Source organism: Canis lupus, chromosome 8 (genome assembly GCF_011100685.1).
Source record: "Canis lupus familiaris isolate Mischka breed German Shepherd chromosome 8, alternate assembly UU_Cfam_GSD_1.0, whole genome shotgun sequence".
Classification (NCBI taxonomy): Eukaryota; Metazoa; Chordata; class Mammalia; order Carnivora; family Canidae; genus Canis; species Canis lupus.
The window spans coordinates 26,575,981-26,720,159 of NC_049229.1; the positions used below are offsets into that span (position 1 = coordinate 26,575,981).

General features: G+C 38.4%; 4 protein-coding genes across 8 annotated transcripts; 2 read left to right on the plus strand and 2 right to left on the minus strand.

The window, feature by feature from the left end:
* The first annotated feature begins 1,800 nt into the window (after positions 1-1,800).
* Positions 1,801-12,858, plus strand: KLHDC2 (kelch domain containing 2). 3 transcript variants are annotated; one of them, XM_038544656.1, is made up of 13 exons: positions 1,801-2,115; positions 4,505-4,584; positions 6,336-6,453; positions 8,277-8,392; positions 8,709-8,790; positions 8,937-9,020; positions 9,511-9,591; positions 9,668-9,726; positions 10,286-10,395; positions 10,791-10,863; positions 12,080-12,167; positions 12,267-12,319; positions 12,545-12,858. In XM_038544656.1, exons 1-13 carry the CDS (start codon positions 1,963-1,965, stop codon positions 12,666-12,668), a joined length of 1,221 nt encoding a protein of 406 aa, XP_038400584.1. In that variant the 5' UTR covers positions 1,801-1,962; the 3' UTR covers positions 12,669-12,858. The 3 variants fall into 3 exon arrangements, with proteins under 3 accessions (XP_038400584.1, XP_038400585.1, XP_038400586.1); XM_038544657.1 differs by lacking the exon at positions 1,801-2,115 and adding an exon at positions 2,416-2,618; XM_038544658.1 differs by lacking the exon at positions 1,801-2,115 and adding an exon at positions 2,642-2,766.
* Positions 7,902-59,247, minus strand: NEMF (nuclear export mediator factor). 2 transcript variants are annotated; one of them, XM_038544655.1, is made up of 33 exons: positions 59,089-59,247; positions 58,177-58,245; positions 57,935-58,037; positions 54,956-55,081; positions 48,733-48,881; positions 47,689-47,756; positions 46,417-46,503; positions 44,804-44,877; positions 43,395-43,465; positions 43,241-43,316; positions 42,819-42,881; positions 41,325-41,402; positions 40,973-41,181; positions 40,295-40,486; positions 39,923-39,986; positions 37,791-37,879; positions 31,978-32,081; positions 30,518-30,580; positions 25,242-25,354; positions 23,765-23,822; positions 23,271-23,329; positions 23,064-23,184; positions 21,402-21,681; positions 20,400-20,442; positions 20,204-20,253; positions 18,443-18,596; positions 17,452-17,529; positions 16,917-17,114; positions 15,626-15,658; positions 14,703-14,803; positions 14,573-14,616; positions 14,412-14,491; positions 7,902-14,134 (listed from the first exon to the last, which is right to left on the minus strand). In XM_038544655.1, the coding sequence occupies exons 1-33, from the start codon at positions 59,145-59,147 to the stop codon at positions 14,057-14,059; spliced, it is 3,234 nt and encodes a 1,077-aa protein (XP_038400583.1). In that variant the 5' UTR covers positions 59,148-59,247; the 3' UTR covers positions 7,902-14,056. The 2 variants fall into 2 exon arrangements, with proteins under 2 accessions (XP_038400583.1, XP_038400582.1); XM_038544654.1 differs by having other exon boundaries at positions 15,626-15,661.
* Positions 59,248-76,616: 17,369 nt separating this feature from the next.
* On the minus strand, positions 76,617-93,919 carry LOC119876490. 2 transcript variants are annotated; one of them, XM_038544659.1, is made up of 3 exons: positions 92,808-93,919; positions 77,359-77,458; positions 76,617-77,004 (listed from the first exon to the last, which is right to left on the minus strand). In XM_038544659.1, exons 1-3 carry the CDS (start codon positions 93,417-93,419, stop codon positions 76,835-76,837), a joined length of 882 nt encoding a protein of 293 aa, XP_038400587.1. In that variant the 5' UTR covers positions 93,420-93,919; the 3' UTR covers positions 76,617-76,834. The 2 variants fall into 2 exon arrangements, with proteins under 2 accessions (XP_038400587.1, XP_038400588.1); XM_038544660.1 differs by having other exon boundaries at positions 93,144-93,917.
* ARF6 (ADP ribosylation factor 6) lies at positions 93,456-97,500 on the plus strand. Its single transcript, XM_038544661.1, has 2 exons — positions 93,456-93,617; positions 93,718-97,500. The coding sequence occupies exon 2, from the start codon at positions 94,204-94,206 to the stop codon at positions 94,729-94,731; it is 528 nt and encodes a 175-aa protein (XP_038400589.1). The 5' UTR covers positions 93,456-93,617; positions 93,718-94,203; the 3' UTR covers positions 94,732-97,500.
* The last annotated feature ends 46,679 nt before the right edge of the window (positions 97,501-144,179 follow it).

Sequence of the window (144,179 nt, forward strand, 5' to 3'; positions counted from 1 at the left end):
GCGGAAGGCAGGCACTCAACCTCTGAGCCGCCACCCGGGCGTCCCAGCTCTAAATTTTTATTATTCTTTTCTTCCACTTGGATTTAATTTGCTCTTCTTTGGTTTCCTTTTTTTATTTATTTATTTATGATAGTCACAGAGAGAGAAAGAGAGAGAGGCAGAGACATAGGCAGAGGGAGAAGCAGGCTCCATGCACCGGGAGCCTGACGTGGGATTCGATCCCGGGTCTCCAGGATCGCGCCCTGGGCCAAAGGCAGGCGCCAAACCGCTGCGCCACCCAGGGATCCCTCTTCTTTGGTTTCCTAAGATGAACACTTAGATGACTGATTTTAGATTTTTTTTTTTTTAAGATTTTATTTACTCATGAGACACACACACACACACACACACACACACAGAGGCAGAGGGAGAAGCAGGCTCCATGCTAGAAGCCCGAAGTGGGACTCGATCCCGCGACTCCAGGATCATGCCCTGGGCCGAAGGCAGGCGCCAAACCGCTGGGCCACCCGGGCTGCCCTCTTTCTTCTTTTCTAATATATGCAATTCAGCGCTGTAAATTTTCACCTAAGCACTGCTTTCACCCATCCTACAAATCTTGAAAAATTATAAACATACAGGCAGTGACTAGGGAAGAAAATGAAAGGAAGGAACTAAGGGAGGAAATTTTCGGGCTATGAAAATTTGAGCCCGGAAAGCCTTTGTTACTGTTCAAAGTATTCCTCCCAAGCAGCGGCCCCAGCATGAAGATGGGGAAGAGGCCAGATAACAAAGCGGACTCCTCTCAGCAAACACGTCCAAGTACAGAGACACCATTGCGTTAGGGATTTAAGATGTATTCTGGCCCAACCCTATTTTACAGGTGAGGAATTCAAGTTTAGATGACAATAATTCCTAATTTTCTGACCTAGTTGAAATGTATCCTATAAAATATAAAAACTGTTTGCCAGCCTCTCTTACGGGCGGGCGGTGAGGGTTTCTGAAGTACTTTCGAGTACGGTTTTCCAGACCGGGGGAAGCTCGCCGCGCTCAGGTCCCTGCTGAAGCGGAAGAGCTCACCGAGCGGAGGCGCCAGGGACCGCTCTGCAGGCGCCGGGCGGCACCGGGCGGCACCGGGCGGCACCGGGCGGGGAGCCCGCAGCGCCCGCGCGCGAGCAGGCGGCCTGGCAGCCGGCGGAGGCCCGGCGCCGCGCCTCGAGGCCCCGGGAAGACGGGGCAGAGACGTCTTTCTGCCTCTGAGACCAGAGACTACTGAGCAACGTCCCTACCCCTTTCCGGACCGTGAACCCTCTGAGAACATTCCTCAATCACCGAGGAGGAATTCTCAGTTTAAAAAAAAAAAAAATTATAATTTTCCGCGAGAATGTGGCCACGATCCTCCCCTCCTTGGGCGCCCGCAGGCCAGGCGGTCGGAGCGTGCTGGCGGCCGGACCGCACTCTGTCTCGCGGCCGGCGGGGGCGGGGGTGGGCGGCGGCGGCGGCGGCGGGGGCGGGGGCGGGGGCGGGCGGGCGGCGGCGGCGGCGGCGGGAGGACCCGGCGCTGGGGGCGCTGAGCGCCGGCCGCGCTTCCGGAGCCCGGCAGGCGGCGTCAGCGGAACGGGCGGTTCCGACCGTGGCGTAAACAAGGGCCGGCGGCGGCGGGCGGCGAGAGGCGAGCTGGAGGCGGGGCGCTCGCGCTGGAAGCCAGTCCCGGCCGGCCGCAAGTGGACCCCCTTCCGCCCTGCTCCCGGCGGGGCCCCGCCGCCGCCCCCGGCCCGACCCCGCGGCGCAGCCCAGGCGGCGGAGACGCTGTCCTCGCTGAGGAGGGGCTGGGAGGGCGCGGGCGGCCAGCGGCGGCCTTACCGCCGGGCCCTTCGCCGCCGCCTTCTGCTCGCCTCTCGCCGCCGTGCATTTCTCTCCTTTTCCTTTGTCTCTCCTGCCCTCGCGGGTGTGAGGATTGTTGGTGAACAGACGTGCAGCCTCAAGATGGCTGATGGCAACGAGGAGCTGCGGGCGGACGACTTGCCGGGGCCAGCCTACGAGAGCTATGAGTCCATGGAGCTCGCCTGCCCCGCCGAGCGCAGCGGCCACGTAGCCGTCGGCGACGGGCGCCACATGTTCGTCTGGGGCGGCTACAAGGTCAGTGGGCGGCCGGCCGCGGCGGGCGTCGCTCGGCTGCCCCCGCGGCGCCTTTGCTGGCGGGCGGGAGTCTCCTCAGCAGCCCCAGCCGGTCCCGACGCTCCGGGCTGCCCCCGCCCCCCCGCCCCGCGCCCGCCGCGGACCCGCCGCTGAGGGGAGCCGGAGCGTTACTGAGGGGAGGGCGCGCTGGGCGGCTTCGACTCCGGGACGGGTTTTATTTTAAAAGGTTGCGGTGTGCGTGTGTGTCCGAGAGAGAGAGGTGACGTCGCGTGATGTCACTCGTAACCGTTCATCAGGCCCCTTGGGAGCCCAGGGCCCTCGGACGCCGTGGCCCGGTTATGGGGTGACCCGGCGCCCCGGGAGCGCCTTCTGCAGCCTTCCCGCCTCATCAGGAGTCCTAGCTGCACCTGTGCGGAGGGCCGGCGCCCTGATCGGAGCACTTCAGGGCTGGTTTCCTTTTGGTTTCAGCTGAGAAAGGGTTGACGTTTTGCAGAAAATTAACGGTAAAGCCTCCACCAGTAACCAAAAAACCAGCAGTATCAAGTGTAACTACCAAGTCAGCTCTTTGACCTCCAATCATAAGCCGTGTGATTAGTTCCCGTCCTCGAGCCAGCTGCATTCCTTGTTCCCGGGCTGGGGAATCCTACCCAGGTGTCTATTTAAACCTTGTTTACTAGTTTTCCTGCCCTTTTGCTATTAGAGCGTCCCAGTAACGCTCCACATTCTAGAATTGGCACCTTTCATTTGCTGAGGTGGCTCTGATCCATTCCTTCCAAAAATACTTTTTTGTCCCTTTAGGTTTTAAAGTTTATCTCCCCACCCCCAGGTGCTTGAAATTTGGTCCACTACATCTGTGCCTTTGAGGACTTACTTTGTGACTCTGGTCATAGATTTTTGCTTCTGGCGCAATTGACCTGATCATAGCTGATGACTGTCCAAAAAGGGCAGATGGAAGAAACTGTTGTGGCTGTCCTGACGAGCTCATTTAGTTTAACCACAGAGCATGGGGTTTTTTGTTTGTTCATTTTTGGCCAGTTCTAATTAATCTCTAATCTTTTCCTCAGGCTCCAATGAACAGGTGTTTAGAGGAGGGTACTTACTTGGTAGGAAGAAAGGGCTGGCTGGTGTGTAGAAACGCTTATTAAAATATAAATAATTCCATTGGAGACATTAACCTGTTAGTCAATCACATTTTGGTCTAAACTGCTTATTCATAATTCTGTTTGTAAAAATCAGCAGCATTGAGGGAATGGAACTTTATGTTGGGGAGGGGGAGAAGGAGTGTGGTCAGGAATATTTTTGATGGTGATTTTTTGAGGGCCTGGATGTCTAGGACTTAGGGAGGTATGATCAGTGAAGTGAGTTAGTGGTTGCAAAACAGGCTGTTCTCAGTATTTTGGCTAGCACCCCGAGAAGCCCTTGCAGATTGTATTGATGGCAATAAACCTGAGCTTCCTACACAGTCGTCCTTTTTCCCCTTCAAGTGAGGCTGGTCTGCTCTGGGTCAGCCTGCTGTCTTGCTTCCAGCCTTTATAAGTGGTGGACTAGAAAATGTTTACGTGGCCACCTCCCCTCTTCCTGTATAACACTTATTACACAGGCTTATTCCATTCTGACATCCATTCTCCATGAACTTCTGTTGTTGACATTGTTCAAAAAGTGACCAGCAAGGTTCAAAGGCTGGAGAGGTCGGGCTGTGACTGAAGTTGCAAATTCAGGGAAAGGAGGGTAGAATCCTGATTCCACTGTTACTTGCAAAGTAACCCTGGCCAAATTATTACCTCTCTAAAAAAAACCTATTCTCTTGTAATAGCAACTGCTTTTTAGGGTTGTTGAGAGGATTAAATAAAATAATCCACTGAAAGTGCTCAGCTAGTTCTGGCATGTGGTAGGCTCGCTCTGTTAAGAATTATTACCTGAAGGGAAATAGAGCAGAACGGGGAACTTAGTTTTGCATATGGACTTAATTGCCCCTGCTGTTTCTTGGTAGAGGATGGATGGATGACAGGAGAAAATGGCTAGAAAACGACATCGTGTTAGTGTGGGCCAGGCACTTACACAGTAGACGTGTCAGGGAAGCGCTCCTGAAGTCATGCCACTGAAAGTTGGTGCATGGTCTGTTCAGGATCAAGTGGCCTTAGAGATTTTTCTGGAGATCTCTGAACTTCCTGCATCATCACAACTGCTGTATCAAAAACTTGAGTTAAATGTCAGGTTGTCTAAGCATTACCTTGAGTATGGGACAGGGAAGATTGTCCATTTGATAGACCTGAATTGTAAGACCTACTTCTCATTAACTCTCATTAGTATCTCAAGATGGGGAAAAAACACATAGTGCCTCTTTAGAATGCCAATTATTTTTATATTTGCTTTTTTTTTTTATTCTTAGAGTAATCAAGTCAGAGGATTATATGACTTTTATCTGCCTAGAGAAGAACTATGGATCTACAACATGGAGACTGGAAGATGGTAACTGTGGATATTATGAGGGATTCTAAAAAGTTCAAATAAGATTGCAGATAAACTCTGGGGGTACTTGGTGGGTGACTCGGTCAGTTAAGCATCTAACTATTGGTTTCAGCTCAGCTCATGATCTCAGGGTTGTGAGATGGAGCCCCAAGTCGGGCTCCATGCTCTGGAGGGAGTCTGTTTTAAGATTCTCTCCTCCACCCATGCTCTCTCTAAAATAAATCTTAAACTCTGTAAAGCCCTTTCTAATATAATAAAAATATCTTAACAGAAAATGCAAAGCTAAAAACAATGTTCTAGTTCAGTTTAGCTGCTAAGCTTAGATACATTAACAAGTCTGCAGTAGTTCCGTAATTACTCAGTACTTTCATGACCTTTGAAGAAACTTCTATTCAGGGCTCTGTAAAGTATCGCTGTAATATTAAAGAAGTAGAGGCTTCATCCTGAAATGGAAATACAGTAAAAGTTCTCTGTATAATTTTTTTTCAAGATGTTTATATTTTCTGTTATATGGTAAATGAGAAAAGAATTTCTAGATTTTATCTGCTAGAAATAAAGGTGGTATTCTAATGAGCTCTAACAAAAATTACAGTGCATATCTCTTTAAAATAGGGTTTTTTTTAAAAACAAATTAACCAAAATTTGCCTTCCATACACCTGGGGATGTTCTGAAAAGACCTTTTGCCAGTCTCCTAAACAGTGGAACTCAAAAGAGTATGTTCTTGGCAGAATTAATGTGGTTTTCAAAATGCTGGGTTAGCATGCTTGGGGGTTTATAAAGTAGTCTCCATGGTTCGCTTTGAAAAACTCTGCATTTTGCATATTTTGCACATTCTAGATCACAGAACAAGGAGAGTAGTGGTCCCACCTGATTTAAGGGTTCAACTAAAGGACGCCTGGGTGGCTGAGTGGTTGAGCGTCTGCCTTTGGCTCAGGGTGTGATCCTGAGGTCTGGGATCAAGAGTCCTACATCAAGCTCTGTGCGGGGAGCCTGCTTTTCCATCTGCCTGTCTCTGCCTCTCTCTGTGTCTCTCATGAATAAATAAATAAAATCTTTAAAAAAAGAAAAGTTCAACTAAAAAGTCAAGATATTTCTGTACATAGCAAATCAGTTTTATCTGAGCTGTTTGCTCTTTTTTAAAAAAGAATTGGAAACTTACAGTATTTCTTTAATAGGGGAATTCTAGATTTTTAGAACATTCAGTCCCAAGATTTGTAAAAATAAGCCTACTAAAACTTAAAGTTTAGCATATATAAAGAGAATGTGGCCTACCGTTAAGTACCAGATATCTTGTAGTTTTACCTAAGGTGTGAATCCAATTCATTTGAATGACTAAAAGGTGACTGAATAAAAACACTTACCGAATTAAGCTGTCAGTAGTGGTATGACTCCTTTCCTTTTGGGTTCCTGGCCCCATAAAACCAAAAACAAAATAGCCACTGATTAGGTCAATAAAGAGCAGTTTGAGAAACACAAAATGGTATGCTCCTAGGATCACACAACACTGAGGCTTCAGAACTTCTTTCCTGCCTGTGTGCAGCACCAGCTGGCCCTGCCTGGGTAACCGGTGAAGAGGAGAAACCACATTCTGTGGATTAATTTTAGAGCTAGATGAGACCCCAGAGGTTATCTAGCTGGCCAGTCTATTTTATTTTTTCCCTTTATTGTGGGAATAGAAGAAAAATGAATAACCTTTACATTTCTTCCCTTTTGGGAAACATTTACATTCAGAGTTTTTTTTTGCCCCCAGGAAAAAAATTAACACAGAAGGAGATGTTCCTCCTTCCATGTCAGGAAGCTGTGCTGTGTGTGTAGACAGGGTGCTTTACTTGTTTGGAGGACACCATTCAAGAGGCAATACAAATAAGGTTAGTGTTTCTAAGGATTATGGTTTAAGGCAATTTTACTCTTTTTCAGACAACTTCAGATTTCTAAGGTTACCCCATACTCCTGTCCCAGTTAAAAAATATATGTATGTGATAATGGTGTGTATGTGCATTTTAGTATTTGTCTACCAGTCTATATTTATGTAGGCCTTTGGTAAAATCAACTTTGGTTGATAACTTGTGTGCAGAAATTTTCTAAGTGGTTTTGCTTTGTGCTCTCTGCAACTGCTTGGTCTCTTAGAACCCAGGGGTGTTAGAGAAATATTAGTAAACCAAATGAAAACAAGATGTAATCACGAGGGACAGGGTAAAAATTAACAGACCACCACTCAACTATAAGGATGAATTAATACTGACATTTTATATACTGATATTCCTGTAATATGGCACATAAGATACTGTTGTTCAGACATTGTTTTTTTTTTTTCCAAATAGGAAAAAAAGATAAGTTGTTCTCTCAAGCCAGTAAGACGCAAATGTCAGTCAGGAAGGTGCATATGATTTAGGGATACTCATAAATTTATTTACCAACTTATCACCTTAAACGCTAAGCACTTGGTTAGACATTGGAGACAAAGAGATGAATGATACAGTCCCTGCCTCTGGGAACTCACATTCTAAAAGGGACACAACATAAGAAGTAGACAATTTCAGTAGCATATAACTAGATACATAGAGCTGGCTCATAGTATAATAGCTCAGTAAATATTTTTAAATCTGAAAAAGAATCCTTGACATTGTGTTTGGCAGGATGGAGGAACAGAATAAGGAAAGTCTTCACCAAAGAGGGTGAATTGAATCATAATTGGAAGGGGTAGCCAAGATACAAGTATCAAGAGGCAGAGGTATAAGCAAATATGTCTTATTCGTGGAAATGCCAAGTGGTTTGGTGTGGATGGAGCATATGGCTGACATAATTTCAAACTGTACTTCTAGGAGCTCTAGGGATTTCTTTGGCATGCCTTGGGCCACCTATGAGAGGAGCATAATTGGGCAGGGTCCAGACCACCTGTCCTGCCTCCACTTTAACAAGTGTAGCTCCACTTTGGTTAAGCTTTTGCTTAAGATTTTGTTTGAAGGGTTCTGTGCCTAAAAGATTTTGAGGTCTTGCTGTAGTGGAGCCATGTGTTGTTTTTCAGAGCCAAGGAGGAGAAAGATACTTCGAAGCGACATGAAGCAGCTTGGGAAAGCAGCTGTGGCTTTAGGGCTGGACAGAAGAATGGGAGTAGTTGCTATATCAAACAGCTAGCTTTGGTTATTTTAAGTTTGATCAAATGGAAGCCTAGGAGTCTTAAGAGAAGTAAAACGGTATATATAATGGTCAGATTTATTCAAGTACCTGAATGAGAACCCTTTGAAAGACCAGTACTTAACTGTAGCAGCTAAGGATAAATCTTAAAAAGATTAAGTAGGCACTTAAGATCTGTTTGTTAAATTTGAAGGTGAAATTGCGAAGTTCATTTTTTTTTTTTTTTTTTGGTAATGCCATACCCATAAATTAGATCAGTACAACTCCAAGTGCCCATGTAAGGTACAGAATGAAAATCCACACACTTCTATTCCTTCATCAAAAAAATGTGGCTGTTGGAAAAAAATGAGCTGAACAGGGTGCCTAGTGACTTAAGGAATTTATGCCAGAATGTAAATTACCTATGTAGACTCAGACCAGTTAAGTCTATAATTACACTTTTAGGAGAACTGAATTAAATGACATTCCTATTATCATTAAATCACAATAAAATTAAATGCCAAAGTTGAATTTCTTTAACATAACCAAATCTAACTGAAATCACTGCTTCTGACAGTTCTACATGCTGGATTCAAGGTCTACTGACAGAGTATTACAGTGGGAAAGGATTGACTGCCAAGGAATTCCTCCATCATCAAAGGACAAACTTGGTGTCTGGGTATATAAAAACAAGTAAGTTAGCAGCCCCACACGTTTGGGTTTTTATGTACAAAGTGGTTTGCCATTCAAGTACCCTTAGATAATAACCACTGTAACCTTAGAACATACCTTCTAGGGTCCATATGAGGGTTAAGTGAATTAATACATCAAAGCACTTACCATTGCACCTAAGACATAATTAGCCACAGTAGCCATTACTATGTGAGTAAATACTTTCATATATTCAGGTATGCCTTCTCAATTTGTAGCATAACAAAAGGAAAACTTGTATCTTCCTAACCTGTGGATGTTTGAATTTTTAGTGTCTTGTCTTTTTTTTGTCAAACAGGTTAATATTTTTTGGAGGTTATGGCTATTTACCTGAAGATAAAGTATTGGGAACTTTTGAATTTGATGAAACATCTTTTTGGGTAAGTTAGGTTTTGTATTTGTATATGGCCTTCTTGGTATATTGAAAATAACATATTTGCTAGTCTTGTTCATTTTGGCTTATTCATAAACCAGACAAAGCTATACAGACATTTGTAAAATAACCCAGATTCTTAATTTTCTGTAGAATTCCAGTCACCCAAGAGGATGGAATGATCATGTACATATTTTAGACACTGAAACATTTATCTGGAGTCAGCCTATCACTACTGTGAGTTACTGAAGAATACTGAATTATTAAAGCAAGGCCCCTTGGAGAAGGGTAGTTGGGAGGTGGTTAAAACTGATAGATCACTCATTTTTCTGGTGAGAGAAGATCCATTGCTGTCATTATTCTCTAAGGAGTCCATACCTCAGAAACAATGTATGGACTAACCCAGCATCTGTTATCTAATAGATGTTAAGTGTTACTGTTTGTAACTAAATAAATGACCTAGCACTGGATTATTCTTTGACACAGGTGTCACAAAATGCGCTACCTTTTATTTTAAAAGATAAAAATAAAACAAGCATTGTATTAACTAGTACATTCAGTAATACACCTAAAAAACATAAAATTATAGTTCCCAGTTTTAGTATTGCTGTTGACTAGACATCTGCACACTTTAGCTTAAAAGCTCAGGTGTCTTGCATGTCCTCATCCCATACCCAGAGATGACTCTGGTATTTATTTTAAAAGATTGCTTTTATGACTTCTGTAGGGTAAAGCACCTTCACCTCGTGCTGCCCATGCCTGTGCAACTGTTGGAAACAAAGGCTTTGTGTTTGGAGGCAGATACCGAGTAAGTGTATGAACAGTTTCAAGGACTTGCTTTTGAGTCATTCAAAGGATAATTACTTAAAATTACCCTTTTTCAGGATGCCAGAATGAATGATCTTCACTATCTTAATCTGGATACATGGGAGTGGAATGAATTGTATGTATCACTTAGATAATTTTTGTTAGTTTTTTTTTATTCTGTTATCAGTATATAATGTATTTGCTTAAATTTTCTATAACTGAGAATTTAAATATGATGACTAGATCCCTAAAGGTTTTTTTTTTTTTTTTAAATTGCCTGTTTCCAGAACTGTATCTGGCACCCAGCTTGTGCTCAAGTGTTTGTTGAAAGGTCTTCTAAGAACATAGTTCTAAAGCTTGTAGCTATTAATACCAAGAAGTTTTTTTAAATTTAAAGTCTTTTTCATAATTCTATATGAACTTTAAAACTTCTTCAGCATTTTTCTGTATTCAACAGTAGCTACTTTTAAACACAGATATTGGGGATCCCTGGGTGGCTCAGCAGTTTGGTGACTGCTTTTGGCCCGGGGTGCAGTCCTGGGGTTCTGGGATCGGGGTCCCGCGTCGGGCTCCCGGCATGGAGCCTGCTTCTCCCTCTGTCTTTCATGAATAAATGAATAAATAAATCTTAAAATAAATAAATAAATAAACACAGATATTGTAACCTAGCTGTTTTTTTTTTTTTTTTTTTAAAGAATTCCACAAGGCATATGCCCAGTTGGCCGATCGTGGCACTCACTAACACCAGTTTCTTCAGATCATCTCTTTCTCTTTGGAGGATTTACCACTGATAAACAGCCACTAAGTAAGTTTTAAAAAAATGTAAGAAATCATTATATATCATTCATATGTGATATATAGCTAGAAAAAAATCAGTCTCTTTTAGATGTATCAGAGCGCTGTAGGGTTGGTTGGAAGGTTTGCTATTAATTTTGATTCCATAACCTCTAATTGTTTTTATACTAGGATATCCATTCTGTCCAGTATAACCCTTAAAAGCCCTACTGAAGGGCTGTAACAGGCAAAGGGCTTACTTGGTTAATTGCAGAGAAAAAAAAAAAAAAAGATATATACTTCCTGTTTGTACTCACGGTCTCATTTATTACTTCTCTTGCTAAAGCTGTGCCCTTTAAGTATCAGTGTCCTATCGACAAAATAACATACTTCATTTCATGGCTCTTCTTTTTTTGCTTCAATCAGGTGATGCCTGGACTTACTGCATCAGTAAAAATGAATGGATACAGTTTAATCATCCCTATACTGAAAAACCAAGGTATGAACTATTTAAAAAATAATTCCTGTACTGAATAATTGAGGGCCATAAAGATGTACAGTACTGGTAATGAGAGGAAATTGTGGCTGCATTAAATCTGTCATTCTTACAAAAATCCTAGCATTCACTAAGGTTTCACATCAAAAGAAAACCAATGTTATCCTATTATTGAATGCTTTCTTTCCTGTCACTGTGCATAAAAAGCAGAGCTGGACTTTGACTTTTGCTGCAGCTTTTATCGTAAAATTGACGTAGTTAAAATTTATAATCAAGGTCTTTACTCAAGTGAATTGAACTGCTTCTAGGTTTGTCATTTAAAATAACTGGAGGGACACCTAGGTGGCTGTCTTAAGTGTCTACCTTCAGCTCAAGTCATGATGCCAGGGTTCATGGGATGGAGCCCCTCCTTGGGCTCCCTCTCAACGGGGAATCTGCCTCTCCCTCTTCATCATCTTCTCCCCCTACTCATGTGCTCTTTCTCTCTCAAATAAATCTTAAAAAAAAAAAAAAAAAAGTAACTGGAAAGGAGAGAATTCCAAAACCTTAAATCAAGAACTTTCTATTAGATTTGCAGTAGTGCTGTATAATAAATATTAAGTCAAATCACCACCACCACCCCAAAAAAGTTTTTTGTTAATCTCAAAAAGAATTGTTACAAAAATTGCTAAAGGATATGATATAGTCACAACTGGTATTCAGCACATTTAAGTAGGTCAGCCTGCATTTTTTCCCCCAAGCTTCTAATTTAAGTACACTTATGCACAAAGGCTTCATTTGGCACAAAAGTTTTTCCCATAGAATTACCAGGCCTGATACTTTGAGTATCTCAGGCAGATTCAGCATTCTTCAGATGTTTTGTATAAGGTCAACTGGCCCTACTATGAAAAGAAGATCGAGAGGGCATATACCACACATCTCCCATAAGATTTTTTTTTTTATTGCTAACAAAGACCTAGAGAACAGATCCAGTTCAAACCCCTCATTGCATAAATTAGGACTGGACCAGAGAGATAAAATGATAACATCCAGATAAAACAGACATTGATTTTTTTTTGCCCCCCCCCTAGCTTTTGCTATTTAAGATAATTGCTTCTCAACGTGTTTCTGGTCTATACTAAAGATCTCTAGTCTTTATTTCATCATTCTGGTTCTTTAGTATAAATTATCAATTTGGTGTTTGGGTAACTTCAAACTCAAGCTTTCATTTTAAACATAGATTATGGCATACAGCTTGTGCCAGTGACGAAGGAGAAGTAATTGTTTTTGGTGGGTGCGCCAACAACCTTCTTGTCCATCACAGAGCTGTAAGTATACTACACCTTATGTTAAAGGACACTTTATAATATTTCTGAAACTTACTTGTGGAGTACTTACTTTTTAATGTGTTCTTCTCTATTTTTCAGGCACACAGTAACGAAATACTTATATTTTCAGTTCAACCAAAATCTCTTGTAAGGTAAGTAACTTTTTACTAGGTACTTCATTTTAAATTAATCCTTTTGAAAAACCAGGTTTATAGATAAGGGCAATAACAAGCTTTCATTGATATAACTAACCAGTTCCTATTAAAACCTTTAAAGAAAGTGGGTTTGTTTGTTTTTTTTTGGGGGGGGGGTTATAATTCTTCAAGTTAATGTGCTTCTAAACAGTAAAACAAATTATTTTTCTCCTCTACTTTCAGGCTAAGCTTAGAAGCAGTCATTTGCTTTAAAGAAATGTTAGCCAACTCGTGGAACTGCCTTCCAAAACACTTACTTCACAGTGTTAATCAGAGGTTTGGTAGTAACAACACTTCTGGATCTTAAGGCTTCGTAGATAATGCCTCTGATCACCTTGCATGGACAGCAATTCTGTAAACATCAGAGAGTGGCATTGTTTGTATAATCATATGCATTGTTGTAGTTTGCAGCTTTTTGGTTTTAATGTGCATGTGAATGGCCTAGAGAACCTATTTTTGTGTCTAAAGTTTACAATAAATGTATTTAACACCAGTAACTGTCTTCTGTTAAAGCAAAAGAAAACTAATATTTGGGCTTTTTACCCTAAAGAATGGTTATTATTATATTTCCTTTTTAGTAACTTCAGATATATAGCTGTAGAAACATTATACTAATTATTCCTACCACTATCAAAATGGTGACGTTATCTTTTTAAGTTAATAGTTTAAGTGGCAAGAGTAATCTATTGTATTTACAACACTAGGCTGTATTACAAAGTTTTCTTTTTTTTTTTTTACATTTAAATGGAAAAATATTCTCAATAGGACTAAGTTTGGAAGGACCACCAGCTTCAGTACTTTGACCTTAATGCTTTGGTACAGGGGCAGGGCAAGTGGTCATATTGACTGTAGGTAGCTACCGTCTAATCATTTAAGAAGTAAAAATTTTAAAAGAATGGAATTTGATGTATGACTTAATTCTCCATTCTGTTAGGAGATAGAAGAGGAGGAGCTGGGTCAGGAGTCTTTAGTGATAAGCCTGAAAAAGTGCACTTATGATATCTTAGGTTAAGATACTCTGTAACATGCTGATAATTACTAGAGGTAGAAAATAAAATGATACAGAACTGAATGAGATTACACAGAAGAAACCAGGATGAAAGTGAAGTATAAATGCATGGAAATGATCAATACCAATTTTTTCTAGGTGTTCTTTCTTAGGCTGAATTATGTGTATTTTAAATCTGGTCTAATATATTTTTGACAAGTATAAGTAAAGGCAGAAGCTTTCCAAGACTTAATCCTAAACGTCTACCCCCCAACCCCACCACACTGGGGAAAAGAAAAAAAAAACCTTGTGACTGGCCCATAAGAGATATATTAGACATTATATACGGTAGACTACCAAGTCAACAGTCTAAGCAATTGAGCCACTTCACTGTTCAGTTTCTTTACAACATGAAATGAAAACTTAGTATTAACCTCCCAAAGTTCAAGAAAATGTAGGAGAATAACTACAGATGTATACAATTAGCATTTAACTGTCCACAAATATTTTAGGAAATCCTATCATAGTGTTTCCTCTCTAAAAAACCAGAGGGGGGTTGGGGGGAAGAAGTCCTTTTGGCGAATATAGCAAGGCAATGTTTAGTTCATTTTTAAATGCGGAAGTCTTGTTACATGGTGTTTTCATCTCTGAACTTCCAAAAGGCTATAAAATTGGCTCTTCTCAAATATTTTAGGATTTCATTTCGGCTATTTCCTTTTTACATTCAGAAGATTGGGTGCAGACACTTTGACTTTGCCAGGAATGTTTCTTGATAAATCCGTGTCCTAAAAAAAGAGAATTGCTGAATATTTTCACATTCTATATAGTGGTCATGTATCTTTTATGACAGTTTGTGTCCTCTCTTGTCAAAAGAAAGGCATTTCCAAAATTTTCAACTGAAATGATTTTAATTGTTTTACACTTGCTTCTAGTAAGACATTTTCTACCAAAATAATAGCTGCAGCATGCATCTACTGAATAAAGAACTGAAAGTATAAAGTTGCAACTGCTAACATTTTTAACTACACCACCGATCTACAGACTTCCAGAGAAATACTTTACCTTTACACTGCGAAATAAGTCTTTTTCTCTTGCTGTTGCTTCTTTGGAATGCATGAAACTATTCAAAGCTGTTTTTGCAGCTGTAAATAGAAAATAGAAGAATCTACTTCTGTCCAGTAAAAAAAATGTTCAAAATCATAATTCAGAAGAATTTTAAATACCTTTTCCCTTTTTCTGAACTCCAGGAGTAAGTTTCACTTTGTATCTTTAAAGAGGAATTGCATGTGTTACTGAACAAAACTTGACACAATAGTGACTTATGAATGGTTTTGTAAACTATAGATGACTTACTTATAGTTTGTCATGGTGGTGTAAGGGGCACATATTGGAATGGCAAACAGTAATACATCTTCAGGATGTGGCTGCCCTGTCAAAGAGTCAAAGAGATTTTCCTAAAAAAGGGAAAACAAAAACAATCAGAAAATTCATACCAGTCCTAAAAAAGGAAAAATCTAATATCTCAACATATTTTTATCTTTTTCTGATAGACCTATATAGTTTTCAGCTCTGCTTTATATTTATAGCTCTAAAGAGTTTAAGACCAATGGTGTTTATATTCCTTACTGCTATAATTTTGTATAGCATAATGAGAAATAAAAATGATTTTCAAAAATGATCTTTGTAAATACATTTAAGAAAAGGGAGAAAAAAAATGGATATTTCTCATTGCAGAAAACTACTATGGATTAAAATGGTGTACAATAATGACCACAAATACATTTCCATTGCCTGGAAATGGGACTGATACTTTGGCTAGACCAGCAGTTCTCAATGAGGGGGATTTTCTAGGCCTCTCCTCCCCTAGACATCTGCCTATTCTTAAGGAAGTATCTTCTTACAGTTGCCCTTCGGTGGGCTGCCTACAAGATTAGCTTAGCAACATGAATACAACTCAGACAAGATGCTTGGTGCTGAAGTAGTGTTTACTATGTGCCATGGACTTTTCTAAATGCTTTATGTACATTCTCAAAACAACACTCTCCTGGTAGGGTCCAATCATCCTCACTCCTCAATGAGGAAACAGAAGCACAAAAAATAATGCTTCAGGGTTGCAGTTAGATGTAGCAAAGTTGGGATTCAAACCGAGAATGTTGGACTCCAGAGCCTGTAATCTTGTTTTAGAAGTCTTAGGTAGTTAGAAATTGTATATCAAATATTCTGAGACCTAGACTGTAGTCAGTATCATAGTAGGGACCCCCAGCACAAAATCATACCTCATTACCCTGTTGATCCAGATCTTGCTCTTCCTGCTTGAAACAAAAATTTAAAAGTCAGCTATAACATAAATTGAAATTCCACATGATTAAAAACTATGAGGAGAAAAAAAATAAGACTATCACATCTAACCAACAGGTTATGGACCCTAAAACTGTGTTCTTCAGTGTCCCAAAACTCTGAATTAATTTGTGCATCTACTACTTGAGAGAATAATGCCATTCAAAGAGTAAAAGCACTTATTTGAAGTTTAAAAACTAAAGCTTTCATATGGTATACATGCTAAAATAGGGAAATTAAAACAGCGATTTTCAATGTAAAATGATAATTTAAAATGACAGCTAAATTTGATATGTTTGCCAAAGGAAAGTGGAGAATCCTGGTAAATAGAACTTTTATTTTTTAGTCTCTGTTCAATAGTTCTAGGATAAATTTTTCACATATTAAGGTAAGTTTACTTTTGTTTGCTCTTCTTAGATTATCTCTAAATAGATTTTTAATGTATGATTCATAACACCTCAATATCTGAGTCTATTTATAGAATAAATCACAGATATGAGAATAGTATAAAAATTTGAGGATCAGGGATGCCTGGATGGCTCAGGGGTTGAGCATCTGCCTTTGGCTCAGGGTGTGATCCTGGAGTCCTGGATCGAGTCCCACATTGGGCTCCCTGCATGGGGCCTGCTTTTCTCTCTGCCTGTATCTCTGCCAGCACCGGATTCTAACCAAAGCTTTAACTGCTATAAATACAAATACAGGTAAGGCCAATTTTTTTCCAATTTTATGAATAAATCCTCTGGATTTCAAGATGATATACTAAGAGCTGTGTTTGTTGTATTCAGTTGATACAATAATTAGGCAACTATCTTAACTGGATAAATGCTAACTTCTCGCTGGTTTTTCAACAAGGGCACTTGAACTGAATAGGCCCTTATATAACATAATACAGGCACATATTCCTATAGAAAACTCTAGAGAAGTGCAAATTTACTTTCTACTCATTTTTAAGACAATCTGAATTGTCTTATAACTAAGTTCCCACTAGAATCAAATAAAACCTCTCCATAAAATTATTTTCTAAAGGCTTGTAAAAAACTTACCATCTATGAACACAGCCATTTTTACACTTCTATCCTGGAAATTTAGTCTTTTAGGTTGTATTTCTAAGATGACCTTCCATTAACAATAAGGTTACCACTTGTCCTGCTTTTAGCACTGTAAGCCTCATGTCTTGGGAACCCTAATTAATGAAACAAAAGCCTACATACATATGTGTGGTAGCCCTACCTTGTCATCGTGTGGATCATCTACAGCCAAGTCTTGTAACTCATGAGTTACAACCTCAAGGGAAGGAGTTTCTTTCTTTATGCTGTCTGAAGCCCTTGGTCCACCTCTAGGTTTCTGGGGCTGTTTCTTCACAGGTTCATCCTTTGTTTTTCCTTTCTTCCCCTTCTTCCCTTTTTCTTCTTTGTTTGAACCTGCAGACTTTAATTCATAAAGGTAAAATGATGTCAACATGTCCAATATTGTCAATATTTTAACAAAAATGTATTAAATCCTAGCATATAATAGACAATAGTCTGGATGCCCCTCAAAAAGCAAAAGAAGGGGATCCCTGGGTGGTTCAGTGGTTTGGCACCTGCCTTCAGCCCAGGGTGTGATCCTGGAGTTCTGGGATCAGTCCCACATGAGGCTCCCTGCATGGAGCCTGCTTCTCCCTCTGCCTGTGTCTCTGCCTCTCTCTATGTCTCTCTCGTGAATAAATGAAAAAAATCTTAAAAAAAAAAAAAAAAAGCAAAAGATTTTTTTAGATGTTGCTTACCCCTAGCAATTTCATGATGAGTTCGCGTTCTTCTTCATCTTGGTCTTTATATTTTTCCTTCATTTTTTTCATCTTACTCTACAAAATCAAAAGATTTTCATTGGAAAAAATCAGCAGTTAAAAGCAACAAACGTTTGTAAAGAAAAAGTACTTCTATGCTTACTGAGATGGTACCATTATAATAAACAATATGGAAACTAAAATGATGAATAAACCATAATCCTCAGCCTCAAAGAATCTACCAAATTCTAAATACCAATTTAGAAAAAGAAGACACCTGTAAGAATAAGGATAAATTAACGTAACATACTCTAAATGCAAACATTTCGAAGATAATGCAGAGATTTCATTCAGCTTAAGCAAGAACTGTGGGGAAGAAATAAAGTACAACTTGAAAGTCTTAAAATAAGTAAATTTTATACTATCAGGGAATATAGGAAAAACAGGATTGTAAGGTAAAGACAGGACAGCATAGTAACAGCAAGTCCCTGTGTTTGGTTGAAGTCAGGATCTATATATAGAGGAAAAACAGGAAACAAGACAGCAAAAGCTAAGCTGGACAAAGGCTTTTAAGACTTTGCATTTTGTCAACTAAACTGGTGAGCTACACATCCAAATTACCTAGTAATTTTTAAAACTATAGACCTCTAGGCCTCACCTCCAAAGATTTTTGTCTTTATTAATCTTAGCTGGGGCCCAGGTAACGAATTTATAAACTTGAAGATTTCTTTAAACAGGACACAAGAACTCCTAACTATAAATGACTGATAATTCAGACTTCTAAAAATCTATACTTCTAATTCCTCTTCTATGTAAAATGAGAGCTTCTATCTAGATGATCTTAAAGGGACACAACACTGATCTCTATGTTCCACATAGGATTATTTTTTTGTCTACATCTTTTGTTTCACTTTAAAAAATTAAGAACCTCACAGCTTCATTTGTGAACTAAAGAGTACTAACTTAACAGTTCACCTTGAAGTTTTATTACCTTTTGTCCTCGTTTCATTGGCTGCACAGCTGGGATACTTTTGCTTGTGTTCTGATGAGTATCAATGTGTAGAGTATTTTCTTTTTCTTTGTCCTTTCCCTCTATCACTTCTAAATCCCCTGAGTCACTTGGAAGCTTTTTCTTCTTCATTTCCCTAAATAGAAATGAAATGGGAACATCTAATTCTTAGTGCCCTAAAATATTACATGATAAGGGGAACATGTACAATATGTAAAAGATCATGGCTTCTGCTTAACTTCATAATCACCAGGCTACAGTGTAAAAGCACAAATCAGCATATAGGTAAAAGCTGCAAACTCTTCTCACATGGATTTATCATTTTTTCTGTCATCCAGGCTTAACATTCTGTCAACACCTGACTTATCCTTACTCAGTAGCCTCGACACCTTGATGGCCAGGCACTGGGATTTGTAGTCTTTGTATCAGCATGGCCTTGGCAGATCTTAGGTATTCAATAAAATGTTGAGAGGTTAGCTGAATAAATAAATGGATAAAGATACACAGATTAAGGAGGAGGGGGAAACCCTATTATGGTGGGTGGTATATTTTATGTGCAGTCTCTTCTATTCTCAGTGCCACTGCCCTAGCCCTGGTCCTCATCACTTATTACCCAGACCTTCCTCCTGTATTTCCCCAGAAACTGTTCTACATGAACATCTAGATTTATCTTCCTTAATTGTTTACCTATCTTAGGTTCCCATTTAAAATTCTTCTAAAAGTGCTCCTCACATCACTTTCAGGATAAAGTCCTAAAATACTTAGCTTATCATTCTAATCACTTCTCCACTTTTGGTCCAAGTTCACTTTCCCAATCTTAACATTTACCAGTTCACGAACATGAACTTTTTGTTCCTTTCACCTCATTCTACTTTTCATTTCCCCCAAACACTATGCATATTACTTCCAAATCCCTGCCCTGCTTTGTTCATGCTAATTCTCCTTGGAACCTTTGACCTTATCTTCATTGACCTAAGTCCTAATAGATCTATAAAGTATACTTCTGATGGTATTTCTCAAAACACCTGAAATCACAGCAATTTCTTACTCCTGAACTACTGTATTCCTTCTGTTTGGCTCTTTCCTAAATCCAGGACTCAAAAACTCCTTTAAAAAGCACAGACTTTATTGTATCTTACATCTTTGTATATTCAGTATCTAGCACAGTGCCATGTCCTTAGAGAGTTTGCTGAAAATGTTTAATGACGATCTTTCTCAAATAAAAGGGTTTATTGTCCATTCCACTCTAGAGTTTCTTCCTAGACTCCTTTACTAGCTTTATAGCCTATTTTATCCTTTACTGGTTGTCTCACTTGTCCCTTTCCTTCGGCTTCTGCCTTTATGTTTGCCTCCTGAGGCCTGCTATGTTATAGTAAAAAGTATTCTCCTATTTTTTTTCAAGTATTCTGTTTATTCCTGCCAATATTATCCTAGAACCAGCCTACTTAATGTACTGCAATCCCTAATGCACTTATTTATCTAACAAATGGTCTGTCTCATGTTACTTGACCTATCTCATTGACTGTAGTGACAGACTAGGGTCCTAAAACAGAAAAACCTATTAGAGTTGAATTTTAAGAACTAAACAAGATTTATGCTAAATATTGGTAATTTTAATAAGGGAGGTCTTTAGAACAGCCAAGTCATCTGTCATAACTGAATCATCACTAACCAAAAAAAAAAAAAACAAAACAAAAAAAAAAATTTACATGCTTTCCAGTTAGATAACACAAATATGTTTACCTTCTTTCCTTGGCCGACAAATGTCTCCGGCTCTGTAATTTACTGTCACTCTATTAAAATTAAAACAAAAAAAAACACAAGCAAATACAAACAATAACATCACTACTATTAATTTTTCAGAAAGTAAAATTAAAAGCAGAAAATGATTCATTGAGAAAGACATGATGTTCTTCACAAAACTTTGAAAATAGCTTACCATATTAGAAGATTCCTCTTTTGAAGCCAATTTCTGGAGGGACCTATGAAAAACAGAAAGAGACATCTACTAGCCTGTAAAAGGGACTCATTTACAAAGTCCACATTGCCATAACATATCCTTAATTACTTAATTGGCAATCTACAAATTTTCAAATACTGATAAAATCTTTAAAAATCATATTGCTCACCTCATACTTTTAAACAGATCCTTAAATAGTGGACATGTACTAAACACCTATGTGCCAGACACTGCCAGGTGCTTTATATATGTATAATCTTCACCAAAACCCTATGAAGGGGGTTAACATTCCATTTTCACAGAGAAAGAAACTGAAGCTCAGACACAGAGTGACTTGCCCAAGGACACCCTAAGACTCAATTCTGGTCTGACTCCTAAGCTATTTTTAACTATTCCAGTGATAAAGCTTTTAAAAATATGATATTGTTTACTTGGTGATTGGTAAGACTTTAAAGATTAAAACACTTAAATTTTTTTAGTGGAATTGCCTCTCTTACATTATTGGCATTTAGAGTCATGTACTTATTTCTGTTTTGACCTACTTTGGCCACTTTTATGTTTTTGTTTGTTTTTAAAGATTTTATTTATTTATTCATGAGAGACACACAAAGAGAGGCAGAGACATAGGCAGAGGGAAAAGCAGGTTCCCTGCAGGGAGCCTGATGTGGGACTCGATCTTGGGACCCCAGGATCACAACCTGAGCCAAAGGCAGACGCTCAACCACTGAGCCACCCAAGTGCCCCCACTTTTATGTTTACTTTTATGTGTTATGTTTAACACTTTTATGTTTACTATATTTTTCTACCGTGGGTCCTGGAAATTTCTTTAGAGAGATCTACCTGCCCCTCCCATAAAATGGTGAAAAGATAATAAGACTGTAGAACTACAGAGAGTGAAAGTATTAAAGTCAATTTTGGTATTACTTTGGAAGGATTAATTCTTCCATCACTACCAGCTATAAAATGATAGTTTTTAATTACCTTTGGGATTGAAGGTGGGACAAGTCAATGGTAGTATCAGGATAATTTAATGTTTCTTCCCCTTCATCCTTCATTTCACCAAGAGGTTCCTGATCTTTTACCACATCTTCAGATTCTCCTTCATCTTCAGAGCTTTCTTCCTGAATTAGTTCATCATTTAGTTCATCTCCACCACTCTGAATAGTAATATCCTCTTGGTCAACCTGAGTCATGAGTTCCACTTCCACAGGAGTTTCATGTGATTCCTCTTTATCTTCCTCACTGCTACTGTCACCTCCATCTGTAGAAGTATTGAAAAGAAAGTCAGAACAATACCACTGTTAACAAAGCTAGATGATTATCTTGAAAACTTCCAAAAAACATTCTGTTGACTCTGTTTCTCCAAAAGATCACTCTCTCTCTCTCTCTCTCTCTCTTTCACAGAAACACACACACACATACACACACACACATAGCTGATCATCCTCAAAGAGTACTCAGACAAAAGGATACTTTTGTATCATAAACTTTTTGGAATAAATGCTCTCCAAGATACTTTACCACAATAAATTTCTTGGACATTGCAACCACTGCTACAATGAAAACTTTAACTTGTCTTGGTTAGGTATTTCCAAAAAGGAGGACAAGAGAATTAATTCCATAAGTTCTGCTGTTATTGTAACTTGCACATGTATAGTGAAACGAGACAATACATGTAATATAACTGGCACACAGAAGGTATTCACATTTTTGCAAAAGAAACCCTTTTTAGTAGTAATAATATACCTAGCTGCCTCACCTATAAAAGTAGATGCCATCACTATCTGACAAAAATGGTTGTGAGAATTCCATTAAAAATAATGTAAATAGAGAACTTTGTACAGTATTGGGAACATGGTAAAAATAATAATAATAATAAAAGTCTGGTAATGCAACAGTAGTCATAAATGAAATAATGCAGTATTAGTCCTAAAAAGCAATGACCTCCAGGAAAATAACTGTAAAAATAATATAGAGGGCATACTTTCCCTAGTTCTTTTAGGTAGGTGGGTAAATTTATTCCAGCAACCACAGTTCCTTTCCACTTAAACCAAGTATATTATTAAATCAAGGAAAATTCTCATATGAGAAATTACACTTGTTATAAACTCATCTTTGTATCACTTCTAATTCTTAAATCTAAAATTAAATGCTGATTTGTAAAAACCTGAGTCTATTTCTGCTGAACACATTTACATTTGACCCATTAAATACCAAGGTTTTACTATATATGCTTATATAGTACATTAGTTACAGATCCAATTAAGTACTTTATAATTCATTTGACACTTCCGAAAACAATATTCAGTAAAACTGACAGCAAGTGTTGTTTTCAAATTTCAATTACCCCAAAGTAGATACAATCTTTTAAAAATTTAGAAGATAGGGGATCCCTGGGTGGCTCAGCGGTTTAGCGCCTGCCTTTGCTTTGGCCCAGGGCGCGATCCCAGAGTCCCGGGATCGAGTCCCACATCAGGCTCCCGGCATGGAGCCCGCTTCTCCCTCTGCCTGTGTGTCTCTGCCTCTCTCTCCTCTCTCTATGACTATCATGAATAAATAATAAAAAAAATCTTTAAAAAATTTAGAAGATAAACTAGACAAAAGGAAACACTATAAGCTACTTTATTAAAATCTGTAAACTACCTAGTTGTTCCATTTCTTCCGATATGAGTTCACTTGTGCAACTTGCCAGTGTTTCCATGTCTTCATCCTGCACTCTGACTTTTCGTTCACCCCGATGTCTCCAAACGCAAGACTCGTCTACCTATGGAAATAGTTCTTTTTCACTGATGGAACTTTAGAGAAGACTAATGAAAATCAGAAAAAAATAACAAAGAAGCTGAAGAATACCTTAAAGAGGAAACTAAACCCCATCATTAGATATGAGGGAGGAAGGAAATTCTTTTTTCCTATAAAAGATAATAAACAGAAATGTTAAAAATTCATTTTTTCCATTTTATGCTTGTAAATTATCTGACACCAGTGGTTATATTATTTTGTCATTTCTCTGTAATGAAGGAACATTTCCCATTCACAGAATTTGGCACTATGTATAGGAACAGGAATTAAACAAGCAAAAATATGAATATTTGCTCTCATCTTTAGGTTAATCAAGCCCTGACTATAATCTATTTTTAGAAAAAAGGTCATGCTATACATTCTTACCCTTATAACTGTATGTGAAAGAACATTCTCATCAAGAAAAATACATATGGAGAAGACATGACAAATGATAAATTTGCCACAGAAGTGCAAAAGATTCCTTATTTCATATATGAAATCAGAATAGCTTCCATTCTTGAAAATATTAGTAATGTCTCCATAATTTACCAACAAGCCGTTACCTCTTATCATGAAGCTTCCTGTTGTCAAATATTCTCCAGTTGGTGCTGTTTTAGACACCTGAAGAATACAACACCACATTATACTACTGTCTTAAGAAATATGTTATTTTCATTTAAGAAAGTCAAATCATATTCAAATAAACAGCACTGTCTCTTAAAAAGTTTGTAATTTAGTAGAAATTCTCAATGCTGAAATATCTTTTCAAAGGCAGGTATACCTTTGGCAGTAACAAAAGAAATAATGGATACACTACACCAAAAGTTTTCAAATGCAATGGATTAGAGTCAGGATTTGTCCACACGTTTCCTCTGGTTTGAGATGTAATGAGAAAAAGAAGGGTAGTTTAATAAGCTTATATCATAAAGCTATATTTTCTAAAACTATATCTATTAAATAAAATCCTTTCCTGAGATACTATTTTTGGGGGCAGTAAATAATCTTCCATTTTAGAAAATAAAGAAGACAGTAGATTTTTAAAAATATATTCTAATTTGGCAAAATAAGATAATTGCCAAATATTAATATTTAATGTTATCTGTGAAATATTTAATATTTTATGTTATCTGTGAAACTCCCAAATCTGAGAGTACCTTTGTTATAGTTACTGGATGGAGTAAAAGCACACTAATTTCACTCTTAAAAAACCTATTCAATAAAAGAATTAAAACCACATTTATAATAGTACTGAGGCAAAAAATATAATCTCAGAAATGATATTAATTTCCTGAAAATACATTATCACAGCACAGCAGAAAATAATGCATATAAATAGATGTAAAATGAACCTAAGGGAGGATAATGTATTGAATTCTTTATCTTGCTGCATAGCTTTAGGGCCTTGTAAAAGGACTGAAGTGTGGAGTGAATTGTCATCAAGTAAAATAGCATTAACCACAAAGAAGGATAATTACTAAAACCAAGTGAATAAAAAAAACACCGGATATAGCTATTTTCCAGGAAGGGTTAAAGAGAGATCAGAAAATTCCAACAAAGATGAAGAGGAGAAAGATCTTTTCAGTATGCCAGTCATAATTGGAACACTGGTCAGGTCATCTTGTGTAACTGCATGAATTATTCGCTCTCTTCATTTAGGTATCTGCTCAAATCTTACCTTCCTAGAAAGGCCTCTTGTGATACTTCATTCAAAATAGTAGCCCCTATCACTCTCTACTGCCTACTCTGCTTTAAAGAAAAAATTTTACAGTGCTTGTTACCAGAAGGTATTTTTCTCCACCATCAAAATGTTAGCTCAATCAAAGTAGGTACTTTGCCTTGTTCACATCTATATCCTCAAAATTTTGTACACAATAGCTCTTCTATTTCTTATTTTTTGGGAGCCCAATGTGGGGCCTGAACCCACAACTCTGAGATCTGTGCAGAGATCAAGAGTCAGACGCTTAACCTACTAAGCCACCCAGGTACCCAGTACACAACAGCTCTTAATAAATTAAGAAAAAGGACGACAGCCCTTATTACCTGATGATGGTACACCCACCAAGCACTGGTGATGACTCGTGCATCCCAAGCAGCACTGTAGCAAAGTGCCATTGTGCCTGCTTCTGTCAAGGTCCGAGGGGGAATGGGTTCGCCTGTGAAAACATTACAATGCTTCAGTACCTAAGTACAGACTTCCTACAGAGCAAGATATGAAAATCACATGCAGCATGACAGATCTGATCCTCTTACAATTTGAACACTGATACATTTTAATTTCAGTATTACATAGTTACTATTTTTTAATTTTATTATTTTTAATTTTATTTTTTAAAAGATTTTTTATTTATTTATTCATGAGAAACAGAGAGAGAGAGAGAGGCAGAGACACAGGCATAGGGAGAAGCAGGCTCCATGCAGGGAGCCTGACGTGGGACTCGATCCTGGGTCTCCAGGATCAGGCCCTGGGCTGAAGGCGGTGCTAAACCACTGAACCACCTGGGCTGCCCAGTTACTATTTTTTTTTATTAACAATGTGTTTACAACATCATTCACCATCAGGGAAATGTAAACCAAACCACAATGAAGTACCACTCACACCTGTTAGAATGGCTAAAATCAAAACCACAAGAAATAAGTGTTGGTGAGGATGTGGAGAAAAAGAACTCCTCCGCATTGTTGGTGGGAATGCAAACTAGTACAGCTACTGTGGGAAACAGTAGGGAGGTCCCTCAAAAAAACTAAAAATAAAACTAACCTATGAACTAGTAATCATACCACTAGGTATTTACCCAAAGAAAATGAAAACACTAATTCAGAAGGATATATGCCCCCCAGGTTTCTTGTAGCATTATTTATAATAGTCAAATTATGGAAGCAGCCCAAGTGTCCATCAATAGATGAATGGACAAAGATGTCATGTGTATATACATAATGGAATATTATTCAGTTACGAAAAAGTGAAATCTTGCCATTTGCAAGAACATGGATGGATCTAGAAAATATAATGCTAAGCAAAATAAGCCAGAGAAATACAAATACCATATGATTTTACTCAGACATGGAATTTAAGAGACAAACGAACAAAGGAAAAAAGGGAGACAAACCCAAAACAGACTCTTAACTATAGAGAACAAACATGGTTACCAGAGGGGAGTTGGGTATAGGGACGGGTGAAATAGGTGAAGAGGATAAGAGTACACTTATGTTAATGAGCACTGAATAATACACAGAACTGTTGAATCACTAATTGTACACCTGAAACCTACATAACACTGTATGTTAGCCATACTAGCATTAAAATAAAATTAGATAAAAAAAATAAACCAACAACAATAATATATTTACAAAGCAGGCTTCTAAATAGTCTAAGTGAATAAGTCAGAGAAGAAAGACCCTCTCACTTATTACATCAATAACTCTAACTTCATTCCAGAAAGAATAGTTTAGAGAAATCTATTCAAAGTTTGAAGACTTCCAGAATTACTAAAGATCACCTAAATTGTCAAAATGAAAAGCACATTAATAATATATCCCTACAGTTAGATTTCCCTTTTTTAAAAACATTTTATTTATTTATTCATGAAAGACACAGGGAGAAGCAGGCTTCCCATGAGGAGCCCGATGCAGGACTTGATCCCAGACCCCGGGATTACAACCTGAGCCGAAGGCAGATGATGCTCAACCGCTGAGCTACCCAGATGACCCTCTATAGTTAGATTTCAAATATCTTTTAATTGGGATATATAATTTACACACCATAAAATTCACCTATTTAAAGTATATAATCCAGTGGTTTTTAGTATATTCATAAAGCTATATAACCATTACCACTAACTCCGGAACATTTTTATCCCTCAAAGAAATCCTGTATCTTTTAATAGTCATTCCCCACTTTTCCAGCCCCTGATAACCACAAATATACTCAGTCTCTATGGATTTGCCTACTTTGGAATTTCATATCAACAAAATCATGTGTGTCTGGCTTCTTACTTGTTAGAGCAATTATCTGTACTTCATCTCTTTTTTAAGACTGAATGATATTCCATTCTCCCTCTGCTAGTGTCTTTGCCTCTCTATGTCTCTCATGAATAAATAAAGAAAATCTTAAAACAAAACAAAAACCAACCTAGGAGTGGAATTGCTAGGTCACATGGTAAATTCTATGTTCAACTTTTTGAGGAACCACCAAACTCTATTTATTCTATAGCAGCTGCATCATTTTCCATTTCTACCAGCAGTATACAAGGGTTCCATCTCTACATTCTTAGCAACACTTGTTTTGTATATTTTTTCATTATAACTATTCTATTGGGTATGAAGTTGTATCTCATTGTGATTTTTATTTGCATTTCCCTAACGAATGATGCTGAAGATCTTACCATGCGCTTATTAGCCATTCTTATATCTTTGGAGAAACATCTATTTGAACCCTTTGTCATTTTTAAATTGTTTTTGTCTTTTTTCCTTCTATTGTTCAGACTTAAGAGTTCTTTGGATACTAGTTTTTTAACAGATAAATGATTTGCCAATATTTTCTCTCATTCTGTGGGTAGTCTTTTCATTTTCTTGATAGTGTCCTTTGAAGAAAAGCTTTTAATGTTAAGTCCAATTTACTTGTTTTTCTTTGGTTGTTTATGCTTTTGATGTCTAAGAAATGATTTCATGATTCATTATGAAATGTATGCCTTATTTTCTTCTAACAGTTTTATAATTTTAGTTTTTAAGTTTAGGTTTTTGATGCATTTGAGTTAATTTTCATAAATGATGTGAAGCAGGGGTCTAACTTTATTCTTTAGTACATGGATATTAGTAGTCCAAGCACCATTTGTTGATAACATTATTCTATCCCCATTGAATGGTTTTCATATACTTGTTCAAAGTCAACAGACTATAAAAGAGGAAACTCAATTCTCTTCAGTGATCTATTTGTCCCTCCTCATAACAATACTTCATTGTCTTTATCACTATTGCTTTGTAGGTTTTGAAATCAGGAAGTATAAGTCCTATAATTTTGTTCTTCATTTTTAAAAATTTTTATTTTTGTTTAGTTCTTCATTTTTAAAAATGATTTGGTCAACATAGGTCCTTTGCATTTCTGTGTGAGTTTTAGGATCAACTTATCCATCTCTGCAAAAAAAAAAAAAAAAAAAAAAGTATCTGGAATTTTGAGAGAAATTACATCAAACCTATAGATTAATATGGGAAGTACTGCCATTAGAACAACATTAAAACTTCCATAAATACTAAAAGTCTTTCCATTTATTTAAGTCTTTTAAAATTTCTTTCAGTGATGTTTTTTGTTTGGAGTATAGGTCTTACATTTCTTTTTGGTAAATTTAAGTATTTTATTCTTTTTAATGCTATTATAAATGAATGTTTTATTAGTTTACATTAGTACTGTTCACTGTGAGTGTACAGAAATACAGTTGACTTGAGGCACCTATGTGTCTCAGTTGGTTAAGCATCTAACTCTTGGTTCTGGCTCAGATCATAATCTCCTGGGTTGTGAAATCAAGCCCTCCATTCAGCTCTGTACTCAGCAGGGACTCTGCTTGAAGATTCTCTCACTCTGCTCCTCCTCCCACTCATGTGTGTGCACACTCTCCCTCTCTCAAATAAATTAAAAAAAAAAAAAAAGAAATACAACTGACTTTTATATGTTGACCTTGTATCCCAAACATTCTAAACTTGTTTATTAACTAATAATTTTTGGTGGGTTTCTTGAGGTTTTAAATATATAAGATCAAGTCACCTGCAAATGGAGATAGTTTTACTTGTTCTTTACCAATGTAGATATATTTTATTTCTTTTTATTGCCTAACGGCCTATTTAGAACCTCCATAAAAGGTTGAAAAGAAATGACAACAGACATGTTTATCTTGTTCCTGACTTTAAGGGGAAAGTTTTCAGTCTTTCACTATTAAGTTTGATAACAGCTGTGGGTTTTTCATAAATGCTCTTTACCAAATTGAGAAAGATCCCTTCTATATCACAAATGGATGCTGGATTTTTGCCAAAGGCCTTTTCTGCGTCAGTTGAGATGATCATGTGATTTTTGTCCTTTACTCTATTAATGCGCTCTATTATATTGATTAATTTTCATATATTAAACTAACCTTGCATTCCTGGGATAAATCCCACTTTGTCATGGTGTACAATCCTTTTAATATACTGCTGGATTTGGCTTTCTAATATTTTGTGGAGGATTTTTGTGTCTATTCATAAGTAATATTGGTCTATAGTTTTCAATTCTTGTGATGTCTTTGTCTGGTTTTGTTATTAGAGTAAAACTGGCCTTATAGAATGAATTAGGAAGTTTTCCCATCTCTTCTATTTTTTGGAAGAGTTTGTGAAGGATTTGTGTTCAATCTTCTTTAAAAGTTTGGTAGAATTCACCAGTGAAGCTATCTGGGCCTAGAATTTTCTTTGTGAGCAAGTTTTTTGTTTTGGATTTGTTGTTTTTTTATTATTACTCTTTCAATCTCTTTACTTGTTATAGGTTTGTTTCGATTTTCTATTTATCCTTGAGTCAGTTTTGGTAGTTTGTTTCTTTCTAGGAATGAACCTGTCTCATCTAGGTCATTTAATTTGTCGCAATACAACTATATGTATAGCATGCCCTCACAATCCTTTTTCTCTTTAGCAAATGCGACTTCCAAAGATATTTAATAAATGCTCCAGATATAGACTACAGATCTAATTTTTATCACAGGGAAAAGTTCCTTCTTCAGTTAAAGAAGCCACTTTAACATTTAACATTTCCATATATCTGTGATTTTTTTTTTTAATTTTTGAAATTTATTAGTGGTTTCTAAATGCACTCCATTATGGTCAGAAAGCTTACTTTGTGTGATTTCAGTAGCTTTAAATTTATTAAGACTTGTCTTATAAACTATTACCTGGTCTAGCCTAGAAAACACACCAGATGCACTTGAGAAGAATGAGTAAGTCTATTTTTGTTAGGGAAGGATACCGGTGATATGTGTTAGGTCTAGTTAATCTACAGTGTTGTTTGAATCTTCTATTTCCTTGTTGATCTTGTATCTAGTTATTCTATCCATGATTAAAAGTTAAGTATCAAAGTCTTGAATTATTACTGTTGAACTATTTCTCCCTTCAATTCTATCAGATTTTGTTTCATGGCTACTTCTAGGGCTCTATTGTTGGTTGCATATATGTTTATAATAGTTATATCTTATTGATGAATTGACCCTTTTATCATTATAAATTGTCCTTTATTAACAATTTTTATCTTATACTAAAAATATTTTAAATTAAGGAATTAAAGTTCTGAATAATAAAGAGAAATATATTACCTGTTGGATTCTTAATTACACAGCTAGTAGCTCCATGAAGATCAGCATGTACATAAATGTCCCCTTAAAGACAAATGAGAAATAATGCTTTAAGCCATGTTTCTTTCTTTTTTTTAATGGATTTTATGGGTTCAAAATCCAAAGAGTATAAGAAGGCATAAGTGAAAGTCCATTTTCTACCCCTAGGAGAGCTCTTACAGGCTTCTGTATAAGAAAGCCATGCTAATATGGTAGATTACAAAAATGGTCAGTTCCTCTCTTCCTTGTTATCCACACTTCTTTGTTCTATGAGCCTGAAGCTTCTCTTCAAGAGGTGGAGTCATTTTCCCATCCACTGAATCTGAGCCTGCACCATGACCTGCCTTGGCCACAACGTAGCAGCTGTGACCAAGTGCCAGTTGCGCCACCCAGGGATCCCCTCAGTCTAGGTCTTAATAGTCCTGTGTGCTTCTTCTCTTTCTCTCAAACTTGCTGAGTTACCATGTAAGCCAGTCTAGGCCTTTCTGCTGGAGGGTGAAAGACACATGGAACAGAGGAGTCATCCTAGAAAATGTAAAGGTCCTGAGGACCAGGGATGTTTGACATGTATGAAGAGAAGCAGTCAGAAGGGAAGACTGTTAAGAAATTAGGCTAGAAAAGAAGCCAAGAGGCTTGTAAGCCACAATGAGAGCTTCGAGTTATATTCTAAGTGTGTAATACCAAAGAATAACCTAATGAACAAAAAAATGCAGAAGTGAGATCTTTCCTCTTTTTTTAAGGGAAAAGTAAAGTACATGATTCCTAACAGGTAAAATGAGCAGCCACTGCTTGCCATGACAGTTTGTATGGGGTTTGAAACTCAAAAAAGAGAAAAACTCATACTACTCCAAGAAAGGCTCAGCTCACAATAAACAGTGCTATAGAAGACAGGAGACCAAGCTCTGAGCACCATGTAATAACTGGATACCTGTTGCTTCCTTCCTGGTTTGGGATGTTCAGCGGATTCAAATTAGCTCTGACTATTGATTTCAGATACCCACACTGAGGGTTCAACCACAATGAGGTATCAGCAAACAAAAATAAATGAGAAGTCTTACACCAAAGGGCTTAGGTCCTATTTCTAAATGTGAAAAAAAAAAAAAAAAAAAAAAAAGTTTAAAACTTCAGCAGCACTAAAAAATTAAGCCTTTAAAATTTTAGGTACAATGACTTTGGAAGATTGAAAGCTATTTTGTTAATGTAGCAGAGACTCAAAAGTCTAATACCACAGATTAGTTCAACAGTACTACTTTAGGACTGTTCACTTAAAATGAGAATTAAGCGTCAAAGCACAAATTCAACAAACCATAAACCATCAAGATGAAACTCTTTCTACCAATTAAAACTGTCAAAGGAGTATAAGATGAAAATCCATATGTCATATTGAGATAACCGATCCAATTACTTATAAGAAAATTCTTTAAAATTTTAATCTTACTTACCTGTTGTCAAGTATCTTTTCACAATTATTTCATTTTGTTGTTGATCTCGTCCACCTATTATTAGATAGTTCTCTGAGCTAATGAACCACAGAAATTTCTCAAACCTACCAAATTCAAAGAAAAAAAGTTAATATTCTTTTCCTTTATAGTCACCTGAATTCACATCCTTTTGCAAACAAATAAACCCAGTGAAGCTATTCTACCTGCATGTATTAAGACAAACTGATGGTTTAATTTCTTAAAGCATCAAATTGAATTTTACTGAACTCTTGTAATACAAATTGCCCTAGGATATTCTTTAGAAGTAACTAAATTCAATGATTAAGAAAAGTATGTTCTCTCCTTATCTCACGCTCATACAGATCCTTCTTAAATTCAAGGATAATACAACAATGAATTACACAAAGCAAAAGCATAAAATGTCATATGGTCCCTAAGTTTAGCTTTCTTTCAGCAGGGTACTGGCTACGTTTTGGGGCTATTGATAAGAAAGAAGTTTCCCCATTTTGTTTTCAATTGAATGTTTACATATATGATATTCTTTACACTTTTTTTTTATAGAGCAAAAATTACCTTTGGAAGTATAAAGTTACAACTTTTCTCAAGGACAAAGTAATTTGGGTTTTCATGAGTAATATGTACCATCATGATAAAAACTAAAGAGTGTATATTACTATGACATTTAGAAAAAGACATAAAATAGAGATGAACAGAAATATTTCCTATATTACACATGACTATCAAGATAATATTTATGAAATATACAATTTAAAAACTTCTGGTTAAAAATGACAAATCAAGCATAGGCATTAAACTAAACTCTTTGATATCTCCCAAAATTATTCCTGTTTCCTAATCTGATTTTTTATTAATACATATACATGGTTCAGAAATTTTTAAAATTATGTAAAGGTATAGTCAGAGATCCTGAATCCCCTTTCACTTCCCATTACCACTACTAAACAGGAATCCATTGTTCTCAGCTTTCTGTGTATTCCTCTCTGAAGTTTCTTTACATATACAAAAGCTAAAATAAAATGCCTATCCTAAACCTTTTCTTTTAGACACAACACACACTATTCTGAAAATTGCTTTGTTTTTACTTAAAAATGTCTTCTTGGGGCACCTGGTTGGCTCAGTTGGTGGAGCATGTGACTCTTGATCTCAGGGTTGTGGGTTCGAACCTTACTTTGGGTGTAGAGATTACTTAAAAATACAATCTTAAAAAAAAGTCTTCAATACTGAATGGATGTACTATACTTATTTAACAATTTCCTATTGATGGTAAAGAGGTTTCTAAAATGACACAAAGCCACAAGGACAGAAAATGAGAAACATACGGATGTCTTTTGTAATCATCCTAGTAAAGGAGCATATAAATAACAGGAAAAAAAAATCAAAAGGCAAAAAGGCAAAAAAGAGTAAAGAACAAATACGACAAATAGAAAGCAAATAGTAAAATGGATAGATTTAAACCCAAATATATCAGAAATCGTGTTAAATGTAAATGTAGTCGATTCTCCATGTAAAATGCAGGGTGTCAGACTGGAAAATGATATACATACTCCTTTAAAATATAAGAATATAAAAAGATTGAAATACAATGATGGAAAAGATACATTATGCAAACACTAACCAAAAGAAAGTTGATTTACTTTTTAATACTTCACATAGAAGGGAAAAAGAAATTACAAGCTAAAAGAACATATGATTCCAGTTAATAAAAAGGCTCAATTCAACAGAAAGATAACAGGTCTATATTTTTATCACCTCATAAATAAGACAAAAATTAGTGGAAGTAAAATGAGAAACAACAAATGCACAACTATGTGATTCTTTTTTTTTTTTTTTTTTTACAACTATGTGATTCTTAACACAACTCTCAGTAATTGAGAAAATAATCATATAAAAAAATTAAAGATGCCAAAGATTTGAACATGATTAACAGATCTGACCTAATTGATATTTAGAGAAATGCACTCAATGACTATAGAACAGCACTCTCTTCAACATATGAAATATTTGTAAATAAAGTGGACCACAAATATGCTGGACCATAATGGAAGTTTCAATAACAAATGTTAAAAGGTTAACTCAGAATGTCATCTCTGAACATTATGTAAATTAAGTTAGAAATCAATGACAAAAATGGAACCAGAAAAGCTCCGTAGGTTTGGAAATTAATAAACACAATTCTAAATAACACACAGGTGAAGAAATCACATGAAAGATAATGAAATTACAACATAATAAAACTTTTTATTTTTATTTTTTAAGGATTTTTATTTATTTATTCAGGAGAGTCACAGAAAAAGAGGCAGAGACATAGGCAGAGGGAGAACAGGCTCCCTGCAAGGAACCTGATGTGGGTCTTCATCCCAGACCCTGGAATTACACCCTGAGCTGAAGGTAGATGTTCAACCACTGAGCCACCCAGGTGTCCCACAAAACTTTTTAGATATAGTTAAAAAGCCAGGCTTAGAAGGAAATTTACTCCCTGAAATACATATTAGAAAAGAAAAGAGGCTGGGAGAAAAAAAAAAAATCAATGCACTAAGTTTCCACCTTAAGAAATCAGAAAGGGAAATGCAAATGAATTTCGGTGAAAAGTAGAAAAAGGAAAATAAAATAGAGAGCACATACATAACATAGGAGATCAACAGTCAAAACTGGTTCTTGAAAGATTAACACAAGTGAAAATCCTCTGGTCAGACTCATCAAGAAAAAGAGATGGCACAATGACAACTATCATAAATGAAAGGGGAGGGGAGCCTGGGTGGCTCAATGGTTGAGTCTTTGGCTCAAGCTGTGATCTCAGGGTCCTGGGATTGAGTCCCGCATGGGGCTCACTGTGGGGAGCCTGCTTCTCCCTCTGCCTATGTTTCTGCCTCTCTCTCTCTCTCTCGTGTCTCTCATGAATAAATAAAATCTTTAAAATAAATAAATACATACATACATAAATGAAAAGGGAGGGGATATTAAAGATGTTACGGGTGTTAAAAAGTTAAGAGGAATATTAAAACTTTATGCCAGTATTCCAAACTTTAGAAATAGACAAAGTCTTAGGAAATACTATCAACCAAAATTAGACAATCTGAGTTGTCCTTGTATCTACTAAAGAATTTGAATGTATAGTGAAAAAGTTGCCCATAAAGAAAACTTCAAGACTAGTTAGCTTCAGAGGTGGAATTTTGTCAAATACCCACGAACAACTGATAAAGGAACACTTCCCAATCTGTTTTATTGAGACCAGTACCTATGAAGAACATTATGAGGAATGAAAATCCTACTCCTCAACAGAAATGTGAGGAAAAGAAAGAAAGGAAAAAGAAAGAAGAAAAATGCAAGAACATTTTAAGAAATAGAAAAATCAATGGACAAGTGAAGGAAGTCAAGAAGCTGAAATCTAGGCTGACAAAGGAAAAAGCCAAGAAACAAATCAATCTCCACTGTGTAACCCATAAAAAGCTTAAAATAGCAGCACAACATGCTGCTAGAAATAGTTTAAGATGGGGTTAAAAACAGAAGAACTGGTCGAAAATCAGATCAAGAAGCAGTTACCTCCCTAGATCTTTTTAGTTCTGAACATAGTAGTAAGCTGCTCCCTCTTCCACATCCTAACAGAAGGCCAGAAGTTAAGGGAAAAGTAGCAGTTATAAGTAGAGGTAACATGTAAAATAAGGCAATTAAAGTACATGTATGAATTACTGGATACTAAGCCTCCCCAGTCTATTATTCTCACTGGGCTTCCAAAATTATAGCCAGGTCTTCACTTTCCAAGCAGGGGGAAAAAAATGTTTCCTGAAGAACGAGACCAGCTGAAGAGTCAAAAAGCTAAAGACATTAATAGTTCCATATAAAATGGCCCATGTACATCATTTTATAAGCCCAACTACCCACAGAGAACTTCCAATAATCATTTTATACTCTACAATAAAACGTAGAACAGACAATTCAGGATTATCAGACATTAATAAAAGTCTTTTACAAAAACTGAAGACAGGGATCCCTAGGTGGCGCAGCGGTTTAGCGCCTGCCTTTGGCCCAGGGTGCAATCCTGGAGAGCCGGGATCGAATCCCACATCGGGCTCCCGGTGCATGGAGCCTGCTTCTCCCTCCGCCTATGTCTCTGCCTCTCTCTCTCTCCCTGTGTGACTATCATAAATAAATAAAAATTAAACAAAAACAAAAACTGAAGACAAACTCAACAAATAAAACAAAACAGAATCAAAACCCAAAAACCTTAGAGAAGACCTACGAGAAAAGAATACTTTTAAATAAAATTAATACATCAAAACTATTCTTAGTATAAAGAAAGTGGAACAGGAAATTAATAAAAAACCAAAAATAGATGAAAATTAAAAACATGATAGCAAGGAATAAAACATGTAAAAATTCAGGGGAAGAACTGCAAGATAAAGAAATCTCTCAGGATATAGAACATAAAGAGCTGAAAAACAGAAAATGCAAGAAAACTGGAGGACCATTCAACGGGTCTCATATTTAATAAATAAGACTTCCAAAAGAAAAAGAAAAAAAGAAAACCAAAAAGAAAAACACAATCCACAGAGAGCTAAGAAATATTTATAAGAAAATTTCTCAGAACTACAGGTTTCCAAATTAAAAAGACTCACAGAATATCCAGCATAATAGATTAAAACATCCTCACAGATCTACAGGTTTAGAGAAAGGCAGAAACAAATTTTCAATAAAATAAAAACTATCAAAATGACATCAGACTTTTGGAGATCAAATCTGAAAGTTAATACAATGAACAATGACTTTCAAAGTCTGAAGAAAAGATTTTTAAACTAGAATTCTATACCCAGCCAGCCAATTAGGCATAAGGGAAAAAATGTAAAAATACATATAAAAATAATTTTTTATATATTGAGGACCTCAAAAACTTTACATCTTATATACACCTTCTCATGCAGCCTCTAGAGCAGAGAAAGGAAAAGGAAGTATGAGATCCAGGGACAGAGAATCCAACACAGAGAGGGTAAAAAGAACTTCTGGGATAAGAATAAAAGGAGATCTTAAGATGTTAAGAGTAACTGATCTAGAACAAAGTAGGTCAAAAAGCTCAGGAGAGACTTCTGCAAGATGAAACTGATTGAATTCCAATGTGTCTGAACGCACTTGGAAGAGGAGGGTAAATGAAATGACAATTATCACCTTTAGGGAAGACAAAAAGCTAAGCAGGGAAGGAAAAGAAACTAATTAAAATATTAATATAATATTAATGCTGAATATCAACTGTGACAAATTATGCTATACTTTTGTTGAGAGGCTAAGTGGTATATATGTGTGTAATGGAGCACAAGTGGAAAGAATAAAATCTTCACCTTGCACAGTGGGAAGTCATTAATAGATTATAAAATAAAAAAATTAAGCAGCAGCAATATAAACATATTAGTAAGAGAAAGGGAGGTATATACCAAAAGTAATTAGCTAAAAGAGCTAAAAAATAGTTTCTATGGAGAGAAGGCAATAAGAGTAGGGCTAAAATATTTAAGGGCTACTGGTGTTTGTAACAAGCTTTATAGAAGTGTGGATTTTCTAAACAATGTACATGTATAATTTTAATAAAAACAAAAAACTATTTCTAGGGGCTCCTGCGTGGCTCAGTCTGTTAAGCAACTGCCTTCAGCTCAGGTCATGATCCTGGGGTCCTGGCATTGACTGCATGGAGCTCCCTGCTCATCAGGGAGTCTCTGCCTCTCCCCCAGCTCATGCTGTCTCTCACGCTCTCTCTCTCAAATAAGTAAATAAAATCTTTAAAAACTATTTTTAAAAGGTATAACACTTACCAATACACTTTTCTTGCTTTCTGAATAGAGGTAACTGTTTGGACTTCTTTTAAGGTTTGCTTTGTTTTCTTTTCTGCTGATTTAAATGCCTATTCATAAGAAGAAAAGTTTTTAAATAATTTGTTAAGATCATATTTAAATAACATGAAGGGCCACATGGGTGGTTCAGTTGGTTAAGCATCTGACTCTCAATTTCAGCTCAGGTCATGATCTCAGGGGTCGTGAGATGAAGCCCCACATTGGGCTCGACGCTGAGCATGGAGCTTGCTTAATATTCTTTCTCCCTTTCTCTCTGCCCCACCTTCCCCCCAACCCCGTGGGCACAGGAGTGTACACGTTCTCTCTAAAAAAGTAAAATATAAAGTAACAAGTAAATGGTAGGGCAAGAAATCATTTTTTAAATGTCACAAAATTGCACCAATTACACACATACTCCATACCCACATGAAATTAATGAAGAAAAGATTTTTGCCTTAAATATTAAAATAATTTAAGTCAAAGATTTACCACATAAAATATTTTCTTAAGACCTACAAATTACAGAAAGTATCATCTGTTTACCAGATACTGAGTATCTATCACATAATAGGTTCTGGACTAGATGCTGGGACACACAAGTGAACAAGACAAAGTTCTCACCCCCACTCCACCAAGGGGTCTAGGAGAAGATATAAATATAAAATATATTAATTCAAATAAATGTATGTTAAGTGTATCTATGGATGCTGTGAGAGTATACAAAGATAACCTAATTTATAACTTTATGGTCAAAGAAGGTATTTCTGAGGAAATGACATTTAGGCTGAAGTCAGAAGGGTAATGGAATTATCAAGACAAAAACAGGAAGAAGAGCCCTATAAGCAAAAAGAAAAGGACACCTTGATCAGAAAGTAGTGATCACAACAAGGAAAAATGTCAAGAAACGAGGATGGAGAGGCAGACAGAGGCCCAAGTCATAAAGGTCACTTATTTAACAGATATTATATGTTACTATGTCCCAGGAAATAATTCTAGGGGCTGGGACAAAGCAATAAACAAAACAAAGATCCTACTTTCATACAATCTACATTCTAGAGAGAAGACAGAAAAACATGTTGGAAAGGGTATTTTTTAAGAAGAAAAATAAAGCAAAGAGAGTGCCTGAGGGTAGTACTATTTTCGGTAAGAGTGGTCAAGAAAGGCTTCTCTTGTAAAGTCTTATTTTAGTAGATAGGCCAATGAATGGAGGGATCAAACCATGGAAATTTTGAGGGAAGAACAATCTCAGTAGAAAGAGCAGCAAAAGCACAAATGCCCTGAGGAGGCACCACAGGTCCCTGTTGCTGGAACAGCTAAGATCGCAGTGTAGCTGGAAAGAGTATAGCAAGAGGAATGCAGGTGATTAGATGGGAGGGGAGTGGATCATGTAGGACCTTATAGGGCAAGAGAAGGGCTTTGAACTCACTCTCTCTTTTTTTAAGATTTATTTGTGAGAGATGGCAGGTGGGGGTGGGGAGCAGAAGGAGAGGGAGAGAAACCCAAGCAGACTCTGTGCTGAGCGTGGAGCTCTCAACACAGGGCTCGATCTCATGACCCTGAGATCATGACCTGAGCCAAAACCAAGAGTCAGATGCTTGAGTAAGATGGGAAGCAACTGGATTTTGAACAGAAAGAAATAACCTCATTTTTTATTTAAAAGGATCATTAAGGCTGCTGCATGAAGAACAGACTGCAGGGGGAAAAGGGTAGAAGGAGAGAGACCCAGGAAGAAGCCACTGTTACAATCCATGTAAACAGAGATGATGGGGGCCTCAACTAATGAGTAGTGGCCAGATTCTGGTTATACTCTATAGGAAAGCTATGATATGCTGATGATGGACTGGAAATGGTTTAAGAGGGTAGAGTCTAGGATGAGCCCAACATTTTTAACCCAAGCAAAGGGAAAAAGGAAGGTGCTATTTACTGAGACAGGCAAGATTGGGAAGGAGGTTTGGGGAAGAAAATAAATACTGGCACACATATATTTAAAGCAAAATTAAATTTGAAAGATATATCTGAATTAGAAAACCTCACTTAAACAGAAGAAATAATTAAGGCCATTAAGTGAAAGCAAAGAAAAACAATTCACATTCACTCTAAGAAATATTAAGTACCTTTTCAGCAGCTTCAACAGTCTTTTGTGTTTTCTTAGCAGCATACCTCTTGTGATCATAGTATCTAAAAAAATATGTTTCTCTTAATTTTAAGTAAAATCTTTATTCTTTAGCTTTCTTATGTTATTTCTAATTTTAGATTCTCAAATCATATGGAACAAATTTTGTGCATGATGCAATTTTATGTTCTCTATGAAAACAAAGTTGTATAATGTACTACAAAAAGATTTAAAAGGTGTTTTCACCCAAAAGCACATATATACGTAATATGTATATATTACACCCAAACACACAAATATTATCTTTAATATTTTAATTGGTTTATTGCAGGTAATATTTTACCTACAATTCATACTTAAATTTAACACTTACTTTTTGGCATTGGCATATGCTGACAAGCTGAGATCAACATCAACAAGTAATGGCCTATTTTTCTGAGGCTTCTGCAGCTGTTTATTCTTTTGCTTTTTCTTTTTTCCTTTTGGTAGTTCGGTTTCATTTTTCTCAACACTGATGTCACCATCAACATCGTCATCTTCCTCCTCTGATAACAAGTATGGATTTCTATTAAAAATATTCAATAGTATTTCACTAATGTCAATGACATCACATTTTTTCAATTTTTTCCTCAGTGACATCATAGATTGTTTACTGTATTTAAATAGGTGCATTATTATGGGGCACCTGGGTGGCACAGTTAAGTGTCCAACTCTTGTTTCTGGTTCAGGTCATGATCTTAGGGTCATGAGATCGAGGCCCATGTTGGGGTCCACACTCAGCATGGAGCCTGCTTGGGATCTTCTCTCTTTCTCCCACTCTGCCCCCACCTGCCCCATGTGCACTCATGCCAGTGCTTGCACTCTCTCTCTAAATAAATAAAATCTTAAAGAAATTAAATCAACAGTTGCATTATTTAATGTAAATTATTTTTTCCTGTATCTTGAGGATAAATTTCCAAATAAAAAAGAAAAAGTTTTAAATGAATACAGTTGACAATTAAATAACAAAATAAAAACAAACATAAATTGCTTAACTAAGAATCAAACTTACCTTAGTAGCATTGTAACATGATTTGTTTGCAGTTTTAATTCTTTAATTGCATTTGCAACAGGGTCTCCTTGAGCCTGGGCTTCTTTCACAATTAATCCGATTTCTGTCCAATCTATCTGGTTGGCTAAAGCACTTCGAACAACCTGAATGGCTCTGTCAACTATCTGTAGGTTCATTTCTATGAGCTCTCCTTTAAGTTTGTCTATTTCCTTAAGAAATAAACAAAAATGTTTACTATAATGCCAGTTAAAGTTACCATTTTTTTAGTCTTTATTTTAATTCCACTTAGTTAACACGTAGTGTTATATTTAAAGTTACCATTTCTGAAATTTGAAAATGCTAAACATAATACCTGAGCCTGTTGAAGAGCTTCTAATCGGTTTTCATGATCCTTCCGGACATTATCTAATTTCTTCAATGCTTGTTTTTCCTTTTGTAGGCAAAACAGATTTTTTGAAAATTAGATTTCTCCTGCCTCTTGGAACTTTTCTCTCTTATGTCACTACCCCACTTCCACTTCAACCCTCTCAATGTTATCACCTCACTAGCTAAGGTTCCCATAGTCAGCCTCCCAGGTCTGTCCTACCCCAAAGTGTTTCATGCTCTCAAATTACCTCTCCCGACTACCTACCTCTCATTCCCTATACAGGAAGGTATTTTGATTACAGGTTACATCCTATGCAATATATGCCCCTAATGTCCTTGCATTATTCAAGCAGGCAGAATTCAAGACCTTGTCTTCCTATCACATAAAAGTGCTTTTGGGGAAATGCATTCTTAACATAAATTACCAAAATAGCTTTTTATTTTATTGCTGCTTTTAATTTTCTCAGCATCATTTCTACAGAATACTCTTTTTTCTAAATTAAACCCACAAAGGCTCATGGTAATTTACCTTCTATATAGCATTTTATCATATATCATTTATACCTTCAAGGTTATTGATTTGGAGCAAATTTTCTAACATTAGTAATAGCATCATCAATTAATGACTAAATGCTAGATGTAATATTTAAAAGATCTGAATTATAAGAATGATGACTATTAAAAGAACGCACAGTGATCACTAAAATAATTCATAGATATTCTGATGCACATAAAAACATGCAATTCAATGTTCCCACTAAATATCTGTTTACTAGTTCATGTGCTGCCACCATGTGGCAGTCACACTATTTAATTCATCCAACCCATCTGCTTTGAAATTGTGCTGTTAATTTTTTACAACACGGGGCAGGGATTCACATAATTTCAAATTCTTTCACACATATTTTAAAACTTAATTAATATTTTTTGAAAAATCAAATCCCCTTCAAATTAATAGTGACTGTGGCTAATTTCTGAAAGTGTTCTACAGCAGTGCTCCAAAAGCATGGTCATATGTGCTGGGGAAACAGTGCATACTCAACTCTCCTGTGGAGGTGGAAAGCCCACTTGAAAAGAAGAAGCAGTTTAATTATAAACAAATATGATTATTTGTACAGAGAGAACATTTCCCTCTCTGTTGGCCTATTTAAAAATCTCCTTGGAACAATATTCCCTTAACAGCAAAGTCTCAGAAACTTTGGGTTCCTGTAATAGCACAAACACTAGGGAAAAAGTACCAGGCCTTATCTTCCCACTGTATTTTCCATTTTAGAGAGTATCTAACATACTGATGGAACAAATGAGGGAATCCTTTTGAACAATGAGACCTCTCCTGGACCTTTATCAATAAACCAAGGGATAATGGCATTCCCATACTAATTCTGAAAGGCTGCCCATCCCTATAATGAAAGCATCATCTACACAGCAAACCACACTAAGGCTAGTTGTTTTAATATAAATGCTTTTAGCAATACCATACCTGTTGTAAAGCTTTTAAATCTATTTTCTGACCTTCTATCTTGGAATAAAATTCATCCACAGCCTTATTTTAAAAAAAGAAAAAAAAGAAAAAGATAGTAACTAGTTTAAAAAAACAACAACAAAAATGTGGTCTTTACTTCAACTTACACACACAGAATTTTAGAGTCCATTTTGTTTTATAATACTACTCAAAGAACTTGAACAGATTCTTAGTAAATGTATTATATAGCTAAACAGCCAGAATCAAATTAAGTTCAAATCTTTGACTCTTCATCTTAAAATAAAATGCATTAATCTTTAATGCTCAGATTCACTGATTGTAAAACAAAAATATTTTCAAATTATCAATCAAAGCAAGTTAGTATTAATTTAATACCTCATACATGCTAACTGGTCAAAATGCAGAACTGGAAAACCCACCTTGTCAAATGATTCAAATTCTATATATGGACATTGTGAATGTTGAGAAAACAAGAAAGGATGAAATTCCTCATACCTGCAAAACATATTTATTATATCATTCAAGAACAATAAAAAACATCCAAAGCAAATTGACTCATGCCTACATGCTTACGTGAGTATGTCTTCAGTTGGTTTATCTACTTCCAAGCTTGGTTTTACTTCTCTTTTCTGAATGATGTATCCCTACAAAAATCCAATATTAAAACTCTTTCTTAAATCAATCAATCAATAAAATAAAACTCTTTCGCTTCATAGTTAACAGATTTACTCTCCATGACCGATACAAATCTTATTAATTTAACTTATAAAAGTATTCCAGGTTTAAATAATCTACTGCATTTGTTTATTGATTGTATCAATTCTCAAATGACACTTCTAGGCTAAGTATTATTAAAGAATACTGTTTTTTTCATATGGACAAGAAAAAATAAGGAATAAAGAAAATGAAAACTAGTGATTTAATAAAGTGGTGAGACTATACAGGTGCACTATGCTTTTTTCTTTCCATTTTTAGATGTTCTTCAACTTAAAAAAAACAAAAGCACTTTACTTCCAGCAGAAAAAGTCTTAGGATTCACTTGGTAGGAAACTTTCACTCATTTAAAAAATGGGGCAGGTATATTTGCACTGAATTTAAGTAATCATAACTTTTTCTGAACTTCTGTTATAAATAAAGTTATACTTCGAACAGGGAAGAAAAAGAAAGTATGAGAAAGTAGGAAATTTTCACTCATTTAACAAATGGGGCAGGTATATTTGCACTGAATTTAAGTAATCATAACTTTTTCTGAACTTCTGTTATAAATAAAGTTATACTTCAAACAGGGAAGAAAAAGAAAGTATGAGATACAGAGGATGTTTACCTATTAGAGTGATATAAAAGAATGGGAAGAAATGAGAGAGAGCAAACCATGAGAGACTTAAACTTAACTATGGGAAAGAAACTGAAGGTTGCTGGAGGGGAGGTGTGTGTGGGGATGGGGTACCTAGGTGACAGGCTTTAAGGAGGGCATGTGATGTAATGAGCACTGGGTGTTATATGCAACTGATGAATCACTAAACTACCTCTGAAACTAATGATGTTCTATGTTGGCTAATTTAAATTTTTTTAAAAACTGAAAAAAAATTTAAAAATAGAGTGATGTAAATCACCAACTTTTAAAAAAGTGCTAGTAAATTAAAACGCGCTTCTCTATCTGAAAATCACCCTTTAAAAAAGTGCTAGTAAATTAAAATGTGCTTCTCCATCTAAAAATCACCCTAAGAGGATAGATTTTCAAATCCCTCAACTCTCCTGGTGTACCAATAATGATATGACTGGTACTTTCAAAAAAAGAAACAGAGGAAAAATTATAAACCCCACACCAATTAAAAAAATTAAATTACCTACAATATCACCGATGTTGAATTTCCAAATTACAACAAAAAACTTACATGTAGTAATCCTTAAATGAACTTCAAATTCTGAAAATTTAAATAAATAAAACCATAGCAATATACAATAAGTAAATGTGGTGCTACCTTTCCACTGAAGTTGGATGTTGTTTTCATATAGTCTTCTGCTTTCTGCAGACAGACAAGCACTTTTTCAATATCTAATAGAATAAAAATGGGAAAAAGGAGTGTCAATCAAGTGTCAACTACTATTAAACAACCATGTAGAAAACAGAAAAGTGCTGATGAAACGGTAAAAAATGTTCAAGAAAATTAGATATAGTTATATCAAGTTTATAATCAGTACACGTAAGTAAGAATATTTTTGGGGGGCGCCTGGGGGGCTTGGTGGTTGAGCATCTGCCTTTGGCTCAGGTCCTGATCCCAGGGTCCTGGGATCGAGTCCCACATCAGGTTCCCCACGGGGAGCCTGATTCTCCCTCTGCCTATGTCTCTGCCTTTCTCTCTGTGTCTCTCATGAATAAAAAAAAAAAAAAAAAAAAGAATCTTTTTTGGCCAGCTTGTGATCTCAGTAACATTTTACTCTCATGTTATTTTTCTTCTCATGATCTTAAAGGTACTTTGTTCATACACTATATTCCCTTAATATATTTTAACTATTAAAGGGTTATATTCTCCATCATTACCATTCTTTTCCAGACTTTTCTGAATATTTTCACTTGCTTTTATTCCATAAGAATATCAGATTTGAAACAAAACACTACAATCGCAAAGACAATACCACCTGTTGGCATTTGATCAGGACTGCACTAAATTAGTATTTCAAATACTAAATCACTCACTACAACATTTAAGTTACATTTTTATTTTTATTTTTTAAGTTGTATTTTTAAACGTAAAAACATTTATAGCATAAAAATTACTCTCCCTAAACCGTAAATTATATATAATCCTAAAATATAAACATGAAGAATGATTTCTTTAGAATTTTACATGAGAATCTGCAGATAAATTTGTCAAAGACTAAGTCTTCCATTTCCCTTATATTTCCTCTAATTTTTTATTATCTTAATCTGGCAATTTAGTTAGGTTCTCTTAAGTAATTACAAAAGCATCATAAATCTACCCTACAGTTCTTACAGAATTAAAATGCATGAATATCGCTATTTCTAAAAGCACTCCAACTTCCTAGTCAGAAGGTGAATAATTCAACTCCTTCAAGCCTATACCAGAGACTATCAAGTTTGGTAACCACCTCAAATATTTAGAGAGAGGAAGAGAGAATATTCTAAGATTGATAGGTAATAAGGTAGAGACTGAACTGTGAATTACTAGGGATCATATGCCACATTGGAGGGGTGCCTGGGTGGTTCAGTTGGTTAAGCATCTGCCTTTAGCACAGGTAATGATCCCAGAACCCTGGGATCAAGACCCTGGGGTCAAGTCTCACATGGGCTCCCTGCTCAGCGGGGAGTCTGCTTCTCCCTCTGCCTCTGCCCTACCCCTAGCTCATGTCCACTCTCTTGAATAAATAAAATCTTTTAAAAATTAAAAAAAAGAAAAAAGTGCCACATTAGAGCAGGAAGCCAAGAATACCATATGGATAGAACATTCATAGGTCAATGTTTTTAAGTTTACAACTACCTGCTCACTTTTATTATTTTCCCAGAATTAATTTTCATAGTCTTTAATAAAGGAAATAAATGAAAGTGGACAAATCTTGTAGCGTGCAGGCATACCTTTGCTTTCAAATTTTTCATCCACTTTGACATTGCCAGAGAATCCATTTTCTATAAGACAGTGTTCAATGAGAGCTGGTCCATAGGCTATAAAAGCAGAAGGTTTCATTTTTTAGTATTTACTATAAAATTTAACATTCAAAATACATCCAAAATATATATCCCAGTATGAATATCTACTAACAGAAGACAGTGAAAACAATTTACTTATTTTGCTTTTTAAGATTTTATTTTTTTTTAGTTTACTTATTTTGAAATGATATTAGAAATAACAATTCAAGTACTTATAAAAATTTAAGGTTTTTTAAAGGCTACAATACAATTGTAGAAGTCCGTGTATAAGTTATAGAAATTTAATGGAATTGAGCCACATATAATGGACTATAAATCAGAAATGAAGGATTGTTTTAACCTTCAAAAACTGGTTAATGCAACACACCATGTTAATAGAGTATATTATTAAAAAGTCCAAACTTGGGATCCCTGGGTGGCGTAGCGGTTTGGCGCCTGCCTTTGGCCCAGGGCGCGATCCTGGAGACCCGGGATCGAATCCCACATCAGGCTCCCGGTGCATGGAGCCTGCTTCTCCCTCTGCCTGTGTCTCTGCCTCTCTCTCTCTCTCTCTGTGACTATCATAAATAAATAAAAAAATTAAAAAAAAAAAAAAAAAAAAGTCCAAACTTACAAATTTATCTGTGCTATACTAATAGTTGGAAAGTTGTAAAGATAATTTTTTAATGCCTTCGAATTTCAGGAGAGGATAAGTAACTCCCTAATGCTCAGTAATTGAGGATATCTCCCTGCTCGTATGTCCTCTCAAGATTCTTTACAGGGATGAATGATGATTTCTCAAGTTTATTGGATTATCTTTATCCTGATCAAAAGTACCTGGCAGATTCTGGGATGCCCCAAAACCCACCAGTTAAAAAACAAACAAACAAACAAATTCTAAATGGTTATTAAACCAAAGATTCAAGTGAAAAAAAAAATTCTCAGAATACTACAGTGGCACTAAAGTGATAGATAACATACTATTTGTTTACATAACTGTATTGCTCTTAAATAAAAGTTATTGGATAAAGGTCAAACTTTATGTGGTATAACAACTTTCTCTTTCCTTAAAAATAAACTCTTACTCAAAAGATAATCTTCAACTCTTTTCTATATTATCAAGTTGTTCTAATATTCTCCTGAGTTATAAAAGATTTAAATATATTCCTGAAAACTACATTTTCTTGCAAACACTTCACTGCTCTATTTAGGATTACTCACGAAGTAATGGGTTAAGAACTCTCTTCAGTAGTTCGCCCTTAGGTGCACTGGCTATTATTTCAGTCAATCTGTGAAAACAAAATTGACACACCTCTTACTAACTTATATTTAACAAATCTTACAGCAAAATTCATATTCACAATACTTTCATATGCATCAAATTGCCTGATCATCACTATACTCTAAAATACAAGAGGGATAACTTCACTTTGTATGTAAGAAAATGGGTTGTAAAAGTAATTTATCCAAGGGTAATAGGTTCCTAGCAGCAGAGTGGCACCCAAAACCAAGTATTCTAAGAAAAATCAATACTTTCTCAACTAAGTCATATTGCTTGTCATCATGCTCATCTATGACAGGAAAGTGATGTCTTTATGTAACAGGTAAACGTCTATAGGGCCTGGTGATATATCTTAATACTTGGAACGGTTTTACTTAACTATGCATCTAATAAGAATTCTTAACAATGCTGTGGGCCACTCTGGTCCCCAGATCAGCAGCATCAACATAACCTGAGAACTTGGTAGAAATGTAAATTCCTGGGCCTATACCATATCTGCTGAATCAGATTCTGGAACCAGGAGCAGCAATCTATGTTTTATCAAGCCTTCCAGGTGAACGTGATGCATGCTACATTTTCAGAACCTCTGCTATAGCTATTAGCCAGCAAAACCTTCCAGCTAAAAGAGTACAACTACAATTAGCACCTTATCCCACAGTATTCCCTTTTCCTAGCTAAACCATTTCCATTTGCACTCTGCCCAAGATAGCTGTCTTCTCACAGAAGAGCTAGTAAGTCCCCTCACTTTACCAAGAAATCATAAACATCTGAATTAACACCAGACTTAGATTAAAAAGATATACTTTTGCTACTTGCAAATGAAGCTTAACTGATTACATGCACATTTATGTAGTTCAAGCAGTCCAAATTTAGTTACTGTATGCCAGTAAATAAAATATTCTGTTACAGTTCTTTCATATCGACATATGACCTATTTTATCTTCTAATACAATATGAAGTGAACTTATAAACAAATATGTTACCTTTCCAAGGTAAGCAAAGGCTCAGCAGCTCTAGCATGATCAACTGGATAGCGTTCACGAACAGCAAATTTAACATCATCTGACTCATCAGTTCGAAATCTTAGGATATTCAAAATTAGGTACTCATAATCTGTAAGAACAATGTTTCCCTGTAATAGAATAAAATATGACTTATTGCTTTTCCCAAATCATTCTTGAAACTTCTTAAAAAGTGAGAAAATGTAGTCTCTTAAAAACTTAAGGCTACAAAAATGAAGTTATGAACAAAACCCATTTGAGTCACATCTAAACACTGCTCTTCGCATTTGCCCAGTACAGACTCTGAAATAAGATGAGCAAATAAAGGACCCCAGATTTGAAACATAATGAAGGAATATAAACCAACTTTAAACTCATTGTCTAATGGTTCTATAAAAGTCACTCATAGAAGCACAATACAATTATCCCCCAGTTTTCAAATCTTCTTTTTCATAAAAGACCTACACTAGTACCTGTTTTCACTAACCGAAAGAAATTTGAAATGGATTTTCATTTTTATGAAGAAAAAAAAAAAAAAAAAAAAGACAGTGAAAGTAGCCCCAAACTCAGGTTGGGGATGATAAGTTGCAAGATAAGTGGCTTCAGTAGATGGGGTCACCATTCACCTTGATTAGAGATACAGATAACCAGAAGTTATCAGGTGTTGAAAGAGTAATACCTACTGCTAAAAGTTCTGACTTCAAAGTATTCATGCATTTAACTTAACACAAAAGTTAACTGGAGAAAGAAAGCCGGGAGCTTTGGAAAACTGTCCATATAGCATCTAGTTCAGGAATATGTGATTTGGAAAACAGACCTGGCCACAGAGCCTGACACAAAGAAGGTGCTCAGTAAATGTTTGTTAAATTAAAATGTGCAGATATCAAGAACATCTGGAAAATTCCAGTAAAGCAGTTACTTCCCTGAAGTGTTTTTTTCCTTAGATCAAGTTTCCCAAAACTATTCTGTAAAATGGTTTCCCCTAACCCCATAAAAAAAGAATTCTGTGATCAAGTAAGTTGTAAATTTTAAATCACAAATCTCCATCTCTAGGAGATGTTTAAAAATCTTAAAATATAAATAAATAAAGGTACTGATAAGTCCTAGAGTTAAAGAATTTTTTAAAAATCTTACTTTATTCTCAAAGGTCCTCAAACTTTAATGGTTATGGGACCCATATTTCTAGGTACACCTATTAGCTATGGCAGGTGGTATCTAAGAAACATACTTTGGGAAATACTGTGTTTAACTCTGATATACTTAACAAACTATTTTCTGATCTTAACTTACTTTCTCCAGAGTCTCTTTACTGGAACTTTATTACAAATTAATAAACTTTCAAGATTTTATTTATTTATTCATTAGAGATACAGAGAGAGAGATAGGCAAAGACACAGGCAGAGGGAGAAGCAGTTTCCCTGTGGGGAACCCAATGTGGGACTTGATCCCAGGACCCTGGGATCGTGCCCTGAGCCAAAGACAGACGCTCAACCACTGAGCCACCTGGGCATCTCAATAAACTGACTTTCTTAAATGAATTTGAGCAGCAATCACCCCTTTACCTAAGGTCTGATCTGCTCTAGATACACCAATACATCAAAATTCCAGACCTGAAGGCTGGGAAATCAAACCCTGGTATAAAGAGAGAAGAGAGCAATCTTCAAGATCCACTGTAAGCCTACCTCTCTTAGATGCCACAGTGACTACTGAAAATTCCCAAGCACATATTCCCATGTACAAAATCCTTAATATCTATTTCCAACTCATCAATAACTGGATGTCTGAAATCTCACAGTATGCATGCCAATTGCTCAAACCCTTCAAAATAGAAAGGCCCTAAATGCAATGGGGTATCCTGGATTGAATCCCAGAACAGAAAAGGGATTAGTACTAGAAAAACTGGTGAAATCTGAAGAGTCTACAGTTTAATAGTAATGTGTCAATGTTAATTTCTTGGTTTTGACACATGGACTGTGATTATATAAGATGTGAGATGTTAATGTTCCTATAAACTAAATGAATGATATACAAGAACTTTCTGTATTATCTTTGCAACTTTTCTATAAACCTAAAATCACAAAATCTAAATCTATTATAAATCTAAAATTATTACAAAATAAAAAGGCTGTTTAGATTTTTAAAAAATCATACTAAAGATACACAAAGTCATCATATGGAAAAAAATTTTAAGTATCATCTAGGTCTAAATTAAATTGAAAAAGAAAAGGGGTGCCTGGGTGGCTTAGTTGGTTAAGTGCGTGACTTTTCATTTCAGCTCAGGTCTTGATCTCAGGTCATTCCTGCATCTGGCTCTGGCTCAGGTAGTAGAGTCTGCTTGGGATTCTCTCTCTCCCTCTGCCCCTCTCCCATCCACCCAACTTCCACCCGCATGCATTTTCTCTCTCAAATAAATAAATCTTAAAAAAAAACAAAAACGCAAAGGCCCATATCTGGTATAAGATTAAACTTAGAATGCATGCGTACTGAAGAAAACCTAAGCATGCCTGCAATTAGTTACATTCTAGAGATTTTCCCCTCCAAATGAAAAGAAAAGGGTTTTTTTGGATGATGGTGAGGAGAGGGAAAGAGATCATAAAGAGAACAACAATCATAACAGTGGTTACCTTGAGATGAGGAAATGATTTAGGCTAGGAGTGGTAAGACCCTCCATTTTAATTCTATGTACTTCTGTGTATACTGAAAATGTATTAATGTACTACTTATATAAACATGTTTAATTTAAATGGTAGTCTAGGTAATTCCAACCACTGTCCTACTGAGAAATAGAAAAACTGGACAAAATATACAAAACTCATCTTTTAAGAAAAAAAAATGCAAGCAAAACAGTAAACAGAACCAAAACCTAGGAGAAGAAAACTCAGAAAGATGAGTCCCACACTTGGGGCTAATTTTCCCCTAGGATCATTTGTCTAAGAGTTAAGAAGCAGCTGATGGGCTGAGAAGCTGAGCATAAATTTTGATAGACTTACAGGACAACTAAGGGGAATAAAAACTAGAGTTCAGAGTCCAAGTGAAAGGTGAGTTGGGAAGGGAGGGAAGTCTAGCTCTGAATAGTGAGTAATAAAGGCTACATCACAGGGGATGAGGCAAACCAGAAATATACCAGTTTTTCGAGGCCCAGCTTCTAACCAATTCAATGCTTGATTAGAGTGAAGTGATCTGGGGTTATTTGTACCCTTAACCACTTGTCAAAAGCAATTTTCTTTAAAGGAAGACAACATCATTCCAGATCTCACAATATAATTATTGTTTTTCCTACTCAATGCTTGGCACACAATACAATAATTAGGCATGTGAGGAGACAATATAATTAAAATCAAAAGAAACAATAGACTATAAAAACAGACACTGAAAGCAATTCCAAATGATTCTTGTCTGATAGCAATAAAATTAGTGAATAGGAAGATAGGTCAAAGAAAATATGGCTGAATTTCCCAAAACTGATGAAAAACATCAACTCAGTTCTAGAAGCACTATTAACTCCCAAAAGATAATTACAAATAAAAACTCAACTGGGCACACCACAGCAAAACTGAAAACCAAACAGGAAGAGAAAAAAATTTAAAGCATCTAGATAAAAAGGCCAGATTACCTTCAAAAGAGCTGACATTGATTTCAATAGAAACAATGGTTGACACAAGACAATATACTATTTTTGTAACTGTAAAAAATTTCATAAGAAAACCAACTAGATGGTAAAATTGGTTGTAAGAGAAATGAAATAAGTGAAATATTTAGAGTGACTGAGAGAATGATTGTATAAGATTGCCAATTCAGGGCAGTAAGATAAGACTAACCTTTGGAGATATCTTTTCTCTGGACAGATACAATTTTAATCTCTACTGAATGCAACTATTTTCATTGTATGAGGCAAGAATTATTTGTATTGCTCTCAGTTTTCTACAAGTTAAAAATCTACCTTTCTAGAGTTAAAAAACCTAATCAATAGTAAATAGCAAATCAAAGAGATATACATCCTTAAAATAAAAAATAATCCCCTGGAGTATCTGTTAGATAGCAGTTGGCAGGATACTAAAATGACATTTTGTCCCTTTTGCCTCTTTCCAAATTTTGATATATATATATATATATTTTTACAGTTCCCTTTCATGAGTGTAACATCTAAAATTACTGATGACAAATGTATACACACATAAGCTACTGCATCTTGGCCTGATTTATTTACATAGGTACAGCAAGAAATGTTAATTAACATAAACAAATCTCCTTGTACTATAGTCAGCAAATCTAGAGCCACAAGGTATGAAGCAATTACTAAAGCCATAAGTACTGCTACCTGGAGAATTCACAAGAAATCTGGGATTTTATTTTTGAAAGTTTCTGTTTTCCCAAAAGAAAATTAGTCTTTGCTTCTAATTCAAAGCTATGAAACCAAATGAAACAAACAAACAAACAAAAAAATCACTATTCATTGTGTCTGTAGCATACCTATAAAACAGGTAAATTCCTCTTTATTTTTTATTTTTTTTTAATTTTTATTTATTTATGATAGTCACACAGAGAGAGAGGGAGGCAGAGACATAGGCAGAGGGAGAAGCAGGCTCCATGCACCGGGAGCCTGACGCGGGATTCGATCCCGGGTCTCCAGGATCGCGCCCTGGGCCAAAGGCAGGCGCTAAACTGCTGCGCCACTCAGGGATCCCTAAATTCCTCTTTAAAGTTATTAAAACCTACAGATGTAACCTTCCTTACTACCAACAGGCTAGGATCCACAAAATAGGTAGAAAACCAGTTTCTCAAGGGGAATTTGTGGACATTGCTTCTGCATACAAAACATAACCTTTGTTCCTTAATGATGAGCTTGTCATCCTACTTAAATGAGACTTATTCTCAAATATGATAACCAAAGTTTGACTTTAGTTGCACAATCAATTTGTCTAATTTTATCTTGGTAAAAGAAAGGACAAATTCTTATCAAACCTATGTAAATATACACATTGCCATTAATAGTAAAAAAATCAAACAAACAAAAAAAAACTCAGTAAAAGATATTTGTTCCTAAATTCTAAGGGATCAATGATAGCAAGTTACCATTTAAAGAATATATCACTTCCATTTGCAGTAGTATAGACTACTAAAGATCAAGAGAAAGGTAAATGGCTTTATCATACACTACCATAAAACATTCATCATAAAAAAACACCAACAATATTCTGAAAAAAAAAATTAACCACACTTAGATTCTCTCCAGTTTATTAAATCCCTTGTGATTAATTCTGATCATCCTAGATCACAGGTTGGCACTTGATTTTCATGAAAGCATCTGCTCCTAGATTAAAGTAAGTCTTATAAATGCTGCTAAATTAGTCCCCTGATACATTTTGGCATTTACCTAAGCAGTATTAGCTCAAATAATATGAGTCTATTATATTAGAGCAGGGTCAGCAAACTTTTCTACAAAGCTAACTCTGTAAAAGGTAAGACAATAAATATTTTAGCATTTGTGGCCACATATGGTCTCAGCTGCATTTTTTTTAAAGAGCCCTTTTAAAACAGAAAAACCATTCTTAAGCTCACAGGCTTTATAAAAACGGACCACAAGCTGCATCACAGGGGACGATCAACTCCTATTTAAAAGTATCTGATATGTCCTTTCCACCAAGGTTCTGTAACTGACTCTTTGTTGAAGACTCAATACAATGACAAAATTATAGAGACAGAACAGGTTGGCAGTGTCAAGAGGTAGGGATGGTGGGAGGAAGAGGGGTGGATAGGTAATATCATAAAGGTGTATCACCAAGAAGATCTCTGTGGTAATGGAAAATCCTATAACTTAATTGCAGTGGTGGTTACATGAATCTACAAAGGTGGGAAAATGCACAGAACTAGATGCATACATTGTACCAAAATCAATTTCCTGATTTTGATATTGTACTATAATTATGTAAAATATAACAACTGAGGGACACTGACCTCTCTCTTTGCAACTTCCTATGAATCTATAATCATTTCAAAACAAAAAAGTTTTAAAAAAAACTTTTAAAAGAGGTTATCATACAAATTTTAATTGACCACTACCTGAGACTACCCATTTCAAATGGGCTGCAGCTGCTGTTGCCTGCAGGGAAAGGATAGAACGTTCCCTGTCCATGTTTTACAGTACACTATTACACAAATACTTAAAGATAAATTATCCGTCATCTCATCTCCAAAATTTACTTACCCTATCATAGAGCTCAATGATTAAGTGATAAGCAGCTTCATCACTTCCAAACTGAAAATCTACAATTCTATCCACACCAAGCTGTTTTGCACTGACCAATCGCCGACTCTTCAAATGTTTTCGGCACTAGTAAAAAACAGAAGAAAAAGGTATTTATGTAAAAGTGAATACCTAATCATTTGATAGTGGTTTGTAAATAATTTTCCTCTTTTTATTACCATCAAGAATAACACTTAAAAAGTAGTAAACAAAAGCTTGTGGATGATAATCAAAGGAAAAACACTTTATTGAGAGGACTGACTGCTAACTCTGAAATGGTATTTTATACTTTTTTAAGACAATAACATACCTATAGAGAAATTTACTTTGTTATTTATACCAGTAAGTCCCTTTTTCTTACCCTATGACCTCACTCAAAACTATAACCTTTTTTTTAAGCCTCTTTCTAGTCCCATCTTTTAAGTATCTCCAATTTCCTTTGTGTTCAAAATTAATTGGTGGTTTCCACTAATCTTCCATTTCAAATACAAATTCTGAACTATGAGCTTATTGGTATTCTATAAGTTAGTTCCCTATAACACCCAATTACCTTCTATTCCCACAAATTTAGTAATACAACCGAGACAGAATTTTTCTGGTACTGTCTCCAAAGCTTTTGATCAACCTAGCTCAAATCCAAATGTATTAACTTTCATTCCTTATCAAATCTCATTCTTCTTATCCCTAGTTATGATGTTCTTATTAGCAAACTAAAATTAACATTTTTATATCCAAATACAAATTACTTGGTACTTGATACTTCAGTCTATGTACACCCTTTAGTACAAATATTTAAGTATAACATGGGTCAAAAACAAGACTACTCTGTAGTGCCTAAAAATCTTCCAATTGTTTCTAATTCTTGAGTTTAAAAGAGCTCTTAGTCACAACCAGTAAGACAGAATGCTTTCAAGACTTAAATTCAAGACAAATTTTACAGAGAAGTTAATATAAAGTCACCTTTAAAAAAAAAGAAATACACAATCACTCTTAGAATGCCATCTCTTTCACAACCAAGACTCCTCCAGATTGGATAGTTTAAATTGACTAAAATTCTCATTTTATGTACTTATATATTCAGGCAGATATAATAACAATTTTCAAACTACTAACAGTCTCCCTTTCCTATATTCAATAGTTCTGACTTAGGAGTGGTCTATAATGATTTTGATTTAAACAGTGACCTACCTATAGGGCTATTTTTTTTAACTCCCCAGGGGAAAATCGCAATCCTTCCAGAGTTCCCTAGTAGTATTTTTATTCAAGAAAAAGTTCAAAATGGAGATAAAAGGCATACTTGAAAGGAACTAGAAATTCACACCATGGAATGGAGAAAAGGGAAGAGTATTTATCATGAGCACAGATGGGCATACAGCACATATGTTGTGCTTATTTTATTTCCCTATTACTAATTTGATGAAAACTGTCAGTGCCATAAAGCATTAACTGGCATCCCCAAATATGAGAATGAGGAACAATCTCTGTGACTTACCACAAACTGAGCATGACTGTGCCATATAACAGTAGCAGTTCTTTATTTTAAATTATTTATAATCTGTTTAACATTTTTTGCTCCATTGGAGAGCATCTCTCTATACATTCAGATTAATATATACACCTAACTCATAAAATTCTCTTTTTAGAGTGTTTAGCTTCCTATTGGTGTAGCCTGATTTGGGGATTTTTATCCCAGTATCATAAAACTTATCATCTGTTACATGATCTGTAAAACTAAAATAACTGTTCTTCATATTCACAGATATATTAAACAACTTAAAATAAACATTATCCACTTATTTTGAAAAGTGCTATACAAACACCAAGTGTCACCATTATTAAGGATAATTCCCAAAAGAACCATTTGGGGTTATTATTAAGTATATTAAACTTTTAAGAGTTTGATAATTTTGTGACAGGCCTTGTGATTTGGGAAACACTTACCTAACTTGTAATCCAAAACAGATTCTAAGTTGCTGGGGATAAGATTCTTCTCTGTAAAGCCTCTAATGAAATAACACAATGCCAAAACAAATAAATTTCTGAAGGAAAGTGAGGAGGAGAGGAAGAAGGAAATTAATACATATGGAGCCCTAATATGTGTCAGGCATTGTGTTAGGTGCTTTACATGTTACTTCAATTAATCCTCACCAATAACCCCATGAGGGAGGTATTATCCACATTTTACATTTAAATAAACTAAGTTTCAAGAGGTTAAGTAACTTTTCAGGGTTATCAAATTATTTAGCGGCAAAATCATTAATTCAAAGTTAGGTATATTTGATTCTAATGTCTTTCCTCTGTACCACATAATCTTTTAGAGTATCTGTTATGTCAACAAATGGATAGGTAACACGTCCACAAATGCAGAATCTCAGTTTTAATAGAAAAAACAAAAGCAAAGAGAGAAGTGAAAAGTAAAGATATGACTGGTAACAAACTAATATCACTGAGTATTTCAACAAAATACAGATCAGTAGCTCAAAGGTGAGCTGCAGAAAAGTAGGAAGGAGGGGGTGGGGCATATCATGGAAAGCCAAGAATAACAGGATATAGGATATGGATTCAGAAATTAGAGAATCATAAAAAGGTGAGAAAATGATGAAAGTAAGGCTTTAGAAAAATTCACCTTGGCCTAACACAATTGTTTTGATAACAAGAAATACACTGTAATTAAGGAACTGTAAGGGAATGTTATAAAAGCTTAAACTAGAGTAGTGACTGTGGGAACAGAAAGATTTGGAGCACAATGGGGTGTGAAGGGTAACAGGGAGAAGTCAATAAACAGCTACTGTATTCATCCCATTATCTATCAACTACTCTATTTTATCTCTACTTTATTCATAACAGTCAGTGAAGGAAAACCAAACATTTTAAAACTTAAATCGTTAGTGACCAATATCAGGGCCTTAAAATTTAGCTTCAAGTATAACTTAAAGTTACCTTCATGGCAAAACTAGAGGGCATCATATTCTTAGGCCACTCAAATTCTGTTGTGTGAATTCGTATGCCAGATTCAAGTAAAAGTGTAGCTTTAAAGTCTGGCCTGTAGAAGAAAAAAGTTAAATTTTTCTTTAGGGCATTTGTCAACGCTCAGTAAAACAGACTAAAAGTGCAAGTAAAAAAAAATTAATAATCTCATATTTAATTACCAAAGGTAAAACAAGCCTGTAAAATGCTCTTACTTTTGAAGACGAATAAGATAGGTCTTATTATCCACATCATAAACATTGTTTACTCTCATTCCTATTAAGCTGCGAAGAAAAAGGAAACATGTAACAACATTTGAAATACAAAACTTCACAGAATTTAAAGCGGCAGGCGGAAGCAGAGCCTTCGAAGGGGGGGGGGGATCTTCAACTCTAAGGATATGGAGTCAACCTGGGATCATCAGTCTGAAGGCCATCAGGCATTCCACCCAAAACTTAATTTTAACTTTTTAAGAACTAACGTTGTATACGAGCCCTAGGAAAACCATGCAATGCCCTTCGTCCTTGAAATGACCCAATATTTAAGGAAACATAGAAAAAGTCCAATACACTTTATTACAAAAGAAAAAAAAAAAAAAAGAAGGCAAAATGGCAAAAATGGCAAAATTCACACTGCTTAATAGAAACCAGACTAGAATCTGTTACTTGCAGCTAAAATGCAGGTATTCCCTCTCCCAGAAGTAAGGAAGAGTGTCAAAGAAATCAGGCCTCCGGCCTGGAAACCCCCCGAGGCAAAAGACTACTGGAGCATCCCGGCGTCCACCCGGTGTCTCGTGTTCTACTCAACGTTTGCTGCCAGACCCGGGCAACTCGGGCCAACAAGGCAAGCGCTCGGTGAGGGCCCCGCCAAAGCCTGACACGAGACCTGGTGAGACAAGCAGCCCGCGAGAGCAGGGTGTGGGGCACGCGGCCGCTGGGCTCCCCCAGGTGTCCTGAGGGCCACGGGAAGGATGTCCCGCACTCGCCCACCCAGGCCTATGGCCAGGTCCGCAGAAGAGCGCTGGGGGGATGAAGGGGAAACATCAGGCTGGTCTTTCTTCAACCTTGGGGCACCGGCCTCTGGCTTCTGCATCCCCCGCACGAGCCTGGTCCCCTACCGCTCAGTACCTGGCATTCAGCTCCGCGAGTATCGCGCGGAGGTCAATGGTGCTAAAACGAGTCTTCATGGCGAGGTCTGAGGGTCGCTACCGCAGTTTTCTCCACGGACTGCCTGACTCAACGCCGCTACTCTAACGCGCAGGCGCACTTGGCCGACATCTACGGCCGCGCAGAAGACCCAATATTCCTCGAGGCGAACGTGTTTGCGTCACTTTTCCAAAGCTTTGAACTATCAAGTCGCCGTCATCAGGCTTTTCGTTATACCAAAACAATTCGCAATAGATCCAAACTATTCTCTTGAAACTGCATTTCTTCCTGAAAAGCTGACAGGCTACCCTTTCCCTCTTGCGTTCCGGGATTCAAGACCGACTCCCTAGCGACCCCTGCTGGTGGTAAAAATTTATGAGGCGCGTACTGGGAGGATTTCCCCTGCATGGGCGGTAGGGCTCGGTCTGCAAGAGTAAGGAACCCCTCTCCACTCGGTTAACTTGGACGAGCAGATTTTGAAATGTGACGAAGCGGAACTGTTTCATTCGCCCTACAAGTACCCTCAGCAATAAAGGTGAAGCAACGCTCAAAAAGGAGTTCCTGTTTTGATGGGCCCCGCTCTCAGAGGACTATTTTGCGATGTTTAGTAGGATTCTCATCTGACCTTGATCATGGCATCCCTTGCCTCAGCGTAGTACCTGGCATACAATAGGAACTCCATCAACTCTTGGCAACCTGAATATTCAGGTGTTTCGCTAGATAATCAAAAAGTAGGACAGAATAAGAGAAGACTGCCCCACCATGGGGGGGGGGGGGTAATAGGAAATAGGAAACCTGCCGTGCAAGAATAGAAGTATGCCCCTTTTCGTTGTGTTCAATATATACTATGGGAAGAAAGGATACTTTCAAGGTGAGAACTCAAAAGAGACGGGGTCTCGCTATGTTGCCCAGGCTGGAGTGCAGTGGCTATTCACAGGCGCGATCCCACTACTGATCAGCACGGGAGTTTTGACCTGCTCCGTTTCCGACCTGGGCCGGTTCACCCCTCCTTAGGCAACCTGGTGGTCCCCCGCTCCCGGGAGGTCACCATATTGATGCCGAACTTAGTGCGGACACCCGATCGGCATAGCGCACTGCAGCCCAGAACTCCTGGGCTCAAGCGATCCTCCTGCCTCAGCCTCCCGAGTAGCTGGGACTACAGGCGCGCGCCACCGCGTCCGGCGAGGATCCGGAGCTTGGGAGGATTCTCCAGGCTGCCGGCGGCGAGTCGTCAGAATTCCCACCAGCAGAAGGCGACTGTTTGTAGATGCTAAGGTGGGGGCTGCTATAGGACACAGGGCAGACAGCATTCATTGCTGCATCGTAGGGCACAGTGAACCATGCAGAATAGCTCAAAATGTAAAATAAACCATTTGGAGAGTTTAGGAAAGTGGGAGACAGCTATCTGTGGTCCTAACTGCAAAAAAAAAAAAAAAAAAAAAAAAAAGAGGTTCCATCGGACATAAACAGTACTAAGGTTATTATGTTAGCCCTGAAGGCATTCCCAAAATATTGCCTAAATATCTTCCATAAAAGCATCCGAGTAAAACTCCACATTGAAAAGGACAACACTCAGGCGTTTCCTTAAAAACAAAACCTGAAATACTCATAGTAAAACTCCCAACTTAGGGCACTAGGCCAAAGGAATAGCAGCAGGAATAGTGATTTAAGTTCTACAGTGTACGGCTGCCTATCAACTAACTCATACATTACTTCTGCTTTGTCAAGGAAAGTGGGCATCAGAAAGAAAATGCAAGAAAATACCTAAGGGGAAAGGTAGATCAAGATAAGTATGAAAATTACCAGAGAACTGGATCATTTACTACTGAATTCGATCATTTCTAGTGTTTGAAGTCATTTCTCTATTTTGAGAAAATTCTGAGACAGGGTTACTTGAGGACTTCTGGGAAAATAAGAAGCAACAGGAGGTGAGCAAATCATCTTCTGATTTTCGAAGAGAAAAGTGACTATTTGAAACCACAGACAGGTACTATTAACATTTGGCACAACCAAAAATTTATTTTTTAATATTTCATTTATTTATTCATGAGAGACACGCAGAGAGAGGCAGAGACACAGGCAGAGGGAGAATCAGGCTCTATGCAGGGAGCCCAATATGGGATCAATCCCGGGAGTCCAGGATCATGCCCTGAGCCAAAGGCAGACGCTCAACTGCTGAGCCACCCAGGCATCCCACAACCAAAAATTTAGAGAAAATTATTAAGGAGTGACTTACAGGCACCTAGAATTATGATTCTCAAACTTTAGTGTGCACTCAGTAATTACTGTAGAGATAATTAAAGCAAATTCCTGGGCACCACACCCAGAGTAAATTTATTAACTTTGGCTCAAGATATCTGGATTTTTAACTACCAAGATGAAAGTGACCTATGGCCCATAATTGAAAGTTGATTGATTGCTAGAAGATGAAGTGGTGATCACTAGGAACCAATGTAGTTTCATTCAAAATAAGATATAATTAACCTTATTTTCTCTTCAACTCATAGAAATATTCTATATGTAGTTTTTGAGATTTTTTTAAAATATTGAGGTAAATTCACATGACATAAAATTCACCATCTTAACCATTTTAGAGTATACACTTCCATAACTCTTAAAATATTTACAGTGTTGTGCAACCATCTCCACTGTCTAGTTCCATAAAATTGGGGTGTATTTGTCATTTAAGACCTACTCACCCACCCTGGAAGTTTCCAGTGGACACACTTTTCACCAAAACAGTGAGAAATAAATTTGTGAAGGGAGCCTCAGCATCCTTGAAGGGCTCTGCAATCATCTCTCTGTAGGCCAGAACTTACAATGGGAACTGCTGCCACTGAATTGGGAAACCTAAATGCAATGAGAATAATTGGATGGTGAAGTGGCAGGGTCCAAATGGCAGTACTCCATCCATCACTAAAGGCAAACTGGGTATTGTTACCATAATGGGCAGCAGAGTCAAAATAGCAATCAAATAGTCTGACTTCTGGAGACCTGTGATGCTGGCTCTTTATCATGGTGTTCCTAGAAGAAAAAATATATGGGAAGCCCACTAAATTCTCACTTAATTTGTACAAGAAGAGTTCTAGCTCAAGTGAAGAAAAATCTAACTTAAATCATAAAAACAGAGTCGTAGCCCTTCAATCAATTTCCAGACTTGAGCCAGTTTACAGACCAGGAGCCCCTTGAATGAAAGGGAGACCATGTCTCCTTGAGGAAGAACCCTAATCCACTTCCAAATATTTATACTGTTAATCTTTCTCTTAGTCTTCCCCAAAGGGACCAATGGCCTTTTACCAGGGTAACTGTGCTTTGGGGAAAAAGGAAATGATCGGTAAATCATAAAAATTTTTAAAAATCCCTTTAGCAGGTTGCTGGACACTGACTCTGACCTGACACTAATTACAAAAGACCCAAAATGTCATGTTGATCTGCCAGTCAAAGTAGGGGCTTATGGAAGTTAGGTGATAAATGGAGTTTTAGCTCAGATCTGCCTCACAGTGGTCCCAGGATATCTCCAAACCCATTTTATTTTGTTGTTGTTATTATTTGAAGGGAGGGAGGGGGTAGGGAGAGGGACAGACTCTGCACTGAGCACAGAGCTGGACACAGGGTTCAATCCCATGACCAGAGACCTGGGCTGATACCAAAAGTTGGAAGCTTAACCAACTAAGCCACCCAGACGCCCCTCCAAACTCATCTTGTAGTTATTTTCCCAATGCTGGAATGTATGATTGGAATAGACATACTCAGCAGCTTTCAGAATCCCCACACAGGTTCTCTGGCCTATGGAGTGAGGCTATTATGGTGGGAGAGGTCAAGCCACTAAAACGGATTCTATCTAGGGAAATAATAAACCAAACACAATACCACACTCCTGGAGGGGTTGCAAAGATTAGTGTTACCAGGGGACAGCCAAGTGACTCAGTCTGTTGGGTAACGGACTCTTGGTTTCCACTCAGGCCATGATCTCATGGGTCCTGGGATCAAGCCCCCCACTGGGTTCTGCATTGAAGGCAGAGCCTCCTTGAGGATTCTCTTCCCTGTACCTCCCCCTCTAAAATAAATAAATAAATCTTTAAAAAAAAATTAGTGCCACGATCAAGGACTTGAAAGATGCAGTGGTGGTAATTCCCCCCATGTTCCATTGAACTTGGCTATTTGGTCTCTGCAGAAGACAGATCTTAGAGAATGACAGTGGATTACTGTATATTAGACCAAATGGTGACTTCAGTTGGAGTTGCTATACCAGACATAGTTTCATTGCTTGAGCAAATCAACATACCCCCTCGTACCTGATATGCAGGTATTGATCTAGCAATGTTTGTTGTTTATTGATCTCCATCTTTGTTAATAAAGCCACCCACACCAGTTTTCTTTCAGCTGAAAAGGGCATCAATACACTTTTACTATCCTTTTTCAGGGGTATCAACTCTCTAGCCCTATGTAATAATTTAGTTCACAGGGATTTTGGTTGCCTTTCCCTTCTACAAGATATCACACTGTTTCATCACATTGATGACATTATGCTGACCGAAGCTAGTAAACAAGAAGTAGAAACTACTGTAGACTTATTGGTAAGACATTTGTGTCAGAGGGAGGAAATAAATCTGACAAAAAATTCGAGAGATCTACCTCAGTGAAATTTCTAGGAAATCCAGTGACACGGGATATGTCAAGATATCCCTTTTAATGTGAAAGATAAGTTGTTGCATATGGTCCCCCTTACAACAAAGAAGAGCCCACAATGCCTAGTGGACTTTTTTTTTTTTTTTTTTTAGGAGACAGCATATTCCTCATTTGTGTGTACTCCTCAGGTACATTTATAGAGGGACCCAAAAAGCTGCAGTTTTGAGATACAATAATGATTCCATTAAACTGAAAGTTTAGACAGGTGCCTAGTCACTTTGGGCTCCTCATATCTCTAAATCAATAGGCAAGAAGGAAGTTCTTTTTTTTTTTTTTTTTTTTTTTTAAATTTTTTATTTATTTATGATAGTCACGGAGAGAGAGAGAGAGAGGCAGAGACATAGGCAGAGGGAGAAGCAGGCTCCATGCACTGGGAGCCCGATGTGGGATTCGATCCCGGGTCTCCAGGATCGCGCCCTGGGCCAAAGGCAGGCGCCAAACCGCTGCGCCACCCAGGGATCCCGAGAAGGAAGTTCTTATGCTTACTGGGGTGATTGGTCCTGACTACTGGGCAGAAATTTGCTACTCCACAATGGAAGTAAGGAAGAGTGTGTCTGGAACATAATAGATCCCTTAGAGAATCTCTTAGCATTACCACGCTCTGAGATTAATAAGTCAATAGAGAACTACAACAATATGATCCCGACAAGACTACTAATGGCTTAAACCCTTCAGGAAAGAAGGTTTGGGTATGGACCATGTTAAAGGATCAGTTAAAGGACCATGACCATTAGCTGAGGTAGGAGAAGCTAGTTATAAATACCACTTACAACCACATAATCAGTTACAGAAACAAGAACTGTAATTGTCATTATTTCTTCCTTATTTTGTATGTATATTTGTGTGTGTGTCTTGCTATATATATATCAAGGAAATATATTTGTTTATGTCCCTTTCTTATTTCTTTTTTATATAACATAAGATGTAATGATTTTATATCATAGCGTTTAAGGATTGTTAATTTTATATCATAGTATTCAAATTATGAGATATCAAGGAGAAGAGCAATCATCACCCGACAACTTTGCATTCTTTTTTGGGGGAAAATGTAGTGCATTTTTAGTTGCACACAGGATAGTTATATCATGTTAGGCAGAAGTATGACCTTGTTATTGCCTTTATTTAGAAATTAAGTATGATTTAAGAAGAAGTATGTGAGTATCTAGTTGACAAGCAATGGACTTGTGATAGTTGATTTTATATGTCAACTTACCTGGGCCACTGTGCCTACATATTTGGTCAAATGTTTGTATTATTGTAGTTGTTGTTTGTATAGTGAACTAAACACTTCAGGGTTGTTGTTTTTTTAAAGATTTTATTTATTTATTTGAGAGAGACAGAGAGAGCATGAGTGGAGAGTGGGAGAAGCAGATTCCCTGCCGGGCAAGGAGCCTGACTTAGGGCTTGATACTAGGACCCTAAGATCATGACCTGAATCAAAGGCAGACACCTAACTGACTGAGCCACACAGGCACCCCTGAGGTTTTTTTTCTGAACTTTTTTTTTGCACTTTTTTATTATGGTAAAACATACTCTATAGAAAATTTACCCTCTTAATTATTTTAAGGGTACCATTCAGTGGTATTAAAATACATTTTGCATTAAGTACATTTTATATTAAATATATAATGTTATAAATCATCACCACCATTCAACACCATAGCTCTTTTTGTCTTGTAAAGCTGAAGCTCTATACACATTAAACAATAACTAACTCCCAATTTCCACTGTCCCCAGCCCCTAGAAACTTGCAATCTACTGTCACTTCATTTCTGACTACTATAAGTACCTCATATAATTGAAATCATACAATATTTGTCTTTTGTGATGGGTTTATTATACTTAGCATAGTGCTTTCGATTCGTCCATGCTGTAGCATGTTAGAATTTCCTTCCATTTTAAGACTGAATAATATTCCATTGTATATATATGCCACATTTTGCTTATCCATTCATCTATCAATGGACACTTGAGTTGCTACATTTTAGCTGTTGTGCATAATGTTGCTATGAAAGTGGGTGTACAAGTATCTCTTCAAGACCATGTTGTAAATTCTTTTGAATATATAGCCAGTAGAATTGCTGGATTATATGGTAGTTCGATTTTTAATGTTTTGAAGAACCACCGTACTGTTGTCCATAATGGCGATACTGTCTTACATTCCCACCAAGAGTGCACAAGTATTCTAATTTCTCTAGATTGTCACTAAGGATTGTCATTCTTATTTTCTGTTTTTTTTTTCAAATACATATATGCCATTATAATGGATATGAAGTGATATCTTATTGTGGTATTAGTTTCCATTTCTCTAATGATCAATGATGTTGAGCAGCCTTTCATGTGCTTATTGGCCATTTGAATATCTTTTTTGGATAAATGTCTATTCAAGTCCTTTGAAGTAGAAATTTCTAATTTTCCTCATATATGCTTTTGAATGTCCTAGTCTTTGATATCTGTCTCTCAAAAGAAGAAAAAGAAAAAAAAAATGAGACAGGAATAAAAGGGTACTGACCCTTTTAATCCCCTGGAAGTTAGCAGTGGCTTCCAACACTAGTGTGAGCTGCAGCCACAATGGCCACCTGCCTCTTTGCACCTCTGTGACCAGAAGTTGTAGTCATTAATTAGAGCATAGACACTCAATATTTGGAAAATAGGATTTTTTTTTGCCCAATCTGACAGCCAAAAGCTATGTACAAGCTGCTTCAGGAACATGTACCTATCTGCCTGCTTTGGGGCTCAGAGCTGAAATTGACAAAAGTTAACCACAATTTACCATACAAGACTTTTTCTGGAATTTGCAGACATTCAGTGGACTCAGAATTCCAAAACAGGTATCCCAGACAGATTCTGCGAGCTGTCATCGGCAATTCTGCAATTATTGTCTAGAGTGATGTCTTTGGGGGTGAGTTGCTGTCCTGCTTTACTGGGCTCTGAGCTGGGTAGAGAGACAGATTCCTGGTGCTACCTACTCTACCATCTTTCCAGAATTCTCTCTCTGTGTACTAATTTTGTAAAATCTTTATTTGTTGTTAGTGTCCCCTGATGTCTCTATTCCACTAGAACAATCTGCCGCTAATGGTTTGATAGAGATTTCCTTAAATGCTTGTACCAACCAACCAACCAAACAACTGAAATAATTCTCTCTGATTTTGCAGAGTGGGCTATGTTGAGGCACTTCAACATTTTGCATGGCAGTTTAGGACCCTGCCTTAGCCTTCATTTCCTTCTTGTTCTGAGCCTGAAGGTCAGCCAGAGGTGAGAGCTTAGTCTTCTCAGGTCTCTTCTGAGCATGCATTTCTGACCTGGAAATGTGTGTGACCTTCTAGATTTCCTGGAATGTAGGAGAGCTTTCATAGTCTATATTCCTCTTATTATATCCTTTCTCAGCTTCTTTCTTCCTAGCCTTTTTGATCTATGTCTTGACCTGACTATTATCTCTTGTCCCAGCTGGCAGGAACTATACATTTGCCTTTAACTGCTTTCAGCAATTACTGCCTGTGAAGGCTTCCCAACCCTGGAAAAGCCTTGTTAGTCAAAACAAAGACAAATTCTTCAACTGATCCTTTAGGGAGCCACCAGACAGTTCACAGCAAACTACAATTTTTTGAGAATTATGTCTGTACTTTAATTTCTTTCTTTCTTCTTTCTTTCTTTCTTTCTTTCTTTCTTTCTTTCTTTCTTTCTTTCTTAGAGAGAATATAAGCAGGGAGAAGGGACAGAGTGAGAAGCAGACCCCTCACTGAGCAGGGATCCTGATGCAGGGCTTTATCCCAGGATCTTGGGATCATGACCTGAGGTGAAGGCAAATATTAACCAACTGAGCCACCCAGGAACTCCTGTACTGCTCCTTCTGCTGTCAGCACCTTGCACCAGGAATATAAACCAAAAAAAAAAGTAGCGTTAGGAACAGGAAATTATTGCTTTGGAGAGATTATAGTATTTTAAAATCAGCAACATGTGTACTTTAAAAATAAAAGAGTTATAAACATTAATATGACTATTTACATGTTCTTGAGATGGGTGAGACCCTTCAAAATAAACACTAAAAGCAAAAACCATAAAGGACAAGACTACTAGGTTTGAACACATAAAATTTTAAAGTTACTGAATGTCAAAAATATTACACCATTAACACAAAGTCTTTTTTTTCAAAGATCATTTATTTATTTATTTGACAGAGAGCGAGAGAGCACAAGCAGGGAGAGCAGCAGGCAGAGAGGTAGAGAGAGAAGTCAAGTCCTTGCTGAGCAGGATGTCCAATGCAGGGCTGGACACCAGGACCCCAGGATCATGACTCAACCTGAAGGCAGAATCCCAACTGACTGAACCGCTCAGGTGCCCAACACGAAGTCTTAAGAAAAAAAGTATGGTCAACTTCATGATATACTGAACTTCTTTCATGGATGTGTAGGAAATTGAAAAGTATAACCCATTATCAGTGGCTGGTTGAAATTGACATTGTCTAATGGTGTTGAGTAAATGCCAAAGTGAATTTGTAACTTGCCTTAACACAGGAGAGAGTTTTTGGAATTGGAGATTTTAGGCATGCAGGAAGCTAATGAAATAAATATGGTTGGCAGAACGTCATGAGAACACTAAAACAATTTACATGGCTCATTTTAAAAAGATAGTCTCCTCATTCTCAACTAGACCTGAAGCTCTATAAAGGCAAAGACTTGTCTATATTGTTTCTGCTTACCTAGCATCAATACATGATTTGGTAAATATTTGGCACTTAAAACATTTTCTTAAATGGGTAGATAGATGAATGAAAGGATGAATTTTCAAAATGTTATGGTTTAAAGAAACACATACAAGAAAAATATAAACCCTAAAAACTTGTTTAAGATGAAAAAGTTCTGGAAAAAAGTACAAGTAAACTAAAGAAGGCAGTTACTGGAATGATTCCTTTCTGACCTCATGGGAGTTTTTCAGATACAGACTAACCTTGATAGGTCTCATGTATTTTCATGTGTTTTCTATTGCTACTGAAACAAATTACCACAGATTCAGTGGTTTAAGCAACACATGTTTATTATCATACAGTTCTGAAGGTCAGAAGTCCCACATGGGTCAGCAGGGCTGCATTATTTCTGGAGGCTCTAGGGGAGAATTGGCTTCCTTGCTTTTTCCAGCTTCCAGAGGCTGCCTACACTCCTTGGTTGGTTACATTGGAGCCACTGGGATATTCCAGGATAATCTCCCCATCTCCAGATCCTTAGTTTACTCATATATGTAAAATTTCTTTTACCATGTAAAGTAACACATCATAGGTTCCACATAGTAGGATGTGTACATCTTTGGGGAGGGGTCATTATTTTATTTATTTATTTATTTATTTATTTATTTATTTATTTATTTATTTTTATTGGTGTTCAATTTGCCAACATATAGCATTACACCCAGTGCTCATCCCATCAAGTGCCCCCCTCAGTGCCCGTCACCCAGTCACCCCCACCCCCGGCCCACCTCCCTTTCCATCACCCCCTTGTTCGTTTCCCAGAGTTAGGAGTATCTTATGTTCTGTCTCCCTTTCTGATATTTCGAGGGGTCATTATTCTGCCTACCACACCTCAGTTCCAGAAAGAAGTTGAGAAGTTCTCCTAGAAGTGGTGGAAAAGATTGAAGCATAATAGAAACTGAAACCCCAAAGCTAGTGGAGGTGGCAATTGAAATGCAGTCCTTAGAGTCACAGCTAAGTCATTCTGGGCCATATTCAGGAATCTATGTAGTGAAGGGGGCAGGGGGAGAGATGCTTAAAGTATTTCCCTCCTATTTTCTGAGTGGAGGGGGGTAAAGATTAAAAAAGTAAAAAACTATCTTCGTGTATTTCCATTTAGTGGAAATGTATTGATTTGGAGGTGACTTTCAAATTCTTTAAACTTTGTCCTGAAGAATCAGAATAGGACTTATTCCATGCAGCTGTGGAAGGCGGACCCAGAATCATCAGAGAAGGGCCTTTTTTGAGTTACCTGTGTTCAAACGGAATGAATCACCTCAAAGAAACTGAATACAGTTAGCTTTATGAAAAGCTTACTATTTTGCCCCCTTTCCTTGTCATTTTACAAGTGGTAAAATCTGTGCTTAGTGCTTAGGGTCTTGAAACTCTCAATAGATAATCAGATTAATGTTAAGATCGATATGAATATTTGATCAACCTCTGTTGCCCCTCCAGTGTCTGAATTTAAAAGGGAATCCTCTAAAATAGTTCTTAAATCAAGGTGAGATCACGGTCACAGACAACCAAGAACTTCTGACAATTTGAAACATTCTACTCTTTCATACCGTGTTCATTTATTTCCTTTTAAAAATGAGATAAGGACACGAGACTTGATGCGGCTCGGTCGGGGGCGCTCAGGTCTTGCTCTCTGCCAAATTGGGTTCAAGACTCAGCCGTGCACTGGGTGCTCTGAATTTCCTGCGCCCCATCCCATCCCATCCCATCCCATCCCATCCCATCCCATCCCATCCCATCCCATCCCATCCCTAACGTTGGCTGTTGGCAATCCAAGAATCCAGGGGGAGGGTAGGTGACGGCCTTCTGTCACCCTGGCCCCTCACCTCTGCTCTCACAAAGGCGTGTGGGCGCCTCATAAGTATTGTTTTGCCCCTTCAAAGAGGGTACCCCGTCGGATGCTCAGCCCTGTTGGGTTAACAAGTGGAGCGCAAGCACTGGGGTGCAAGACTCATTTGCCAGATCCTTCTTCGGCAACATTTGAAAGCAAAAACCTTGACCTGACAGTAGTGAAAGAAGGTAACATTTCCCGGCAGGAGGTGGGGAGGAAAGGTCGGGGGAAGCAGCGGTCACGGAGCAGCGCGCCGGGCGCCGCGGGGAGAACGCGGCCATCTCCACCAGGCGCTAAACGAGCAGCCCCTGTTGGCTGCGAGGGTGATAACAGCCCTTCGCAGGGGAGTTTCGAGGATGGCCCGGTAGGGGTCAGTGGTGAGGCGGCTTCTAAACGCCGAATATCCTGGCTCCCGGTCAGCTTTGACCCCAAAGGAGGCGCAAAATAGGCAAACACAGCAGGGGGGAGACCCAGGAAGAGATCAGTTATATCTCACCTACTAGTTAGTGCACTATGAGTAGGCTCCCGAGTACATAAAAGATGTGGGAAACGTGGCGTTTTTGTGTGAAGGCTGCAGGGAGGCTCCTCTATCTCTACATCCGGGAGAGGCAAAAGAGACGGGGTCTCGCTATGTTGCCCAGGCTGGAGTGCAGTGGCTATTCACAGGCGCGATCCCACTACTGATCAGCACGGGAGTTTTGACCTGCTCCGTTTCCGACCTGGGCCGGTTCACCCCTCCTTAGGCAACCTGGTGGTCCCCCGCTCCCGGGAGGTCACCATATTGATGCCGAACTTAGTGCGGACACCCGATCGGCATAGCGCACTGCAGCCCAGAACTCCTGGGCTCAAGCGATCCTCCTGCCTCAGCCTCCCGAGTAGCTGGGACTACAGGCGCGCGCCACCGCGCCCGGCGCTCGGAGGGCCGGCGAGGAGCTACTAGAGGCTGAGCCGCGATGACGCGCCCTGGGGGCGGAGCGAGGGCGGGGCTGCGGCGCTCGCTGGGGGAGGCGCCCGATGCGAGGCGCTGCGGAGGCGAGGCCCGGGGACGGCTTCGGGGGCGAGCTGCGGGCCGGCTCCCCTGGGCTCTGAGCCGCGGAAAGCCGTTTTCGCTGTTCCGGCCTCGGCTCTGCGAGTTTTGCTCCGAACGCGGTGTTCTTGTATTAAACCACGCTTCAGTAACGTGCTGCAACTTTGGGGGGGAAGTTACTTAGGAGGGAGCCATCTGACCCTAAAAGTCTCCTTGGTCCAGCAGGCAGGTGCCTTTATCGTACCAAGTATATAACCTTTAGTAGCCAGGGGGTTGGGGGTCTGCAAAAACATCGCAGGCCCACTCAGTTTTCACTATTGAAATGAAGCTTGAGGGAGTGGTCTACTTTCGTAGCCTCCGCATATTCGTTGCTGGTTACTGTAGGAAAATCTATCTAGGTAGGTAGGTGGGCGCAAGGATTAGGATTTGGCAGCCTGGAGTCTTTTTTTGGGACAAGTTTGGGTTAGGAGGGGGTAGGAGGAAGAAGGGAGCAAGGATTTCCAGCCATAGCGGATCTGCAACCACCAGACCTTTTATCTGTCCCGTCCCCATCTCTTTTCTCCTAGAACATAGTCCAAACTGCCCCCCTCCACCTCCTCTGTTGCATCACATAACTTTGCTCCCTCCTTCATAGATAAATCAAGGCCATCAGAAAAACTCTAGCAAGTCCTTGTTACTCCCTCCTCTAAATTTGTGCTTACATATTCAAGGAAGGGCAACTCTCGTAGCTTCCTATCTCAAATCCAGTGGGTAAAAATTTATCATTTCCACGTCCATCCTATCTCTTTCTCTTACTTGTTTAAAGAGATGCTTTCTTTTATCTTAACTCTCCTTTAACCTTGCCTCTCTTTCCAAATGAAATGTGTTTTGTTTGCATGGCTGCTTTTCTTGAAAGCTTGTTCTACAAATACTACATTCACTTTCTAACATTCTGTCGTCAGTCCACAGTCCACTGACCCACTAAAACTATTCTACTAAGACTTTCATATCTAAGGTCCTAACTCGCACATCTAAGGGACTCTTTAAGACCTATGTGATATAATTTATCACCCCCTCATCTGATCATTTGTGACCACTACCTCCTCCCTGAAATTTTCTTCTCCCTGGTTCTTGTCGACAGTCTCTGATAGGTCCTCCCAAGCTTTGCCAGTCTCTCCTCTGCCAACTCTACAAATGTGGCTGTTCCTTGTAGGTCTCTTCTAAACCTTATTTTCTTGCCATGCTCTTCATAAGTGATCTCATCAATTCTCAAGGCTCTCAAATCTATAGCTCTAATCTGGTGCTCTTTCCACAACTCTAAAGCCATATTTTTAGGAGTCTACTGGATATCATCTTGAAATCACTCAAAATTGAACTTGAAATCACTTTGAACTTGTACAAGCAAACCTAACCATCTTCTGATCCCTACGTATAAACTTGCCCACCCAATTTCCCATTCTTTACCAATATATTTAGTTGGACATTTCAGAACTCTCTCAGTCATCCTTGACCACTGTTTCATCCATTTACCACCAGCTATTTCTTTCTTACCTATCCAATGACAAGCTGTGTGCTAGATGAGAGAGACATTTGGGGGGGACAAACAAAAACACAGCAATATGTATATGCTGTGATAAGTGCCATTCAATAAACAAAGTGCTGAGAGAAAAACAATGATGGCAGGAATGGGGGAGCGACATACTTTACAAAAAGCAGACAGGTCAGACTCCTTGAGAAGGTATCTGTTGTGCTCAAGATTACATATCTGAGAAACCACCAAGGAGCCGACACCGATGCAAACACACGAGGGTTTATTTACAAGCTTGAGCTTCGGTCCAAGTATACTCCACACAGCAGAGCAGGGGCTTGGACCCTGAAGTGGGTTACAGCTGGTTTTTTTTTATGGGCTGGTCTAGGGGATTTTCAGAAGGGGTGGAGGAAAATTTTTTCCATTCCAATATGGGGGAAAGGGTGGGGGAGTTTCTTAAGATCTGATATGGGATTCTCTGCCGAGGGCATTCTGCAGTTTTTGCTGTAAAGTTCAGCTCTTATTCCCAGGGGCCTAAGATGGCTGTACTTGTGCTAATGCTAAACTTGAGGTGGAATGGCCTTAATTTTTCTCGGCCTCCACAGTATCATTTGAACTAGGGCTTAAAGAATGAGACATCAGTTAGGATACTTCAATTGCCAGAAATAAGGGCTATGTGTAAACTGAAGTAAAGGAACTCCTCTTAAGAAAGAACTGGGGATCCCTGGGTGGCTCAATGGTTTGGCGCCTGCCTTTGGCCTGGGGCGTGATCCTGGAGTCATCAGGCTCCCTGCATGGAGCCTGCTTTTCCCTCTGCCTGTGTCTCTGCCTCTCTCTCTCTCTCATTGATAAATAAATAAAATTTAAAAATAAATTTAATTTAAAAATAAATTAAATATTTAAATAAATTAAATTAAAAATTAAAAATAAATTAAAAAAAGAAAACTGATTGGAAGAAAGTGGGGCAGATGTGGCAGAATGGTAGTTGTCTGAGTCTGTTCTCACCTTTTACTACACTAATAAATTTTTAGTCGGGCAGATCAAGCCCCACCCAGAGACAGACATGATTTGATGTGGGGTCCAAGAGCAAATGGTCAAGAAAGAATTCTTGAAATGGTTGTGATGCAAAAATGGCAGTTTTATTAAAGCACGGGACATGGATCCATAGGCAGAAAGAGCTGCCCTGGGATTGTGAGGAGGGATTGGTTATATACTTTTAAGTGGGAGTGGAGGGTAGAAGCAAAGGAAGTTTCCAAAGGGATTTTCATTTGTTAAAGAACACTTACAGGATCCCAGAGGCCTAGCTATTGTCAAGCTAAGGTTGCTTTTTTGCCACCAGCAAAGCGTTAATATTTAAGATGGTTGGGAGTTCCTGGAGGAATGTCATGCTCTGCCTGTATCAAGCCCATTTGTCAATGGGCTGCGAGTTGTAAGGAAATTTAAGTTTAGCTACATCTCCTTTTGCCCTTGCTGTCCAAGTCAGAGACCACATTTCCCAGTTTCTCTTACAATCAAGTGTGTCCAAGTTCTCACCAATGGAATATGAGTGAAAGTGATAGGTGCAGCTTCTGCATCACTTGCTTAAAAATAAATCCTTTGTCCTCTACCTCTGCTTTTGCCCTTCCCTAGAGCTAGATGGCGCTAGGGCAAACCCACAGCAGTGCCCCGGCTTTGACTATGCAAATGAAGATATCCCAGGCTATACCAGAGCTTCAAGAAGAAAAAAACCGAGTCCATTTAATTACTTAATGGAGCTGAGCCACCCTGCCAGCCCTGGCCACTCCTACCTCTGGACTGTTACAGGAGAAATAAAGTTCTGTTTCATTTAAACTGCTGTATTTGTGGGGGGAGGGTCTCAAGTTATTTATTGTAGCATACTCAGTACTCTAAACTATATAGGCAAGCTCACAGAGGAAACCCCTGACTAACCAGAACTCAGAAAGGTCAGGAACCAAAAGAGCTACAGGAATCTACAGCTCACCCTAATTGGATAAATCAGACTCAACCTCCTATAAGAAGAGTCTGGTTTTCTAGTTTGAGTCCTGTGTCCTCCTACACTCTCTACACTCTCTACATTCATATCCATTTTTATCATAATTATGTTGTAAAAACTTCTATGTTGTTTTTCTTTGTCACTATATTTTTAGTAGCAGCATGAGCCTCTCAATTTGATGCATACCTTATGATGATTTAAATTGAGCTCCTGTCGATTACACTAAGCAACTCATCATTCTATACACTTTACCTGCATTGTTTTATGAATTAGTGATATGCATAATATCCAATGCTAAGTCAGTTATTCACAAGCTCAAATCAATGTTTGCTTTTTTTTTTTGTTTAGGCTCTGCGACTTCTTCTTCTAGCTTTATTGAGGTGTAATTTACAAATAAAATTATAAGCTATTTAATGTGTACAACATGATGATTTGATATACATATATATTGTGAAAGGATTCCTTCCATAGAGTTAACACATCTATCACCTCACATATTTACTTTTTTCTCTCTTCAGTAAGAACATTTAAGTTCTCTTAGCAAATTTTAATTGTACAATACAGTGTTGTCAACTATAGTCACCGTATTAGACATTAGATCACAGACTTTTCTCATCTTATAACTAAAAGTTTGTACCCTTTACCAACCTCTATTTCCTCCACCTCCCAGCCCCTGCCAACCACTTATTTTTTATGAGTTTGACTTTTTTTTAAAAAGGTCTGACATACAGGATCCCTGGGTGGCACAGCGGTTTAGCGCCTGTCTTTGGCCCAGGGTGTGATCCTGGAGACTCAGGATTGAATCCCACGTCGGGCTCCCAGTGCATGGAGCCTGCTTCTCCCTCTGCCTATGTCTCTGCCCCTCTCTCTGTGACTATCATAAATAAAGAGCAACTCCATATTAAAAAAAAAAAAAGGTCTGACATATAAGTGATACCATGCAGTATTTTTTTCTATCTAGCTCATTCCACTTAGCATATATCTTCCAGTTTCATCCATGTCACAAACAAGATTTCCTTCTTTTTAAAGGATGAGTAATATCCCATCAAATTATATACATACATACATATATACAATACATATTTTTTTCTTTATTCATTCATTGATGGATACCTTAGGTTGTTTCCATACCTTCACTATTATAAATAATGCTGCAATGAACATGGAAATACAAATATCTTTTCCAGATAATGGTTTTGTTTCCTTTGGATATACATCCAGAAGTGGGATTGCTGGATCACATAATAGTTCTTTTTTTTTTTTTTCTAGATTTTATTTATTAATTCATGAAAGACACAGAGAGAGGCAGAGACATAGGCAGAGGGAGAAACAGGTTCCATACAGGGAGCCTGATGTGGGACTCAATGTGGGACTCGATCCTGAGACTCAATCCCAGGACTCCAGGATCACATCCTGAGTGGAAGGCAGATGCTTAGCTGCTGAGCCACCAGGCACCCCGACATAGTAGTTCTATTTTGAATTTTTTTTAGGAACCTCCATTCTGTTTTCCATAGTGGCTAAACCAGTTATATTCCCACTAACAGTGCAATATGGGTTTCCTCTTCTCCACGTCCTGGCCACTATTTATATCTAGGTTTTTTAAACCTGTGTGTGTGTGTGCATTTTTTAGAAGTTTATTTTTATCTAAGTAATCCATACATCCAAAATGAGTCTCCAGTTCACCACTCTGAGACAGGAGTCCGTGCTTTTCTGAAGAGCCAGGCGCCCTTAGGTTGTTTACTTTTTATTAGTTCAGTAAATTAGGTCATGTTTGGCTATATAAGGTTTTGTTTCTTCAAACCGTAACCTGAATGGCAGTTAATATTGAGGGGCCTAAACATTAGAATAGATACTACTACACTCATCCTAAATGGTATGTCTCACTCTGTCTGAAAAAATCCATTCCATGTTGCACATGACCTTTATACATTAAGCCTTCTGGAACACTAAACGACGAAGAGCATGGGCTCAGACGAAGAGGCTTTCTGCCCAGGTCTGGGAGAAAAGCTGGGTCTGAGCTTGCTTCCTCGGCATCCATCAGGCAAGAGCACCAGACAAGGCTGAGGCTGGCCGGGACTGCAGGGGCTCTGGAGAGGACATCCGAAGAGGAGGCTCCCTGCGGCAGAAGAAAGAACGACTCAGAGGTCACAGAGCGAGAATCTAGTGCGGGCTGGAGACTGTTGCCTGCCAGGACCGCCACTCCACTCCGAGAGCGCAGAACAGGCGAGGAACTTGGGTGGGGAGAGGCGGGGCCACCCTCGGAAAGGCGGGGCCTCCAGTAACGAGCCAGATGCGAGAAGGGCAGGGGAGGGGAGGGAAGGGGGCGACCAGGGGGCGGCACCTGACGCGGGTGGGAACGCCCAGGGGAGGAAAGGGAGGCGAGAGGCGGGGTCACCCCGGGGAAGAGAGGCACGGCCGGAAAGGGGAAGGGAGCGGGGCCGCCAGGGGGCGAGGCCGACAAAGTACTCACCCTGACCTCCGTCCAGCTCGTGGTGCAGAACAGGGCTGCATCCTCCCGCCCTTTGACACAGTCTGTTCGCCGCCGCCCACCGCAGGGGGATCACTTGTTGCTGCCAGCAGGATTTTCATCACGCTAGGTTATTTGCATTTCACAGACATGCCCCTGTGGGCTAACCCTGATTCTACTGTATTTAATAAGCGAACAATGCATTAACCAGAATTAGCATTTTGACAGAGTAAACGTTTACTTCTTGGCCATGCCTTACATGGAAGAAGAGCCTTTAATATGGTTAATACACAGTATCTCATTGATCCAGAAATTCATTTCTTGTGGCAGGTTTAAAAATACCAGAATTACCCAGTGTCATGCAGCTGGGCCTATAAATAGAAGTTAAATGTGTGTGTGTGTGGGGGGGGGGTATTTTCTGTAACTTGAAATCATTTTGACTTTCATCTGACAGTTCTGAGGGAATACGTTAACATTTTAGAACTTAGAACTTTAGAACATCAGAGCATGGCTGTTTATTACATTGATTCTGATTTGACGTTGAATAAATCACATCCCCAAACCAAAACTTCACACATTAAAATCCTGATATTTAACACTTAGCCGCAAATATTGATTCTATCTCTTTACACCAGTGTGGCAAAAGCTTTTTGCTGCATTTAATTTATTCCTTTTTAAAGTGTTAGAATCCACTAGAATGTTTCACATTCATCAGATAACGTTTAAAAGAGTGCTTCCTTTGTTTGGGGACTCCTTAGACTTAAACTAATGTCACCTCAGACCAGAATAATACACAAATTGACTTACTTTTTTGTGACTTTCTATTCTCAAGATTAATTATTTGCCCAGGTTAATATATGGGAACAGCCTTGCTTTTGGTAGCAAAATACTTTAAATTGCATACAGCTTTCACTGACTAAGGTGAGAGAGGATCAAGATAACATTCTTTGCTTAAATCACTCTCATCCAACAAATATTTATTGAGCACCTGCTATGTGTTAGGTGTCCTGAAGTGTTAACCATTAGTTAATATTGGGGATAAAGGTTAGTTTTGAGAATAAAAGTGTAAACAGGGAAACAATGAATCTGCTTGACATGAAACAAATAGTCTAATACATAGGCTTATGTTTATTCACCTTGGACCCTGAGGAAAGGGCATAATTTCTGAGAGGAATGACTGGAAAAGTGTCTAATTTCACATGACTGTTGGCTCCAAGTATGACGAATATAAAAATTACTATGGCTTTTCCTACGTGGAGGTAGTGAGGAGGGTAATATCTTCCCTAGATCTCCTCCCCTTATCATGAATCGGTGGAGTAACATTGAGGCCTCCTAAGGTTCAATCTATTTTCACTTTTATTTTGGAGGGGGAGATTTCAAGCTTTTCTCTGCGTGGCTCAGACAACTTTTCAGTATTACTTACTGAGATTTTATGATGTAATGGTTGAATATATAGTACCAGGCATGCTTGCTAGGGGATACTTTATAAATACATTGTTACCACAATTCACATCATTAATACTTAAAAATATATCAGATTACACTCTGGTTTCTGTATACGATGATTTACAATCAAAGTGATTCATGATTTCCTCAGGGAGTGCTTTTAGGGCTAATGTACCCTGAAAGTATCTCTTTTTACAGAGAATACTGAAGGCACAGGCTGCCTGTGCTTGTTCAAATGAACCCTCTCACTGTACAATGACAGAACTATAATTCATTTTATGGCATAGCTCATTTCCCAAGAAGGGCTAGGCCTGGCATGTGGCAGGAAAGAAGGAAAAGACAAAACCATTACACATGAGTTGCAACATTCTCTTAGTGGAGATAATTTATAGTCACTATGATGTATGGATAAACTATATTGTGTATTACTAAAAGGGTATAATCAAGGCAAACATACAAATACTGAGGTATGATTTATCATTATCAAAACTAATGTTAATACTCCTATGCATTGACATAATTATAATATAAACTAGAAGAGTGATTTACCCTCTAATGACAATTTTTATTAAAATAGTAAGGCCCAGGGCCCCTGGGTGGCTCAGTTGGTTAAGTGTCTGCCTTCAGCTCAGGTCATGATCTCAGAGTCCAGAGATGGAGTCCCATGTCTGGCACCCCGCTCAGTGGGGAGTCTGCTTCTCTCTCTCCCTCTGCTTTCCCCCTCAACTTGTGCTGCCCACCCAAAGAAACAAATAAAATCTTAAAAAACACACAGAAAAATCCCCATTAAAAAAAAAAAACCATTATGCTAAGTAAAATGAGCCAGACACAAAAAGACAAATATTGTATGACTCCACCTATATGAAATACCTAGAAAAAGCAAATGCATAGAGATAGAAAGCAACTTGGGGAAATTGATCCTTGTTTTTTAGGGCATTAACCGCAAATAGGTGCTGAATTTTGACAAATACCTCTTCTGCATTGATAAGTATAATTGTGCACTTTCTTCTTTAGCCTGCTAATATGATGGATTACACTGACTTTTCAAATACTGAGACAGCCTTGCATCTCTGAATAAACTCCACCTGGTCATGGTGTATGGTACATGTTTGGTGTATGACTTAAAAAAATACATATATATAGTTGGATTTTATCTAACATTGTTTTAAGATTTTGCATCCTGGGACGCCTGGGTGGCTCAGTGGTTGAGCTTCTGCCTTTGACTCAGGTCATGACCCTGGGGTCCTGGGATCGAGTCCACATTGGACTTCCTGTAGGGAGCCTGCTTCTCCCTCTGCCTATGTCTAGGTCTCTCATGAATAAATAAATAAATAAACCTTAAAAAAAAAAAAAGAATTTGTCTTTCACTTAAGTTGTCAAATGTATGGGATCCCTGGGTGGCTCAGCAGTTTAGCACCTGCCTTTGGCCCAGGGCATGATCCTGGAGTCCCGGGATCGAGTTCCGCGTCAGGCTCCCTGCATGAAGCCTGCTTCTCCCTCTGCCTGTGTCTCTGCCTCTCTCTCTCTCTCTCTCTCTCTCTCTCTCTCTCTCTGTGTTTCTATGATGAATAAATAAATAAATCTTAAAAAAAAAAAGTTGTCAAATGTATATGTGTAGAGTTGTTTGTAGCATTGTATTATTATCATTTTGTTACCTGCAGGGTCTATAGTGATATCTCATGGTTCATTTCTGATATTGGTAATTTGTGTCTTCTTTTTTTTGTCAGTCTTGCTAGAGGTTGTCACTTTTCTTTTTTTTTAAAGCAGGCTCCACGCTGGGCTTGAACTCATGACCCTGAGATCAAAACCTGAGTTGAGATCAAGATGCAGATGCTTGCTTAACTGATTGAGCCACCCAGGTGCCCTAAGATTGTCATTTTAATCATTTTAATCAATGTTTCCAAGGAACCAGCTTCTTTGTTTCACTGATCTTCTCTATTATTTTTCTGTTCTCAATTTTGTTGATTTCTGCTCTTTAGTATTTCCTCCTTCTGTTGCTTTGGACTTATTTTGTTCTTTTTCTAGCTTTTTGAGATGGTAACATGGATTATTGATTTGTGACTTTCCCTCTTATTCTAAGGTATGCATTTTAGTGTGATAAATTTCCTTCTCAGCACTGTGTTAGCTGGTCCCCCAAATTTTGATAATGTTACATTTTCATTTTCATTCATTTCAATGTATTTTTCTCTCCCTTGAGACTTCCTCTTTGATCATGGATTATTTGGAAGTGTGTTACTTAGTTTCCAAGCATTTAGAGATTTTCCTGTTACTTTTCTGTTATAAATTCCTAGTTTGATTCCATTGTAGTTGGAGAACATACTTAGTATGATTTCATTCTTTAACATCTGCTGAGATTTGGGATGCCTGGCTGGTTGAGTTGGAAAAACATGTGACCTTTAATCTCAGGGTCATGAGTTGAGCCCCACATGGGGTGTAGAGATTACTGAAATAAATTTGAAAACTTAAAAAAAAATTGCTGAGATTTGTTTTATGGTCCATGATCTATTTTATGATCTATTTTAGTGTATGTTCCATGGGTACTTGGTAAGAATGTGTATTCTGTATTGTTATGGGAAATATTCTTTTTTTTTTTAAATATTCTATAAATGCCAATTATATCCTGTTGGTTGATGCCACTGTTGAATTTTTCTATATCCTTGCTGACTTTCCAACTAGTTTGTTCTATAAACTGTTGAGAGGTATTGAAATTTCCAATTATACATCTACAATCTATAATTGTAGATTTATCTATTGACCCTTCCAGTTCTATCAGTTTTTGCTTCATATATTTTTGTTGCTTGCTTATACAATGGTCTTTAATATATTTCCTCTATATACATTTAGAACCACATCAGATAATATTATAAAATTTTGATGCAATTATCAATGTAATTCAGAAAATTGAAGAAGGAAACTCTATTGCATTTACCTATATTTTTGCTTACTACATTCTTTCTTCTCTCCTGATGTTCCAAAGTTCCTTTAAAAAAAATTCTTTCTGGGGCACCTGGGTGGTTCAGTAGTTGAGCATCTGCCCTTGGCTCAGGTCCTACATCGGGCTCCCTGTGGGAAGCCTGCTGCTCCCTCTGCCTATGTCTCTGCCTCTCTGAATAAATAAATGAAATCTTTAAAAAAAATTCTTTCCTTTCTGTTTAGAGAACTTCCAACTTCTGTTGGGCATTTTTTAGTCTAGGTCTTATGGTGAAATTCTCTTAGTTTTCTTTCATCTGAGAATGTCTTGATTTCCCAGAAAATATTTTACTGGATATAGGATTCTGAGTTGACAGTTTTTTTCTTTCAGCACTTAAAAAATGTTATGTTACTTACTCTTGGACTCTTTGTTTTCTGTTAAGAAATCCACTATTGTTTAAATTGTTTTTTTTCCCTTGTAAGTAAAGGGCTGTTTTTCTCTGGTTGTTTTCAAGATGTTTTTGCCTTCAGTTTTTAGAAGTTTGACTATAATGTGTTTTGATGTTTGTATCCTTAGAGTACATTTATCCTATTTGGAAGTTCATTCAGCTTCTGAACTATGTAGGTTTATGTTTTTTTTGCCAAATTTGGGAAGTGGCTATCCATTACATATTAGGGGACTTTTTCAGCCCTACCTTTTCTCTCCTCTCCTGAGACTCCAGGGATATGAACATTAGAAGTTTTGTTACAGTTCCACAGGTCTCTGAGGCTCTTCTTACTGGTTTTTTCTTTTTCTTTCTTTCTTTCTTTCTTTCTTTCTTTCTTTCTTTCTTTCTTTCTTTCTTTTCTTTCTTTCTTCTTTCTTTCTTTTCTCTATTTTCTGTTATTCAGATTGGGTAATTTCAACTGCTATATCTTCTAGTCCACTAACTTCTTCCTCCATCCTTGTTATTCTGCTGTTGAGCCCATCCATTGAGCTTTTTATTTTCGGTTCTAAAATTTCCATTTTGTTTTTCTTTATGTCTTCTATATATTTGCTGAGACTTCCTATTTCTTTGATGAGACTCTATTTTTTCAGTTGTTTCAAGTTCACAATTGCTCATAGAAGCAATGTTATGATGGCTGCTATAAAATCTTTGTCAGATAATTCTAACATCTTTGTCATACTGGTGTTGGCATTTATTAACTGTCTCTTCTCATTCAGTCTCATATCTGGTATGATTAGTGAATTTTGGTTGAGATCTGAATATTTTAGACATTATAAAACTCTGGACCTTATTTAACTTTCTGTTTTAGCTGGTTTCCTCTAACACTTCTCCAACAGGAACAGTGGAGCACCAACTAATTACTACCAGGTAGAAGCAGAAGCTCAGGTTCTTTACTGAGCCTTTGTTGACACCGTAAGGGGAGGCTCCTTGTTACTGCTGGGTCAGTGGGTGGGGGGAACTGGCTCCCCACTAGGCTTCATTTGGAAGGAGTAGGAATACCTCATTACAGCTCTCCACATGGTTTTCACTAATACCATACCACAAGGGATGAGGAATGTTGGGGAGAAGTGGGGTAATGGTGGGAGAAGGGGTGAGACTTCTTACACTGAAAATAACTGACTCTCCAATAGGCCTTTTCTGACATTACCCCAGCAGAGAGGGGGAGGGATACCTCCTAATTGTCAATGGAGGTGAAAGTCTAGGCTTTCATGCAGTGTCCATTGACACCAAGTGTTTGGGTAAGGTTTGTTTCCACCTGGTAGGGATGAAAGCCCCTATTTCCTATTCCACCTAGTGAGGAGAAACTCACTCAGAGTTCAGCAAAGGTGGAGGGTCACCTGGGTGGCTCAGTCAGTTGATTTCGGCTCATGTCATGATCTTGGAGTTCTGGGATCAAACCTCATGTCAGGCTCCATGCTCAGCAGAGAGTCTGCTTGAAGATTCTCTCTCTCCCTCTCCCTCTACTTCTCTCCCTGCTTGCACACACATGGTCTCTCAAATAAATACATAAATCTTTTTTTTTAAGATTTTATTTATTCGTGAGGGACACAGAGAGCAAGAGAGGCAGAGACATAGGCAGAGGAAAAAGCAGGCTCCCTATGGGGTGCCTGATGCAGGACTTGATCCTAGGTCCTGGGATCATGCCTTGAGCGGAAGGCAGATGCTCAACCACAGACCCATCCAGGCATCCCAAAAAATAAATCTTAAAAAAAAAAAAAAGAGTCCAGCAAGGGTGGAAATCTAAGCTACTACCCAGCATTTGCCACCATGGGTGAATATGGGGTCACAGCTTTTTCTTTGGCTGGAGTATGGTGGTTATTTCCTGAAGTTTTCATCTTGCTAGGTTGTTCCTTTCAAAATCCTTTGGCTAAAGAGAGCATTCTTTTGTTAGGACCTTTTTTTTTTTTTTTTTTTTAAGATTTTATTTATTCATTCATGAGAGACTAGAGAGAGGCAGAGGCATAGGCAGAGGGAGAAGCAGGCTCCCTGTGGGGAGCCCAACGTGGGACTCCATCCCAGGACCCTGGGATCATGCCCTGAGCCGAAGGCAAATGCTCAACCACTGAGCCACCAAGGTGTCCCCCCCCCTTTTTTTTTTAAAGATTTTATTTATTTATTCATGAGAGACAGAGAGAGAGAGAGGCAGAGACACAAGCAGAGGGAGAAACAGGCCCCACGCAGGGAGCCCGACACGAGATTCAATCCAGGGACTCTAGGATCATGCCCTGGGCCGAAGGCAGGTGCTAAACCACTGAGCCACCCAGGTGTCCCCCACAGCCTAATTCTAATGGTGGTTTTATTTTTTAACAGTAATGTATTTAATTATTATGTATTAGGTATTAATATATCATATATAATTCTCCATAAAGCATTAAAGTCTGTGTCTTTGATACATTTACTTTGTTAAAATTTTGTTTTGCTTGCATACTATTTTATATTGTCATATTTTGTAAAGTTAGCATTTTTATTTGTAAGTAACAGTAGCCCATTGGAGCTTGCTTTAACAAAAAGAAAAGTAATTTTATATAAAGACACAAGATGTCTCATGAAACTCAAAGGTTGGTATGCAGACAGACCCCAAGAAGGGCCTGGAACTGTGGATAGAGCCTAGGAAATAATCTGTCTCTTCTCCTTTCTGTACCTCTGTTTTTTATTTTCTCCCTGAAGACTAACTTCTGTCTGCCACCCAGTACTCAAAATAAAATACTATTTAGTATCCTACTTAGTAGGATACAGATCCATTGGGAAAAGACACACTAATATGGCCTTCCTTCAAATATGATTTTAAATTCTCAGGAATGAGAATCTGATTAGCCAATTAAAATAATGAGTGTACCTGTGGTCCAATTGGTATGACCAGACATGTGTGTGTTGAGCAGTCACATGATGCCAGGAATCTACTCCTGTATTCCTATGGATGGAAGGTAGTTGTTTCCAGAGACATCCTAAAAGTGTCAAATATATTGGGTGACTTGTTCTACTGCTACAATCTTTGATATACTGTTAAGAATGTGTCCAGATCAAAATTGTTATTATGTCCCAGCTTAACCTTCTTATATAATCAATGTTACTGCTGGGTAAGCACATTGAATTCACGACTTATAATGTCAAAAAGATAGAATAAACAGCAGAAAGACCCATGTTTACATTTAAAAATGAAGTCCAACATTAGAAACTACTTTATTTTTTTATAAGTATTTTTTTACAAGATTTTATTTATTTATTTATGAGAGATACACACAGAGAGAAGAGGCAGAGACACAGGCAGAGGGAAAGCAGGCTCCTCACAGGGAGCCCGATGTGGGACTCTATCCCCAGACCCCAGGATCACACCCTGAGCTGCTGAAGGCAGAGGCTCAACTGCTGAGCCACCCAGGCGTCCCTAGAAACTACTTTAAAGACTTTAGAACATTTCTTTTTCAGCAATAATTAGCTTAGGAAGTCAGTACACAGGGTAGCTGATCTTCCTACCACAATGAAGAGAGCAGAGTAACTGTTGCCCTAGTTCACCAGAGAGCGTCCTAGCAACACAGACTCCAGTGTGTGAAATTGTAATGTTACCCCTGAAGCCAGATTTTGGCTCAGTAGGTTTATGTTTTCTATTACTGTGGACATATAATTCAGTAGGTATCTTCTAAGTTATTGGAACATTAATCTTTCCTACTTGAAATGGAAACAAGCCCATAAATTTTGCCCAACTAAGCCAGTGTTAAACTGGTTATAGTGTAATATTTACCTAGGGTTTTACAACTATTTCCACACTTACAAATCTTGGACACTATGCTCAAAAATTGTATTTTGGAGTAGGACCTACTACATATAATTGTATACTGACGGTTCCAAAGGTACTCAACAGCAAAAGCTGCTCCCTTGTTTGTTCTTGGTACACATGTTACATGTGCATAAAGCAAAGTAAAAAAAGGTTATGGAGGAAGAAATCTCACATAAATCTACCTGGTTATGCTCTTCTATGGAATCTTTCCTTTCCAACCCCAAGCTAGGTTTTGGATTAGGTTAAAGTATCAGTTTACAAGATTGCCAAACTCTATTTTTCAATACAATTATCTCCTTTTTTCCTTTAATCCTTCCTTTTTTTCTCTCTTCCCATCTTGCTGCTGCTTCTTTCTCACTCACTTTTAAATTTATTCTTTTATTCTCTGTCTTTGAAGCAACACTGTGTGGCATTTATAATCATTTTATTTATTCAGTTTCTAATCCATAATCATTTTTAAATTTACTGGCTTACTACCTTTTCTTGAGATTTGGAAGATTCATTCTTTTCTCTGGGTTCTGTAACATGGAAAGTTCTTTTACCTTGCTTTTACCATCAACTTGGCCATTAGAAGGATCTCCTTGGGAAGCGAATTCCCTACCAGTAAGTCAGGAAGTAGTATTCAAATACAGAATACTATGCGAGAGGGGGAAAGAAAAGTAATATAAAGAGCTAAGACTGAATAATGTTTTAAATTAGTAAATCTTTTTGTTTAGTGCCATTATGACTCATTCATCAATCAGAAGTCAGTATTGTGTTTACATGCCATTTCCTTCATATATCTCTAACCACAGGAGGAAACAAAACAGAAACAAAACAAGATAAAGCAAAAAACAGAACCTATAAATTAAGAGATTTAAAGCTGGAATGACTATATAGACAGAACAAGGTTAATTTTAGCCCTCCATTTTTTGGTGTCCCTTGAATATCTTCCTGAAGAGCACACTATCCACACCAACACACAGCTATGTAATAACAACATATATGAGCAACTGATAGTACAGAGCCCGACAACTCTTACTGTAAACATTACACACAAATTGTTTTATTACTTAATTATAAAGCTTGCAGGATTCAGTTAATTAAGCAGTCTTAATGCTTTAGCTTCTCTGTTCTTAAAAAACAAAATTCTTTTTCAGAAAATCAATATTGCAGTCTTGTCAGTTTAGAGAGAATAATCTTGTTTTAGCTTAAAAATACTTTTCTAATGTTAAAAACCAAATTTCTGACATTATATGCTTCTTTTTAAACAGCAAATGTTACGGTTATCACCAGGATATGAAATGTTTCCCATTCCAACAATTATAGTGATTCAAATGGTTTATATAAAAATGATACATCTGCGGATCCCTGGGTGGCTCAGCGGTTTAGTGCCTGCCTTTGGCCCAGGGCGTGATCCTGGAGACCCGGGATCGAGTCCTGCATTGCGCTGCCTGCATGGAGCCTGCCTCTCTCTCTCTGTGTCTCTCATGAATAAATAAATAAAATCTTTTAAAAAAAAGATACATCCGGGACAACTGGGTGGCTCAGCAGTTGAGTGTCTGCCTTTAGGCGAGGGTGTGATCCCAGAGTCCCAGAATCGAGTCTCGCATTGCGCTCCTTGCATGGAGCGCGCGTTCTCCTTTCTCTGCCTGTGTCTCTGCCTTTCTCTCTCTCTGTCTCTCATGAATGAATGAATAAATAAAATATAAAAAAAAATAAAAATGATACATCCATGTAATTTCATGAGAAGGAACGTAATTTTAGAAGGTTGGAAATGATTCTAGAATTCTACTTGTCTGACTCCATTTCCAAATGATCACCTAATGGGAAAATTACTAACTTAATCAGATCTTGTGATTGGGTACTTGTCCTAGTAACTCTGTAATTTTGAATCTCTCAAAATTCAAAGCCTGTAGTAGGACATTGATGAATTAATTGGCTGAGCCCAGTTCATTTACCTAAATCTTAGCTACTGGGGAAATAGGAAAAGGAATATGTCTATTTGCCCACCTTCATCTTTCCTTCTACCTACTTTGGGATTACATCAAATAGGAGAGGTATTTGCATACTGGGCAGCTATATGGCAAGTATCCACAGACGAGTTTTAATCTAAAGCTTACAAGTTTGATCATGCTATAGTTGCCAAGTATTCCATCTTATTCTTTTCATTGAATGGCATTGACTAGTGGATAGTGGTTCTATTAATAATTCAATAAACTTAGTTATAATTATAGTATGTTTTTAAAATACTTTTTTACAAGAATCTCAGAAAGATTTATGCCTTTGTCTGACAGGTCTATTGTCTTGGTAAGTTATCCCAGTGATTAAGGTATTATTGCACTAAACTATGCAAGAAATTGTGTGTGGAGGTATGTATTTTGGGGAAGAGAATAATAAAATTAGTAGAGTTCAGAATTCATAGACTTTTTAACATGAAGGGAAGTTAGCAATTAGTTCAGTGGTTCTTAATTTTAGCTACATTAGAATCATTCAGGGAGGCCTTAAAAAAATACTGGTGGGTAGAACTTCTACCCTAGATATTTTAACTTAATTGATCTGGGTTGGGGCCCAAGCATTTATGTGGTTTTAAAATGCCCCAGGTGATTTTAATGTGTAGCCAGGGCTGAACACCATTATCTAGTCATTTACTGAGTTCACACAATCATTTGTTACGATGGAGAAAAAAACAACAGGTTGGATTTTTTAAAAAATCTTAATTTGAATCTCTTTTGTACCATTTTATTGATCTTAAGAAAGTAGCTTATCCTCTCAGTGTCTCAGCTTTTCGAATTGTAAAGAATACTATATACTGCCCTAGTCAATTAAAAGAGATTTCTCCAGGGATGCCTGGGTGGCTCAGCGGTTGTGTCTGCCTCTGGCTCAGGACCTGATCCCAGGTCCCGGGATTGAGTCCCACATTGGGCTCTCCACGGGGAGCCTGCTTCTCCCTCTGCCTATGTCTCTGCCTCTCTCTGTGTCTCTCATGAATGAATAAATAAAATATTTAAAAAAGAGAGATTTCTCCATTGCAGGAATAGAAAAAAATGATCACTGAGGATGAATAACTTACCCAAACCTAATCACAAAATGTTGGGAGTAATTTAAGGATGTCATTTAGCTTTTTATATTCACTTGTGCCACTAGACTATGTTGCCTCTGTTTATGTTTATGGTCCGAAGCCCTATTAAACAATTTGCTAAAATGTCAACTATAATTCAATTTGTTTTTAGTTTTATCATTCCCACTTTTAATATTGCTAAAAATGAAGTCTTCATTCTCAGGCATAATTAAAGTAATTATTAAGGTCTTGATTGGGATATGACTTTCTTTTTTTTATGGTTAAACAGACGATCTAGAAAGTGGTTCCTTATCTGACACAGAAAGAGGACAAGGGAGTGAATGATTAATTTGGTTCATGGTGTCCCTTTAAATATTTTTAAATATTGGAATTCATTAAAGTTACCAAGAATATTTACAAATTAAAATTGTGTTTCCATTGTCTTAATTTGATTTTTTTAGTTTTATTTTTGAGTCTCCATCTTCACTGTATTATCATCAAAAAATATTTGCTACTTTACTACATGCCCTAAGGTGTGCTAGGGACTAAGGATTCAAAAATGAAAAGAACATGAAAACTTTCTTAGAGAGCTTATAAACAAATAGGTATAATACCAGGGGAGGGCTAATTCTCCCACCTCAGTGTTTCAGTTGGAAAAGATTAGAAAATTTTCTAATGATATACTTTATAATAGTTTCTTATTTGCTTTTTATTTCTACTGCTAATAGGTTTCCTGGGGCTCTAGGCTTCTTTCAACTAGATAGAGCTCCATGCTGGCTAAGTAGACTAAGGGCTCAAAATGAAGCCATAAACAAGGGATGGTACCTTCCTTAAACAGGTATATAGATTGACCACCTTTCTTCCCACATGGTCAGAACTGTACTTAGTGGGGCGCCTGGGTGGCTCAGTTGGTTAAGCATCTACCTTCAGCTTTGGGAGATGATCTTCGAGTCCTGGGATGAGTCCCGCACCAGGCTCTCTGGTCAGTGGGGAGCCTGCTTCTCTGCCTCTGTTGCTCCCTCTGTGTTCTCTCGCTCACTCTCTCTCAAATAGTCTTAAAAAAAAAAATTGTCCTTAGCACAGCATGGGATAAAAAGAAATATATGACATAGTCATACAAAATGAATAAGAGCTTTAGGAATTTAGAAATAGGGGTAAACAGAATGAGGTGCTATTGTTAAAGACTTGTTCATTTCATTTTAAGAGCAAAAAGCTAAGCCATTTTTTTAGAATATTTTATTTATTTATTCGTGAGAGACACACACAGAGAGAGGCAGAGACACAGAGGGAGAAGCAGGCTCCATGCTGGGAACTGGATGTGGGACTCGATTCTGGGACTTCAGGATCAGGCCCTGGGCTGAAGGCGGCGCTAAACCGCTGAGCCACCAGGGCTGCATCTAAGCCTTTTTTTTTTTTTTTTTTTAAGATTTTTTATTTATTTATACATGAGAGACAGAGAGAGAGAAAGAGAGAGAGAGAGAGAGAGAGGCAGAGGGAGAAGCAGGCTTCAGGCAGGGAGCCTGATGTGGGACTCGATCCCAGGTCCCCAGGATCCCACCCTGGACCAAAGGCAGCACTAAACCTCTGAGCCACCGGGGCTGCCCTAAGCCATTTTTTAAAGTAAATATTTTTCCTATAACATAGAATTTCAGTCAGGAATATCAGAAGATAATATATGTGGCTGTTCAGCAGATTGGAAATTATGGTGTTTTCTAAAAGGGAGCCTGGTTTCATGTTGGAGAAATCTTTTTATTTATGGGCTTTAAGTTAAAAAGCAGAGATTTTTAATATAATTTTTATATAGTTTTGGAGCTTTCATTTGTGTTTGAAGCATAAAACAGTGAAACAGGGTACACTGAGAAATATAGTATTTTGTTTCATAAATGCAAAATTTAGTTTATCTGTAAAGTATTTCACAGAATGGAAATATTTTTAAATTTATCAATTTTGAATGAACTTTCAAGAAATCAAAAAAATGATCAGTGGTATGATTTAGTAGTTGCCTAAACTGTTACTTTTTACAGATATTTTGGTTTTATTGAAATTCACTTACTTCTCAACTGCTATGACTATATACAAAGTTAAATTTTTTCACTATCTGTATTTTAAGTTTCTGGCAATTATTTTGTTTTATGATTATTACTTAAAATAATTTATTGTATGATGAAACACTCTAGATATCCAATATTCTAACCCCAGACAAAATTAGTATGTCCCTTTCCTTTTCCGTTTGATCTTATTTGTAATATAAGTGGCATTCATTCATTCAAATAATGATGTAACTTACATTGACAAGTCTCTGCCTCTATGAAGCCTGCATTCTGGGGGAATATAAACAGAGGATGGCTTTCAAAAATAAACTTTTTAGACCTAACACAGTATCAGTGCCAGGTAGACGCTGTTAGGTGCTTCCAGCTGCTTCTGTTTTTCATTATATTACTCCTTCCACTGAAAAATAAATCCAAGCCCAGCAGATCAATCTCCATCTACTTGGAAAAACTGGAATCTGCTCTGAGAAAACTATTATGTTGGTTATGTTGGAATGCAACAAAATATAATACCTCTATATGCCACATATAAAAAAAATTCCTACCTCAAATACAATAATAAGTACTATGGCACTTTATAAACCACTTTGAGATTCCAAACCACTGTGTGAGGTAGTCAGGGAGATACCATCATTAGGGGGCTAAGAGGAGGAGCTGCACATTTATGATTTAATCTCAGCTCTGTGACCCTCAAAAAACACCTTAACCTCTCTATTGATATGTAAAATGTTAATGCTCAAAATTACTTCATATGATTGCTGTGAGGATTAAAAATAGATTTAAAATATTTAGTACAGTGTTTGCCATTACAAACAACAAATGGTGACTATTTTTTTTATGAGTGATATTATCCTTCGTCTGATTTTACAGATAAAGAAAATGAAGATTAGGAAGGTTGAGGCCTAAGGATTCACAGCCATAAAACGGACAGGCAACACTTTGAACCCTAATCTTCTCACTCCAAAATCCTTCCTTCAGTTTTATGACAGTGGAAAGTAAGATGGATCAAGGCAGATGGAAAGTAAACTTGGATCAGTCAGAATATTAACAACTCCAGTAAGTTTATTTCAGCTGAAGCTTATAAGGTTATCACCTGACCCATCTACCATTATCAAATATTCTTATATTATGAAACAAGTATGTTATCATATGCTTCTATAGCATCTTCCTTAAAAAATAACAAACCCTATTTCCTGTTTTTCCTCCCCTTGGTTCCTTTATTTTAGGCTTCGCCTTACTTTAAGTCTAACTTGATCTCTAACTATTTGCTACAAAAAAGTTTCCGAAAGTCTTCCACAAACATTTTGTTATTTACTCTGAAACGGAGTACACAGAGCAAGGTCGGCACTACACTCGGTTTACACATGAGATAACAAACTTAGCAAGGTTAAATGCCTTAGATCCAGGTCACAAAAGTAGTCAGGCTTTCTGACTCTAAACCCTAGTGCTAAGATTATTATTGTCTGGGATTTTTAAAAAAATACTTTATTTATTTGTTCGTTCGAGAGAGAGAGAAAGAGAGAGAGAGAGAGAGAGAGAGGCAGAGACCCAGGCAGAGGGAGAAGCAGGCTCCACGCAGGGAGCGCAATGCGGGACTCGATCCCGGGTCTCCAGGGTCACGCCCTGGGCTGAAGGCAGGCGCTAAAGCGCTGGGCCGCCCAGGGATCCCCTCGTCTAGGATTCTTAAAGAAAAGCTAGGTGGTTAAGTTACTGCTCAACACACTAACTTAAGTATGAAAAGTTATCACCTTAAAAAGTTGAAAACGCAGCAAGGGACTGGAACTCTGGTTAACACTGTCATTTTTAAGTAACAGGGTCTGGTCCCGAAGAGATGTGTAAGACAGGGCTCGAACACCGAAAAGCGGGGTTTCCTGGCAAACCCAAGCCTGGTAGAAGCGCCGCACTGCTTGGCCGACTCCACACCAAACGCGGGCCTCCCACGTGTCTTTCAGGAAATGCACAGAACACGCGGGATGAGGGAGGCCAAGGACGGGCTGGGAGACGTACAAACAGCATATAGGGCTTTCCCGGGTGACTGAGGACGCGCGGAGGCTGGGGCGGGCCCAAGGGAACTCGCTGAGCACCTGGCGGGCACCGACGTCCGGAAGCAGCCTGGGGGAGGCTTTCACCGCGGGAGAGGGCTGGCCGCGGGCCCCGCCCTCGGGAGCTCCCCAGTGGATTTGCCTGCTCTGGTTCGAGAGGGCTGGGGGAGGCGAGAGCGCGCCACAGGGACGCAGAAAGTCCGCGTACAGCGCCAGGCGGGCACGGGTCAGAGTCCGAGTTTCGCGGGTCTGGGGCCTGACCGCAGCCGCGAGGCCTCCAGGCCGCCGTAGCCCCGCCCCCTCGCGCGTGGCGCCCATGACGCTGGGCGCGCGGGCCGCGCTCCTTACAGAGCTCGCTCTCACCGAACGGTCGGCCTTGCTGCGCCTGCGTGATCGGGAGGGGAAGTGAGGCGGTTTCTTCGGCGCCTTTTCCGGCGGCGGCGGCGGCGGCAGCGGCAGAGCTGGGAGGAGGCGGTGGAGGCCAGAGGGAGCCCGCGCTCAGGGCGGCGGCTTGAGGTAACCTCGCGAACTGAGCTGGAAGGACGAGTCACCTGGGCCTCCGCTCCCTTCTGGCCTGCCGGCAGTAACTCCCTTCTTCCTCTCTGTGTCTCTGCAGGCGGCGCACCGGATCCCGGCGAGGATCAATGACCTGACGAGGCGCCGGAGCCGCGCTGACTCTCGGGTGGCCTGGGTCGGTGGTGAGCCCGGTGCTCGTGGACCGGCGGGTGGGCCGGAGGGCTTCGACCTCCCGCGGCCGAGTGAAGAGAAGGCGGAGGAGCGGGAACCGCGGCGGCGCTAGCGCGGCGCTTGCGGGGGGAAGGGCAGTTCCGGGCCGGGCCGCGCCTCAGCAGGGCGGCGGCTCTCCCGGCGCAGACTCAGGGCCCCGGCGGCGGCGGCGGCTGGAGGAATCAAGTTGTGCGGTCGGTGATGCCCGAGTGAGTGGCGAGCCTGGGCCTCTGCCCCGAGGAGGCAACTCCCACGCAGGCCGCACGGGCGCCCTCGCGGCCGGGAGGCTTCGTTTCGGTTTCGCGGCGGCTGCGGCGTAGTTGGCTGAGGGGACCCGGGACACCTGAATGCCCCCGGCCCCGGCTCCTCCGACGCGATGGGGAAGGTGCTATCCAAGATCTTCGGGAACAAGGAAATGCGGATCCTCATGTTGGGCCTGGACGCGGCCGGCAAGACAACAATCCTGTACAAGTTGAAGCTGGGCCAGTCGGTGACCACCATTCCCACAGTGGGTTTCAACGTGGAGACCGTGACTTACAAAAACGTCAAGTTCAACGTATGGGATGTGGGCGGCCAGGACAAGATCCGGCCGCTCTGGCGGCATTACTACACCGGGACCCAGGGTCTGATCTTCGTAGTGGACTGCGCCGACCGCGACCGCATCGACGAGGCCCGCCAGGAGCTGCACCGCATTATCAATGACCGGGAGATGAGGGACGCCATAATCCTCATCTTCGCCAACAAACAGGACCTGCCTGATGCCATGAAACCCCACGAGATCCAGGAGAAACTGGGCCTGACCCGGATTCGGGACAGGAACTGGTATGTGCAGCCCTCCTGTGCCACCTCAGGGGATGGACTCTATGAGGGGCTCACATGGTTAACCTCTAACTACAAATCCTAATGAGCATTCTCCACCTATCCCCCGGAAGGAGAGAAATCAGAAACCCATTCATAGGATTATCGCCACCATCACCTCTTTCAATTGCCACTTTCTCTTCTTTTGAATTTGAACTCTGGAGTTACTGTTCTACGGTTGGGGAGGGGGGGGGGGTTTAGGGGTTTCCTTTTTTGTTTCTCTTTCTCCCCCCCCCCCCCCTTTTTTTTTGCTTTGCATTAGGATGCTCCGATCTGACATTTGACATGACCACAAAGTGCTAGATGCTCTTACTGACTTCCAGCAAATGGGATGGGGGAAATATAGCAGTTTTTGGTAAAGTCCTTTATAATAATGGTTTGATTTTTTTATTTCGAGAGAATCTTTTTTGCAATGTATGCTTTTTTCCTTTTTGCCCAGTTTCCTTATCACTTGCTGTAGATGGCTTATTTTGCATTCATGCAGACTATGTTGCAAGTCTGTTTCATCTAGTAAACTGAAAATTATTGCTTAATCAAACTGCCGTTTGTCTTTTATATTTAAGGCCTTTACTCCTCCCTTATGAGTTTTACCTTTAACTTAGTAATTTCAAATGTGACCTTTTATATCTAAGACCAGTATAGTAAACTTAGCCTACAGTGGCAAATAATGAGTAATATCATTGTAATATGTTCCAGTTGCACATCAGTATGTTAAACAGGTAATGTAAGAAGTTCTTTGAAATGTCAGCTATTAAGTTCTGAAACATACATCATGCATGAGTAGGGCTAAAACGCAAGTTCCTTATTACATAGCTAACTTACACTGCATAAAAAGATGAAAGTGTAACCCGTCAACAGATTTTTTTTCACTGCAAAAGTTAGCAACTTTGCTGTGTTTCCCTCTTTTTTAACTTTAAAAGTAGACTCTTTCCAGAAAATGGAGCAATAATGGTGTAGGCCACACACAGATGAGATATCTGTAGATATTTTCAGTGACATTGGGGCAAAACTGGAATATATACTTTTACCACATTTCAAATGTCTAAGACCAATACTTTAAAAGTTACTAGAATGTTTACTTTGTTCATTAATAAAAGCGTTTAACAATTCAAATTATACACATTTTCTACCTAGTTGAAAGAATACACATTCCTGTTTTCACATTAGAGCAACTGATTAAGCTGAAGATAGAAGTTTTTTTATAATTGAGTGATCCACATCTCCATTAATTAGAACACTGGAAAAGATGTTTTATAAAAAAGGTATTTAATTCTGTTTGATTGTAGGATTAACTCATACAAATAGATCTCCTGTTGGTTCATTAATACACTATCTCCTTTAAGGAAGGAAATGTGATGAATGAATGATGTGTAGACTTGAGAAATGACAATTAAAGGGGAAGTAGGATGAAGAAAGAACCTACAGATGACAATGAATGTAAACTTATTTTTCTTCAAGGGTAAGCAGTGTGCTCACTGGTGATATCCAGATCCTAGCAAGATTACTTGCTTAGCTTGTTAGGACCCGTAACTAGCTTATCGAGACCACTATGATGATACCTTGAACCAAATGTTAATGCTTGATACAGAATTGTGAGCAGCATCTGGTTCTCATATAGCCTTAAGGATTAATTTTAGAGATCCTCAAGGAATTAAACGTAGGGAATTTAAGAAATGTAGACTGCAAAGGCAGTATACAGGAAAAGGTGGAGTGGGTTTTGTTCAGGAGGGTGTCTGAAAACTAAAATGGAGCGGGATATCATGGTACATAGTTGGACAGTATTGGTCCTTCGTGCTTTGGCCATATTGTATAATGGAGCTTTTACCAAAGATGTATGAGAAGCATAAGGTATAAAAAGTTAACTATTGAAAGTAAAACTCTGACACATTTTACTTAAAGCAGATGAGAAAAGGTGCTATGTTGTAGGCTCCTGATGGTGCAGAGGGATTTTTTAATACAAAATGCAACTAAGGTATAGAGTTCTCAGTTTTGCTTTAGAAGTATTTCTAGAAATGAAGCTGACAGACCCATCCGAGAACATTTTAGTTGCTTTTAAATTTCCCAAAGCTCCACCATAAATCTAATTCTTAGTGTTTTAAATGATTGCATTTTAAGGTACATAAACATGGGTTATACAAATATCAATGCTATAGTAACATCTTTAGACAAGACAAGCACAAAGGTATAAATGCCTAAACTGGAGGAAACTTGAAACCCTCATCTTAATTCCTAAATGTAGTATTTCTAACTTGTGACAGATTGATAGGCAGCCATTTTTTTGTGTTTTAAAATAACTGGGAGCATAGTTAAAATTTTATACATCAAGTGATTGCTATTGAATGTTGCAGGTGAGATGTGGTTATTTTTAGTTTATTTGAAATGTCTAACTGAAGGGGGGTGGGGGGAGCAAATATTTGAAATTTGGAAAACCCTAAACTTTTGGTAAGAATTTGTAATATTCATTTACATTTTCTTTAAGGATATACAAGGTTGGTAATTGATGTAGTTAAATTGAACCATAACCATTGGTGGTCATGGGGCAGGTAATTGTAGCCTGCAGAAAAAGTTATAATCTAGGAATTTAAAAAATAAGATCCTGAAGTTTTTGTTTAATTGCATCAATTTCTGTGTTTATGTGAATTTATAAACTGCAGTAAGTTTTGAATGAGGTTAATCTTGTCTAATATAAGTAAATGAGTCTGTAGACTTGTGATCTCCCCAAACTAAAAAAGTACAGTACTTGGAATTGTGTTCTTTATGGTTGTAGTGTTGGTAAAGCACTAATATGCAGAAAATAAAGGAATTACACAGTGCAGTTTCTCACGTTATGTTACTCGTTTGGACTAGATTAAGTGGGACATGTGTGTTGGGCCGTTATTCTCCAGGGATGTATGGTATAAAGTGACTCGATTTGGGAGTCACCAAGCTTTTATAAGAACAAAAAAGAATTTGGTTCTTACAGTCCTGGGTGTATAAGAAGTCTTTGTACTGATTTAGTTCCACCAAGCTTAATCTGATTTTATGATAACTTAGGACACAAAAGCAGTTGAAAATAATTTTTAAAAACTAAGGTTCTAAATAGTTTCTATCGTACCATTTTTCCAAAATCACAAACCTTACTGTTTTTAGGAATAGAATTTTGTCTCTAAAAAATTGGCCCACAGAGTTGTCTTAACCCTTGACAATTGACTTGGCAATTTTAAAGTTTGTCTTCTAAAAGCCAGTTGCTTGTCTCATAAGAATGACAGAATTGTAGCCACTTAGAAAACAAAATAGTTGAAGAATACTTTGTTGGATAAAAGGGTTTTTAAAAACATGTTCCCTTTTTTATAAGCATTCCCCCTTGAATCAGCAATTTTTGCAACTTGATTTTAGAATGTCTTAGTGTGTTCTCTAATAGGATTTAACCCCCATATTGATGTTCATATATTTAGTACCGTGATTTGCTAATGGCAATCAAGTACCAATTTATCAGTGATAGGAGAAGATATTTTACTCTTTAGTGGGTTTTTATGTTTTTCATATGTTTATAAATACAGTAGTTATAATTTAAATGATGGTGGAGCTTCCTAAATTCCCAGTTATATCCTCAGTACCTTCCTAAATTCCCAGTTATATTCTCAGTATATGTCAGGGTGTGGTAAGGTAAATACTGTCTCTTATAGGTAAAAATTGTAAAACATACATAGCAGTTAAAAAACTTTTAAGTCTGACTAATCACTGAGCAGAAAGTATTTGGAGCAGAACATTTGATAGAATATAGCTTCTTGTTTATACTGAATGGTAGACAAAGTAGGAAAGATCACAATATTAGGAAATTTATAAAAAGTAATGGTGGGACATGGAGCTGCAGAAGAGGTAAAGTAACTTTTCCCTGATTTGCTAAACTTTTAAAGTTGCCAAACTAGATTAGTGAGTTTCATAGACAAGGAATACATACAAGTGAGATCACAGAGGTGGAACAAGTCTGTAGAGAGGTTTAGGAATGGCAATTGAAATTTGTTATTAAATAAGCTAAAGTAATAATAACCTTCCTGGGAATTAGTCTGTAAGAAAAACCACTTTGTGGGACAGTAAGAAAATGCTTTAATTTTGAACATTTTTTTTCTCTTTAAAATGTTTTATGACTACTTGAAACAATTTTAAAAGGAAAGTATTTGTCAGCCTTGTCCTTAAATACTTTACCACTTGTTACATTATTTCATTTAGATATATAGCTCTTCCATAGTGTTTGTTTTATAACTGCAAGAATAGATTTATTTATTGAGAGCCTAAAGATACACCTTGCACTATTCTAGGTATAGGTGATCCATCAGTGAAGAAAAAAAGGTCTGCCTTCATGGAATTTATGCTGGTGGGGATGAGGGGGGAAGAGAACGACAAAGATCAGATGATGAATAAAGATATGTTAGGTGATGTACTATATTACATACTATGTTATATATATATATGGGCAGGTAGGAATATCTTCAGAGGACTTACTGAGAAAGTGACATTTGAGCAAATACTTGAAAAATATCAGTGGAAGTGACATAGGAACAACAACTATATATATTTAGTGTAAAGCAGGGGTGGGGCAGGTGGCCTAGGGCAAATCTGGCTATGACTTGTTCTTATAAGGAATGAGCTAAGAATGGTGCTTACGTTTTTAAAGACTATGAAAATACAAATGTGATTATGTGACACAGTATTTAGCCTGGAAAACCTAAAATATTTACTAAAAATATTTACTATCTGGCCCTTTATGAGAAACATTTGCTGACCCCAAGTCTAAGGCACAGTTGCTAAAATATTACCAAAATATATAGGAAATCCAACAAACCAAAGTAAAGACCATGGTTAATAAATGTTTTATCAAAACTTTAGGTAACAGTGGCTCATACAATTTACCACATTTGAACATTTAGTGATCCTTGAGACTTGTTATTGAGTAGTTTAACGGATTTTTTCCCCCCCTAAATATGTTTAAATGTGTGAAGTCAGTAGTTTTTCAGGTTGAATGTTAACATTCTTTAAGATCTTGTGAATCATTTCATTAAAATTATTTCCCTTATCTTTATGGTAGTTTTACTGATTTTTGGATATAAGTTAAATGTGTTTCTCTGTACAAGTGCCTTTTCCTCCAGATAACCTAGATTAGTTTGGAATAGGTTCAGCTAACCTCATTGAACTGACTTTTATTCAGTTAGTATTACTGTAATCAAGTCCTGAGTCTAGCATTTTATATTATGAAATTTTGTAAGAGGAAGTGTTTTGTTGACTTGGAAACTAACATGTTGCATGATATTTGGTTTCTTGTAGTGTTAGGAATATAAAGCAATATAAACTAGGAAATTCACGCATGAATTATTTCTTGCATGGAGAGTTGTTCTATACTTACTTACATGGTAGAATGTGAGAATCTGTAAATATCCTAAAAGAAACTAAAGAGTAATTTGACAAGAGTTATGGAAGTAAGTTTTATGGAGGACATTTACTGATGGGCTTTAAAAAAATAAAAGCACTTGTAATTCATAGAAAAATCTGTGTGAAACTGAATATTCATGACCACAAAAACTGTTTCCCATTATAGCCAAATAGGCTGGCCTAAGAAGGTCATAGCATTATGAGAAAAGAAAAAAACCAAACCAAAACACAACAAATTTAAGGGAGTTACAGAAGCAGAGATTTAGAATCTTTGACGTTTATTCTAATTTGGCATACCAAGTGCTTTCTCTATACCTGTTTCTAAGTCAGTTTTGTGAATAAATCCTAGGTTGGAGCTACACCTAGAGATATCAGACTGGGAAACATTATGAGAATAATAAGAGCATAATTTGTTTACCATGTGCCAGGTATTGTTCTAAGCATTTCATGCATATTAATTCTCTTCATCTTCACAAAAACTTGGGAGAAAAGGCCCCCATTTTATAATTGAGAAAACTGAGGCCTAGAGAGGTATACATTATTAATAAGTAGCAGAGCCAGACTTTGGACTTGAGTAGTCTACTATACAAGGTGAACTAGTGGTTAACCATATACTTAATATTTTGTGTGTATTGCTTACAAAAAGGTCAGTTTGAATAATATCCTGTAATTTTCTTATATGATCATCACATGATTTTGAGTCCCTGTATAATTTGAGCCTTCTGTATAATGGAGAGCATGGTATTAGACTCTGTTTAAGAATTAGTTTTTTTCTGTAAAAATCACATGTGACCACTTGATTGTGAATTTTATGGATCATCATGAAAAAATAGGAAAAGTTAAAGTTTTTACAAATGCTGATTATTTGCATGCTTAGAGAAAAAAGTTTTAGAAAATTCGGAGTATACACTTTATATTTTGTTTCTGATAAATTCATAACTACAGACATTTCAGGTATTGTTTAATAAGTGAATTTCTTGCTTTTTAGATCCTATTAGAGCTCACTTTTTATAAGTGAGGTTTACTTAAAGAACACTATATCCTCACGTCAGCAAGAACACGGAGTTTAAGGTCAGCTAGAGTGCTTTAATCATGTACTTAGGTGTTTAAGCAAGGGCTTAAGAGTAAAAGTCGATGATTTTGTTAAAATGCAAATGCCTTATTTAAATCCTATTTTGTCAGTAATTTCTATATGAGGTAGAAATAAAAGACTAGGTTAAGGTAAACACATGAAATGTTCAAGGTCAGTAATCAAGGGGTCTATCAAATACTAGACAGTGCAAAGAAGTATTATGTTGTGGGCTGGAATGGGCTAGAGAAGGCTAGTGGGAATTGAGTTGGACCCACAAATGCAGGGGTATTACTGTATTGTACTAGGCGTTGTTCTACGCTCATTGCTTGCATTATCTCACTTAAAATCTGTGAGTAAAGGTGCATGGCTAGTAATCTACATATAGTATTTGGGAGATAGAAAATAGACTTGTCTGTTAGGGTTGCCAGATTTAGCAGATAAAAATACAGGTGAAGAGAGTGGGACGTACAGGCTTCCAGTTACCAAATGGCTATGTCACTGGGTTGAAAAGTGCAGTGTAGGGAATATAGTTAATGGTATTATAATAGCTTTGTATTGTGACAGATGGTAGCTAGACTTGTGGTGAGCGTAGTATAACATATGGAGTTGTCAAGTCACTATGTTGTACACCTGAAACTAATATAACATTCAATTAAAAAAATTCAGGGTGCCCAGTGAAATTTCAATTTCACAATTTTTAGTACAAGGTTTATCTCATGCAATATCCTAAAATTATATATATAAAATTATTGTTGGGGTGCCTGGCTGGCTCAGTTGTTTAGGTGTCTGCCTTTAGCTCAGGTTGTGATCCCAGCGTCCTGGGATAGATCCCCACTTTGGGTTCCCTGCTGAGCAGGGAGCCTACTTCTCACTCTCCCTCTGCTGCTCCTCCTGCTTGTGCTCTCTCTCTCTCTCTGTCAAAATAAATAAATAAAAAATTGTTAAAAATGATTGTTTATCTAAAATTAGAATTTAATGTCTTATCTGCAATCCTATGTTTGACTTGAGTGTTTGTTGGGGGAGATAACGGTTCAAAATAAGAGCTGAAAATGAGGCTTTTAGAAGGCCTCAAGAGGTAGAACAAGTAGTTTGGATATTATTGGGTATGTGATGGGAACCACTGAATTTTTAAAATTTTCATATAGCAGGAGAGAGTCACAATGTTTATTTTTTTTAATTTATTTTTTATTTTTTTGAGTCACAATGTTTAGAAACATTAATCCAGTAGTTTTGTATAGAATCATGGATCAGGTCATGGATGGATAGGGACGGGAAGTCCTTTCAAGAGACTTAATTCAAGTGAAAAAATGAAGACAAAGAATACCATAGGGAAAATGAGAAACAAGTGAGATAAAATAAATTGGTGGACATACGTTACTTGTGGAAGGAGGGGCACCTGGGTGGGTCAGTTGGTTAGGCTTCCGACTCTTGATTTCAGCTCAGGTCATGATCTCAGGGTTGTGAGTTAGAGCCCCACATCGGGCTTCACAATGGAAGTAGATCTGCTTGGAATTCTCTCTCTCCCTCTCTCTCTTAGCCCCTCTCCCTTTCTCTTTCATAAAAAATAAGAATTAAAGGATTTTGATCCTCAATTCTTTTTTTTTTTTTAAGATTTTATTTATTTATTCATGAAAGACACACACAGAGAGGCAGAGACACAGGACAGAGGGAGGAGCAGGCTCCATACCAGGAGCCCGATGCGGGACTGGATCTCAGGTCTCCAGGATCAGGCACCCAGCGAACTCCTTGATCCTCAATTCTTATGTAAAAGATAATCACATCATTGATAGAAACCAGGATATTCAGCAGTTTTGGATAGAGACACTTTGATAATTGGATAAAGCACCTCATTTGCAATCTTGAAAAGAGAATCTGTTTAGGCATACTCTATTTTGTAACTATTCTGTCTTAGAGCATTTTTGTCCAATATAAATGTAATGCAAGACACATAAGTAATTTTGTATGCTTTAGGAATCACATTTTAAAAAGTAAAAAACAGGTAAAATCAATTTTAATACTGTTTTACTTTAAGATGTTATTTATTTATTCATGAGAGACACAGAGAGAGGCAGAGACATAGGCAGAGGGAGAAGCAGGCTCCATGCAAGGAGCCCGATGCAGGACTCAAGCCCAGAGCCCCAGGATCACACCCTGAGCCGAAGGCAGATGTTTAACTGCTGAGCCACCCAGGCATCCCGATAATGTTTTACTTAACCCAATATATCAAATATATTACCTCAATGTCACCAATATAAAATAATTATTAATAAGATACATTCCTTATTTCACGCAAAATTTTTAAGAGCCAAGTGTACATTTTACACTCAAAACACATCTTAATTCAGACTAGCCACATTTCAGTGCTCAATAGCCATATATGGCTGGTGGCTATTACATTGAACAGTTCATTCTTAAGGAATGATTATTTCTAATACCATGCCTACAATTTCAGAAACTGCACTAGAAGATTTTGATCTTGTTAAGATTATTGCGATATGATGAACCATTTAGGCCAGGGATTCCCAAACTGTGGTACACGAGCCAAATTTGGCCCACTGCCAGTTTTTGTAAGTTTTTATTGGAACCTACCATGGTCATTTATTTGTATATTGCCTAATGGCTGCTTTTTCACAGCAACACCAGAATTAAGTAGTTATGACAAGAGACCATATGGCCCACAAAGCATAGAACATTTACTATCTGGCCCTTTATAGAAGTTTGCCAACACCTTTCTAAGTCCTGAATTTAAAGTTTCAGGAATAAAACATATATATATATATATATATTTTAAGATTTTACTTGTTTATTAGACACACAGAGAGAGAGAGAGAGAGAGGCAGAGACACAGGCAGAGGGAGAAGCAGGCTCCATGCAGGGCGCCCGACATGGGACTCGATCCTGGGTCTCCAGGATCACACCCTAGGCTGAAGGTGGTGTGAAACCGCTAAGCTACTGGGGCTGCCCTACTTTATATATTTAAATGAGTTTTCAGAAATAGTCTTGAAGTAGTTAAAAGGTAATGTATATATTGATCCATTTGTTTACCAAGAATTTATTAACTGGGTTCTAGGCAACGTGGTAGGCCCCATAAACAGGAATAAATAAATGTCCTTAATCTTCAAGAAGGTCACAGACTAGTTGAAAATAAAGAAGTAGGGACACCTGGGTGGCTCAGCGGTTGAGCGTCTGCCTTTGGCTCCAGGAGTGATCCTGGAGTCCTGGGATGGAGTCCTGTGTCGGGCTTTCTACATGGAGCCTGCTTCTCCTTCTGCTTGTGTCTCTGCCTCTCTCTCTCGTCTCTCATGAATAAGTAAGTAAAATCTTTAAAAAAAAAAAAAGAATAAAATAAAGAAGTATACATAGATAATTACGAAGATGTACTAAAGCAGATGGTGCATTGAGTGCCAACCAGTGAGATATCTTCCTTTGGGTGGGGAATGGGAGGTAGTCAGAAGAATGGAAGGCTTCAGAAGAATAGGTCCATTTGAGGTGAATTTCATTTTAGGATTTATTTATTTTAGAGAGAGAGTGCATGAGCAGGGAGAGAGGCAGAGGGAGAGGCAAAGAATCCTCAAGCAGACTCCTGGTTGAGTGCAGAGCTTGACAGCAGCCTCAATCTTAGGACCCAGAGATAATGACGTAAGCCAAAATGAAGAGTCTGACGCTCAACTGACTGAGCCATTCAGGCACCCCCACAGTTAATTTTAAAAGATGAATAAGATTTATTCAGATAGGAGGTAGAGGACATTTTAGGCAGCAGAACAGTTAGTTATGAGCAAAAGCCAGAAGGTATTAGCATACCACCATCAGGAATTGACAGCTAGCTTATTATGCCTGGAGCATAGAGTAGACTGGTGTGAGATGAAGATGGAAAGGTGGTCAGAGGCTGGATCATGAAGTGCCTTTGTTTTTTTTAAGGAACTTTGGGATGTTAAAATTGGGGTACTGGTACTATAATTCAGGAAACTCTATTTTAGATACAGAATCAACAAGTTTTGGCCAGTTGAATGAGAGGGAACAATGGGAAAAATCTGCAGGAATGACTACTAATGAAGATTAAATTTATAAAGATACAAATTATATGGGAAAAGAGCAAGTTTAAAGGGAGGAGGCTGTTTTATCAGCAAGTTTTAGGTGCCTATGGCATGGACATCTACATGGAGATAGATATGTAGTAGAGAGATCAGGAGACATCTGGTCTACAGAAAGAGGTTTACGAGAGAGCTTCTAAATGGTTTTTGAAACCACAGATGGTAGTGAGATTTTCGGGCACCTGGGTGGCTCAGTGATTGACTGCCTTCGGCTCAGGCTATGATCCTGGGGTCCTGGGATAGAGTCCCACATTGGGCTCTCTGTAGGGAGCCTGCTTCTCCCTCTGCCTATGTCTCTGCCTATCTCTCTCATAAATAAATAAAATATTAAAAAAAAAAGAAATTTTCTGGGAGTGAGAAAAGAATAAAGGGCAGAGAATGGAACCTCTCTGGAGAACACTAATGTTTAAGGGGTGGCTAGAAAAAGGTATTAACAAGAAGGACCAAGAAGACATGGGAGAGAATATCAATGATGTCATATCCTACGGAGAGATCAAGAAGGTTGAAGTTCAAAATGCTTTTTTAAAAAAAATATTTTATTTATTTGAGAGAGAGAGAGAGAGAGCACAAGCGGGGGGTGGGGAGCAAAAGGAGGGGAAGAAGCAGACTCCCTACTGAGCAGGGAGCCCGATGTAGGGCTCCATCCCAGGACTCTGAGATCATGGCCCAAGCTGAAGGCAGATGCTTAACTGACTGAACCACCCAAGTGCCCCTAAAGTGAATTCTTTAGAACTAATATTAGAAAGTCATCAGGACCTTTCTTAGATCAGTTTGAGTGAAGTGGCCAGAAACTAGTTTGCAATGAAAGAGACTGGAGGCAGTACAGAAGTTGCTAGTGAAGTGTTCCAAAAAGCTGGAGATGAAAGTACAATAGTAGATGTTAAGGATGTGATAGTAAGAGGGAGATGTGTGCAGAAGTTTATGAAGATACTTTAATACAGCAGGCTCATTTAATTTTCAAAACGCTGTTCAGATATGAGTGATAGATATTTGTTGTTGAGGGTAGGGTAGGAAATGAGGAACATGTGCTCCCTACCACCAATTTCCTAGAGGTAAAGAAAAATTGGAAAAAGAATTCATTTGAAAAATGGGAATCTTAATTCCTTAAAGCTGCTCCTTGTGCATAGTTAGGGCTCTCTTCCTAGAAACACCTACAAGGTCCATGCTCAAGTAATTCTAGTCCCATTACAACTACAGATATGGATAGTGGCATCCCTATCTCACAAATGTAGAAGATAAGCCACGGTGGCTATGACATACCCAGTAAATCATAGAAATTAGTGATGTAACTTGAAACTCAAAATTTCTCTGCATTTATCACTTACATAGTCATGGAGTAAAATTTAAAAGAATTTCTATTATGTAAGCATCATGCCGATTAACTTAACCCCTATTTAACTAAAATATAGAATTACCAATTTACTATAAAGTTTCTTTTAAGATTTGCACAGTGAGGTTTAATACTTGCTGTCACTATCAGTTCTGAACTTTAGGATCCTTTCTTCCACAATGATTTAGGGTTAGAGGGAAAAAAATCTATAGGATGACAAAATCAAATATAGAGTTAAATAGTAGCACACTTTATTGTGTGTCTGCCAATGTGCTACTGGCTTTAAATGTAATCCTCACAACAGACTAGCAAAATAGGTGGTATTCTCTCCCATTTTACAGATAAGAAACTTAATGCACAAAAATTTAAACAATTTGTTTATGACACTGCAACTATTCCATAGGAGAGCCTATATTCAAACCTGTCTTGTTGACTCCAAAAGAATAGATTTTTGGAAGTCAACAAACTGTAATAATTTTTTTAAAAAGATTTTATTATTTATTCATGAGAGACACAGAGAGAGAGAGAGAGAGAGAGGCAGAGACACAGAGGAAGAAGCAGGCTCCATGCAGGGAGCCAGACGCAGGACTCAATCCCGGGGCCTCCGCCGGAGGCGGCTGTAAACCACTGAGCCCTGGGTCTGCCCAATAATTTTTTTTTTTTTTTTAATGTTGAATCCAGCAAGACATGGTGGTTGTGATCCAACAGATCTGTCTGTCATCAATCCAATTTATCAGGAGTCCTTGTGTGTGTTCCTGGAGACAAAGCAATTTTTTAAAATATTTATTTATTCACGAGAGATACACAGAGAGAGATAGGCAGAGGGAGAAGTAGGCTCCTCACAGGGAGCCGGATGTGGGGCTTGATCACAGATCCTGGGATCACGCCCTGAGCCAAAGGCAGACGCTCAATCCCTGAGCCACCCAGGCGTCCCCAAAGCAACATTTTTGAAGGGACAGAAACTTATTTGGAATGTTTGAAGAACATGCTTCCGTCCAATGAGTGAGAGAGTTGGCAATTTTAAATAACTCCTGAACATTCTTCTTTATATAGACACTAAAACCTGAGGGCCTGGTTGACAAGAAAGCCTTTGGGTAAGGGGGTGGAGCACAGATCCATGAGGAGAAGGAGGCGTTCTTCTCTCCTGTCCTATGTTAGATGAAGTGACATCAAGTTAGTTTGAACTATATTTCTATATGTCCTTGACCAGGGGATGGTTTGCAAGTTGCTCTTTTTCAACAATAGCATCAGGACACATGATTTCTGAACTCTTTCTAGCTAGATCTTGTATTGCTTTTACTTGGAGAGAAGGAGCCAGATGTATTTTGTATTCTGCTGTGCATTTGGCCAGGAATTATGGGCATGTGTAGACATGCCTTGGTGTATTTTTGTTTAATTCTCCTAATTTGTCTTTGTTGGTCTGGACTTTGTATTAGGTAAATTCATGAATTTATTCATAAAGAACTCAACATTTGAGATATATAAATATTTAAAGAATACATGGAAAAACAAGGTGAAGCACAGGCTTATTTTCAAAGTTTTGTGCAGGGTAGCAGAAAAATACACATTTTAATGAAATCATCTTTGTGCCAGTGACAAGTTAACTGTAAAAATCCCTGAATGTTTTCAACAACTTTTAGAAAAATCCATGTAACACGTATGAGTTTGATTTACCGTTAAATTATACCATTGAATTATATAATAGAACTTCAATATCAAAAGTGTATAAAAGCTTATAGAAAGTTTATTTAAAAGATTATGATGTGGTAGTACAGGAAAGCTAGGTTTATAGTATTAGTGGTTTATTTCCCCCAGTACTGAATTAAAATTTGAAGGGAGAGAGGAAGGCAAGGCAGTGTTAAAGCCAGGAGGTTGAATCATCTAAGGAAATGAGTCAGTGGCTATGAACCATAACTTTCCTTTTTCTGAGGCTTTGACTTTGAGAACTTAACATTGAATTATTTAAAAAATCTTTTTGCTTGCTATCAGTAAATTGAAAATAGAATTTTTTTTTAGAAATTTAAAGGTAACTAGAGATTCATTCATTCTTTCAACAATATTTAGTAGAAATACAGGGATTTAAAAGCAGTAGTTACATGTTTGGCTCTAGGCAACCAATACTGATTCTTTTTTTTTTTTTTTTTAAGATTTATTTATTCATGGTAGGGGGAGGGACCGAGAGAAATGGAAAGAGAGATTTTCAAGCAGACTCCCCCTGAACGCAAAGCTGAGCTCCACACAGGGCTTGACACAGGACTTGATCCCAGGACCCTGGGATCATGACCTCAGCTGAAATCGAGAGTTGTACGCTTAACAACAAATGTTGGAGAGGATGTGGAGAAAGGGGAACCCTCTTGCACTGTTGGTGGGAACGTGAACTGGTACAGCCACTCTGGAAAACTGTGTGGAGGTTCCTCAAAGAGTTAAAAATAGAGCTACCCTAGGATCCAGCACTGGGTATTTACCCCAAAGATACAGATGTAGTGAAATACCAGGACACCTGCACCCCAATGTTTATAGCAGCAATGTCCACAATAGCCAAACTGTGGAAGGAGCCTCAGTGTCCATCGAAAGATGAATGGATAAAGAAGCTGTGGTCTATGTATACAATGGAATATTCCTCAGCCATTAGAAACGAGGAATACCCACCATTTGCTTCGACGTGGATGGAACTGGAGGGTATTATGCTGAGTGAAGCAAGTCCATTGGAGAAGGACAAACATTATACGATTTCACTCATACGGGAAATATAAAAAATAGTGAAAGGGATTATAAGGGAAAGGAGAGAAAATGAGTGGGAAAAACAGAGAGGGTGACAGAACATGAGAGACTCCTAACTCTGGGAAAAGAACAAGGGGTAGTGGAAGGGGAGGTGGGTGGGGGGATGGGGTGACTGGGTGACGGGCACTGAGGGGGGCGCTTGACGGGATGAGCACTGGGTATTATGCTATATGCTGGCAAATCAAACTCCAATAAAAAAAAATACAAAAAAAAAAAAAAAAAAAAGAATCGGACGCTCGACTGACTGAACCACCCAGGCGCCCCCAAACAATAGTGATCCTTAATCAGCTTTTAAAACAAGATTTTTGAGGTTAATAATTGGTGACTCATTTATAGGTTTAATAGAACAAACCTGGGATGCTGGTAGCTATTGACACATATTTCTATGTGATACACTTGAGCTTTCTCCTAAGCCATGAATTGTTTCTTTGGAACCTCTAGCCCATAACTGAAATGAACACATTGCATTATGGGATATTTTTGAAACTTTAAAAATCTGAACTGTAATTATCAGGTTTGACAGTAAAGAGAGATAGGTTATCTCAAAGTAAATACTAGTGCTATTATATGAAAACTTTCAGCTTTTTGTGGTTGATTGTTTGAGTTAAACTTTTTATATGACTAGATTGCATTTTTTATTCTTTTTAATTCATGAATTCTTAATTTAAGGTAGTGAATGCATTTCACATAAGAACCTAGTATTTAGAAAACTTTGTGAGGAATCTTAAGTCTTGTTTTTGTCACCCAGACAAACGTGAACTATAGAACAAAACAATAAATCTTTATTTTTTTATTTTTATTTTTTTGCTTTGTGTAATAATATGCTAGTGGCATCTTGGAGAATATATTTAAGTAAATGTTAATAGGTATTCTTTTATTATTTGTGGGATATGTCATTGAATGGAGATTTTAGACTAGTATGACAAAACTTCTAAATTACATCCTGGGTAACAAATCTTCCTAATTAGTAAGGTTGGCAGGGCTATTGTTTCCAAATGCTTAGACATGTAGATTTTTCTCCTTTCATACCTTTGGTGGTATCTAGGCTTTTTCTTTTCTTTTTCTTGCTGCATGTCCCATTCTAATAAAACCTAAATCATGTTGCCTGCTGGTACACCTCAGAGTCCATGTTGCTTTGCTAGGTGTCAAAACAGTAGGTTAAGAAACCCTGTGACTTTTGAATTCTGAATTATGGTATTAGAAATACTAGAGAAATTAGGGTCTGGAAATATCCTGTGTATCATGTTGTGAATGCCATTCATAGCACAGAGGGAAGACTGAAGGTAGAAGAGATCCCCCTTTCCTCAAAGTATCATATAAAACACTTCCTATCTTTTCACAGACATTTTAGTTCCCTGCCTGCCAGGGTTGATTTGGGGAAAGAGCAGAAAGGGCATAGGGCTTCAAGTAAGACAGACCTAGGTTTGGATCCCAGCCCCACTGCTCAATAGCTAAGTTGACATTTCAAAATTTATCTCTTTATTTATTTTCCTTTCTAAAAAATGGAAATAGTAATGTTCGCCCTGCAGGATGTGATCACCAAAAGCAGTAATTTAGGAGAAGCTCTCTAGCATGGTAAGCATTCAACAGAAGTTTTATTTTCCTTTTCCCCTCCAGTTTAATAATTAAAAAAAAACCAACAATAAACAAAAACAAAACTAAAGCAGAAATAAAATTCAAGATATATGCTAGCATCATTGAAACATTTAAAGATGAAATTATACGACTGGGGTTTATATTCAAATAATCTGGGAGTGGGATTACAGATGAAAATCTATACAATTGCAATTGTTCAAGTCGAGTGAATAGGTACATGGGCATTCATCATTTGTTTGAAATAATCCATAATAAAAAGCTTTAGGAAAAAAAAAGCTTTAGGGGCCCTTGGGTGGCTCAGATGGTTAAGCTGGGGTCATGATCTCAGAGTCCTGAGATGGAGCCCAGTGTCATCTCCAAGCTCAGCACAGAGTCGCCTTAAGGATTCGCTCTCCTGCTCTTGCCCTGCCTCCTCCAAAATAAATAAACAAATCTTTTAAAAAGAGTTCTAAAAACTACACTGTATATAAAGAAAATATTCAGGGGGTGCTTGGGTGGCCCAATCACTTAAGCATCTACCTTCGGCTCAGGTCATGATCTCAGGGTCCTAGGATTGAGCCCCTTATTGGACTCCCTGCTCGGTGGGGAGTCTGCTTCTTCCTCTGCCCCTCCCCCTGCTCATACTCTGGCCCCCACTCTGTCTTCCTCACACATGCGCTTGCGCGCGGGCTCTCTCTCTCTCTCTCTCAAATAAATAAAATCTTAAAAAAAAATATTCAGCGAACAAAGACTTTGTCCGGTGATGAGGAACCATCTATTTGTTGATTGGACCTCTTTAAAGTTGATGATTGAGAACAGGCATTACTGATTTATGAATGGTGGTAGTTTTTTCCTCTCAACTACACAAAATGAATAGTTCTTTGACTAAGAAAAAGGAATGTCAAAAGGGAAGCCTGAAAAAATCCTGAAGAAGTTTAAATGCTTTTGTCTAATTATCTGAGTCATTCCTCAGGGTGGAGGTGCTGTGGCATGGCTCACAGCCAACATAATTTTCAGCTGGAGAAAGAGAGCAGTTAGGCCAAGAAGCACAGTAACCAAAATGACTACTATGATATGGGAACCAGCTTTATATACTGACATTTTCTCTGTTCTCTTAGGATAATAATGGAAATGTAACAGCATTTCTTTCTCTGAACCATATTAATTTTCTAAGAATGAATGTATACTGAATTACAAGCATAATTGAATAAATTCCAGAGAGCTAACAAATGTGGACTACTTACTCACACGGATATGACTGTTCTATAGAGCATTGAGATGTAAAAGAAAAAAAGTATGATTTTCATAGGTTTAATGATTGTTTAAAGGCACATTGATTACCACAGACAGCTAAAGATCTACTTAAAAAAAAAAATCCCTGCAAATCTTGTTAGGGTGAATTCTAGAGACTAATGCATTTGAGAAAACTGTTCCTGGAAAAAGAATTGCCATTGATATATTTAAACAATTGGCATTCATAATATAGGAATATAATTAATGTACTCTATTTTAATAAAACTTAATGTTCTTGACCACTAATTACTTATTTTTAAAGAACAAAACTAGAAGTCGTGTCAATATATAGAGAACAAGAACTTTCACTTTCCTGATCTTCATTTATAGAGTAATTATTTATTTCTTTAAGCTTTCTTAAAGACAAGGTTGTTGATATCCTCACCATAACTTGGTGTAGTAAACTAATATTTAAATAACTTTTCAGGGACGCCTGGGTGGCTCAGCGGTTTGGCATCTGCCTTCAGCTCATGGCGTGATCCTGGAGCCCCGGGATCGAGTCCCACATCGGGCTCCCTGAAGGGAGCCTGAGTTTCTCTCTCTCTGCCTATGTGTCTGCCTCTCTCTGTGTCTCTCATGAATAAATAAATAATAACTTAACGATAAATAAATAAATAACTTTTCATTAAAGTCTCAATTCAGGAATTATGATCATTCACCAATGACACTCACCTACAGAATATTACTATGAAGGAGGATGGGCACCGGAAGTGCTATGGGCACCCAAAAAGTTAATTGAATTCTAATAGGGTTGAGGAGTAGTGAGTGAAGGAAGAGACCTGGAAGGGAACCAACATTTATTGAAAATTTACTACTGTGGGTACAAAATCCTTTTATGAACTTTGTCTTATAAGAACTGCTTTGACATTACTTAAAATTAAAAGCAATTGTTACAGAATCAACGGCCTAGCTTCCTATCCTGATACATGAGACCTTGGGAAAAATTGCATGTGACATCATTATTCTTTTCTTATCTGAAATTTTAAATTTAACTGAGTGTCCTTTATTTTATCTGACATCCTTATCACAGGGGATTAAGTTAAGGAAATCTTAGAAATTACCAAGAACAGTGCCTGTGCATGTAAGTGCTCAATACATATTAGTCTTTATTTTTGGAGTTATCCTGTCCCATTAGTGATGGAAAACTCAGGTTAAATAGTCTGCATTTTGTTCCATAGATACAAAGTACTTTACCTAGATTACAAAATTCTGCAGCCACTTTAGAAGAACAGTTTGCCAGTACCTCAAAATGGTAAACATCGAGTTACCAAATGACCTGGCAACTAATCCAGCCCATGCTCTAGGGGAACAGATCACACACCATAAATATGGAGAGGTGTGGCCACCTGGGTGGCTCAGTGATTGTCTACCTTTGACTCAGGAGTGACCCCAAGTCCTGAGATGGAGACCCACATTGGGCTCCCTGCAGGGAGCCTGCTTCTCCCTCTGCCTGTGTCTCTGCCTCTTTCACTGTATCTCTCATGAATAAATAGATAAAATCTTTAAAAAATAAATATGGAGAGGTGTGGACCCAGGAGGCCATCTTGGAGGAAGTCTCCCATGGCATAGAATGGACATCTGTCCACCTCAGGACAGAGGATATGGCAATACCCTGTTCTGAGGGGTTGCCCATCACTTTTTAGAGGGAATACAGAAAGTTAAAATATAAAAATCTGAGAATTTAGAACTCCCTTTGCAGTTGCAGTAAAGGTGAACTAAACACTTATAGAATAACTTCAACATATTGCTATTGAAAAACTGAAACTCTCCCCTTAACTAATACAGATTAAGGATTTAATTGTTGGCTCTCCTATATTCTATGACTTTCAGAGAGAGTAGCTGCTGCAGAAAACCATAATTGGTGGACATAATATGTGACTATATATATTAGCCAGCCTTTTATTAGATACCTGTTTGAACTATGAGGTGAATGTTAATTTTTGTGCATAGATTTATTGGCTATTAGAGTATATTACTATTTGAAAATATATAATGTGAGCATACCGTGCATATCAATTTGGAATATCTTCTGCAACAGCAAACAGCAAACAAACAAGACAGACAACTGTAGCCTAAAAAATTTGGGTCTTATTTTCTCCCATAGTTTTTAAGTGTAGATGTGGGCGGTCCTGGCCTGGCATAGACAAGGGATAGAATCAAGGACCCAGGAATCTGTGTTTTACCACCTGTAATCCTTAGTGTGCTGACTTGTTGATTAACCATCCCATAATGGCTGCTGCAACTCTAGATACCTGTGCCCATTTTTAAGGCAGGAAGAAAAAGAAAGCAACGCCATATGGCCTTTCCCTGTTCTAAAGGAGGCTCAGAAAAAGGGCACTGGACTTCTCCAGCCTCTCTACTAGAAGAGGACAAGGATGAAGAGGGTCAAGAATGGTTGAGTTAGCTTTATTTAAGGTATCATGGTCAAAAAGTTGACAAATGCTGCATTAAATGTTCATCAGGATTTGGATAAGTTTAGAGGAGGAAATTAAAAAGTAGAGGTATAACATGAACCAAGAATTGATTGAACACTGTATGTTGGTTCACAGTTCACTGAGAAGCCCAGTCCTAGTAGGTGGAGAATAATGTTGAGAAGTGATAGAATTGAGTGTGGGCTTAGGTTGGCTGTAATAATTAATAGGATACGACTGAAGGATTTTGAGCAGGGAAATAACATATGAAGAAGGACGTGAGAAATATTTGCCAATATGGATTAGAAGAAGGTGCGCTGAAAGGTAAGGAAGCCAGGAAATTTCTGTGATGATGCAATTGTGAAATGCCAGTTATTAAGAGTGAATCACATGTAATTCCAATATTCAACCAATTTTGACCCACAGCATCATTAGATTCATTCACATTTGAGGAGATGGTAGGATGTTCAAATGGAGAAATCTGGTAAGTGAAGGAAAATGGAGGACACAGACTTTCTGAGAGTAAAGTATTAAAGAAAAATGTGAGTATCTAGATAGAAGTAGGTACTTTCCATTCTATATTTCCTGGATGATTTCATTTCCTTTCAAGGCTGAAGCTATCACTTGTTAACGGCTTTAACCCTCACATTTATTTCTAAGCTCCACACTCTTATATGCAACTGCTCACAGGACCTTTGCCTTCAGATATTCCAATGGACTCTTTCAACACATCATGTCAAAATAGGTATAATTTTTATTCCTTCCCTTTGCTTCATCCCTTTCATACTTCCCTCATATTTTTTGTTTCGTTTAGTGATATCAACATTCAACTTGCTGACTATGCTAAAAAATTTGAATTTGTCTTTGATTGATCTTTCTCTTTATCCCCTCCATCCTTTTGTTCATAGACCAGATCAATTCTGCTTCTTGAATCCATCCTTCCTCTCCAAATCCTCTCCATGGAAGTCAGGGTCCCATGAGTTCTCTTCTGGATTATTAAAATGACTTTACTTGCTTCAGTCTTTGCAGGAGAACATCAAACTGCTACCCAAGGAACCATTTTAAGATACATATATGACCTTGTCTCTTTCTTGCTTAACCCTTTTTAATGGCTTTCAGTACACAATGAATAAAATCAGAACTTATCACCAGGGCTTGGAAGAAATCTCCACAACACTCACTTTATCTCCAACTTTGCTTGAACCCCTTTAAATTCCTTCACACCAGATTTCTTGTCCTTTTCCAAAAGTGCTGCACTGTGCCAAAATTCCATGCCTCTGCGCTTAACTACTCCCTTAGCCCGAAATTGTCATGTCCATGTTTCAACATTTTGGTCATTTTTTACTAGTATCTCCTTTTGCAAAGACTTCTCAGATGTCAGTCACACTCTTCTTTTTTCTCCCACGGTAATGTGCACTAAGGGCTTATCGCACTGTGTTGTCCTTACTCAAGTGTTTTCCTCTGGCTCAAGGACAGTATGGTCTTGGAGTGTCCTGGTGTCTTGAACAGTCCTGCCTCAGAGTTGGTGCTCAATCAATATTAGTTCAGTGCGTTGCCAGAATGTGGATAAGTTGTCCCCAGAAGAAAGACTGGGACAGAGGAGCAAAACTGATCCAAGGGGATGCTCATAATTAGAGGATGGAGAAAAAACCAACAGGATCAATCAATGTGATTATGCAGGAAGTATGCTGGTGTGTTAAGCTGGTGATACATTTGTTATGGCTTAGCTTTGTCTCCCGGTTACAACCAATCAAGATATCTAAAGCCAGACTTTTCGCTGATACTTTGATTTATAGTTTCGGAACAGCCTTTACAAGTCCTGTCATATTTCCTTAAAGGAACTCAACCTATAGGTTTTGGTACTGAAGTACAAATTAATTTTAATTTGGTGAGGAGACAAAGGGAAAATGCTTCAGTCTAAAAATTCCAGAAGCAGGGATCCCTGGGTGGTGCAGCGGTTTGGCGCCTGCCTTTGGCCCAGGGCGTGATCCTGGAGACCCGGGATCGAATCCCACGTCGGGCTCCCGGTGCATGGAGCCTGCTTCTCCCTCTGTCTGTGTCTCTGCCTCTCTCTCTCTCTGTGTGACTATCATAAATAAATAAAAATTAAAAAAAAATAAATAAAAATTCCAGAAGCAAGTTCCTTCCTAGACACTTGCCAAGTTGACACAGTTCCTTCTTCACATTTTGAAATTATACACTTTCTAGGAATGTTATCCCCTATACTCACCATTGGTCTCCTGACTTCACTCAACAACCAAGGAGTGAAAGTAAGTACCAAGGATGACGTTGAATCCCTTCTTATGCTCACCAACCACTGAAGTGACATTACCATATAAAATCTCATTTGAGGTGAAACTGACAATTCTGCTCTAAATATTAATTTCCAATTATTTATAATCTAGTGCTTATACTGCATTGTATATGTTTTTGTAGTCTATTGATTGCCCCCAAATATGCATACTGTAGCAACACCTACACCGACCTACACTAGCCTTCCCATCCCAGATGTTATTTAGGTGATCACTACGTTCATATATTCTCTTCTGTTTCATTTTTTACTTCCTATTGGCCTTGACTTCTAGGACTCTCTAAACTATTCCTGTTGGGTTTGTGCAATAATATGTTTGATTATTTCTTTCTTTTTAAAGATTATTTATTTATTTATTCATGAGAGACACAGAGAGAGAGAGGGAGAGAGAGAGCAAAAGAGAGGCAGAGACATACGCAGAGGGAGAAGCAGGCTTCCTGCAAGAAGCTTGATGCGGGACTTGATCCTGGATCCTGCGATCACACCCTGAGCCAAAGGCAGATGCTCAACCACTGAGCCACTCACATGTCCCTGTTTGATTATTTCTGGATCCAGTTTTCCAAGTCATAGCCTCAGCAAACTGCTTCTCCTTTCAATAGCCTGTCTTACTGCCAACATCTGCTCTTGATCAAGCTCCAAGCTACTCACAAGAGATCCTGGCTTATTTAGCTTATTCAAAGTCACCCACTTGAATATTTTCCTTAATTTTCTTCATTCTTTCTAAAATTTCCTCTTAGATTTTTACTTTCTTTAGTCTTTCATTAAGTTTTTAAAATTATGGAAGTGAGCTATGATCTGTATGGAAAATTAGGAAAATACAAAAACAAATGGGAGGGAAGAGGAAAGCAGTTTATAATTCCACCATCCAAAGAAAAAACTACTAACATAGACATTTCTATTCTTTTTCAACTTTCTCTTAGCATGAAAATATATTTCCCCACATCACAAACACTTACAAATAATTTGTAATAGTACTATATGTTCCACTTTCAAGATTACGATGTCATTATTTTCTGTTAGAATTTTTAAAAATCAATTTGATATTTAATCACTGACATAATACCAAATTGATTTTTAAAAAAGATTTTATTGGGCAGCCCGGGTGGCTCAGCGGTTTGGTGCTGCCTTCAGCCCGGGGCATGATCCTGGAGACCCGGAATCGAGTTCTGCATCTGCTCCCTGCATAGAGCCTGCTTCTCCCTCTCTGTGTCTGTGTCTCTCATGAATGAATAAATAAAATCTTTAAATAAAAATAAAAAAAGATTTTATTTATTTATTTGAGAGAGAGACAGAGCTAGCAACAGAGAGCACAGGTGGGAAGGAGAGGGAGAAGCAGGATCTCCCCTGAGCAGGGAGCCCAATGTGGGGCTTAATCCCAGGATCCTGGGATCATGACCCCTAGCTAAAGGCAGACACTTAACCAACTGAGCCACCCAGGCACCCCTTGAAATTGCTTTCAAAGGGTATTAAACCAATGTATGCCCCAAGAATAGTATGTGAGTGCCAAACTTTTTGCATTTTTTTCCAGTATTGAATGTTATTATACTAATTTGATAGGTGTAATTTTTTTTCAATATTATCGAAGCCCTAAAAAACAACACCAAAGAACTTTTATAGCTCATAGAGTCAGAATGTAGGAGTCAGAGGGATCTACAGAAGCCATCTAGTCCAATTCCCTCAGGTATGGGGTATGGAGCCAGAAGTGTGCCCTACACAGATATTCAAGATGTTCTGTATCTCTTATGATCTCCAAATAAACTCAGCCTTAGTGATTTTTTAAAGAAGAGTTTCTGTTATGTTAGCTTCTAGAAGACCTGGTACCTCAATAATACTGGTGCCAACACACATTTCACCAGCTTGTTGCCCTCTTTTCATTTCACTAGTTTGGAATTCAGTAGCCTAATAGGAAAAGAGTGTGGGTTGTGGGCCATCTTTGTCTCAGAAAAGGCCAAGTTAAGCCAAAACCATTCCATTTTTTTTCCTCTCTGAAGTTTAGTTGTTGTTTAAAGATTTTTATTTATTTATTCATGAGAGACACAGTGAGAGAGAGAGGCAGAAACACAGGCCAAGGGAGAAACAGGTTCCTCGAAAGGAGCCTGATATGGGACTTGATCCTGGATCCCAGGATCACGCCCTGGGCCAAAGACAGATGCTCAACCGCTAAGCCACCCAGGCGTTCCTCTGAGGTTTACTTTTGATTTAGCACATATTGACCGTGAAGGTCAAAAAATAGAGAAAGGTCAGTCAGTTGGGATGGCTGAGGTGCCCAGTGACTAGGTCCTGGAGGATATGGAGGGTGGAGAAGAGAACCCAGCTGATGAAAATGTAAGGCAGACTCTTTCCTAAATCAAATTTAAAGGGTGCCTGGGTGGCTCAGTTGGTTAAGCACTGGCCTCTTGGTTTCAGCTCAGGTTATGATCTCAAAGTCATGAGATGGAGACCTGAGTCAGGCTCCCTGCTGAGTGTGGAGTCTGCTTAAGAGTCTCTCCATCTCCCTCTGCCCCTCTTCTCATGTGTACTCTCTCTCTCTAAAAAAATAAATAAATAAAATCTTTTAAAAATTAAATCTACCAAATTTAAACTCCTGTTATGACCTACTTCCAAGAAGAGGAAAAGTAGTTGATGAAAATCTTATGCTTCAAAGCAGGTGGACTTAGCCAAAGAAGAAACCTTTGAGTGATGGAGAGGTAATGCATAATAAAGAAATTCTTTAAGTTGTAGAAATTACATTGTCTGATTCTTAAATATGAAAAACCCCTCATAAACCACAGATATCTTATTTTTCATAAATAGGACTTTGTGTTGCTCACCATAGCGTATGCTCTGGGTTTAGTGTCCCAGAAAGATAGTCCTCTCTCTCTCTCTCTCTTGCTCTCCTCTATGGAGTGCTAAAGCAAGCCAAATCCTGCTTATCTAGAGTTTATAATCTAATGAGGGAAGACAGTGAATAAAGAAATGAACAGAAGGATATTTTGGAAGAGTAAACCACTTCCATTGAATGGTCATGGGAAGCCTTTCAGAAAAGGTACTATTTGAACTGAGAGCCAAACATGGAGGAGGAATCAGCCTCGGGAAGATCTGGGAGCAAAGTGTTTCATGAGAACCCAGGAAGAATAAAGACTCTGAGTGGGGAGAAGAGCCAGTGTGTCCCCATTATGCAGCTTCGGGATTGAGTAAGAGATAGTTGTTACATTAAGAAAGTATCCATCTACTCATATTTTAGGGAGGGTTGTTATCAAAAGGTGATATTGCATTTTTATCAAATTCTTCAATAGCATCTATAGAGATGACTATATATATGGATTTTCTCCCTAGATCTATTGTGATGAGTTACATTAATAGATTTTCTTTTTTTTTTTTTCTAAAAGATTTATCTATTTATTTGAGAGCGAGAGAGAGCATGCATGCATGAGCACATGCCAGCCGGGTTGGGTATGGGGGCGGGGGTAGGGGCAGAGGGAGAGGGGAGAGAAGCAGACTCCCCACTGAGTGTGGAACCCAACCTGGGGCTAGATCTTGTGACCCTGAGATCATGACCTGAGCTGAAATCAAGAGTCGAGCTCAACTGACTGAGCCACCCAGGCACCACCCATAAAGAGATTTTCTAATATTAAACGAAACCAGCATTCCTAGGGGGAAATCTACATGTTGTATTATTTTAATGCGTTGTTGGATTCTGTTTGCTGATAGTCAATATAGGCTTTTTGGCATTGATGATTATTAGTGCTATTGGCGGGTAGTGGGCTTTTTGGTGCTATTTTTGTCATATTTTGGTGTCAGTGTTGTAGTCATTGATATTATTACAAAATAACAATATTAATAATATTATAAGTTAATTATTAATTATACTTAATTACATTTATCAATTAATATACAAAGCAATACTGTCAGTAATAATATTAAAAAGTAAAAATTTACTTTGTAAATTGTTAACAATTAAAAATTTCCTTTATTTTCTACACAAAGGAGCAGTTTAATAGCATCATACATGTCTTTGACAATTTGTAGTTTTTAACCTTGGCTGCAAACTAGAATCACGCAGGGAGCTTAAAAACTACTGATACCTCCCAGAAATGTTCATTTAATTGGTTGGGGACACAGCCTGGGCTCCTAGATGTTTCAAAAGCTTCTCAGGTGATTGTAATGTACAGCCAAAGTTGAGAGCCTCTGGTTTAGTAGAACTCTTCCAGTGAAACCATCTGGGTTGTGTGCTTTTTGAGTGGAAGCACTGTTTGACCACTTTTTCTATTTCTCCTTTTTTTAGGATTTTATTTATTTATTCATGAGAGACACAGAGAGAGAGAGAGAGACAGAGACATAGGCAGAGGGAGAAGCAGGGCCTTGGCAGGTAGTCTGATGCAGAACTTGATCCCAGGACCCCAGAAGCAGACGCTCAACCACTGACCTACCCAGGTGTCTCACTTTTTCTATTTCTCTCTATAGTTTATCTGCTTAGATTTTCCTTCTCTCCTTTAGAAGTTTAGTTAAATTACACTTCCTTAGATAAGGATTCGTATCATTAAGATTTTTTCAAATTTCTTTTTTTACCTTTTTTTTTATAAAGCTTGCAATCATTATACTAAGTCTTAGTACTTTATTATTTTATTTTTAAAAAATATTTTATTTATTTATTCATGAGAGAGGGAGAGGGAGAGGGAGAGGGAGAGGGAGAGGGAGAGGGAGAGGGAGAGGGAGAGGGGGAGAGGGAGGACAAGAAGGGGGAGGGTCAGAGGGAGAAGCAGACTCCTCCCTGAACAGGGAGCCGGAGGAGGGGCTCTATCCGGAAACTCTGGGATGGTGACCACTGCTGAAGGCAGAGACCCAACCTACTGAACTACCAGGTGCCCCAAGATTTTTCAGATTTCTTTGAAAAGTTGAGAAAAGTAAACTTATGTGAATATTTTAATTTCTTCTGTATCCGTGACAATTTTCCTTATGTTTAATTTATTTTGTATATTCAATATTTCTTTTCTCCCCCTTGATTTATTAGATAAGATTTTATGCCTTTTTGGCTTTTAAAGCTTCAGCTCTTGGGATTTATTTCTATTTTTTCTCTGGTTTTTAATTAATTAATGTCTACTTTTATCTTTATTACTTTATTTTTTTCCTTACAAAAGAAACAAACCAAGATAAACCTAACATACTGAGTTGTCAGAGCATAAAGTTTTCATTTTTTATTTTCTTTTTAGGGAAACATAACTATTATCCAAGACTATGAGACTCTGTGGGGCCACTGTTTTAGTTGTATCCCTACGATCTAATTTGGAGTGTTTCATTGCTGTAATAATTCAGATATTTTTTGATTCAAGAATTATCTTTTAAGAATGGTTGATACAGGGCACCTGGTTGGCTCAGTCAGAAGAGTATGCACTCTCTTGATCTTGTTAGGGTCCTGAGATTGAGCCTTGTGCTGGGAATAGAGATTACTTAAATAAACTTTTTAACAGAGTTTTTTTTTTTTTTTTAAGATTTTATTTATTCATGGGAGACACACAGAGAGAGGCAGAGACACAGGCAGAGGGAGAAGCAGGCTCCATGCAGGTAGCCTGATACCAAACTTGATCCCAGGACCGTGGGATCAGGCCCTGAGCCGAAGGTAGACACTCAACCGCTGAGCTAACCAGGTGTCCCTTTAAAAAATATTTTATTTATTTATTTGAGATGTAGAGAGCGTGTGCACAAGTAGGAAGGAGGAGAGGCACAGGGAGAGGGAGAAGAAGGCTCTCCACTGAGCAGGGAACCCTATATGGGGCTCCATCCCAGGACCCTGAGGTCATGACCAGAGCCAAAGGCAGATGTTTAACTAACTGAGCCACTCAGGTGCCCCTTAAATAAACTTTAAGAAAGGATCATTGGTATTATTCCGAATCCTCTATTTTCTTTAGCTGATGTTTATGCTCTACTAGGAATAATGATGAGATTTTTTGTTTCCTCTTTATCTCTCTTCCTTTTCTTTTACCACAGAATTTTAGCTATATTATCTATTATCCATCATCATATTATTATAAAAAAGATTGTGTTAATTATGCCTATATTCTCATTAATTAATTTCTCAGTTTATAGAAAACTTTTGGCCACGGGTATAAAAAAATAGAGAAATCAGTATTCTTTAACTTCCTACCTTTTCACCATTCCCCTCTCAGCTTCCTTATGCAAATTGTTTTCACTTTGTCAGAGTTCACAGCATTTGCATTTGGTTCTGTAATCCTAACTCCCATTTTGTTTTAGTTTAAGTCCAACAATTAAATAGATTCAGTGCTCACAGGCAGCTCTCTGCTGTAGGTTTTCCATTTGTCTTGGTTGACTGAAATTTGTCCTCTGATAGTCTCGTCAGAAAGAGCTCTGGGAACAATATTCCCTGAGTGTTTGCACGTTCAAAATAGTTGATTGCTTTTAGAAGTGAATGACAGTTTGGGGTATGTATTTTCTTTCTGGGAGACATTGCTATCCTCTCTAACAGTAAATGTCATTGTGGAGAAATCTGAAGCTAATCTGGTTTTTCACCTTCATAAATGACTCGATTCCTCCCCCCTCCCCCCTTCCCCCTTGTCTGCCCAAAGCATCTTTATTTTAAAGTAATCTTTTATCCTCAAAGTCCAGTAAACTCTCTATGACTATAGTGAGTTGAGATTTTTGAGGGATAGGGTATGCCATTTCAATCTGTAGTTTCAAGTCTCCCTATATATCCAAGAGAGGTTTTTTGAGGTATATCTTTAAACGTTCTCTTCCTTTATTCATGCTGTCTTCTTTAAGTCCTCTTATTTTTTTGTGTGCTGAATTGCCTACTCCTGCTTTTATATTTATAAATTTCTCCCTGGGTACCTTTGCTTGTATTTACATTTTGTTCTGTACCTTTTTTCTCACTTCTGAGCCCTAATATTCCATAGCATGTATTTTTCTTTTATTTTATTATTTTATTTTATTTTATTTTATTTTATTTTATTTTATTTTTATTTATTTATGATAGTCACAGAGAGAGAGAGAGAGGCAGAGACACAGGCAGAGGGAGAAGCAGGCTCCATGAACCAGGAGCCCGACGTGGGATTCGATCCTGGTCTCCAGGATCGTGCCCTGGGCCAAAGACAGGCGCTAAACCGCTGCGCCACCCAGGGATCCCTAATTTTATTTTTAAGCAATCTCTACACTCATTGTGGGGCTTGAACTCCCATCCCCGAGATCAAGAGTTACACTCAATGGACTGAGCCAGCCAGGAGCCCCCCATACTGTACTTTTACCCTTGCCCTGCTGTCAGTTTTGCATACATCTCTCAATGGTTTTCTTTTTTCTTTTTCTTTCACTTCTTTCCTCTGTCAGCTTAAATTTTATCTCCCTTAGTCATATCACCCCCACTTCTCTGAGTTGTTGTTTCTTTGTTTTGTCTTTTCTCTGGGAACAATGGCTTTGTTATATTAAAATTTTTAAAAGGATTTTATTTATTCATGAGAGACACCGCAAGAGAGGCAGAGACACAGACAGAGGGAGAAGCAGGCTCCCTATGGGGAGCTCGATGTGGGACTTGATCCCAGGACCTCAGGATCACACCCTGAGCCGAAGGCAGATGCTCAACCACTAAGCCACCCAGGTGCCCACACTTTTAAAAATTTTAAGACAAAATGTATGTTCAACATTTTCATCTGCTCTGAGGTAACATTTTCATGGTGACTTTTCATCTGCATTTGTTTTTCATTTTTGTCTTTATGCCTTTGTTGGTTCCCTTTTTTATTGCTCATCTCTGAATAAGGAGAGTTTTTCCTAGATTCACTATTTACAGGACGTTTGTTAGTCCCACTGCCTCTGCTACTAATAACCAAACCTGGTCCAGGGAAACTCATGCTACCAGCGTACACATTTGTATTACATAGCTAGGGCTGACATTACAAAGTACCACTGACTAGGTGGCTTCAAACAAATATTTTCTCTCACAGTTCTGGAGGCTAGAAGTTCAAAGGCAAAGTGTTGGCAGGTTGGTTCCTTCTAGAAACTCTGAGTGAGAATCTGTTCCATGCCTCCATCCTAGCTCCTCGTGGCTGCTGACAACCTTGGAGTTTCTTGTCTGGTAAATGTATTACTCCAACCTCTGTCTCCATCTTCATATGGTCTTTTCCTCTCTGTATCTCCCATGTGCAGATTTCTGTCTTTTTTATGAAGACACGAGTCATTCCATTCGGCCCCACACTAATCCAGTATGACCTCATTTTATCTTGATTCCATCTGCATACTCTATTTCCAAATGAGGTCAGAGGTACCAGGGGTTAGGACTTCAACACATCCTTTCAGGGGACACAATTCAACTGATAATACCACCTCATTCTCATTGTTGTACAAACAGAACTATTGATTTTTTCATCTCAGTATATGCATCTCATGAGATATGTAGCCTTGGGTGCCCTCTCTCAGCTCCCATCCATGCCTTTGCTCAAACTCCACTGCTTTTGGTATTCCTTCTACCTGTTCTATGGTTAAGAGCCTCACTTGTTCTAAACTTTTTATTGAAGATGAGGTTTTTATTCCTGTCCCTGTTTCCTTTGTTTTTTGTTAGGTGGTTTCTGAGAGATGACGGAAATGCCAATTTTATGTGACATCTTCAAACTGGAAATGCCTTGGGTGTCCCTCATTCTTCAGGGGTCAGCGACACATTGAGTTGAATAAGAAAAGAATGTACGCTATTTTTAGTACTCGTTTAATCAAAATAACCTTTTAGTCTCAGTCTAGCATGCCAATTCTACCAACAGTGCCTCATAGATAGGAATTAATAATATTTACTTATGTCAAGACTTACAAGTATTTCATAAGGATCATATTGAGCAGATATACAACTGTAATTATTTTTTACTTTTATGTAACAGTGTTACACACTTCTTTAATTATATGATAGCCAGTTAGGAAGTTAATATTTATTTTTCTCAGTGTATAAAAACTCTGTGTTGTATCTTTAGAACTATATAGTGTTGAAAGGTTTTTTTTTAAGGTTTAGATTATTTTTACTCTAGTTGAACCTTTCTAAAAATAAACATTTTAAGAAATCTAAAACTATTCTGTCAACTTAAGGGATTCATTTCCAGGAATAGCCACTTACTTATATATAGAATACTTTAAAGATTCTAAGCTCCAAAATATTGCTGGAATCTGCTGATTTATTGAGATTTATTCTTGTAATACTTTCTACTAAGTCTACTAAATATTTGATTCCATTAAATGCTAATAACAGGTCTGACTTTTCAAGTCTCTCCAAGCTTGTCAATTTTGAATTATTACTACTTCAGCTTCGTGTGATTCTTCTGAATGGCGATGTCAGCAGTTACATTCTGCTAGGTAATGGAGGCACTCAACATACAGAACTGCTCAGAATTACAGAACACAAAGCAGCTCATTTTAACCATTTGACTGCTCAGGACTAGGAGAGGTATAATGTAGTTACACAAGTGATTTTTACCAGAGTTAGCATTTGGTGAAAATGTTTGCTTTTTGACTAACAACACTCTTGACCTACCATTAACCTAATCATGTGAGAGCTAAATTTAGCACAGTATTTAAGGATGTAGACTTGGAGCCCCACTAGCAGGTTTCAGATATTGGCCCTCAAAGCTGTGTTAACTTGGGCAAGTTTCTTAACCTCTCTGTGCCTCAGTTTCTTTGCCTGTAAAATGAGGACTGGTGTTGCATTAAATGGATTAACATATGGTTATGTATAACATATATACATATGTATATACATATATACATGTATATATACATATGTGTATATATATATGCATAACATATATATATGTATAACATAATATATATATTACAGCACTTTGAACTGTGCCTGGCCCACCTTGGGCGCTGTATGTTAGCTATCGAGACAAACGTTAGTTATTGTCTTCATTTTCTCCCCGGAGCTGCAGCCAAACCAGGAGTGTAACAGCTACTGACGAACTACACTGACAATCATTAGCCTAGTTATTAGTAGGTGTTCAGAAACCACGGTTGAAACAAGTCGCTGACTGGAGGAGTTGTGTGTGAAAGAGGGATACCAAGCTTGAACGCTCACCTCAGTATCTGCCAGACAGGGAGTTGCATTCAAGAAGTAAAGTGCCTCAAATCCCCAAGAACAGTGTGTGGTACCTGGGTGCTCTGTAGCTGTCAGGGGATCTGAAGAGTTAATGATCCTATTTCAAAGTGGGAATGTTTAAGCCCCTCATTCCAACTACAGGGAAGGAGGGGTAAGGTACTGAACACCCAGGAATGGATAATTTCTAGAGGAAAGAAAGAAACTTGTGACTCTGCAAGCATAGAAAAATTGTTAGTCCAGGAAATAAGCAACCAGATAAGATGAAAGATTAAGTAATAAGATTAAATTGCCCTATCTGCTCTGTTCTGTATTTTAACTCTTGTGGGTAAAACTTTTTCCTTTTAATTCTACAAACTTAAGACTTTTTAGCAATTAAAGTTCTGGGTAAGGTGTTTGGCTTCCATTTCCATCTGTGTAGAGAAGGCAGTTGTGTATATGGCAGTTGTGACTGTCTATCTCCTCTATATCCCCAATCCCTCCCACAGACCTCACCTCATTGCTCCTTGTGAGATATTTCAGTTTTCTTGGGAGAGGACAAAGACCTGTAAAGCTTTGTTGGTACAAGTAATAGGAGGTCTTGGGATCAGATGGAAAATAAAAGCCCAGGTCTTATAGGTCCTTTAATAGGCCAGGTGGTATTATAAGAACAAAGGTTTTGGAGTTATAGATTGAGCTTCCAATCCAGGCTCCAGGATTTACAAACTGGTGATTTCAGGCAAGTTATTTAACCCTTTTTAAAAAGAAATTAATTAGTTAATTACTTTATTTATTTATTTATTTATTTATTTATTTATTTATTTATTTAAAGTAAGCTCTACACCCAATGTGGGGCTTGAACTCGTAACTCTGAGATGAAGAATCACATGCTCTCCAGCCAGGCACCCCTCAAGTTACTCCATCCTTTTGAACCACATTTTCCCTATCTGAAAAATGGGGTTAGTATTATCTTCTGAGGCTGTGCTAAGGATGAAAGATAATCTCTGTAAAATGGTAGGTACAAAATAGGCCCTCAACTAATAGTAGTTTTCTCATTATTAACTGAAGACAGGAGCATCTGACCTGATCATATTTAAGCCAGCTTGGTATTTTCTGTCTCCTGCAGTGAGGTGAAAACTAGAAATAAGTTTTTTTAATATACATATTCTATCCACGATCTCTATGCATTATAGAATGATGGAGGAGCTATATTTTTAGAATATTATCCATTATAGCAAAGGATTAGCAATATTAGCATCCACATTTGCTCACAATGAAACAAATGAGTTTTGATGTTAGCTGCTTAGTGGTATGAAGTAAGATTTAGGTTCTGTGGGCGGAAACTATCTTCTTCAGGATTCCCGGAAACAGCTGCTCTTGTGTGGGGTACACAGGAAATGCTGAAAAATGCTTGTTAAGTATTTTATTAAAGTGTACTTTATACATATTTATACACACATACATTTTTATAACTCATTTCTGTACCTTTGAGAATGAATCTTAAAATAAAAAATGTAGTCAAGCAAAGCTTTTGCACAGATTGCCAAGACTAGGCTTGAACATCGATTCATCCTTTCTCATTGTCAAGAATTCCTAGTGCTTACAAAACAAGCTAGCCTGGGTAGCAAAAAGATGGGAAGGAGGTAAACAATGTGAACTGCCTGGACTTCAAGTAAGTTTTTTTACCTATGTTTTGATTTTAATGAACATATTACTTTTACAGTTTTAAAACTCTGATTTTTTTCCTCCAATCATGGACATATAAACATGGGTGTGTTCCTACCTCTCCAATATACATACTCTCTTTTTACAGCTACATTCTTGGCTAGGCTGAAGCTAAACTAAACTAAACATTAAATATAGAACTAAGGACTAAATGCAAGGGTCCTTGTTCTCTTGAGATTTAAGTACTGATGTGCTAGGGCTAAAGCAATTTGGTTCTTATATATACAATTTGGTTCTTATATATCCTTTATATATGTTACACACATCCTTATATAAAGGATGGATTTAGAACCCATCCTTTCGTCCATAATCTTAAATTTTTATGTTGGTTGAGGAGTCCAGAAAATATCATCGTACAATAGATTAGGATTTTTAAAATCAAAGTTGTATGAGTATATAGTATAGTGTGAAATCATTTTTGATGCCATTATCTATGGCTGCATAACAAATTACCCTAAAATTCAATGGCTTAAAACCATGATAAACATGTATTATCTCACTATCTGTGGGCCAAGAATTTGAGACAAGCTTATTTCTGGCAGTTCTGGGGTCTTTCAGGGTCCTTCATGAGGTTGTAGTCAAGGTATTGACCATGGCCACAGACATCTGAAAGCTTGTCTGAAGCAGGAGGATCTACTTCCAAAGTGGCTCATTCTCATGGTTGGCAAGTTGGTGCTGGATATTGGCAGGAAGTCTCAGTTACTCCCCTGTGGACTTCTCCATAGGGCTGCTAGTGTATCTTCACACATGATAATTGGCCTCTCTCAGATCAACTGAGCAGGGTGGAAGCTGCAATGTCCATTATGACTGAGCCTCAGAAGTCACATTTCACACAATGTTCTAATGATTACACAAGTCAGGCGTATTCATTGTGGAAGGGGATGACACCAGACAAGAATTTTCAGGATCACCTTGGAGGCTGGCTACCAGAGTTCTACAAAGTTTGATACATGCCCATACAAATCTCTCACATCTGTGGAGTAGAGGTGGGGTTGAGGGAGTGTGTGTTGGGGGAGGGCAGATTTCTTCCTCTCCTGAGATAATTTTTTAAAAAACACTTTATTCATTTTTATTTGAGTGATTGAGAGAGAGAAAATGAGTGAGTAGGGGGAGAGGTAGAGAGAGAGAGGGAAAGAAACCTAAGCAGATTCCATGCTGCATTTGGAGCCCACTTTGGGGCTCAATCCCATGACCCTGAGATCACAACCTGAGCCGAAACCAAGAGTTGGATGCTCAACCAACAGAGCCACCCAGGCGCCCTTGAGATAATAATTTTTGATTTTTAGCTGATTTTTTTGGTATGCTTACTTTTGGTATAGATTTTCTCTCTTCAATTTTTTCACCACCCCACTCCATGTATCTATTTCTAAGATGCTCTCTCTACTCTTCTCATTCATATTCTAATCTACTTGGATTTGCAAGCAAATAAAAGGTATGGGGTGCTGATAAAGGGACTGAGGTGCTCTTCTCTGAGTGAAACATTTAAATTTCAGGGAAAGATTTCTCTGCAATGATATTTAAAACAAAACGCAAATTGGACTGGTGCTTAAAATGAGGATGTACAACTCGTTCACCACAGAAAGGAGTAAAATTCATTCTCTGTATAATAAAGACGTTTTGGTATCAAAGACATCATGTGATTTGGTATCAATCACATCATCAGTTGTGATTCCTGGCCTCAACACCACTGACTACGGAAGAGCCAAGAGGAATTTAGATATTTGTGAAGACAGTTTGATGATTGCATATTCATTAAAAGTATATATCTACTTAGTTCCCATGTAAGCTTTTTGGTAGATTTACATTTGCCAACTCTACGGGGCTGTGTGCCATCCCTAGTGCCCTGGAAGACCCACTTCATGTGAAGATATCATCCTGCAGAGTTCACAGAAGGAGAGCTCCTTACTCTGAGGGCTGTCTGTGAATCGGTCAATGAAGAGCCATGGGAAGGGTGGACTCTGGACACCTCAAGAGTTCCCATGTCTTCCATTAACTGTTTCCAGGCTCCTTCTAACTCTACCAATTATCTCTCACCACTTCCTGGGGTCAGCTTTCACCTCACAGTTGCTTCCAAGTTTTTATTCCTTCAGAATTACTGTGGACCAGGAAGCAAAATAATCAAGCAGTATTTGATTTGAGTCTAAAAATTAGTATTAATACAGTTAATAAAATGAGACATTTAATGCTGCTCAGTCAGGGACCACCCGGGATCCAGCTGTAGGTTGGAGGGAATCCAGTGCTGCGTAGGTCAGAGTAGCCAAACTGTGAGCTAAACCAGGGAAAATTCTGACCTCCTAGTTTGGGTTACTGGTGCAGAGCAGCTGCAAAGGCAGCATCACTGGGGCATTTCCAAGAGGGCAAATGTCTGGTCCCTAGTGTGTGGGTGGGGGAAGGGGTAATAAGAAGGGCCTTTGAACCTAGTCAGCGCAGTTGCTTCAGCTTACTAGCTGTGTGACCTTGAGCAGATGATTGATTGTACCTCTTGAAGTCTTAACATCACTTCTCAAAAATGGGAGATAAAAAGTACCTAGCATGTAAGGATATTGTCAGAATCAATGAAAAATGTGTAAGGTGCTTAGCACACGGCCTGTCATATGATTAGCATTCAAATATTAGCGTTTGTTAAAAAACACATATATGCACCTTGGATCCTCACTGTATTTTCCCCTTGGGAGCCCGTTTTTAATAGGTAGGACATTTTAAAATGAGGATCCTCTTTTTTTTTTTCAACATTTGAAACTTTTTGGTTATGGGGTGCCTCTGTAAGTGGTTCAGCTGGTTAAACATCTACCTTCAGCTCAGGTCATGATCCTGGGGTCCTGGGATGGAGTCCCATATTGGGCTCCCTGCTCAATGGGGAGTCTGCATTCCTCTCTCCCCTCTGCTCATGCTCTCCCTCTCACTCTCTCTCTCAAATAAATAAAATCTTTAAAAAAAATACTTCTTGGTTAAAGAGCAATGTTAGAGCAAAAATAGGTCTTATGGAATAGCACTTAGGTTGTGATTATGGGATGGAAGGCATCCACATATGCATACATTGAAAATGCTAGGTCTTTGGAAGGCATGGGTTACTATAGGAAGGGTCTCTTTAAGAGTTAGATTTTGACCTGAGTTTAAAGGGCTGGTGGGGAGAGTATGGAAAATTTTATACAAAGACCAAAAAAGGGCAGCCCAGGTGGCGCAGTGGTTTAGCACTGCCTTCAGCCCAGGGTGTGATCCTGGAGACCCAGGATCGAGTCCCATGTCGGGTTCCCTGCATGGAGCCTGCTTCTCCCTCTGCCTGTGTCTCTGCCTCTCTCTCTCTCTCTCTCTCTCTGTCTCTCATGAATAAATAAATAAAAATCTTAAAAAAAAATACCACCAAAAAGAAGGAAGATAATCATCTAAGTAAGTTAAGCAGAAGCTGAGAAGGGGATGAGGTTAGGTGTTCATTAGTAGGGAAGCTTTCAGGGAAAGAACCACATCCTATGTAGCTTAAGCCCAAGCAGGACTTGATTAGATTAGCTCACGGAAGTGAAATCCAGGCTAATCTTGCTTGGCTCCAGCCAGGGCTGGATCCAGGGCTCAAATGGTGTGGCATGGGAGGGCCCCTACCTCTACCTGTTGGACAGATTCTCTGTAAGTGGTGAGCAAGACTCATATTCTTTAAACTCAGTGACTCAGGAGAAAGCCTTTTCTGAGAACCCAGATTTCAAAGAGGTCTCTGGCTTGACATGGGTCGCTGATCCAACTCTCTCCGAGTGGCTGTGGTTACAGAGCAATTGGGGTACAGTGGGGAGGCTCAGCTGACTGAACCACATGGATGGGTTCACCACCACCAGAAGAGTTTTGCTCCCAGAAGACAGGGCAAAGGATGCTGGGTAGGCAAGAGGAACACAGCCAGCCACAGCAGGTAGTGCCATGCCTAGCCTCCCACACCATCTGCCCTTGCCTCATGGGCATACATACTTTCTGTTTCAGCTTGACACCAGCCTCCTGAGCCAATAGGACCCCCTGAGATGATTGTGGAGTCATGTGATCACATGGGTTCCTGGAAATCCCATCTTATAGCCATTAGTTGTCAAGAGGACTGGGTGTAGAAGGTTCTTTTGTTCCAAGGGATTTGGAGCTATGACAGGATTCACTGCATACAAAGTCAGCAGAGTGAAGAGTGGACTGACACTATTTCTCAGGAGGTATTAAGTGAATGCAGCCACCAGGACATTTGGGATCTGGCTGTAGGTTGGATGGAGTCTAATGCTGAGAGGGTCATAGTGGAAGAGTTGTGACTTAACCCAGGTAACATGTGACCTACTAGTATTGAGTTACTTTGTACAGCTTCATTTCCAGTGTCCTTTCAATGTGCCATATGTGATTTTAAGTTCTTTTTTTTTTTTTGATTTTAAGTTCAATAGAATATTATTCTTTCTCCCTAGTAGAGAAATCTCATGAGCAGTTTTAGAGAATTGTTTATTTGCAGTAGGAATCAGCACACATCCTGTGCTTGATATGCATGCTTCAAAGACTTTTGGGTGAGGAGGTACATGGGGCCAGGGCATACATCAATGGCAAGAACAAGCACAGATTACTAGAATGCTTTAGAAAGCCTTTTCTGCTTCAGATAAGTGGCTAATTAAATTTGGGGTTGGCTATTGGAAAAGTGCCAATTATGGAAACGAGCATCTGTTGATCACACTTTGCCTCAAACGTTTGGCTCCTTACTAGAGCGCTGTTGGAGAGAGAGCAGGGAACCGCTGCTAGCACCACGAGAGGAAAACATGGTAGGAGGAGTGATTCATCATATTTACTTTCAGGCATTCGTCTTGTAACAAGATTAATTCAGTAGAATTCAACTTCCAGAGAAAAATGGACCGTTTATTGTTTTAGATTCAGGCTTAGGCATAGCAGGTGGATTTTCCAAATTGCCTCATCTGACATTTCCTAGAAATATAAGCTAACATTATTCCATTTTTTGGCAACTGTAAAGTTATATTTGAACATGCTACAAGTCAGTTGGCAGGACTGGGAATTTCGAGCACTTAACTATCACTCTTGAGCTTGAGCTTGATTTTTGTCAAGTGATTTTCAACCGTGAGACAGGCCTTTTTTAAATCTGGAAATCATCTCAGAAAATTTAAGTCATTTGCCAAAGGTCACTGAATAATATACAGATTAGAGCTGGGAACTGATGAATATTGATTGTAATCCAGTTTTCTTATGTCTCAGAGTCACTTGCAGCAAGTGACTGTAACTCATGATGTATATAACTTTGTTTGCCATATGGAATCAGTGAAGATTTCTGACATCCATCTTCTTCTGGCTTTTCCCCCTGGTACTTCGAGGGCTTGCTTATTGTGATGTCTGCTCTTATCACAAGTGAGAATGGAAAGCTGTATATCATGTTTTTTCTTCTTCTGGAAGCAAACTTTCCTGCTGTGTTGGGCAGACCCAACAGGCAAATCCACTTTGCTAGCAGTGATACCATAGTCCAGGTAATGATGTCTTTTGATCTCTTTAATTGCAAATGGTAGGCCTAAGCAAATTGAATCCAAGCAAGTATGATCAGTTAATGACTTCTTAATTGTTAGACATGTCTGATCTTCGTCAGTTGTCTCATCACTTTAATTCACTATTTTAATATATTCTTCTACTCCTTTGGTGTTTCTCTATTCAATAATCCTTTAGGTTATTCTTCATCATTTTTACTTGTTTGTTTTATGGGTGTCACAGATTCCACCCATATTAATCTGCATTTTTGTGGTTATTTATGATAACTGTAGTCTTTTCTTGCTTATAGATTTCCAATATTTGAAAATAACTCTTAGCTTAATAAGATGCAGGCATTTGCCAGAGGTGGGGTTTGGGGTAAAGATGGAGTTGATGAGTTTGGATTTAGACGTGTTGATATAGGTGCTTCCAGTACACTGGGCCAGATGTTGCCACTATGTTCTTATAAATGGTTTGGAATTCAGAAGAGAGCTCAGGGCTAAAGATTTTTGGAATAATGGGTTTATAAGTAACATGCGAAGCTGTGAGAACAGATGTAAATATCCAGAGGGGAAAAAAGCTAGTGTTAAGAGCAGCCAGGTGAGGTGTGAATGGTGAAGAGAGAGAGGCCAGGGGAGTGTTCAGGACAGGGAGTGTTGTCAGTGTTTCTTAGGGAGAAGAGGAATAGGGAGAGCTTATGGCAAGGGAGAAACTGAAGAACGAAGAGAATAGGGCCTGTTGATGACTTGAGGTTTCAGGATGGTAGGGTCAGGATCGGGAAGACCGTGGTGGGCCTTGCAGAGGGGCACATGTTCCTGTAGCTGAAAGGCTGGAGGTGAGTGAGACTCTAAGTTAGGAAGTTGCAAGTAGAGAAGTTGAAAGAGTGATTAGTCCTGGTGCCCTTCCCCTTCTCAACAAGGTGGGAGGGGAGTCTGCTGAGTGCAAAAGGAGCATTGGTGGAGTTTGGGAGCATCTTTATAAATAAAAATATGATATGCCTAGATTTGGCAAAACTCATAGAATACATTTCCATATTGGAATCTGAGTCATTTTTCACTTCTTCTGAGAGCTAAAACATCATGATCAGAAGTCAATAACTTATACCAAAAGCCATGGAAGTATGAGGGTCTCCATCATGGCTTGTAAAACTCATCCTGGGAATTTCTGACCAGCCCAAGGCTTGCCTTCAGATGCAGCCTGGTGTAATATGGCAAGTCTGTGCAGACCTATGCAGATCTGAGATGTAGAGATGGATGGCTGAGTAATTTACTCCTTAACTAACTCGATAAATTGACTTACTCTTTGACAATGTTATATCTTCTTTGCAGATAGAGTAAAAACTCCTGGGGGTAGGGAGTTTCTCTGAGAAATGTTAGTGTTCCTGAAGTAATAATAGGCTGGAAGGCCTTTTATTATGGATGAGTGTGACAGCTAAGAAACGGAAAGAAATAAATGTGAGTCATAGAAAAGCCTTATTTTGTGACCTTCAACCCTTGTCAATCATATTTAGGAAGATATTGTAAAGAATATTAATATTTTATATTTTACCTAATACTTATAAATGCTATCTACTTAAGCTTCACCTCTGATGAAGAATGAGACAATTATGTAGTTTTACTTTCTTCCTCTGTTTTAACATTCTTGCTGCTGTGTGAGGTAGAAGCTTCTTTAGAAGACTGATCAACCATGAGGAAAGGAACCCGGAGGAGATGGAGGCTCTTGTGGCTTATTGGAGCCCTTAGAATTTTAAAATTTGCTTATTTCTCTTTGGGACTTCTTACTTTGGCCTCAGGTTTCTTATTTCAGAGCCTAAGCTGGAGTATACCCAGAGCAGGCTCACCCCACACATCCACAGAACTCAGTAGCAGCATGCCTGTTCTTGTCCAGGCTTTACACAGTACCTCAGGGCTGAGTACAAAGTAGCTTTCAAAACCTCCTCAGGTACAGCCACCAGAACCTGTTTATTCTTGGCCAGTGGCCAATGTTGAGGCCACTGGTGCTGTGTCTCTCAAGGTCCTGCTAACTGGCACAGTCAGTTACACACTGGCTGGGGACAGGGCAGGGAGGCACAGCCTAGGGGGGCTTTGTTCTTCCTTTGGCCAAGCTAACAGCACAAGACCCTTGAATATAGAGTGAACAAAGTGACAAAGTTAAGGAAAATTAATACAAGAAGCATCGGAAAGATTTTATCTTTAATTAAAATTTCCAAACTTTTTCTTTGTTCTTTATTTTTTTTAATATTATTTATTTATTTATTTGACAGAGAGAGAGAGAGAGCAAAAGAGCATAAGTGGGGGAGCAGGGGGGATGGGGATTGGAGGGGTAGAGAGAGAATCTCAAGTAGGCTCCATGCTGGGCATGGAACCCAATGTAGGGCTTGATCTCACAACCCTGATATCATGACCTGAGCCAAAACCAAGTCAGGTGCTTAACTGACTGAGCCACCTAGATGTCCCCAAACTTCCTCTTTTTTAAAGAAAATTAGTTAATAAGCATTGATTGTACATTGATCATTTATGGCTTGTAAATACTTTCTAAGACTTTGTAACACTCAAAACTTACTAAGACTTTGTAAACTACAGCACAGCTGTAAGCTTTAATGTGCCCTTAGATTTCATCTATTTTTTCCCTTTCAGAACATTTGTCTCCTCTGTCCTGTCCTAGATCCTGATGAACCTCTAGGAAAAAAGGAGGTTCTTTTGTGAGACACCGATCCTGAGGCTTTTTCTTCAGTGCTGTCAGATATAAGAGAGGACTCCTTTCTTGTCTCCACCTATAGCGCCGGCTCTGTCCACTCACTACGTCCATTGCCCAAAGCTGGAGAAGCAGCAAGGAGCCATCACAGATATCAGAATGATATCTTGGCCATTGTCATGATCCCTTGAATATCTTCCTCCTGGGCCCATGAATAGATTTGCAAACAGTTTGTGAAACATCATTTATCTTGTTTTTATAAAGAGTTATTAGCAGTCCGGGTGGCTCAGCGGTTTAGCGCCGCCTTCAGCCCAGGGCGTGATCCTGGAGACCTGGGATTGAGTCCCCCATCAGGCTCTGTGCATGGAGCCTGCCTCTCTCTGTGTGTGTCTCTCATGAATAAATAAATAAAATCTTAAAAAAAAAAAAAAAAGAGATCCCTGTTTTCTTCTGACTCTTCAAACACATCTTGTGTCTTACTATTTGATGTATCAAGGATAGCGTTTTCCTGCTTCTGAAGAGCTTAAAAAACAGACCATATTTCTATTTTTCTGAGAATTTAGTTCTTCTAAATGTAAGGAGATGAAAATACTTCCTAGGTCTATAGTCCTTCAGTTTATCTTCCCTCCTCAGCTTTCCCAGGAAGCCAACAAGACCCATGTGCCTCAGGGTGGAGGTAAGAGGTAAAAGGTAAAGTGAAAAGATTATTTTGAACTTAGGTGTCTGCCAAACATTTCGGTCCCTGAGCCTGGAGGATTGCTACAGTAATCTAAAATCAACAGAAGAAGGAATCCAGGGCCAATGAGCAAGGCCAAGTACATGGCAGGAATCAGGGTCATGAGTGACAAATTGATCTAGGAGTGAAATTATGAGCCTGCATAAAGCTTTTACAGGGCTTGATTCCAGGAAATAAAGGGAATACATTTCTAAGGTAGTTAACTTAAGGCTGGAGCTTTCAGAACTCTAACATCCTTTCGTTTTCCCTGTTTGGGAATGTGGTGGGCACTCATCCATATTATTTTCTGCTCTGGAGGGAGGTCCCCATTGCATGTAGTATTGGAGAGGTGCAATGCTCTACACTGTATTAAGGGTGATCCCGCTCTCCCTAGCTCAGACATTCCGGGTAATGGCACAGGATCTAGGCTCAGCCAGTCAGACCCTCCTCTCTGGAATTTTGAATATCAAGGGAATGAAGCAAAGATTCAAAGATTCAAGAATAGTTCAGAAGCCACTTGTGGCTGTGGACAGGAGTGGACGTGCACACTGTCCTGTGGCATGACCTTGGCTGTGATCCTTACTGCTTATTCTCTCTTGACTTCCAGCACATTTCCTGAACCTTGTTCTCCAGCCCTCCTATCCATCCTGTGAACTATTCAACATCCTTCCACTACATTCCAGCTTAGATAAATTTCACTAGGGTTTGCTTCTATTGCCTGCAACCAAGAGTTAGATTGGGCCATCTGCTGTTCTTGCCTTCAAATCCAAAGGATGCTTCCTCTGTTCCTAGTTGGTCTCTGTTTGGAATGGTCTGGAAGTAAGCCTGCTATCCCCCTTTACATAAGAGTAGCTGTATGTAGAGATTTTAAGACAAACCTAGAGTCAAGGGTTTGGGGTATGTTCCCAGAGTGGATACAGGTAACTTAGTGTAGAGAGAAATTTTGTCAAGAATGGACTCTAAAAAAAAAGAAAGAAAAGAAGAAGAAGAAAAAAAAAAAGAATGGGCTCTAAATACTCAGTGTTTGCAGGTGTGAATCCCAGGTCACAAATCTAGGAGGCAAGAGATACTGAGTTTTTTTCATATATTTAAATCCACTTCATTTCAACTTCACATTTTCCTAAGCAGCAAGAAGGAAATGTACTCCCAGGCACAGTTGACTTTCTCTGTGAAGCGCCCCTTCACTCCAAGGGTGGTTTAGAAGCCCAGGGTCTCAGATAGACAAGATATGGGGGGAGGCCTTCTGGCAATCAGTCATTGACCTGTATGGGTGACTGCTGAGACCATTGTCCATTGTCTTGGCTAGTGCAGTCCCTTCGATCTTGCTGTTTCTGTTTTCTCCCTGAGACACTTGAAGCATGGGGATCTTTGGCATGGCTGCTACCTAGGGTCCTGTCTCCTCAGGTGTGCCACAAAGGTAAGCCATTGAAGATTTGGTCACCTCCTTGGGGCACTGGTATGGAGATGGCTCTGGTCCCTGATGCTTGAGGAATGCATAGAACTCTGTCCCTCTCCCTTACCTTCCAGAATGTTTTAGTGTGATGAACATTCCATTCTCTTCATGTTTCCCTTATAGGACCCCCCAACCCCAATACCCGAATCAAAGGCTTCAACTTTTGAAAACAAAAGGCAAGAAGGGAACCATCTGACCAAAAACTTATGCTTTCTGCCCTGCCACAAACCTCCTCTGAGATAAGGAAGTACGGAACCTGTTCTTTGCTCAAATAAGAGAAGGGCCAGGGGTCACCACATGGTATGGGAGGAGAATAAAAACCAAATTCATAGATTAAGAAAAAGTCTTGTCAATAACATTTAAAATTAATAAGGGGAAAAGTAAAATAGAAGAGCTAGAATGCTATCTGCTGCCAAAGAGAAGGGTTAATTGTATTTGTGCTTGGTGTCACTATCTTCTATGATTTCTTAAAGTTTCATAAAAGATGCAATCTCATCTCTGAGCTATTCTGGTATGAATAATATCACTCCTTCCTTTCCCATTCCAATTTTTTTAGAGTCAGGAATGAGGAGTGTTTCTTGTCTATATTCTGTAAACCACATCAGCAATTCCAGCTCTAATTAATATGGGACTTCCATTCCAGCTGGAAGCAAATATTTGTGTTACAAGTGAAGTAGTGTGTAATCCATAACCAAGTTTCTTACCAAGTCCCATGTCCCTGCTTCTTTGAAGTGCTTCTTTGAATAGAATCCACTTAACTATAGGCTTTCCAACCTTGGATAATAAAGTGGCATAGGTGAAGTATCTCTGGTGGTATGTGAACCTAGTAATTCACCAATATATTTAAAATAAGCATATGCTAAATATTAATAACAGAAATATCATATGATCCAATAATTCTACTACTGGATATTTACCCAAAGAAAATGAAAATGCTAATTTGAAAAGATATGTGCATCCTTGTGTTTATTGCAGCATTATTTACAACAGCCAAGATATGGAAGCAACCCAAGTGTCCATCCATAGATGAATGGATAAGGAAATGTAGATGTACATTTACATGTAGATTTACACAGCCATTAAAAGGATGAGATCTTGCCATTCGGGACAACATGGATGGACCTAGAGGGTATTATGCTAAGTGAAATAAGTCAGATTGAGACAGATACCATATGATTTCATTCATATGTGGAATCCTAAAAACCAAAACAAAATAGATAAATAAACAAAAAGCAGAATCAAACCTATAAGCACAGAGAACAAACTGATGGCTTCCAGAGGGGAGGCAGGTGGGAGGATGGGCAAAATGGCTAAAAGGGAGATACAGGCTTCCAGCTATAGAATGAATAAGTCATAGAAAAGTGCACAAAAAAAAAAAAAAAAAAAAGAAAGAAAAGAAAAGAAAAGAAAGAAAGAAAGAAAGAAACTAAGTGCACAGCATGGGGAATATGGTCAATGATAATGCAATAGCATCATATGGTGACAGACCGTGGCTACGCTTGTGGTGATAGCATAGCATATAGACAAGCTGAATCACCCTGTGGTACATCTAAAGATAATGTAACATCGTGTATTGACTATACCCCCAAAATCATAAAAAATAAAATAGTGTATGTTAATTAAAAAATTCATTATACATGCTGATTCCAAGAAGCAAAGAATCCACATTTTGGGGAATTTGCAGGTCTAGTTCGCTCTCTACAGATGAAGGCTGGATTCTGGTAAAATTGGTAAATCACTGGAAAAGGGAAGGTCAGATCTTCATAAGCCCATCACCACTTCCTGATTATCATTTATCCAATAAAACAATATGTCTTCAGTGCCTGCTCTGGGCCTGCGCTGCTATAGTCCAGGCTGTAGAGTGGTGAACAAGCAGCGGAGTCCTAGCTCCCAGGGAGCCTGCGTTCCTGTGACAGTGCTGTATCAGATATGAGTGAGGAGTCCTCTCAGCTGGAGCTGATTGCCTGTGTCTGCTCTTCTAGAACTTACATTGCCTACATAATGAAGATACAGCATTTGCTACAGGCAGAGCATTGTTCTACATGCTTAACACATAATAACTCATTTACTCTTCACAACACCTCTCTGTGAGGTTAGGAAACTTACCAGGGGTTACAAAGCTAGTAAGTGATGAGTCTGCTTCCTTGAAAGCCAGGAAAGTAAAATTTTTAACACATTCTGTTTGGGGCAAACATAAAATATTTAAACTTAAAATAATGTGAGTTCTATTACATCTATTTTTCAATGTTCAATATTTTCTCAACTACATTAATGTCCTGGGGAAAAATTGACCTTTAAAAAATACGCTGAAACATGTATATGAGGATACACATTTTTTTCTTTTGCCTCAGGCTCCAATATGACTTGGCATAGCATTTTTGGAGTCTGTCTGTATTTAAACTTCTGCTATTTTGTGCATCATGAATTTTTAAAATATTGCATTTAAATACTATTTATCTTGATTACAGAGGGGATTATTTTGGGGCATCCTTTTAAATTCTGTGCCCCAGATGAGTGCTTCACTCTAATCCTGGCCTGAGTGGCAGAGCTGGGATTCGAACCAAGGCAATCTGGCTTCAGGATTGTATTCTTGACCATCACAGTACTCAAGTCCTAGAATTATTGATTTTTTTTTCTTTTAGAGAAGTGGGGTGGAGGACCAGAGGGAGAGGGAGACAGAGAATCTTAAGCAGGCTTCACATCCATCACGGAAGCTGACATCAGGCTTCATCTCACCATCCTGAGATCCTGACCTGAACTGAAATCAAGAGTTGGATGCTTAACTGACTGAGCCACCCAGGCACCCCTGGAATTGTTGATATTTATATCTACATCTATAGATCATTGCTTTTTCTAATTAAACTAAAATATCCCTTGAGGGCACAGACCATTTATTATGCTGCCTTCTTGTATCCACAAAGTATCCAGCATGGTGTCTGTTTGGCCCATTAGGGTGCTTGGCTAAAAGAAATCAAAAGAGACTTTTCTAGTGTGCTGAAATTTACCATCATCACCAGCTACTTTTACCACAATTTATAGTTTTGCTTTAATTTCCCTCTTATATGTTACATTTTAATTTTATGAAAATCATTAACTGAATAACTCATCTCACATAAAAATGATGAATGAACACATATAAATAAAAACATTATGAAAACAAAATGCTTTCTTCAACCCAGTGTTCTCTTTTTAAGTGAAACTCTACATTTTTTTGGAAATCTATGGCCTCTGGGGAGAAATCCTAGAAGTTTTAGTTTTGTAAGTGAACAGACCAGTGTAATAAAAAGAAGGTGGCATGTACATTGACATAATTATCAACTCTTTGGTTACAGCCTGGGAGTTTCTGAAGTACAACAGTTATGTGACTTATGCTTCCCTTCAAGCTGGGAGCTCTGCTCCTCACTCCCACACCCGGCTGTGAAATCCTCCTCACCTGTGGGTGCACCCATCTCAGTTTAGTAATGTCATGCCTGGTTGGTTCTATTTTCTCCTAGCACTACTTCTGGGAATGACAGGAGGGGGTGAGCATTTTCTCTCCTGTCACTGAACTACTAGAAATGTGGCTTTTTTTAGGAGATGGGATCAATGCGGAATGCCAAGATTGCTTCAAGATGCATTATACAAAACCCTTTGAGAGCTTTCCTCAGGGTGGGAGTCTTGAAGACAAAATAAAGGAAATGAGTAGCACTAGGGAACATTTATAGCAGGTGACTTCTCGAGGGCTCCTCCTGCAGAGCAATGTCATTGTCAAAGGTTCCTAAGGCGCCTGAGTGGCTCAGTTGGTTAAGCATCTGACTCATGATTTAGGCTCAGGTCATGATCTCTGGGGTTGTGAAATCAAGCCCCAGCCTCAGGCTTTGCACTGGGCATGGACCTTCCTTAAGATTCTCTCTCCCTCTCCTTCTGCCCCTTCCCCCCTTCTAAAAAAAAAAAAAAAAAAAAAAAAAAAAAAAAAGGTTTTCTAAGTCAAAGATTCCTACCCCCTTCTTGCCAATCCAGTCCTGGGCTGGGTTGAAAAATATACAAATCACTTTGATTTGTTTGTCTGCATGTTAAAATCCTCTGAGCAGGTTTTTGCTCCTCTTGAGTTTTATTTTTAAGTATTCTATACTTACTAGTTTATTTACTCATTTTTCAAAAGAGAATAGAGCCAGGCAAACTGTCACTTGCTTGAAATTTGGGAATCATATGGATGCTCCCTTATGCTCTTAGGTTCTGCAGGGAACAAAATACCACACTCAGTCTAATTCCAAAATCATATTATTATAGGATATAGTGTGAAGCATTGTGTATAGGTTATAGTGTGAAGCATTGTGTAAGCATGCAAACTGCAGCTATTAAAACTTGTGTAAGGTGTGTTTCACTATGAAGACATGGGGTGTAAGGGACACTGGTTAGAATTGTTAGTTTGCTCAAAAGATAGCTTTCTGAACATCACCCCATCAGATTTGTACCCTGAAAGCCCTGCTCCAACCCTGATGCAAACACAACTTCATGTATTTGGGGGGGAAGAAGAAATGCTCCTGCAGAGCATATTATTTTCTTGGTGCTATCATTAGCTACTGTGGGGACACCTCTATATTCATCACCTGGACCACTGTAGGTTGTCATGGGGTGGCAAAAAGCTTAAGCTTAACCAAGATTCCACTCCACTGTAATTTCTGTTTTAATAATCTGAGAAGAGAAAATGGTCAATTAGGTCCATCCAAGTGAGGGTAAACTGGTGAGGCTCTCCAAATACATGAAGGAGAGTAACAAAAAAAAGTTGATACAAAGTGAGGAAAAAAGTTGTAAAGGGTGAACAGTGGCAGGGCCCAGGGCCAAGTGTTGGTACTGCCTGTCACCTCTCTGAGTTCCCAGGGAAGGCAAGAACAGTTTGAAAATAAGGCAGCCAGAACTCCATCTGTGGTAAGCCACACATAGACAGGGACACAGCAGAAGTCAATAAGCATCTACTCATCTACCAGAGTCAAGGCTGGTTCTAAGCACAGTAGCAGAGTGCTTGACATTTAAAGATGCAGGTCTTAAAAAAAAAATACATATATAGGGATCCCTGGGTGGCGCAGCGGTTTGGCGCCTGCCTTTGGCCCAGGGCGCGATCCTGGAGACCCGGGATCAAATCCCATATCAGGCTCCCTGGT

Bases quoted from the DNA above. Each gene is read 5' to 3' on its own strand.
- KLHDC2 (XM_038544656.1), top strand. From the start codon at position 1,963: ATGGCTGATGGCAACGAGGAGCTGCGGGCGGACGACTTGCCGGGGCCA. The intron at 8,393-8,708 runs GTAAGTTAGCAG...TTTGTCAAACAG, and splicing joins GTCTGGGTATATAAAAACAA to GTTAATATTTTTTGGAGGTT. The intron at 9,592-9,667 runs GTAAGTGTATGA...ACCCTTTTTCAG, and splicing joins TGTTTGGAGGCAGATACCGA to GATGCCAGAATGAATGATCT.
- NEMF (XM_038544654.1), bottom strand. From the start codon at position 59,147: ATGAAGACTCGTTTTAGCACCATTGACCTCCGCGCGATACTCGCGGAG. The intron at 58,246-59,088 runs GTACTGAGCGGT...TTTTCTTCGCAG, and splicing joins CTCGCGGAGCTGAATGCCAG to CTTAATAGGAATGAGAGTAA. The intron at 14,617-14,702 runs GTAAGTCATCTA...TCCTCTTTAAAG, and splicing joins ACCACCATGACAAACTATAA to ATACAAAGTGAAACTTACTC.
- LOC119876490 (XM_038544659.1), bottom strand. From the start codon at position 93,419: ATGGGCGCCACGCGCGAGGGGGCGGGGCTACGGCGGCCTGGAGGCCTC. The intron at 77,459-92,807 runs GTGATAACTTTT...TCCTGCTGGCAG, and splicing joins TGCGTTTTCAACTTTTTAAG to CAACAAGTGATCCCCCTGCG. The intron at 77,005-77,358 runs GTGAGTACTTTG...CTTCTGCCGCAG, and splicing joins CGAGCTGGACGGAGGTCAGG to GGAGCCTCCTCTTCGGATGT.
- ARF6 (XM_038544661.1), top strand. From the start codon at position 94,204: ATGGGGAAGGTGCTATCCAAGATCTTCGGGAACAAGGAAATGCGGATC.